The sequence below is a fragment of the Rhinolophus ferrumequinum genome, chromosome 13 (assembly GCF_004115265.2).
Source record: "Rhinolophus ferrumequinum isolate MPI-CBG mRhiFer1 chromosome 13, mRhiFer1_v1.p, whole genome shotgun sequence".
NCBI classification, from domain to species: domain Eukaryota; kingdom Metazoa; phylum Chordata; class Mammalia; order Chiroptera; family Rhinolophidae; genus Rhinolophus; species Rhinolophus ferrumequinum.
The window spans coordinates 24,929,584-25,073,762 of record NC_046296.1 but is presented as its reverse complement, the minus strand read 5'-3'; the positions used below and the strand labels follow the sequence as shown (position 1 = coordinate 25,073,762).

The following is a 144,179-nucleotide window of genomic DNA, read 5'->3' as shown; positions in this document are numbered from 1 at the left end:
CACATTACACCACTCTGACACTGAGGCTTCTGCCTCTCCCCTCCACATGGAAGTACCCTTGTGATCAACTGGTCCCACAAGGATAATCCAGGGTACGCTCCCGATTTTAAGGTGAGCTGATTAGCAACCTAATTCCATCTGCTACAATTACCCTGTCACGGAAGTGAAAGTAGTCAAACGTTCTGGGGATTTGGACTCAGACATATTTGGGGGCCGTTATTCAGGTTACCATAGTCCCCTTTTTGATGATAAGCATCTTAAAAAGTGAATTTTTTTTTTAATTTAAAAAATACTAGAAACTACAGTGATGGCAAAGTGGAGGGGAACAATAACGCAACCCATACTCGACCCCAGATGCACTCGTTCTTTAGGCATCTAGGAAATAATTTTGATTTCCCTCCCACACATTTGCCCACCATCTTTCAGAACGAACTTAAAATAACAAGGTGCCTGTAAACAATTATACAAGTGTACTTTCTCATTTGCTGTTTTTATCTGATTTAGTTCAGCTTAGGAAACCAGACAGTTTGTTTTGGAATTGCAGCAAAAATGAGAATAACAAATATTTACACAATGTTCAGTCAGTGCCAGAAGCTGTTCTAAGTGCTTTCATGCGTTGTTTCCAGACCTCCCAACACCCTTAGAGGGGAGGTTTATTAGGCCCATTTTAAAGACAAAGAAACTGAGGCTTAGAGATGTGACCTTTGATGGTGTCACTGAACTTTTGAGCTAAGACCCAGACTATCCCCATCTCCAGACTTCCTGTTATAAGAGAGAATAATAAATACCAATTTTATTATTAAAATCTTAAAACCAATTTTCAATGGGTTTTCTATTATTTATGGTGAAAATGACCCTAAATAATTCATTATTCAACTTCCCAAAAGAAAAATATGCTGAAAATTTTCTGACACAGAAATGTTCTTATCACAAATTTTTTTTCCAATATACTACTTTTTTGCATCTTTAAAATATCACAAATAAGCCTAAGGAATCACTCAACATCTTGGCATTTCGGTAGCTGGACAACTTCGTAGATCTAGTTCATCAGCCTGCTGAACTGTGCCTTTTTCAGAAACATAGAAGCCATCCCCAAATTTTCTGATATTCTTGTTTTTAACTTTTGTAGAATCAAAGCAGCTAAATTTGATCCAAGTTCAATGTCATTTCCTTCAAGAATTAACTCATCTTTCTGGACTTGAGATATTGAACAAGACACACCTGACTTCATCCAAACCCCGCGGATGTATTTTCACCCAAGAAATTTCGGATTTCCACAAGAGAACCATTCTCCTGAATAATGACATTGATGGAGAAGTGAGCACACACAGACCTCATCTTGTAAGGGAAGCCCAAGGTAACACCCTTGATCATGTTCTGTACGGGATGACAGAGAGTGCGAACAGGAGCCAGTTCCTTTCTATTTCCCCACCATTGGTCAACGCGGAGCCTCTTCTTTTCTTTCCAAGGGGACTGAGCTCTACATGGATGTGATTGCAGCCCCTCCGCAGGGTGCCTCTGGGGCGCTTCCCAATCATGGTGCGTCTCTTCAGAGTGACGTCCACATTTTCTGGGACGTCCACTGTCTGATTGCTGAGAATGGTCTTCATCTTCACAGTAGATGCGGCAAAAAAAAAAAAAAAGAAAAGGAAAAAAAGGCACAAAAATGGTTTTGATCTAATCATTCACTCAAATATTCGTTCATTCTGCTACCAAAGTTAAGTTTAACCTAGATTCCAGCAAACTCGTTTCAAGTTTGAAAGACTGGAAACATTCATTTGGAGTGCGATGCAGGACGGAGAACTTCTGTGGTGACATCAGCAAATTCTCCTTCAAACTTGGACCCCGGGAGGACAGAACAAATGAGAAAGTGACACATGGAATGAAAATGGCAGACACATAATTCCATTAACAGGGGCTGATGTACAAGTTAAAATATACAATGCCTTGGGATTTTGTTTATTTATTTTAATGGATTCTGCTGCCTACTCACAGGTCATTTTATTGTAAAATCTTAGACTCAAAGAAAAAAATGAGTTGAGACCAGAATGCTTATATAACTCTTCTTTTAAAACCAACAAGGTATAATATTACTAACAAAAGTAGTGGGTTAGGTTAATTAAAAAGTTAGCGAAAGGAATTCTAAATAGCTCTCAAATTAATAATATAATTGTTTGTATATTAATATGGAAAGATATGCAAGATATACAGAGGGTTCCCAAAAATGTATACACATTTTAAGCAAGGAAAACTGTATTAAAATTGTAATACTCAATATATAATGGTAACAAAAGATGACTACAAGTCACGTTTGACTTCTGCAATTACAAGAGGTGCTCAGAATGGTTACCATCAGTGTCCAGACACTTCTGATTACTACTAACTACTGCTTGAGCAACGTTGACCAAAGTGTCCACTTGTATATATTTTTTTGGCACCTGGTTTTAAGTGAAGAAAAAGTTGCAAAAGCATCTATAATGTAGGGTGACTAATATTCTGGGTTTTCCAAGGACTTAAGGGGTTCCTGGCATGTAGGACTTTCAGTTTTCAGACCTGGAAAGCCCCATGCGAATGAGGACAAGATAATCAACCTAGATAATGAGATTCCATTTCTATAATAATAAAAAAATATTGGGGTGCCAAAAAATGTATACACATGACTCGTGTTTATCTTTTGTTGTTGATATATATTGAGTATTACCATTTTAATACAGTTTTTTCCTTTCTTAAAATGTGTATATATTTTTTGGCACCCTCTGTATAGAGTCTATCAGTTATGACGTATTCAGTGGAAAAATACAGACAACCCTGGCCTGTTTGACTTAAACAATGAGGGTCTTTACCATGATGCCCTTATGAGAAGTCCATATTCATGTCACCTTGGTCCTCTGGCTCACTCCCTCATGGACACATGGTGGCTGTGGTTCTGGGCATCCAGTTCAGATGAGGCAACATCAGTGGGGGAAAAGCGGCTGCCTTTGCCTGGTGATGGCGGAGTCTTTTCTAGAAACCCCCGGCGACTTCTTCTCAAATCTCAATGGCCAGAATTTCATCATGTGCCTTTCTTGATTGAAAGGCTTAAATAATAGCTTGAATTTCTTCAACAAAATAGGGTTGTTTAGAAGAGCACAAGAGTGGATGTTGCATAGGCAGTTAACCACATCTTTTATATGCACATTTTTGCATATTAAAAAATATATATGCATTCTAAAACTCTGCAAGAATATAAATAATGCTAATAGTTATCTCTGAGATAACTATGCTAGCTAAGACAAATGTTTGTGGGGTTTTTTTTGTTTTTTATTTTGAAATGAACTTGTATTCTCATAACAGGCATTATTTTTACATTTAAAAATGCAGTCCAGAATTGAGTACAAGAAAGAAGGATTAATTTCACTCAAGATGTGGACCAGTGTCAGTAGAAGGAGTAAAAGAAGTCTTTGTGACTACGGCAGGGAGAATGCCAAAACAATGAAGCAGATACTAAAACGATCCAGATTGACAAGTGCACATTATTGTTTTCAAAAGATTTACACCATCGATGTGTTACTATTTATCCATTTGAAATTTTGAAATGAAAATTTGTAGTCCTAAGTATATATAAATAGGTTATTAAATTAAAAAATTTTAATCTAAGAGAAGATACGATTTAAAGAAATATTGAAGTAAGTTTTGGGTTTTCTTAATGTAAAATATATCTGTCATTTGGAATTGGTTATTTCCATGACTGAGGCCAGAATTTCCTAAACTGTGCTCTGAAGAAATTTAATATGTTCCATGAAAATAACTGATGTTGATGCTATTTTTCTGTCAAAATTTATTCCAGAAAAACATATATGTAAAAAACTCAACTAAAGAAATATTATTTTAGTTGTATAATAATCTGCCTTTAGCAGAACAGCTGGAGCCATTCCTGAAGGACATTTGCTGTCTGCTTTGGGGCAGGGGCAACAATTACCACCTGGTTTGCGAGCGCATAGTGGCAGATGCTGAAATCGCCTACATAACATCCACTCTCCTTGCCTTCCTTACCAGTAGAATCCTGATTTTGTTGAGGGTGCCCATGGCCCAGCTACAAGACTTGACTTTTCTCAGCTCCTTTGCAGCTAGTAGTGTAGTCGCCATGTAACAGAGTTTGGGTCAGGGAGATGTAAGGAGATGTGTACTGAATGGGCTTCCAGAAAGGTGTTTTCCTGGTGTAAGGGAAAGATTCAGCTGCCTTGCACCTTTTGCCTTATGTTTTTGTCTTCCTTTTTCCTGCCTAGGACAGATCTGACATCTGGAGCTGCAGCAGCCACCTTGTGACCGTGAGGTCAAAAGTCATGCTAAGGATGGTGATCCAAGGAGCCAGATGAAGTTGGGTTCTTGATGACATCATAGAGTCACTGCACCAGCCCTGGTCTGCTCAGTTCCAAATTTCTTTTTATAGGCAAAAAAAAGCCCTATTTAGTTAAGCCATTATTGTCAGATTCCTATTACATACAGCTAAGTGCAATCCTATTTTACGCCCATGTACGTCATCTATTGATTGATTGTCATAAATGCCACATACCTTGTCACATAATTTAAACATATGTTCATGGTATTAAGCAATGTGTATTCCATATTAAACAATTATACAACACTAACATGTTTAACTTTGATCTATGGCCAAAATAAGAAAGCTTTAAATGAAAAGAAGGGTCTTGGCGTTCTAAATGGTATCTAAACCAAACACAAACTTAGAATACTTTAAAGTGAAGATGAGCAATCTGAGCTTTAATTTTCTAAAAGAAAAAAGTAATATAGATGTGTATTACCCAAGGTGAAACAATGAACACTATTTGGAGTAGCCTAATCTAAGGGACTCAACTATCACAAGTTCTTTGCCCCTTTGTTCCAATGTGTCTGGGCACGGTGAGATTTTCATAGCACACAGCACTGAAAGGACAGACTGGAGGCTGTGCCTCATATACCTTTCAGCCACAGCAAGGCTGTTTCCAATAGAGACACAGGTGATTTTTAAAAGACATAAAGTAATTAAAACACAAATATATAAAAGACACAAAATATCGTATTAAGGGTATATATTATCTGTATGACTTATCACTGCTGATGTTGACCTTCGCTCCTGTGCAGATTTTACCATTCCTCATATACTGCCCAATGCAATCCTTCTGCCTTTCATGGCAAGACAGGGATCTGATTTCAGTTCATAAGGGTCAGTGTCCCCACTTAGCTTGGACTCAGCAGTCTAAACACGGCGATGATTCAAAAGAGAGATGTGTGACCTTCCCACTGGCCCTCGGTGTGGGAGGCGGGTACAGAGTAGACAGGAGTCAGGATGACCTGTGCACTCCTACAACATGCCAAACCGGTGGGGAAGGCTTGCCAAGGGCCAGGGTCAGCTGCCAAGCAGGGCCCACTGCCCAGTCCTCTTCCTGTTCACTGGAGATGACCTTTCATGGTGCAGCTTGGATTTTCCAACACCCTCTCTGCAAGTGCCTTCCTTGTGGGTGGTGACTCACCCCCAGTACAGGAAAGCTGGGCCAGGATATAAGGCAAAAGAAAGAAAACAAGTTCACCAGAAAATATCTAACCTCCTCCGCTATTCCACTGCAAGGTTTTGCTGGATTCTTCCTTGCAATAGTCAAATAATCATTCAAATTCTTTTTGCTTGGGTGGAATTAGGATTTGGAGTGTTGTTCCCCCCGCCACCACCACCTCTTCATTCTGACACATGAACTCATTCAAGTAACTGAACTAGACCACATAAAATGATAACAAATATATGTTATATAATTATTATTTTAGTTAACATTTATTAAGCATTCTACCACGTATCAGGAGCTGTGCTCATTATTTTATGTACATAGCTCATTCAATTCTCAGCAACATGATCAGGTTGTTAGCTCCATTTTTTAGAAGATAAAATGAGGCACAGAAAGGTTAAGTAACTTTCCCAAGATCACATAGCAAATAAGTGGCCAGGAAAGATATAAACACAGTTTGACTCCTCTCTCCATATGCTGTACCATTCAACAAACCACAACTCTATACTGCTATACAGTTCAACAAAACACTATACCATATAGCTACTCATCAACAAACCACCACATCATACTGCTACTGTTCAACAAGTGCCTGTGCTATACAGTCGTGTCTGCAATGCTCCTAGCAACTGGCAAGGTGCTGGGCGTAGGAAGGTGAATCAAACAGGGTCCTGGCCAGAAGGATCTCACTGTTGGAGCACGTATTCCCAGAAGTTCCCACAGGCCCAGGAGCAGACTCGGGGGTTATGGGGACAGTTGGCTGAATAAGGAGATCTAAAGTCGGGATAAAGAACTTCGGCATGTAGTGATGTTAAAACCAAAACAAATGGCATGGGACATGACCTTGACCCCAAATAACTAACAATATTCAAAACGCTGAATAGTTAGTTCTTTCCCAACCCATCAGAAAAGATGTACACCCATCAAGATAGAGGATAGGCCAATCAGAACAGTGGCAACTAGAACAACTGGGAGGGACTGGACATTGACCCAGAGACAGCCCCCTGAGGTAGAGTAGCAAGCGCTGAGGGGTCCCTGCATCACAGTGTCACATAGGTGCCCCTCCGCCATGATGACAAGCAACCGGGGAGGATGGTTGGGTCTTTAGCATTATAGGAGTTATTGTATGTGGAAAAGAACACTAGATATTACTCATGGTTTTATTAATATTGTACCAGCTTATAAACCTAGAAACCTAATTTTTTTCTAACGCCTCTAAGTTCAACAGAAAGGTTTTATTTATTTATAAGTCTAGTAATTTTTGTGTTAAAATGACAACACTCACTTCCACTTTCTGTTTGATTTATTCCCAACAAGCTTATACATCTGACAGATTAATTTCTTCCTAAACATTGAACACATTTTCGAATTTGATTAATTAAATTCCTTTAGAGATTTCAAACCAGTCACAACCATAACCTATCTGATTCTTCCAAGAACTTCAAACACCAAACAGAAGACTTATGAATCTAAAAAGTGAAATCTTCTCAGTCACTCAACTGACTCTTATAAATCAAAAGCAGATTTACAAAATTAATAAATAAATCAGATCAACTTAATCACTGAAAGCATCATAAAGAACAAACCATATACAAGTAGCACAAAAATTTTTAAACTTGCTATTTGTACTTACTTAAGCACAATTTACTTACTTATACTAAGGTATTAGTGCTGTTGATTCATTACTTCATCCTGGAGTTACAAATTACTGATATAACCAAGGGGAACAGAATTGTCATCTCAGCTCATGGTACCAACTGAGGTCATGGACTGTGGATATTGGAGGTCCCCAGGACTTCACAGTTGGACTTCTTATTTTTCTCTGTCTGCACTCACTACTACCTGGTCATCTCATCCAGTTCCACGATGCCGGTGGCTTTCCATTATATATCTCACATTAATGTTGCTCGCCCGCATTTCTGGTTCTTCCCTTTCTAGGAACAGGAGAATTACACTTCCTTACCCCGTGAGGTTAACTGAGGCCACCGATTTACCTTGGCCAAAGAACTATGAATGGAAGCTATGGGCCCCTTCAAGGTGAAAGCATTTTGTTGCTAGGGTGAGACTGCAATAGTCCAAGTAGTGGAGCCTCTATTAGTCTGAATCATAGAGTGAAAATGAATGAAGCAGAGCCCTACACATAAGAAATCAACGTCTGTCCTGTTAATCTAGTGAGATCTTGCAAGTGTTGCTGTAGCCTAGCCTTGCCCATCTGACTAATATTTATCAGCCCACACCTCCCTCCTGAACCCCAGACACAGATCCTGGATACTGACTCAACAGCTCCACTAGGATATCTAGACAGACATTTTAAACCTAAGAGGTACACAACGGAATTTATCTTCCCTCCTAAAAATCATGTTGCTCTCAACCTTCCCCACCTCAGTTCAATGTCTGTTCCATCCTTCTAAGCGCGTCGGCCAAAAAACTCAGCGTCATCCTTGTTTCTTCTCTTTCTCTCACATCCGATATCCAATCCATGAGCAAATCTCTCTGGCCTCATTTTAAAAATATATTCAAAACTGGACCATTTCTCACCAAAAATCATTTCTCACAACAGATCTCACTGTTTTTATTCTAGTATCCGCCCCACACACAGGCTTATTCTTACTTAACACAGCAGATCATTTTAAACCAGCCAAATCATACCCCAAACCCTACTGCAGCTCTCCATTTCACTCCCGATAAAAGGCAGTCTTTAGAATGACCTGTAAGGCTCTGCATGATGTGTTTCTCTCGACACCTCTCTGACCACAGCTCCTATTACTACTCTCCCCTTTATTCATTTCACTCCAGCCATGCTGGCCTCTTTCTACCCCTTGACCCCTCCAGGCGTATTTCCAAGTTAGGGCTTCTGCTGTGGCTATTCTCTGTTCCTGGAATATTCTTTCCCCAGATAACCTCCTCATCTTCTCCAAGGTTTTGCTCAAATTTCACATTCACAATGAGACCTACCAATTAAAACTGCGAACTGCCCGCCTCTGGATCTCCTCGTTCTTTTTACCCTGTTCTACTTTTTCTTTTTTCCATAGTGTTTACCACCCTCTAACCTATTGTACAATCTACTTCTTTGTTAAGTTTATTGCATACTGACCTCTCTCAGCTAAAATGTTAGCTTCATGAGGACAGATATTTTTGTGTGTTTTGTTCTTCACGGTTTTATCCCAGGTGCCTGGAATAGTGCACCTAAATAGGCACCCAATAAATATTTATTGAAATAATTGGATAAATTACTGAATACGTGAATTACTATTTGGAACTGGAACACAGGGTCAGAGTTCTCTTTTTAGGCAAATCTTGTCCCAAGCTAGTATTTGTTAGGCTAAGCTGCATTTTCACTACCTGGTTTTTACGGATGGTACTTAGGTGCTATCTACATCACACTGTGGATGTTTGCATTAGCATAAAGAGCATTTTCTGCAAATGCTATTTGAAGCTCTTGTCACTCCTTGAATGTGCTGTATTTTAGTTACTTCTTTTGAGTATCATTATGTACTCATATTTTCCACAGAACGTTTTTTTCCTTTTCTATGCTCAAGTTGTCACAATCTGGCCAATGGGAGTCCCAGAGATCTTTGCAAGTGTTTTTGCTTTTTCACAACAATATTGTTTTCTAACTCAATTCTATGTTCTCTGCCCCAAATATAGAGTCATGGAGTCCGCTACTGTCCAATGATCCCTGGTTCCTTTAGTAGAAGATAGCATTAGAGGCAGAGATCTGGCCGATGCAGAGATCCATACCCGCTTGTGCCCTAGAAACATAGGTGGAGACAGCATTGCTATCAGACCACGTTATTGACACAGGGATGTGGCGTATCTTGAAAAGATTTCATTAGTCAGGAAAACAGAAATCACACTGAATTTCACTGGAAGAGATACAATACAGGCAATCGATTACAAAGGTGTTAGATAGCTTGGGAGGAAAGCAAAAAAAGGAATGCTGAGGTAAACCAGAGATTAACAGCTAAGCGTCGGGCTACCACTGAGCTGGGAAGCAGAAGGGAAGAGATGTTGTTACTAGAAACCAGGACTTGGGAGGAGGGCTGGGCACAGCTGATGGCCCCCACCTCTCTCCACAGTGCGCGATTGGTCCCAGATGAGGGGTGCAGTCCCTTTTGTAAAGCTGAAAATCTATACCCGTGAAACAATAACTCACCATCACTTCTGCCCCAGCCCCCAGCAACTATATTCTGCTTCTACCAATTTTCCTACTCTAGGTAAATTTGTGGAATCATAGAGTACCTGTCTTTGTGTTTGGCTTATTTCATTTAGCATAATGTCCTTAAGGTTCATCCATGTTGTAGCACATGTCAGAATTTCCTTCCGTCTTAACACTTTTTAATATTCACACACACACACACACACACACACACAGGGTGACAAAAATGTATACACATTTTAAGAAAAGAAAAACTGTATTAAAATTGTAATACTCAATATATACTGATAACAAAAGATGAATACAAGTCATGTGTATACATTTTTTGGCACCCCTGGTATGTGTGTGTGTGTATACACACACACACATACACACACACACACATTTTGTTTACAAAAACTGCTGTTCTACAAATAAGTAGTCTCTGTGCCTCTATCAGTTAAGTCTTCCGAAGATAACACTGTGTTACTGTGGCCGCCGTAAGAAAAAACCTCGCAGACTTATTAGTCTAATTGGCCGATTAGCGTACTCTGAAATCCACTGCCAAGTTTGTGCCAAGGCTATGCTTCCCACAGGTTGTTGCCAGCCAATGGCTAAATGCAGTGGGGATACTTCAGTAGACCTGCTCCTGGAAGCCTCGAGACTCCCCTAACAACTGACTTTGGCTTAAGGTTCCCAGTAGCCTTCATGAAACTTCCTTAGACTTCAGGACAGTCTAGGACATTTCTACACAACCTTCCTTCCCTCTCTCCTTTACGTGGGGTCAGATTTGCACTGCCTTTTGACAGCTCTCCGAGCTCACAGCTCCCTCCCTATTTTCTCTCACATAGGTATTTCCCAAATAAAATCCTTGTATGTTTTATCTCATCTTGGCATCTGTTTCTTGGAGGACTTAGACTAACACAGTAACTAAGAACCACAAAACCTCCGTAGCACACAACAACTTTTTATTGCTCACGTTTCGGGGTGGGGTAAGGGGGTGGTGACTAGACGGTTCTGCTGATCTTTAGCTGGGCTTGCTCCCATATCTGGGGCTGATTGGCTGATGGTTGATCTAGGATGACCTCTGCTATGGTGCCTGAGAACTCAGCTGTGCCCCACGTGTGTCTCATCCTTCAGCAGGTTAGTCCAGGTATGTTTTGATGGCAATAGTACAGGGAAAAGAGAAAAGCCCAATGTATAATCCTATTTCAAACCTCCACTTGCCTCAGTAAGCTATATCCATTGGCTAAAGAAAATCATATGACTGAGTCCAGATTGAGTTGGAGGGTCCTGTAATATGACAAAGGGTTGGTATACAGGGATAGATCAAATAAGGAACTATTTTCATAATCAATTACAATGTCCATGTATTTTTTCTTATTAGTGAAGCACCACTCTTTCTCAGTTTTTAAAAAAATTGTAACGTCTCTTAAATTTTTCTATAATCATAACATTGTCGAGTCACTTATTAATAGAAAAGAAGTCTGACATGCTGAGTATTTACCAAAAGACTCTGAGTTATCCACATGAGGCTATTTAAACTGGAAAAAAAAAACAACTTTTATTACATTCACTGTGAAAGCCATTTTTCCCTCTCCACAGTGACCCAGGGCTATGACTGCCCATGACAAAGATTAGATCAGTTACATAAAACAAATAATCTACATTTTCTTTGTACATCAGAGCGATTTATTGAATTTTCAATCCCCTTCCACACAAAAGTACAGAAATTAGGACATCATGACTTTTAAAATAAACTTGAATGAATTGAAGGTATCTCTATGATAACATCATTTACTTGAAGACCAACATTCTTTCTTAAGCAAAAGGAAAATCTGTTGTGTTACAGGTGGGTAGCCAGGAATTACATCTAAGCCTAGGTCCACCCGGGCTATGGGTACTCTGTATAAGCATCATTTACCATGTGTGTCCTAATGAAAAATGAGTAAAGAACCACAGTTCTAGCCCACAGTAGTCTCTCTCTGCTCCAAACTTCTGGAATCCATACCTTTCTACTAAGGTTGCTCAATTATGTTGTGTAACAAAATCAAGAATAGAGACTCTCTCCCCCACATTCATTCTCTCTTACAAAATAATTAATGTTTTGTGATTTTGAGAAATTGTTAGCCTTCAGAAAAGTTTCAAGAAGAAAACAGTAAACACCCACCTACTCCTCACCTAGTTTTACCAGCCGTTAGCATCTCGCCTCACCCATGCATCACTCTCTTTATACTTACATACATTTCCCCTTTGCCAACCCATCCGAGAACAGTGTGCAGACACTATGACACTTCATCCCTAAATACTTCTCCATCCTCTCCCAAGAATGAGGTCAATGTCCTATCATCCAGAACACTGTTGCCACACCTAAAAAACTCAACATTAAGTTCAACATACAGGAGGAAATCCAAGATGGTGGAGTAAACACCACCTCTGCTTCCTTCCATGAACACATTAAAATTACTACTAAAATAGAAAAATCAACCCGGAGAACCGTCTGAAGTCTGGCTGAACAGAAATTTTACAACCAAGAGTATAAAGAAGAAGCCACATCGAGACTGGTAGGAGGGGCAGAGATGCAAACCGGGCTCATCCCAAACCTTCCTGTGGCAGCTGAAAATAGGGAGAGATACCTCAGCCGCAGAGGTTTCCCCTGGAAAAGCAAAGGACCCCAAATCCACTCCAGGCTCCTCAGGCCGGAGTACTGCTGCCAGGAAGAGGAGCCCCCACAACATCTGGCTGTGAAAAACAGTGGGGATTCCATCTGGGTGGGACAGAAGGCTGCGGGAAACCCAGACATCCTCTTAAACGGCCCGCACACAGACTCATTCGCTCACAGGCACTCACCTCGGGTTCCAGCGGAGGGACAGTGATCGGGGGAGTATCAAAGGCATATGGGGAGCAGGCTGAGGTGTGTGGCTTTGAAGCCAAGGCTGAAGGAAAGTCACCATTTACCCTGTGTCGGGACCTTCTCCCGTGCAGCTGGGCAGGTGGCAGCCATCTTTAATGTGTTGGGCCTACCCCCTGAATCTGATTGGCCTAATGAACTCTGGGGCTCCACCCTGCTGACTCATTGGGACCCCACTCCAGCCAACTCCCCAGGTGGAGGCACTTTCTCAGTGAGCAGCCAGCCCTACCCGCATTGCACTCTTTCTTGGAAAACTATCAGAGTCCACAGGCTCCAGTTGGCCAACAACTGGCCTCAGTGTGCTCTGAGACTTTTCCTGAGTAGCTCCAGGCTCAGCACTGTCACCAAACCAGAATCTACATTAACCTGATGAACACAACTCTTCCCATTGTAGTGACTCCCTGAGATCCTGCTTGCATACCACAAGAGGCTTTACCAGCAGCTGAACTTTAAGGGAGCTGGCAGGTGGCAGCAGGCTTTGAGGTGTCCTGGTTTGTTTTCAGAGCTACCCCAGGCCTGGTGCTGGTGGCAGCTGTCCTCGGTTTGCAGCATGGCCTCTCCCATGTGCCTCCAGGTTTAGTACAGGCAGCGAAAAAGTGCAGATTGCTTTGTAGCTCCTGCCAGGTAGTCCCCAGTTGGCCATGGGCAGTGGATGACCTGGGCCTGCACCAGAGCCTCTCCCAAGAGGCCCCAGAACCAATATACCTGGCGGTTAGTTTCAGACTATAGCAGAGCACTGCCCAATTTGCTCCACAATTCACTGCAGTGTTGTTTACAATGGCCAAGATGTGGAGGCAGCCTGGGTGTCCATCAATGAAAGACTGGGTAAAGAAGAGGTGGTACATATACACAATGGAATATTGCTTAGCCATGTAAGGGAATGGGTTCATGTTATCTGTGGCAGCATGGATGGGCCTAGAGGGTATTGTACTGAGTGGAATATGTCAAACAGAGAAAGACACATGCAATATGATTTTGCTTATATGTAGTATCTAAAGGACAAAATAAACAACAAACAAAACAGAAACAAACTCACAGATACAGAGAACATTTTGATTGTTGCCAGATGGGAGGGGGTTTGAGGGTGTGGGTGAAAAAAAGGGGAAGGGATTAAGAAGTACAAATTAGTTGTTACATGGTAGTCATGGGGATGTAGGGTATAGCATAAGGAATACAGTCAATTATATTGTAATAACTCTGTAAGTGTCAGATGGGTACTAGATTTGTTGGGATGACAGCTGGGAGGAGGGTTTGGGGATTGGGTGGAAAAAATGAAGGGATTAAGAAATACAAATTGATAGTTACAAAATAGTCATGGGGATGTAAAGCACAGCGTAGGGAATATAGTTAATAATATGGTAATAAATATGTATAGTGCCAGGTGGGTGCTAGACTAGTCAGGGGGATCACTTCTTAAGTTATATAAATGTCTAACCATTATGCTGTACCCCTGAAATTAATATAAAATAATATTGAATTGTCAACTGTAGTTAAAAAATTAAAAAGGGGAAGGGAAAGGGGAAGGGCAATAAGTGGTCTAAATTTCCAGGTTTAAAACAAGTAAGTCACGGGGATGTAACACACAGCAAGGGGAATGTAATCAATAACATTGTGATAGCATGGTATGATGTCAGATGGTTGCTGGACTTATGATGGTGATCACTTCTTTAGGCCTATAAATGTTGAACAACCATGGGGTACCCCTGAAACTCATATAATATTGTATGTGAGCTATATTTTTGATAAAAATATATATTTTAAAAGTTCAACATACAGTCCACATGAAATTTCCCTAATGGTCTCAAAATTACGCTTTAGATTTCTTTTCATCAGGATTCCATTGCATTTGGTTATTAAATCTCATTAATCTATTAACTGGAAGAATTAAAAATATATAAAAAGCTTGAGTCCTACCTCAGAGCTACAAAAAATTGTTCCAGTGTTGGAGCCCTGGAATCTATCCTTTGTAAACTCTTTCCAGATGATTCTGATGGGAGTGAAGTTTGGGCATCACTGAGTTATTCTTGTAATGGTAATGATCTTTCCAGGAGTCCCTGGTTGGTTCCCAAACAGACTTCAGTGAATTCTGTGCCAGGCATAATAAATCCGGGGTAGAGGTATAGCTCATCATAGTTATCCATTTCTTATCTACCCCATCCAATCCTCCTCCCCTCCAACCCCACCTGCTTCTCACCTCTTGGTGTTGTACTAAGTCAGAAGGACTTGACTGACAGGCTTTGAAGGTCTAGCCCTACACCTTACATTGGACTTCTCTTTAATTCTAAACTCTGTTAATTCAATGCCCTTGTAAATACTTTTCGATTGAATAATCTGGGTGAGAGGGAGGACGTGGGAGGGGAGGATTGGCTTGTTGAAATGCAGGTTCCTAGCCCTCCTCCAGGCTCAGAATATGCATTTTAATCACCCCCACCCCCAAGTAATCCATTCTCCCTTTTTGATATATCATCATATGGGCCTTGCAAAGTGATTTACTTTTACAAAGCAACTCAGTAAACATCTGGTTGTGTCACTGAATTAAATCCCTACTCTTAGAACCCTTTCCCACAAAACACAGATACCAAACTAATATTCCCATCTTTTAACTCATCTCTTTCAATGCTCCTATTTCACCAGTCCTGTCTAAGAAGAAACGACAGTTAACAGAGCTTTAGCTCTTCTCTAAAACCATAAAAACAGACATCTTACTTCTGTTTCATCCTGCCTTTTATTCCCACTCTGACCAAACTCTCTTTTAGTATTGACTCAAATTGTTTTTCTGAGTCTGTGCCTGACCTTTTGGTTCTAAGGGCATCTTTACGGCCCCTCTTTTTTCTTCTTTTCCTTATTGGTGAGTAGAGATGAAACTGAGGGTAGGCCAGAGGGAGGAGTACAGATTGCTAAGTCACCAGCACTTTGTTTCCAGTATGCCTCTGCATACTAAGTTGTCCACCATGGAAGAAAAAGAACTTACATATTACTTTGGATTTTCACCTTGCTTGCTCTGTTTGCTAAGTAATTTGATCTATTCAAAAAGCAAATGTTCTTTTGTAAAAATCACACTGCTTTTTCTACAATGCTGTGTTTTGCTGACATGGGCAGAATTGAATTGAAGTTTAACCTTTTTAATATAATTGTTAGTTAAACTATCTGGTTTCTCTCAGTGAAGATAAAGAAGTACTCTAGAACCCAAATTTGCCTGTGATAAAGGATACAATTTTCTTTTTCAGTCCACTCATGGCAGAAAGTAATTCCTGCTCTGTGATTCTAGTAATGCCACTAGCGATTCCAGCGAAATAATGTGGAAAATATTGAACTGTCACCATATGTGAAGTTAGAACTGGGATAACCTCTTTACTAGCAGAAGATAGCTTGTGTGCATAAAAAAATTATCCACCGGAATTGAAAACCCAGAAATAAATCCACATAAATATGGACGGATAATTTCCAACACAGGATCCAAAACCATACAATGGAGAAAAGAAAGCATCTTCAATAAATGGTGCTGGGAAAATTGAAAAGCCACATGCAAAAGAATGAAACGAGACTGCTGTCACCATATACCAATACTAACTCAAAATGGATCAAAGACTAAACATAAGACCTGAAACAATAAACTACATAGAAAAAAACATAGATACTAAACTTATGGACCTTGGGTTCAAAGAAGATTTCATGACTTTGACCTCAAAGGCAAGGGAAGTAAACGCTAAAATAAATGAATAGGACTATATCAAACTAAAAAGCTTCTGCACAGCAAAAGAAACCATCAACAAAACAAAGAGACAACCAACCTAATGGAAGAAGATATTTGCAAACACGTCCTTCAAGTAAGGGGCTAACATCCAAAATACATAAAGAACTCATACAACTCAACAACAAAAAGACAAATGATCCAATTAAAAAGTGGTCAGAGGACATGAACAGAAATTTCTCCCAAAAAGACATAAACATATTTTTATATGTCTATGAAAATAGACATATATCTATTTTCAAATAGATATATGAAAAAATGGTTAACTTCAGTAGCTTTTAGGGAAATGCAAATCAAAACCACAATGAGATATCACCTCACACTGGTTAGAATGGCTATTATCAACAAGACAAATAACAAGTGTTGGAGAGGCTGTGAAGAAAAAGGAACCCTCATACACTGTTGGTGGGAATGCAGATTGGTGCAGCCGCTATGGAAGGCAGTGTGGAGGTTCCTCAAAAAATTAAGAATAGAATTACCATATAACCCAGCAATTCCTTTCCTGGGTATCTATCCAGAAAATTTGAAAACATTTGCCCATAAAGGTATATATATATACTCTGATGTTCATTGCAGCTTTATTTACAGTGCCCAAGACGTAGAAATAACAAAAGTGTCCTGCAATAGATGACTGGATAAAGAAGATGTGGTATATATACACAATGGAATACTACTCTGACACAAGAAAAGAAGAAATAGTGCCATTTGTGATAACATGGATGGATCTCAGATTATTATGCTAAGCGAAATAAGTCAGACAGAAAAAGTTGAAAACCATATGACTTAACTCATTTGTGGGATATAAAACTGAAAGCAAGAAAGGAACAAGACAAACAAATAAAGAAACAAAAACTCATACACAGACAACAATTTAGTGGTTACCAGAGAGTAAGGGCAGAGGAGGGATGGTAGAAACGGGTAAAGGGGATCAAATATATGATGATGGAAAGAGAACTGACTCTGGGTGGTGAGCACACAATGGGATATATATGTATGATGTATTATAGAATTGTACACTTGAAACCTATGTAATTTTACTAACCATTGTCACCCCAATAAATTTAATTAAAAAAATTATCCACCAATACATAAGTATATTGGGAGTGATAAATAGTCACTTTGACAAGGTAGGAAAAACACCACTGTTATCATTTCATTAGTAAAAAATCCATAGTGTTGCTTTAATGAGGGAAACTGATTCTCCTTCACAATGGATGGCGCAGTCATAGTTTTAAGAACTTGACTAAATGATGCCAAAGGAACTTTCTAACAGTCACCCAAAGAGACACCAGAGCAAGGGCACTTCTGGAAGTAGTGACTTATATTTGCTGCTCGGATCTAGAACGTATGCACATTTAAGTTTTAAGGGTGTTATTGTGGATCAAAGGTGGCTGCACATTCTTTGCTACGCCCCTCTTTTAGAGATGGCATCTAATTTTTCTCCTCCCTTGAATTTGGGCTGGCATTAGTAACTTGCTTGACTAACAGAATGTGAAAGAAGTAATGCTCTAGAATTTCTGAGGCCACGTCAAAAGAAGTCTTGCAGCTTCTACCTAGATTTCTTAGAACATTCATTCTGAGGGAAGTCAACCACTAGGTAAGAAGTTTGACGATACTGAGATCACCATGCTGTGAGGAAGCCCAAGCTAGCCACACTGAGAGAGAGAGAGAGAGAAAGAGAGAGAGAGAGAGAGAGAGAGAGAGAGAGAGACAGAGACAGAGACAGAGACAGAGAGAGACAGAGAGATATTCCCAGCCAGCCCCAGCTATTTCAGCCACACTAGACCAGTCACCAGTTGTATAAAAAGAGTCATATTGGGCATTCCAGCCTCAGCAGATGCAGTGTGTAGAAGAACCAAGGATCCCACAACATAGCCAGGACCGAGGCTGCAGGCAAACGGCCTCAGTTAAGCTATCCCAGTCATCTCAGCCATTAAGCCACCAAACTGAGGCTCCAGTCACCACGGAGCAGAAATGAGACCCCCTGCTGTGTCCTCTCTGAATTTCTGGCCTACAAAATCATGAGCATAAGAAAATGGTTGCTGTTTTATGCCACTGTATTTTAGAGTGGTTTGTTAACTGGAACAGACGTCGAAGATAGGATTTTTATTATTAGCTATTGCCACAATAATGCAGCATAACACTTGATTTCAAAAATTGGCGGGTCTCAACAACAGCATTCATTTTTCTCACTCCTGGGTCTGTGCATTGCCTGAGGAGATCTTCCTTAGGCTGTGAGGGAGCTGGGCTTGCTCAAGGCTGCAGGCAGGATTCAGACACACTCCTCTGTCTTTGTTCTGGTGCCAGGATGAAGGGGGGGGGATCTACTGGGGGCATGCTAGGTCACGTGTATGCAGAAGCCCAAGAGCAACCCTGAAAAACATTTTGACACCTCTGCTGGCTTCACATACACTCCATTGGCCAAGTAAGTCACATGGTCAAGCTCAAAGTCAAAAGGGTGAGTAAGTATACTCCCATCCAAGTGGGAGGAAGAAGAGAAGAGAGACTTGCTAAACAATACTCCAACCTATGGAGAGATTCAAGCCTCAGATGGTGGTGGTGGTGATGGTGAGTGGTGTCAGACTGAACCACTTTCAAGGTATTTCTATAATTTGATACTTATACATCTAGAACCCAGACAGAACATATATAAGTGTTGTGGTGGGGGGAGGTGTCTAAATACAGGAATCAATAATTTTTTTGTACTAAATACCAACATAGATGAGGCATGTAAAATTATGAAAAGACCAAAAAGAAAGTGTAATAGAAGAGCAAAAGGAGAGGAATTTTAAAAAGAAAGGAGAGAAAAAGAAGGCAGAAAATGAAACGCTTTACCAGTTGTTGGGAAGGCAAGGAGCAGAAAACTGTTTCTCGATTTGCCTCACATATAGGCAGAGCAAGTACAGGGCAGTCAGTCCCTGAAAGAAGCCCCAAGACCAGGTCCTCTTTAAGAAGAGGTTTTGCTAGTTCAATAGCAGGTAACATTCAGCATAGCACAGGGCACTCTCAAACACTGCTCTCCCACTCAGCACCACACTTACATCCAATGAAAGTGCTCACGGCACAGGGAGTGCCCCAATCCCAGTTAAAGGTTAACAGTTAACACAGATCTAGGATGCACAAACACAGCACAAAAAGCTATCGGCAGCAAACAGAGTTGGAGCAAGGGGGATTAAGAAAGGCTTTGGAAGAGAGTAGTATCTGAACTGGGACCGAATGAAGAAGCAAGAAAATGTGAAAGCAGCACATAGTCCCACTTTTTTTGCATACATAGAGGTCACAGGGCTGGAGAGTAAGCTAACGCCATATCATGGTGGGTCTTGAATAACAGGATGAAGAGCATATTCTTAATTTAGTGAGAGCCACTGGAAGCTTTTGAACAAGAAATAATATGAAGGAGTTGTCCAGTATCATTCTTTCCTGCTTCTGTAGTAACAGAAGCCCTGCTTTTTAACTGGGTATATGCCTATGCAAAATAAATATTACATTTCCTAGCATCTCTTGCAGCGAGGTGTGGTCATGAAACTAAATTCTGATTAATGAAATATAAAGGAAATATTATATGCAACTTTTAGGAAGTGTTCTTAAAGGGAGAGGGCATTACGCCTTTTTCTCCTGCTGGATGGAAGTTGAACCTTATCCTAACATGTATATTATTTATTAGGAAGATTGGCCTGGGGCAAGGTAAAATGTAAGATGATTGGAACAAGAGGAGTATTGGAGGTGGGAAGACTAATTAGGAGCACAATGCCATAGTCAAGATAAGAAGTGAAGAAATAAGAACTGAGCCAAGTATGGTAGCAGTGGGAATGGAAGGGCGGGGTGGATGTGATAAATATTGCAAAAAGAGTGTCTGTGGGACTTGGCAATTGATCAGACGAGAGGAGATTCTAGAGAAGGAAAAAAATCAAAGGTCACTTTGAGGTTTCAAGCAGAGGTGACTGGAGGTCAATGTTGCTGGTAACAGAAATTGGGGGGTCAGAAGGATAAGCAGGCTTGAGGAAGGCAACCTTGAGTTTGGTTTCAGACATGTTGAGTTGGGATGCCTGTGGGATATCCAGGTGGAGATGTAAAGGAAGCAATTGGAAATTCGTATCTGGAGAGTGATTTGAGAGTCTTCTGCATAAAGATGGTAGTCAAAGCAAAGGGAAAGTCTGGTCGGTTAAACAGAGTGTGTCTCTAGAATTTCCTCTTTCTTCAGCGCACACAGAGAAATAAACTGTGTTGTGCAAAACCAGATAAAAATGTGTTCAGCTCTTCACCTGACATGTAACCCTCTCCTTCCCTCAAAAAGACTTGAAAGCTCCAGCCAGCGGCTGCCTGGCTGACTGGCTGTCTTCAAGCAACGAAATTCACCGTCTCAAATTTTGGACAGCTCCTTAACGTTCCTTAAGAAGGCATTTTGATTTGCACAAATCTGTCATGGCATGTTTTAAGATGACTCTTATTCAACAAGAGATCTATAGTAAATTGCCTTCCTCCTTAATTCAAGTTAGCCACATGTAGAAAATTTCCCTTTCCCAAAACTCTTAAAAGAACAAATCTTTTCAAAAGTAGAATGAGAAAACATAAAAACCTAATAAATGTGACAGTAAAACGACTCTACAGAGGTTTCTCTTGTATTAGCCGTAACCAGATCAAATATTAAATAAAAGTTGAAATAAAAAGGAAATGAATCAAATGTGAACAGTAAGGAACCATTTTTACAGGGCTGGCTAAACAACTGTCAGCACCGTTTTCGTGAGACGGGGGATGGAAGAGGTTAAAATCCAGTGGCTTGTATGTTTCAGCTGAGGTTACGTGGTTGAAACGCAATTGGCAGTAGTGGCGTGAGAGCTCGTGTTTCTTCTAGAGGAGTTTTGCGTCTTTACTAGGGAGGGGGAGGACCCAAGCCATGCTCCTCGGAGTGGCAGTGGCGGGGTCGGGCGCTGGGTTTGGTGCCACCCGGAACCTCGTTTTACTTAGGAGTGTAGCTTTGTCAGAGCCCTTAAAACGCGTGTGATTAAGATTTTCTAATTCATCCATCCATCCATCCACCCATCCATGTATTGTCTCAGGGCCAGGGTCTGCGCTGGGCATCACGGCGTGTTTTATCGCCTGCAACCCCACAGGACTTCATGGGAGGAGGGGATTTTACGCAGGAGGAGGACGCGGCAGGAGGACGACCCTGGGCCCCCTCAATGCGCGTGACCCCTTCGCAAGAGAGGCCCGCGAGTTCTCAGGGCGACAGTGGGCGGTGCGGAGCGAAAGCAGCAACCCTGAAGGAAACCCCTCCCCGCCCTCAACCCCCAGGACAAGAACACGGCTGCGTTCCACATTCTCCCCGGCCCTCTGACCCCGAGGGCCCAGACCTCCGCCAGCCCTAGAGGCCCCGGCAGGTGCTAACGAGCCGGAACCGTCCCTCAGGCCGCGCCTCCCCGCGGTCGCCCGCAGCCGGCCCCCATCAGAGTGGCCCGGAGGTGGCTGCGGGCGCGGGAATTGGCGGGCTCCACCTGCGCCCCAAAGCCTTGAGCAGTGCGGGGGAGCTGGCTGCCCCTTCCCCGCGTGGGCGGCCAGGAGTGGGACAGTGGGGAGAGCGGCGGCAGCGGCTTCCGGGCGCTGATTGGCCAGAACTGCGGGGGGCGGGGCGGCGGGTGTGAAGGGGGCGGGCCCAGGCCGATCCCTTCTTCCCATCGGCGTCCTCCCTAGTGGCTCCAGCGTTGCATCATCACCCGCCGGCAGCTGCTGTGGGAAGGCTGGGCGCGGCGCGATCCACTTAGCAACGGGGCTCCAGCCGCTCTCCAGCGCCTCTCCCGGCCTTCTCCGCACCTGCTCCTGCGCCTAGGCCCGGAGTTTCCCGTGGGCCGGCTCCCAGAACCCGCGGGGCGCAGCTGGTGGACCTCGCCAGCTACGCCTGAGCCATTCATTGAGAGCCCGGTCTCTTACTAGAGTCCAAGTCCTCCTCCTCCTTCTGCTCCGAGCCGCACGCAGCGCCATGGAAAAGAGCAGAGAGACCAACGGCTACCTAGACAGCGCCCAGGCCGGGCCTGCAGCGGGACCTGGCGCGCCCGGGTCCGCAGCGGGACGCGCTCGGCGGTGCGCCGGCTTTCTGCGGCGCCACGCGCTCGTGCTGCTCACCGTGTCCGGGGTGGTGGCGGGCGCCGGCCTGGGCGCGGCGCTTCGTGGGCTGCGACTTAACCGCACGCAGATCACCTATTTGGCCTTCCCCGGCGAGATGCTGCTCCGCATGCTGCGCATGGTCATCCTGCCGCTGGTGGTCTGCAGCCTGGTGTCGGGTGCCGCCGCCCTCGACGCCAGTGCTCTCGGGCGCCTGGGCGGCATCGCCATCGCCTACTTTGGCCTTACCACGCTAGGCGCCTCGGCACTCGCTGTTGCTTTGGCGTTCATCATCAAGCCTGGGTCTGGCGCACAGACCCTTCAGTCCAGCGACCTGGGGCTGCAGGAGTCGGGCCCCCCTCCAATCCCCAAAGAGACAGTGGATTCTTTCCTCGACCTAACCAGGTAATGATCCCCCACCTCTCTGAGTGTGCAGTCGAGACGCCAGCCCTCCCAGACACTCCAGTTCATTCACATTCTTCCATATACTCCTGAGTTAATTCTTAATGGCCTGCTGGTGACCTTTAACGTTTTTTAAAATATCAGAGTAACATCTGGAGTCTTTGCAGGCTAACCACACCTTTTCAAACATCAGCGGGGTGGCATCGGACAATATCAAGGAGCAGGGCCACATCCTTTAACAAGAGCCAGTCCTACTGCTAGGTGTGTGTCTGCGCATGTTAGGGCAGAGGCAGGCAGTCTTACCTGTACTTTACTCTTTATACTGTCTGGCTACATTCTAACCATTCCCAGGTATTTTCACCCCATTTTCTCCCCACGGTGCCCAAAAGCTTCTGAGAGCATTGGTTAAATTTTGCCTGTTGAGCCATCCTGGCCAGTAATCTATGGCCTTCTCTGTTTCAGCCCTTTGGCTGGGAGGAAGCTGGTGATTGTTTGAAGAGTTGTCAGTGGACCCAAGAATAACGAGGCTGGGGTTAGTTGTGTGAGGCCCATTACCCAGACAAGCCTCTCCTAGAGGCTTGGGACAGGTTGCTGTCCATCCCATAGTCAGGACCACAGTGGAGTATTGTGAGTTCCAAGGGGTTTTATTTGTGGGAAGGTGTGAGTTCTAGAGGAAAGAGAAAGAAAAGCATCTTCGCTTAGCTTTGCCTGCTTTCTGTGACTCTGAGAAGTTGCTTTTCATCCCTTGAGATGTAGTGTAGTTTCTGTGGATTACCCAAACCAGCCTCTCTTAGTTTCTCCATTAGCCCAGAGTTCACAGATGGGAAAACTGCAGCCTGACGGCCTTTACTGACCTGGCCAAGTGCAGCTGAGCGAGGAACTCAGCTGGCTCCCCCTCCAGGTTTCCAATAATTCTGGATTCTGAGTTTTGGAGAGGTATGTTTTGTCTTGAGTCACTGAGGCAAAACTCCTCATTGCTGAGGGTGTGAAAAACAGCAAATCTTGGGCAAAGTGACCTGACTTCCTGCTGTTTCCATTTCTCCCTCTGGAAAATGTGATGACTGTCTGCCACTTAAGAGAAGAGGGTTCATTTGAAACTACAACAACAAAAAGTTCAAGGCATTGAAAAAAAAGAATTCTGATGAGGTAGTCCAGAAATTTCTTACCAAAACTTCTTAACAAAAAGGCAGGTGGAGGTGGCTTTTTAGGACTTCGATGAAATCACAGCCTTTGTTTAGTGTCTGGCAGTTTGATATTTGGTATCTTTAGAGATCCTTAAAGTTTTGGGACTCACTTTTAGGTGGGTGCTGAAAACAGCCTACTAAGGTTGAGAGTCACTTTGGCTTATTACCTTCAGTGTATCTGTCAGCTGTCCCAAGAGGGAAGGCGGTGATGGGGTTAAAGGATTCTTTTTTGCAGGGATCAGTGGCCCGGGGAAGGAGTGTGGCTGCCCAGCTCTGATGTGCTGATTGTACCCCCTCGGGAGGCTCAGTAGCATTCTTTTCTCTCTAAGAGAGGGGCAGTGGCCAACAAACAGTATGAGGTGAGGAGAGGGGTTACCTTACTACCACCGGCCCCAGAAGGGATTTCTTATATCCTGATCTTGGCTTTCTAGTTGTAGATCCAAGCCCCTCCAGCTCCTGCTTCTGAAGTGAATAGTGACCCAGCATCATGCCCTAGCAGTCAGTGTAGATGCACTTTTCAGTGACTGAGATACAGGCTGCAGATACAGGGAAGGATTAAGAGAACTTTTGCCATGGCTTGTTGGGAATAGAGAGCGTTTAATAATGTTTCCAGCGGCCAACTTCATTTAACCCAGCATCTCATGGATAAAGGTGGTGTAGGTGGTATGATCCTATTTTACAACTAAGGAAATTGAGCCATCAAGAGATTAAGTGATTTGCTCAAGGTCACAGAATGGTTTATCAAAAAAGGGATTAGAAGAACTATGGGTCTTGTGCCCCACAGTGCAAGGCTCTCTTTGTACCATTCTCCCATCCCCCGAGTCAACATGCCATAGTAAGGACAGCATGCTGCTTGTCTGTCTCAGAAATGTTTGCTCTGGGCCAAAAGAGGAACCAGGTAAGGGCATGATTGGGTCAGGGCAGATGCCCACTTCCTCTAAACAGAGAGGCTGATCCCCTTGGGTGAAGGAAAGTATGTATGCAGCTGTTCAGACATGGCTTTCATGTTGGTCTTGAGCCACGTGGAAATACTTCCTGGGTCTGGGTAGACAATTTTTAATTGCTTCCTTCAAAGAAACCTCACAGATGTTGATCTTATGTGACTCTTGGTGTGTTCTTTGACAAAGGCTGGACACAGTCCTTTCTGCCTGTGGGCATGTGAATGAAATGAGACTCTGCCAGTAAAACCTTAATTATCCAGTAGGCCCTCGCTTGGTAACTGCCCAGAACTGAAACACCTGGAAGGAGTGGGAGACGTCTCTGATGATTTAGTGTAGTGTAGCTGCCACCAAGACTTTGCTAAAGCCCATGACTTTTCCTGGTGGTGAAATGCCCCAGAACTCTGCCATGATTTCCCATTTGTTTTTTCAGGATGAAACTACAAGCTAGGGAGTGAGTATGAGATGCTGGCACTAGGAGCAGGGCCTTTGAGAGCTGAAAAGTGATGGCAGGCAGCAGATGGCAGGTGGCAGAGTCACAGACAGCCTCCTCCTGCACCCAGAGCTTTATGCCTGGGGACCTGGAACAGTACCGGACTCTCAAAACTGGGTGTGGCCCAAGCGATTGAGCTGTGATTTTTCATCCAAAATAAAATGATTTTGGCACCGAAGAGACAGGAACAGGTTATCAGGACCCCAGTCATTTGTGGAAGTTCTTGGTCCCTAACAATGCTTATTGGTTCTGTGTCCTAGGGCATGTCTGTAACTTCCTGTGCCTTGGCTTTCTCATCTTTATAATGGGGATCATGATAGTATTTACCTCACAGGATTGTTTTGAGAGTTTAATGAGTTACGTCTGTAAGGCTCCTAGAACAGGACTGGCCCAATATATGCTTGCTCTTGTTATAAATGGAGCAATATTACAAAAGAGTGATTGGGTTTTTCTGGTTCACGTAAACTAATGGGATGACCCATTAGTTCTTTTCATATTCTTAAACAAATGAGAGTAAATGGGAAGAAAATGAATGTTTAGGGGAACTCAAGATGACTTGCAGCTAATGTAGTCTCTAGGTATTGGAAGCCATGTGGAAACTGGAGAAAAAGTGAACAGTGACTGATTATTTTGGACTAATGGAATCAACACCATGGGAAATTTACAAAGGAGAGAAGTCAAAACTAAATATACAAGAGCCTTCCATTCTGAAATGGGGCACAAATCCTCACCTGTCGTCCCTGACATTCCAATTCCTTTTCCCCCTACGTTACCTGTTTATGGTCTCCAGAGTTTACCTCAGTTTTCTTCAGCTGTGAATGGAAAGGATTGAGGCAACTGGCTTCTAAACATTCATCTGGGTGCTAAAATTTATAGTTTTCAAATGGAAAACCAGAGATGTATCTGCAAAGGGAGCAGGTAGGGAGAGGTCCTGGGCCACGGCTCTACCTGCCCTGGCAGCCAGAAGAATGGCCTTGGGCTGCTGTCTTTTGCAGAAGCATAGCGGTGCTGCCCTGTGTCTGGTAAGCACAACTGAGATTTTGCCTATTGCCTGATTTTCTCAGCTTTGTTGTTTTTTCTTGTGCGCATTTTCTCAACAGTGGACAGTACTATGAGCCTTACCCTTCATCAAGGGAGGCGTGAGGGACTTACTTTCCTTCCCAAGGATTAGTGTGAATATGATGCCTGTCAAGCTGCAAAGAACACATTAATAGGTGCAAAGAAACCTATGGGAGGCTGGGATCTAATGTTACCCTGTTTCCCCGAAAATAAGACCTAGCCGGACCATCAGCTGTAATGCATCTTTTGGAGCAAAAATTAATACAAGACCTGGTATGATATGATATGATATGATATGATATGATATGATATGATATGATATGATATAAGACCGGGTCTTATATTATAGTAAAATAAGACCGGGTCTTATATTAATTTTTGCTCCAAAAGACGCATTAGAGCTGATGGTCCAGCTAGGGCTTATTTTCGGGGAAACACGATAGCCCCTAGAGAACAGTCAAAAGAGTAACTAGTGAATAATTTCTTTTACACGGTGGCCATGGCAGCTGGTTTGGCCTATGCCTATGTCTTCCTTTTCTATAGGCAAGGTGAAGACTCAGCCAATCTAACAAGGATCCAAATTAATGGCGGTTTCTCAGCCTAACTAGTCACTACAGGGAAAAAAATGGCAGCTTGTAATTTAAAAGAAACAAAAAGGTTTTACCACAACACGATTCCTTCTACCACCCAGAGAATGCCTGAATAGTTCAAAGGCTAAAAGGAACATACACCCAGAGAGGCCCGATGGGCCATGATTAAGAACAGGCACTGCCCGGGTTTGAGTCCAGCTCTCCCACTCACTGGCTACATGGACAAGTCATTTAACCTCTCTCTACCTCAGTTTCCTTATCTGTAAAATGAGGCTAAAAATAGTATCAACTACCTAGACTTGTGATGAGGAATAAACGAGTTAATATTTGAGTGTCTTGCTCATAGTATTCTAATGTGCCCCAGCCTCTCAGGGACAGCTGGGGACTACTTAATACAGAGAATGGGTTCTGTTCTTCGCCTTATTTCCTTACAAGTCCCCACTCCAGGGGCCTGGCACCTTGCCAGCTGGAATCTAAAACGAGTGGGCCTTAAAAAGAGGGGAGTTTCCTCCCCCGCCCCCCCACTGTCACCACAGTGTGAACCCACCCCCCCAGCCCTTCCATAGCAAAATCAGAAGGAGCACATCCCTGTTAACTGACTCTGTAACAATAAACACCAGGGATAATAAATATCAGGTGTACATACTGTGAGCCATATCCTGTTCTGAAGAGTCTTTGAAATTTTCATACATTCAGTAAAGAATTTTTGAACTTAAATAAAAGGAAATACTTCTGGAAAAAAATATATACCTAAGCAAAAGTAAATTGTTTTACATTCTTCTCGTATAGAACAGCGAAATGCATACCACCCTTGACAATAGGATCAGAAGAATAAATAGTACCAGATGTATAACGAAGGAACGTTTGAAAGTTTTTCATCGTGTCAGCTGCATGAGTCTATACAGTACCACCAACCCAAATTCTACTGTCGCCAGGTCAGCCTCTGCTCATACCAGTTTTTCCATTTGTCTTAAGTAATGTATCCAGAGATTCCTATAGCACTGGAAAGGCATGTCCATGCATTTGCTCCCAATTTGGTCTGACTTGCGTCTCTGGATTTAGTAATATGGTATTGGCATTTTTGCAAATGTTTTTGACTTTGACCCACTATAAGAAATACATTTGAAATTATGGTATCTACATATATGCATCCCTACCCCACATACACAAGCCGAAACATGAGTTCCACAAAATATTTTAAATGTGATACTCGTACATGCTGATCTTTTCCATTCTGTTCAAGTATTACATCTTTTATAAAATGCTGGTTAGAGAAGTATATTTAATTTCATGGCTTTCTAATGTTTCAGAAATTTTGGTCTAGTATATCTGGTATTATGTACTTCAAGTAAATTTCTTAAGATCAAATAACAGAAAAAGGAAATATTTGAGAATATGAGGAGTTGGGGAAAATGCCTGAAGACAGAGCTCCGGGAACCAGAACTGTTTACATGAGGAGCAGCTGAACCTTGAGTGCAGGAGAGTTCAGGAGTAAGAAACATCCAGAGTTCACAGCAGCATCTATGTTTAAAAGCCATAGGAGAGAAGGCTGAGAAGAGTGCAGGGAGAAGAACAAAGATGGAGGACTGACAATACCTGCCTATAAGACTTACAATAAAGCTACAGTAATCAAAACAGTGAGGTACTGGCAAAATAACAGACGAATAGATCCATGGAACAGAGTAGAGAGCAAGAATCAGACCCCCCCAAATATAGTTAACTGATCTTTGACAAAGGAGTAAAGGCAATATAATGGCAGAAAGATGATCTTTTCAACAAATGGTACCAAAAGAGCTGATATCCACGTTGGAAAGAAAAAAAAAAGACTCTAGACACAGACCTTGCATCCTTCATAAAAACTAATTAAAATTGGATCACAGACCTAAACGTAAAATGCAAAACTCCCGGAAGATAAAAGGAGAAAAAACTTGGTGACTTTGGGTATGCCAATGACTTTTTAGTTATTACAATACCAAACGCACAGTCTGTCAAATATTTTGCTTTACTCCCAAAGTCTCAGCTCCTTGCCCCTTGGTGCAGGCAGAAGGGGACTGCTCCTGCTCCTGCTCCTGCTCCTGCTCTGTGACAACCAGAGGGAGCAAGGGAAAGGAGTGTGGTTTTGTGGATGCGTGAGCTTCAGCTCACTGCCCCCGGGCAATCCCTTCCCAGGGATTAATATCGGAGAGCGGAGCTATATGACCTAAAGAAAGTTCAGTCATCTCAAGTAAATTCTTTTATGTACTTTTGTGGTTGTGAAATTTCCTTGGCAGCTAGTACTGTATCTTTTTTAAAACTTTTAAAGCAATTTTGAGATAGGATTTACATACAATAAGATGCACTCGTTTTAAGTGTACAGTTCAGTGAGTTTTAACCCAAAGGTAACTCATTTGATCATCCCCACGGTTCAGATACTGAACGTTTCTGTCATCCATGACCCTGCTCAGCAAGCCCCACTCTCCACCCCTGGCTCCGGGCAGTTTGGGATAAAAAGTTTCACTTTCTATCACTATAGATTTGTTTTCACTAGAGTTTCGTATCAATGGAATCTGTCAGCATGTACTTGTTTTTGTCTGGCTTCTTTTGCTCAGCATAATATTCCTGAGATTATTTGGTTTGCGTGTTATCCGTCATTGATTCCTTTTTATTGCCCGGTAGGAGTCCATCATGTGGACTTATCATTATCTGTTTGTTCATGGACATTTGAGTTTTGGGCTATTATGAATAAGGCTGTTATACATACAGATTCTTATTGCGGACATATCTTTTCATTTCTCTTGGGTAAATATCCAGAAATCAAATTTCGGAGTCATATGGTTAAGTGTATGTTTAACTTTATAAGAAACTGCCAGAACATATTGTGTTCTTCTCAGAAAGTTCATTTTTGTTTTGTTTGGCAGGCGTTGCTGCTTTGCCTCTAGTATTGTCTATACCTCTCTGTTCCCATTGGATTTTGTAGACTAGATACTGTAGACTGGCTGAACACAGGTCAGTACGTCAGTGGCTATTTGGTCTACAATTGGGTTAGGGTCAGGGTCCATTCTGGGTGAGACAGCTCATGCTAAAGAGACCAGGCAGACCAGAGGGAAGGGTTTGAACAAATAGTGTGTGCTCTTTGGAAGAGAGTGTGTTTCAAGGCTGTGGGAAAGGCTGTGTTTGCACCAGTTGAGAAAACTGCTAATTCCTGAAGGATGCAGGTACTCGCAGGGGAAATTGTTCCCTGTGGGGAAGGTGGAGGCTTCCAACCCAGAACATCCCTTAATTTCCCTGCCCTCTTAGGGAGAGAACCCAGTGGCCAGCTCAGTCTGGGAACTATTGAGAGTTGACTCTTGGTAGTTGTAGAAAAGGGAAACCTGGGCTCAGGACCTATTTCTGCTTCTAATATAGCAAATGGAAATGAAATACCAAACCTAGCCCACAAATTTGAAATATGTAAGAGAGGTGCTTTGTAATGGAATAAGAGGCAAACGTAAGTTGCTGTTCATCTAGACACGGAAGAATAGCTAATACAGATTGCTAGTCTGTTTCTACCTTTTTTGTTAAATACATATGCTTGTGATAGAACTCAAATTTCTGATGACCATTTTGTAACGGTTAATTCAACGTGATGATCACATTTTGTCTGCTAAAATACAGGCAGGTACTTGCTGGAATTCTCTAAATATGTTAAAAGCAATTCTGGTTTCATAGACAAGTAGGTTTGGAAAATGCCATGTTGCGGTCTCTACATGCTGGCTGTTTCGTGGAAGCATCCTGAGTGTAAAGAACTCCTTTTTGCATCTCATTAATTAACCCTTTTGCCTGGTGTATTAGTTATCTATTGCTGTTCAACAAATTACCAACAATTTAGCAGCTTAAAGTCACACATATTAGTTATCTCACAGCATCTGTGAGGTCAGGAATCCTGGCATGGCTTAGCTGAGTCTTCTGCTTCAGAATCTCTTAGAAGGCCACATCTAGGGTCTCATCCTAAGGCTCGACTGAGGAAGGAGTCACTTGTGAGGTCACATGGCTGTGGCCAGAATTCAAGTCCTTGAAGTCTAGACTGGGATCCTCGGTTCCTAGTTGGCTGTTGGCCAGAGGCTGCCCTTAGTTTCTTGCCATGTGGGCTTTTCCAACATGGCAGCTTGTTTCATCAAACATGGAAGCCCAGAAGGCAGTCAAGAGAGTCTTCTAGCAAGAGGGAAGCCACAATTTTATGTAACCAAATCACAAAAGTGACATCCCATCACCTTTGTTCTATTCTGTTGGCTAGAAGCCAATCATAGTCTCCACCCACATTCAAGGGGAGGTTATGACACAAAGGTGTGGCTTCCATGAGACACATTAGACTCTTCCTGCCAAGCTGGGTTGCAGTTAGACCTGCCTACCTCTGAAACTAAACACACTATAAATAATTGCCTAGAGATTCTAGTGCTAGGTGAACAACTCAACCACAGAAATAAAAATTAGTGCATATGTTTGGCACAAATTGGAAAGGATGATGCAGAGTCTTTTACTCTTCTAGACTTATTCTTTTAGGAAATGGGTAGAACTAATGGACTGTCAGTGGGATTTTCCCAGGATCCTGCACAGAGCCTGACCCAAAGGAGACCCTCAATTAAAACTGTTTGCATGAATATACTTTAGTTTCAAACCATAGCTTAACTTGATCAGCTCTATTGCCCTGCTTTTGTAACAAATATTTTATAATATCTTTTATCCTGAAACAAAATCCATAAATAGAAATTACCTCCACACATAATTTCAAAATATCAATATGATATATAGCTGTAATATAAAAGACAAAAAGAAGATAAATTTATAATACAAATAATGTGCTTCAATATATAAATGCTCTAAAACAAAGTGGTTAGGTGCTTGCTTTTGAATTTAGATTCACCATTCAAGATACAGCTATAAATACAAACTGATACTTGATGCTGGTGTTTGCAGTTAAGGACCCAAACCCTACAATTTGTCATTGGTGATACGATTTTTTTCCAGAAAGATGAACAGTTGTTGAAAACATTCTGAACAAAACAAAAAAATAATCATCCCACATTTTACACAATAGTTTTATTCCTAGAAAATTCAGTATATGATCAAATTATGCAAAAACTAGCTTGTTTTGGAGTTAGTTTAGGCTCAGGTAATTATAATGAGGTTTTTATCTACAGGTGTGTCATACGGGATTTTGGAAAGCATGAGGGCCTGAGACCATTTATTGTACAGGACTTTGTTGCACTTAGCAGAACAAATGGCTGACACCTGGCACTTTCTCCTACACATACTTTCTCAATTCCAGGAATGCCCCCCAATTATTGAGATAACAAAAACACTAAGGATTTCACTAGTGGGCAGCACCACTCCTCATTGAAAAGCACTCCAATAGGGCTTAACCTTTTGGGGAAAGGAAACTGATGCAGTTATTCTGGTATGGTTGGACACAGTTACGCTTAAATATCAAGGAGTACCATGTGGGAAGGAGATAAAAATCAGTGCTTTCAAGTATCTACTGTGGCCCAGCAGCCGGCATGGTTGGATGTTTGCATGAAGCAGAAGACTGCAATAATTGCAGGAGGAGAGAGAGGGAACACTGTATGTGAAGCTGTCAAGAATAGGCATCCTCAAATGGACACTTTAAATGCTGACTTTTAAGAATACTGACGAAATGCTTTCTTTTCCAACAGAAACCTGTTTCCCTCAAATCTTGTGGTTGCAGTTTTTCGAACGGTAAGTCTCAATGCTTTGCTAAAAATATGAAACTTGGATGGGGTGGGGGATATGGGAATTACTGCTATAGAATTAGGTAAGATGGAATAGGAAGGGATAGTGTTGTTAACAAAACTTGGTAACACTGGTCTAAAGTTGTATAGGGAGGCTCCTGGAATAAAAACAAACAAGACAAAAAATACCATGTTTCTAAAATATCTCACTAGTGCCAATATCTTTTCACAATCACCTGAGAAATACCATCAAATTACATTTTGGAGCGCTCTTAAATATTTTAGAATTTTAAAAAATACACTTTTATGGTTTTTTTCCCTGAATATAAAGGTTAAATACATGCTCATTTGCAAAAACAGTAAAGTACAAAATAGTGGAAGAAAATAAAAATCACCCATAACCACTACCTACAGCTACCTATGGACATTTTGGTGTACGTGCTTCAGATCTGTTTTTTTCTATGCGTGCCCATACATTTTAAAAATAATGGTACTACATATATTGTTTGTATGTGCACATACTACACATGTTGTTTTGTGACCTGCTCTTTTTTAAGGCAGTAAATTGTGGTCATTTTCTCATGTTGGTAAATATCCTTTTGCATGATGTTATTTGCTATATTCCACGGTATGAGCATACATAATTTTACTCCATCAGTTTCATGTTGATGGACATTCAGGTTGTTTCTAGTTTTTCCCTAATTTTACCAGTGCTGCAAGTAATGTCCCTGTGGCCATGCTTTACACAGAGTAGGACTATAAAGGTCTAGACTAGGTGGACTCATCTGATTGCCCTTTTCAAGCAAACACTTTTCTGTTTCTATTTACAACCTCTCTCTTAGAAGAAAAAAAAAGAAATCTGCATATAAGCACAGCTGTGGCTTGAGTATATAATGTGAAGTAGCAGAGAAATAAAAGGTTTATGTCATGGAAGCTGTGGGGTAAGTTTTGCTTCTCCTGCCACCCTGGATCACAGGCCTGCTCAACACCTGTGCCTGTCTGACAGCTTGATAAATCAAAGCTAGAGAGATCAGAGCTCCTCAAGGCATTCAACAGTTCAGAAGTCAGGTAGGTGTCCTTAGGAAAGGTCAGGAAGGTGTGTCAACCGATCCCACTTGAAGGTGTTCAATGCCACAGGGAGACACCTGTGTGCGTTGTGCAGCAGTATGTGAAGTCAAGTGTAGGGCCAAAGCTGGAGAGTGCTTGCACCTCTGGGAAGTGGGTCTCCCTGAAGACTCAGCCAGAAAATGCCATCTTGCCTGTCATCCTTTTGCGAGTGGAGGCTTAAGGCAGATTAGAAACATGCTGAAAAGCCGTCACGTTCAAATAAATTCTGAAACAAAGTGGAGCGTAAGTAAATGAATGAAAATAAGTGACACATTGAAAAGTGACCTTCGGCGTTATGGAATTAATAACCAAGGTTCTCCAAATAATATGAACTGTCAGCTGTTTGAAATATCCAACCATCAGCTTGAAATTAGGCAGACCTCCTCCTCCAAACCACTGTCCAAAGGACATCAGGAAATCCTCCCTGTTTCCTTGGGTTCCTAAATAACCCAGAGGCCTCTTGGAGTGCATGTTCCTGGGTCTGAAGTTGCTTTTGTACAGTTCTGAGAGGCCCTTGTCAGGCCAACCACATGAGGAATGCCCAGAACACGTGGAGTGAATACTGACGGAGTAGCAAGAGGCCCAACAGAGCTCTTGGTTCCGCTGGGTCCATCTTCTCCTGTGAACTGACAGTGAGTTTTTTTTTTCTCTTGCTCACAGTATGCAACTGATTATAGAGAGGTGATCCACAACACGAGCACTGGAAACGTAACCCGTGAAAAGGTAAAGCTCTTTATAAAGTCAGTGTGACAGATACTCACAAAGCAAGTAATGCTTCTTAATTGAAGGAGCATACACAATGCTGTAAACGTTGGGAGTTTGGGTGGACTATTTGACACACACAGGCTGGGTTTGCTCCTTTGGTTATATACCAACATCGCCAAAGACCAGCGTCCGTAGCTGTGGAATACTTAGCGATGGATCCATTTCACCAAATTGGAACTAACATCCCGTTTTTTCAAAAATATTTTATAACACTCCTTCTGCTATCCTGAAATATAATTAGTAGGTGATTTAACCTACCCCTCCCTATAGAAATTGTCTTAGGGGCTTAACTTACTCTAGTCATCATTTATTCACACTTTATTTATTTATTTTTTTTTTTTGAGTACCTATTGTTTACCAGACACTGGGCTAGGTCCCAGCCTTCATGATAGAACTGGAAAGGACGGGGAACCTCAAGAGTTTTTCCAGCCTCAGAACTGTCATGGGAAGAAAGAGGAATGGGGCTCTTTCCTCAACCCCAAACGTACACCTCCCCAAGGCTGAGAGGCTCTGAGTGCTATCAGCCTTTCTTTGAAGGAAACATTCCACTTTTTAAAAAATAGTTGAAAACTACTAATTTAGTCCAATTCACTTCACCTTGAAGATGAAGAACTTGAAGTTCAGAAAAGTTATTTGATATCAGAGCTGGGACTAGAACTATGGTAAAAATGCTCTTTCTGTTTTTTACCATGCTGACATATGGTTCCTGTTGAGAATTTCATAATGTATTTTGATGGAATAAAATGTCTGTCTAATACATGCTTGCAGTAGTGAGATTCAGCATCACTGGAAAAAATAACATTATATGAGGTCTGACAATTAAGTTTGCAAACTTGTTGCAATGATGTTGCTAACCTTTTTTTGAGATCAGAGGGATTATTCATTATAAATTTGTGCCAAATGGACAAACAGTTAACCAAGTTTATTTGCAAGTGCTGAAAAGGCTGCATGAAAATGTTAGACGACCTGAACTTTTCGCCAACAATTCATGGCTCTTGCATCACGACAATGTACCAGTTCACAAGGCACTGTCTGTGAGGGAGTTTTTAGCCAGTAAACAACTAACAGTATTGGAACACCCTCCCTACTCACCTGATCTGGCCCCAAATGACTTCTTTCTTTACCTGAAGAGAAAGGAAATATTGAAAGGAAGACATTTTGGTGACATTCAGGACATTAAGCGTAATACGACAAGAGCTCTGATGGCCTTTCCAGAAAAAGAGTTCCAAAATTGCTTTGAAGGGTGGACTAGGCGCTGACATCAGTGCATAGCTTCCCAAGGGGAGTACTTCGAAGGTGACCGTAGTGATACTGAGCAGTGAGGTATGTAGCACTTTTTCTAGGATGAGATCACGAACTTAATTGTCCGACCTCATATCTATACATTTTAACTCAATGATTTAGAAATAAATATCCTGAAAATATCCATGTTGATCCTGAAAAATCTTTTCTGAAATCTGTCAGCAAGGAGGCCATCATAACAGCCTAGCAACAAAGAATTTGTTGACATTTAGGAGACAAAGTTATAATCATTGACCCTTGATCTGAAGGCATTTTTCATCAACCAGCTCTTCTTTTAAAAGCAACCCTTTGAAGTGTGATTGCCCAACCTCTACTTGAATAATATCCAGTGACAGGGAGCTCATTACTTTCTGCTTCAGCTTATGCCCGTTTTGAACAGCTTTTAGAGTTAACAACTACGTGAAATTTTTGTTTGTTGACCTTCCATATCCTTAGACTCCATCTCCCCTTGATTTTCCTATTGCTTGATTTGTGAAACTGCTGCAGGTTAGAGGAAATACATGTACGAACCTTTTCTCATTCTGGGCAGAGTGTTTCAGTCTGGTGGAGACACCAAGCAAACGCATCTTTAGTTCTCACTCATCTGTTGTAAACTTAGACCCTCTGTCCTCTCTGATCCTACAGATCCCCATTGGCACCGAGATCGAAGGAATGAACATTTTAGGATTGGTCCTTTTTGCCCTGGTGTTAGGAGTGGCCCTAAAGAAACTAGGCTCTGAAGGAGAAGAGCTCATTCGTTTCTTCAATGCCTTCAATGAGGCCACGATGGTGCTGGTGTCATGGATTATGTGGTGAGTGTTCCCTGCCCCCTACTCTCCCACTTATTTCTCCTGCCATCCAGAAAAGAACCTGACTCTGTTCTAGGTCACCCCGGTGGGACCACCTGGCCCAGGGCTCTGTTTGTGGTTGATGTACCACAGGTCGGTCCTGGTACAGGGGGTGATGGAGGTGGAGGCCGTTTCTCCTCTTGTCCAGGCGTGTAGCGTAATTATAATACCAGGTACTTCCTCAGCACCCGCAGTGACTCCTTATGGTTCTGTCATCGGTGATCTGTTTATGGGTTCCAACCATCATCCCATATCTATGGGATGCCCATATCATCTTGTGGGACAATGAATTCTGTAAGTTTGCTGTCTGCTCCGTAAAATAACACTCATTTATCTTAAAACAATAGACTTCAAGCTTCAAAGGGGCCCTTACTATAGTGTTTCACAACTTGGAGGACAGATCCATTTCACCCCATGCATCTGTACACTTAGAATGATCTCTTTTTTTAAACATCAATATTTCTTTATATAATATCAATGAAAATGTACTTGTTTAATAAAAATTGTTAGATTAATTTTTGGCAAAAAGGTAAAAATTGGACCAGATCCCTTAAAGTAACTTCTCAGAAATTATACCAATTTCAGTGGCAATCCCTCATAAGCTTTATTCTCTTTTACTCAAGCCAAACTTCTGTGGGTTTTAGCTTCCACCCATTTGTTGTTGAGAAATTAGTTTATCCTTTTCATGCGCAAAGAATTTTCCTAATCGTCAACTCTTAAATATTCCAGAACTTTCTCGCTCAGATGGCATTGGGGTGGCAGCTAGACTAATTTTAGGAGAGAAGCTTGGAATTTGGTAGGAAAGTTTGAAATTGAGTGGGAGGCCAAGTCCAGAGCCCCCACTGGTGTTTATTTTGCTCAAACAAGTTTTCTTGCTCAACCGAACATTCCAGAGTCTGACTCTTATTGTAAACATGGCACTTCATATGACTGTTGTTGTTCTGGGGAGAGAAATAATTACAGAAAGGAAAAACTGTGTTCATCACAGGTTAAGTTCTTTTCCTGGTTTATTTTTTTAGTCTAAAGTCCTCCCAAAGCTTGGATTAAAAGAAACTCTGGCAGGAAAGTGATGTTCTACGTGAAGGCACTTGTTTTCAATCTGGAAACCGATTTACAGTCATTTCTTCAATGTGATGTACTAGTTACATAAGCAGGTACTCGGTAAGGCAGCCCCTGCTGTCTAACTGCAGTGCGAGATCTGTGGCCCAGAAAGTGCGTCTCACACAGAATTGGGGTTTAATATGCCTTAACTGGTTAAAGGATCTCAACCAGGGGTGGGAGGGAACTTCAGCAGTAGCTCTTTCTGCTTTCTTTCTGTCACTAACTACCTACTCCAACATCAAAGCACCTGCCTCACCTGCATTATTCACAGAAATAACTTCTCGGTGGATTGAATGGAGGGCCAGCAAACTTTATAGGCCATAGGGTCTCTATGGCAACTATCCCACTCTGCCATTGCAGGACAAAAGAAACCATAGATAATTTGTAATCAAATGGGTGTGGCTGTGTTCCAGTAAAACTCACAGTGCCAACCCGTGCATTAAACTATCTGGGGAGGAAGGAGAAAGAAGGAAAGAGTCCTCTAAAAATATTAGAAAAAAAATATAGGGGTAGGGAAAGTCTTCCTAAACAAAATACAAAAAGTAAAAGTCATAAAAAGCTGCTACACTTGACGATATCAAAATATAAAATGTTTGCATGCAAAATATAAAATATAAAAAGATACCTTAACAAAGTTAAAAGACAAGAAACTTATAGGAAAAAAATTGATACATATTTGAATATAGTATGTATGTGTGTACACACACACACACACACACACACACACAATCTCGAAGTGTTAGTATCCAAAGGACTGGTACCAGTTCACATACTGTTTTTCTGTCTGCAGTGAGATTAATAGGGAAAATGAGAATAAGTATTTAGAAACTTTCATCACAATTTCACATTGCTGCACCATCCAAGCACATGATCATTTTTCTAACATTTAATTTGTGTTGTCTTTTATAAGAATATTGGTCCATCACCAACTGGATAGAAATAAACCAGTCTTTCACAAATGATAGTTTGAGAAGCACTAATATAGAATTCTGATGATTAAAAAAAAAAAAGACTGAATAAACCATTAGAAAATGGACAAAGTATGTGAGCAGACAGTTTATAGAAGAAGAAACATGAATGACCAACAAACATTTTAAGGGATGCCCAACTTATTAGAAATCAGGGAAACAAAAAGTTTGGTTTCATCAGGCATTGGTAAGAGTGAGGATAGTTTCTCAACAGCAGCACTATTGACATTTTGGCCTGGATCATTCTTTGCTGGCGGGTTGGGGGGCTGTCTTGTGCACTGCAGGATGTGTAGCCGTGTCTTTGCCCTCCAATCCACTAGATGCCAGTTGCACCTCTCCCCAAATTTGTGACGACCAAAACTGTCCCCAGACATTGCCAAATATCCCCTGGGGGCAAAATTGTGAGTGAATGAGAACCACTGGTACAGGGAAAGGACAGCCGGTGGGAACGTGAATTGGAACAGCCACTTTGGGGAACCATTGGTTGGTATCTACTAAAATGTAAAATATGCACACCCCGGAACTCAGCAGCTCCACTTCTTGGTGTCTCTACCTAGAGCATATAGGCATGTGGGCACAAAGAGACCTATTTGCAGCATTATTTTTAATGATGAAAATCTGGGGACAATTTAAATGTCCATCAGCAGGGCAATAGCAAAGTAATCTATAATATTTTGGTTCCGAGGATGATATTTAAAAATAATGAGGTAAAGGTAGAAATAGCCAAATGTCCACTGGCGAATGGATAAACAAAATGTAGTATATACATACAATGGAATATTATTCAGCCATAAGAAGGAATGAAATTCTGACACATGATACAACATGGATGCCTAAAGACATTATGCTAAGTGAAATAAGCCAGACACAAAAGGATAAATATTGTATGATTCCATTTATAAGAAGTACATCCAGTAGTCAAATTCACAGAGACAGAAAGTGGAACAGTGGTTGCTGGGACAGGAGAGAGGGGAATGGGAGCTATTGTTTAATGAACACAAAATTTTGGTTTGGGATGATAAAAAAAGTTCTGGAGATGGATGGTGGTAATGGTTGCACAACAGTGTGAATGTACTTAATGCCTCTGAACTGTATACTTAAAAATGGTTAAAATGGTCAATTTTATGTTATGCCTACAAGTATTTACCACAATTAAAAAACAGAATTATGTAGATGTCTATGTGTTGATATGAAATAATGTGGGGTTAAAAGTAAACATAGAGTTAAATATATACCTACGTATCTAGATGCATAGGAAGTAAGAATGGTTATTTGGGGGCGGGGAGTCCTGGTTTAAGGGTTGTGCCCAGAGAGGATAGAGAGGATTTGGACCTAATCTATCATGTTTTAATATTTTGAAAGGAGAATGTATGCATGTGTTGCTATGAGATTTAAAATTAATAATATTGCTTAGACTATCTCTGGAAAGAAAACTCAAGAAACCAGTAACATTGGCTTTTTCCAGGGAAGGAGACTGGGTGCTTGGGGGACAGAGGTGGAAGGGAGACTTTATACTATTCAATGTTTTTGTACCCTTTGAAATTTGAACTATGTGACATTATTAACTATATAATTAAAATTTACCCAAAATGTCAATGGTTATAAAATTCTTCCTCAATTTATATTAAATTCAAAACAACTGACTTTTGTTCTTTGTAGCTCCCATCGTTTATTCCTTCCCTTTCTTTTTCCCATCCCCCATTTAAAAAAATCTTCACGCGCCAAGAGTGCCTCCAGAGAGTCATTGTTAACGATTTTTTCCCACGGTATCATGTTTTCCAAACCACAAAGAATTTTAAACTTCCCAAAAGTCCCAGCTTTGTCTCAGTTCCGTATCACAGCAATTCTGCTAAATAGGTGTTAGTCTTTTGTGTTTCTAAGTTCTCAGAACAAGCCTAAGCAAAGCCAGCAGTCACGCTACAGTCCCAGAGGCCATAATCTTGGCAAGTTCCTTGCCTTTCCATCTGGGAGCCCATATGCTTGGTAGCGTCCTTCTGTCAAGAACATACTACATCCAGGGAGGAAGCAGTCTGAGTTCTGGTCCTGACTCCACTACACGCAGTGATGTAGCGTGTTAATTTTACTCAGTTTCATGGCCTGTAAAATGGGCTCATCCCTTTCTGTTCCTCAGGGTCATCTGAGGGAGAAATGAAGATCACCTAGTTGAAAGTGCCTGTGTTCTGTATCAGGAAGGGCCTACACCTGCCAGCACCTTCATCACATCACTCTTACTGACAAGTACCCTGTGCTCATGCCCTAGGTATGTACCTGTGGGCATCACGTTCCTGGTTGGAAGCAAGATTGTGGAAATGAAGGACATCATCGTGCTGGTGACCAGCCTTGGGAAATATATCTTCACATCTATATTGGGCCATTTTATTCATGGAGGAATTGTCCTGCCACTTATATATTTTGTTTTTACACGAAAAAACCCATTCAGGTTCCTTCTGGGCCTCCTCACACCGTTTGCAACAGCATTTGCCACCTGCTCTAGGTGAGTGGGTTTTGGGTTTCTTTTTGACTCTCCTGAACTGTGTTAATATGGAACCAGGTGAGCCCAGTGGCAGGTGCACAACTGGCATCTTGACATTTTAATTCTTTGAAAACTCTAAATTGATCTCATCTGATTTTTTTGTACTATCAGCTCCACAGCTCTTTCTCACAGAAGCAGATTGCTGGGATTGCCCATATGAGGAATTGCCTCATTCCTTCTCCTTTTTCTGGCTCATTATTTAGCCCATAGGAACTGTGGGTCCTCACCCTAATTAATAAGGCCTTTGCCTGAGTAAAAGAAGGCAGCCACTTCACTCACAACTCACTGCAGGGAAGTTTCTAGAATGACACATGCCCAGTTCTCCCTCTGGATGTGTGAATTAGAAAATAAGACCATGACATCATGGTGAGGAATGTGTGCTCAGCTCTCTAGGCGTCCACAGTATTGTAGGATTATGTAAATTAGTGCAAAAGATACACCTTGTAGTTACTGGAAATCCTTTTTAAACAGAAAAAAATGGGCTTTCCAAATACTTTCAAAGAAAATTTTCAAAGGATGGCAGCACATCGTTTCATACTCACATTTAGTTTTTGCCTCTCTACTGCACGTTTCCTCCCATCCTGAAGTATTATTTATGTAACAAAGTGATGGTGGTAAAAAGAATCAGGGAGGTAAGTTTCTCTGACTTAGAAACAAACCTACTTCTCAGCAAAGCCTGCAGAGGCAGCTGCAGAGGGCAGGTCTTGTTTTTTTTCTAGTCATCTATGAACAGAGTTACTCTTTCTAAACTCTCAGAGCCATTTCTACTTCTTGGCCTACAAGGAAAAAAGAAAAATCCTAGTTTGTCTTGTACTTTGAGGGGGTGAGGGCTGGAACGTTCAAAAAAGGAGATGCACGTATGGAGTCAATAGTTCTTTGTTCTCTTGAGAACATTTTACACCAGGAAGCAATGTGTGGTTCTTGAGAAATTTGAAAGCAGGTGTATGCAGGTAAATAAGAGGTAAATGTAGGGAGTCAGATTTTGAATTCTTTGGGAGTTGACAACCACCACCACCCCACCCCCACCCCCGCATTGTGATAGAAACTTTGAAACAATTCTGATTCTCTTACTTCATGAGAGAAAGCCAGAAACTAGTAGGTGCGCGGTGCTCTGTTCCGGGGTCTGAGCTGAGTAATAGCTTACCCTTGGGAAGACTGTTCTCATGGCTGGTTGCTTTTCCATTTCTAGCTCAGCAACCCTTCCCTCTATGATGAAGTGCATTGAAGAAAACAATGGTGTAGACAAGAGGATCAGCAGGTTCATTCTCCCCATCGGAGCCACTGTGAACATGGACGGAGCAGCCATCTTCCAGTGTGTGGCCGCGGTGTTCATTGCCCAGCTCAACAACGTGGAGCTGAAAGCAGGACAGATTTTTACCATTCTGTAAGTTCATGATTCTTTCCTCCATCTGTAGGCCTAGGTCAACACTTGAGGTATATCTTCTCATTTCCTTTGAAAAAAATCTCATAAATACCAATCTCGTCATGCCTCGGATGTCTCATTTATGAAATGAGGATAGTGTGAATTCATTATTTGAAGAGAGTGGATTATCTCACACGGGCTCATCTGGCAGAATCTAGGATTGGGTGGTTTTCAGTTTCCAAGCCATGGCTGCCATGTTGTGCATTTCGCTGTGACCACTCCATGCTCTGTGTTAATGGCTGCCCCTACTGTGCCATCCCGTAGAGTGACGGCCACAGCATCCAGTGTTGGAGCAGCAGGCGTGCCAGCTGGAGGGGTCCTCACCATCGCCATTATCTTGGAGGCCATTGGGCTGCCCACTCATGACCTCTCCCTGATCCTGGCTGTGGACTGGATTGTGTAAGTAGCAAGTCCCAAGGGCATTGAGCAAAGGAGAGTCTGTATTGAGTCCTCAGGAGCGTGGCACTCTGTTGGGCCTGGGGCATGCAGAGAAACTTCAAACATGCTCCCTGCCTGGTAAAGGAGCCCACAGCTGTGCTGGCAAGACAACATTTAGAGCTAGGAAAAATTAAACAACAGGAGTGTCAAAGGCCCATGAATCACCATGGAATGTCATTATCGACAACTTGCTTAGAGCATCCAGGAAAGCACGCGGCCATGGCTCAGGCTGGGCCCCCAGCACAGGCCCAAGGGGGTACAAACATCTGTGGAGATTATGGCTGCATAGGAGTCATAGCCATTGGAGCAGTGAGCCTTCGAGAATGATTGTCCTTGGCCTGGAAAGTCCAAAGAGTGATTTCTGTGAGGGGAGAGAAGAGGAACTCAGAGAATGTGAGTGCCTTGGCTTAGGCTCGGGGAGGATTAGGAAGGAGGTATGATGGAGACTGCCATCACCAGGGTTCCTGAAAAGGCAGAACAGTTTCTAAGTGTTGATTCGTGAGGTGCATAAGAACATTTTCCAATATAAACAATACCTGTTTTATAGGGAAGGTCAGTTGAGGTGCTAGTGTTGGACAGTAGAGCATATGGATAAGAAAATGAGCCCTGGAGCCCAGGGAACTGGACTACCTGTGTGCTAGGACTGTTCTGTGCATTGTCAGCTCACCTGTGAAATGGGAAGAATAATAGAACCTGCACCAGAGTTGTGGTGGAGATTAAATGAGTGCACACATGCACAGCACACAGAAGAGTTCCAGGCCCATGGGGAAGCGTTCAGGAAGCCTGAAGGAATGAAGGCACTGCTGGCCAGGCCAGCCAGAGCCCGGCATGGGAAAACCTAAACACTGGGGCCTGGCACTGAGCTCATGCTCTGCCCACTGTGGTGGGAAATTGGTGGTTTCCAACCTTTTTCCTTAAGCCCTGGAAACTGAAAGGGCTTCTTGGAATCCTACAGCTCCTCAGAGGAATGAAAGTGAAATGTGCAGCAGAGACCTGCTCTGTCCAGACAACTCATCGGGGGGACTCCATCCCTGAGCTGGTGAGCAGGACAGGACCCAAGCCGAGGGGCACAGGCCCGTGTCCTTCCTCTCCCCATGGAGAAGGCAGGCATCTCAGAGGTGCTCAACCAGGAATAGGAAAGTAGTGCACTGGGGGGCTGCCCAGTGGAGACCTGAAGTCACATGAGCCCTCCACCACCTTGTGGCCTCTGATTTCCACAGCCCTCAGCTTCTGCGGTTCCCTCGGGCAATTTCACATTTTTCCCCATCTCTTCAAAATGGGCACAATACTTCCTCTGAGCTCCAGGGACAAAGGATGGTTTTTGGGCTCATCTATGGGGAGATAAGCTTCCGGAAAGAGAGCTATTTTCTGTGAGGGGATGTTGCCAATGGCCATGAAATGTATATGAAGATTTCTATTCAGTAGAGATGCAGTGTTGAGATGAGAAAAAGAAGGGAAGCTCCCACAGTATAACAGTAAGTGGAAGAAAACCTGGACACAAAACCATATTTACACTCTATCATCCCAGTTATACGTGATTTTTATGTGCTGGTGTCTATTACACACAAAAAACTTGCATAGAAAGAAGACCAGAAGGAAACAGATCAAAATGTTTAGTACTGATTCACTCAGAGTTGTGAAGTGTAGGTGGGTGACTTCTGTTCTTTTTCTTTATACTTCTCTTTTTCCCCCGAAGTTTTCTACAGTGAGGATCTATGACTTTTATAAGAGTGAAAAAATATTAAAAGAAAATCCATTTCGAGGAAAGGGAGGCCTTATGCCCTCAGTAGCATGCTCTCCAGGAAACAGCAGGGCCCCTCAGGGTCACCGCTTCTCCGCAACGGTTCAGCGTCCTGTGACGGGACTGTCCCTGGTAGCTCCAGGCGGCATCGGCTATAATGCTTGCCTTGTTCTTTTCCCACCAGGGACCGTACCACCACCGTGGTGAACGTGGAAGGGGACGCCCTGGGTGCGGGCATTCTTCACTACCTGAATCAGAAGGCAATGAAGAAGGCGGAGCAGGAACTGAGCGAGGTGAAAGTGGAAGCCATCCCCAACTGCAAGTCGGAGGAGGAGACGTCACCTCTGGTGACACACCAGAACCCCGCTGGCCCTGCGGCCAGCGCCCCAGAACTGGAATCCAAGGAGTCAGTTCTGTGATGGGGCTGGGCTTCAGGCTTGCCTGCCAATGGTGGTGGCCCGCCACTGACACTGGGCACTGTTCTCACTGACTTTAGCCTCTGGGGCAATACTTTGGCCCAATCACTGGTGTGAGGATCACTTCTTGGCACAGGCATTGGGCTTCCCAGTGGGAAGTGCTTACAGAGGACCAGGGCACTGACATTTAGCTTGATCCACATCCAGGTGCAACTGTGCGTGCACCAGGCTCTGTTTGAAACATGCCCTTGAGCTGCCAGGCTCTGGGAGACAACAGGCTCAAAGGGACCTGGTGGTTAAAGCTTGGAAAAATGCAGATGTATTCTTCATTGCACCTAGTCAGCCACTCTACACTGAGTGCTTTCCCGGAAAACCCAGGGGGGTTGCAGTCATCTGTCACATTGCCTTGTGAGCTGTAGTAATTGGAAAAAAATCCCAAATTCTTAGCCTTGGCTGGAATTCGTTGAGCTGGGACTCTAGATGTTAGAGTTTGTGTTACAACTATGTGGGGCTGACTTCTGGTTCACTGGCTGCTGGTGGGCTGCAGGCACTGCACCTTGTCACGTTAGAAGTACTCCAGATGGCGTTAGCACTGCTGGGTGCTCCGGTCAGTGGTATTAAGTAAACAATTTAAATTCTGAGGTCAAAGAAAGAGGGGGAGTCTAGCCTGCAGGGGGAAGGGAGGCAACCTAATTAGGACAGGACACATACACAATTGTCCCCATTCTCATCCCAGGTTTGGGTAAGTTTTCCGCACCGTGACTTGGGCTTCTGACAAGACTATAGCTTTATCCCCATCTACTCTGATTTGACAACAGGCCAGAGTGGAGCCTCTTCCTCTGGAGAGGTGTGATGTGGTCATCACATTCAGGACCCTGGTTGGTTTATCAATCTCTTTTAATTCAACTAGACCCTCCCTAAAATGCTCCTTTCTGGCAAAAAAAAAAAAAAAAATGCACACACAAAATACCCCACAAATCTACCCAGTAACTGGGTTGGGCTGCCCCCATTCCCAGGTCCCCTGATGCCCTAGCTTTGGCTGATTTCCAGGGGCTTCGTTTCCTTTCCTGCCAGTATATGATAGTTTAACATTATAAGCCAAATGTCCACGTTCCTCCAGATACCTGCCGATTGGTTTAAATCAAGACGAGGGGGCTGTATGGAGAAGACCAGAGTTGCCAGTGACAGGGATGACCTTGAAGGCACAAGACTACTGTGTCATTGTGGCTGTTGATGTGTATCTGAGGTGTGACCTGCAGCAAGTCCTGGGGCTCACTTTACCCCGTTTGTAAAATGGGGCTGATGTCACCTGCCTCTTTCCTACCTCAGCGGGATTTGGTGAGGCAAACGGAGTGAATCCGTGAAGACAACCATTTCACTTCTTGGATATCGAGTACTAACACCCCTGTGCTTTTATTTTTTAATAGCATCCCTATGTGGAGAAAGGTACCACTTCCTCCACATAGGCCTGGATCTTCTGGTGAAGACAGTGCTTTGTTCTCTACGTGCGTTAGCCGCTTTCATCGTTCCACTTGCTTTCTTTGTAGTTGCTTGATAGTATCAAAGTCAGCCTCTTCCCAGTTCCTTCAAATGTTCATCAGTGAACCATCCCATCTCCAATCGCATTTCCGGGTACCTGACTCCTCTGTGACTCCCAGGTGCAGGCACCGTGTCTGCTGCCCCACGGCGGGCCATCGAAGCTCCCAAACTTTCCATCTCATTCATTCCCTTGTTTGCCCTGTTGCTGTGGTTTTGCCATCACCCAGGCCCTAGAGAATGGGAACACACCATTACGCTATATGTCCCATTGCGATGAGAGTGGGTGGACAGGACAGAAACAGTCAAGCTCCTTCATTTTCAAATTAGGGGTCTGCACCTGACTGAAAGGGGTGGGGAAGAGCCGTGGGGCACAGAGCTGACCAGCCAGTGCAAAGGCCCAACTCCCTCCAAACTCTATACCAGCTAAGTCACTCCCTTCTCCTGTGAAGCCAGGAATGACCATGAACTGAGCTGAGAAATGCCTGGAATCCTTTACCCTCTGGCTAGAGCTTGTTGCTAATACCCTTCTGTTTTCAAAAGGGAAACAATCACATTGTTTGATTCCAAACTGTAAATGAGCACTCACTGCTTTTCAGGCTTCAGTATACGTCACCTTTCCCTCTTCCACATACATGTGGCTATGTCTGCACACGCCTGCACTGTGCGTGTATGTATATTGTTTTAGCTCCAATCAAAGCAAGTTTGAGTTTGGATAGACACGACCAAACTGTAAGCCATGTGTCTTTGGCATCCTGACTTTCCTGTTTCTAGTGGTGAATTTCACAAAAGGTGGAAATGAGAGCTGGACAGTTAGACCCAGTGCCTGCACATCCTCTATCCTGGACCTGGAAGTGCAGCCAGGAGAGCGCTGTGACCTGGAGAGGGATTCTTCCGTGTAACACCCTGATGGTGACCTCTCCCCTTCCCGTGGGAGGGAGAAGGTGCTGTTTTCTTCCTGTTTCTCAATCCACCAATGGAATCAGACCAGGAGGGACCCAGTTGGGGAAAATCCCACTTTCACATTGTCTGAAGATGTCCCCTCACTCTTCTAACACGTCGTAAAAACTGTTCAAATACTGTTCATCTCTGTTTTGTATGCGTGACATTTGCCTTAAACATAGCAGTCCTCCAAAATACAGTATTTCTACTAGGATCTACATGTTCCTTTATTCCTTTTTTGTTTTGAAGTGGTATTTACTGATGGAGCTCTTCCAGGGGGTGGCCTGTGGGTAACTGAATTGATTTTTTTTTCTGGCTTTTAGCCAGCATGACCCTCTGAGGCAGAGTAGACCCGCTGGTAGGCAAAGTTGCTCTGGTCACTGATGAGGCTGTAGCTGGTGAAGTCCAGCTGCTCCTGGGCTTCTCCCATTCAAAACCAGCAGGGCTCTTGCAAACGGTGAGTAGTATTGCCACCTACATCCATAAAGTTAAGTCTTGTTAGGACAACTAGGTCAACCCCTCAACTGAGCGTCTACTGGAAGCCAAGAGCCACGCTGCATAGAATTACTGAGAAAGTCCCAGTATAAGGCGGTTGCCCATCCCTCTACCATCATTACCACCACACCCAGCCCATTCTGGTATATAATCTTGTATCCAGCAACACCACATTCCAGCACAATTAGGGAATTTAGGAGTCTTTTATAGGAAGATTATCCTGCAAGCTCACACTGGAAGGTTAGTTTCCATTCCTTGGGGCTTCTGAAGAAACAAGTCCCTGTTCTGACCCGGACATTTTCAGCTCTTCATGTCATACAGGACCTGGCTTTGATTTCTGGGCTAGGTTCGAAGGGATGAGGAGGGAGTTTGCACAGATCTAGGGCCTGATGGGGCCTGTTCCTAATGACATTTAGGTTCCCGTCTGGAGTGTGGCTGTCTTAATTGTCTGTTATGGAGGATGTTTGGAGGCTGAGCTCAGTACACAGTGAGTCCATATTTCAATGTGGCCAAATCAAGAGGAGCAATTCCGCCTCTTCCAAGTGAGCAGTAAGAGCGCTGGAGTTTACCTGAGCCTTCTCAGAGGAGGCTTGGGTCCAAGAACATCATGAATGGCATAAACCACGGAGCAAGGAAGAGCGTGCACTGTCTGGGTTCCAGTCCCAGCTTTGCCGCTTGCTTACTGTGTGACCCTGGGCACAATAACCTCTCCATGCCTCAGTCTCCTCATCTTTAAAATGGGGATAATGAGTGTACTTTAAATGGGGACAATGGCATGGGCTATTGTGAAGAGTAGAGGAGTTCATATACAGAGGGTGCCAAAAAATGTATACACATTTTAAGAAAGGAAAAACGATTAAAATTGTAATGCTTGATATATACCGATAACAAAAAATGAATACAAGTCACGTTTGACTTCTGCAGTGACAAGAGGAGCTCAAAGTGGTCACCATCAGCGTCCAGACACTTCTGATTACAGCGAACTACTACTTGAGCAACGCTGACCAAAGTGTCCACTTGTACATATTTTTTTGGCACCCCTGGTATGTAAAGTGGTCAGAATGGTGCCTGGTACATGGGACATGGTCTGTCAATGCTGCTTCTCAGATCAGACACCGTGGCGGGTAGGTTCCCAACCAGCCTGTGTCCCTTTGTGTCCGGGCCCAACAGTGCCATGCTCATATGTGATCCCTTTTCCCCTTGACAGAGAGGAAGATCTATTTCAACTCATGGGCCCCTCTGCTGATCTGTGCCTGTGTAGTACAGGAGAAGGCCCATTTCCAATATTTGTTCTAAAAATATTTAGACAACTGCTTAAAAGGAACCAGGCCTTGTAAACAATTGTCAGGATACACTTGAATGTCCTTATTCACAAAAGAAGGACTCCACTTCTGTTTTCCTTTCTTCAGCTATATCCTCCCAAGTTGCAACTCAGGATGCAGACAGCTCCTCGCAATACCTTGCCTTCTAGAGAGGAATTTGGCCCAAACTCTCTTGGCCCAAGCTCAACCCCTATTTGTCACACTCAGGGGAGCCAAAGGTAGGCTGGGGTGTGAGGGCTCTGGCCTGCCTCCCAGTCTTAGGGCTCCCCACCTGCAGGCCCCTTTACTTGGGGCTCTCAGTGAGTGAGAGTACATAGGAAGAGGGAAAATCTTAAGTCATTTGAAAGAACACTTCCCCCTCTTAAAGGAAAATGGTCATGAGTCCTCACTGGATTTTCATCTTTTCAGAGAATTGTTCAGAGAAACAATATATCAGTGTTGGGCCGGATTTTGAGCAGATTCAGGATTATTTGGGGCAAGATGTGAGACTCAGATGATAGCTGTGGGATTCTCATGGTGGTTGAACTTGTGAACTTGCCCCAGGTCCTAGGGCACAACTGCCCCCAGGCTCTGCCTTTAGGAGAAAAGGAAAATCATGTACAGAGTTCGAAAGTGTTCCTTTTGGAAAAGATAGTTTCAGGGGTGTCCTGAGGTCAGTGAAGGTTCAGTGTCTCCTCACTTTTTTTTATCCTCACTTTTTAAAATAATAGCTTTATTGAGATATTAATATAATCTACATAACATAAAATTAACCCTTTTAAAGTGTACAATTCAGTGGTTTTCAGTATAGTCACAGAATTGTGCAACCATCACCACACTCTAATTCCAGAAGACTTTTATCACCCCAAAAAGAAACCCAGGACCTCTGGCACTGCTCTACTTTCTGTCTCTATGAACTTGCCTATTCTGGACATTTCATATATATAGACATAGATATTTCCTTTTATAGATACATCCCAGATAAGGAAAATTGTTCAAAATGTAGTCATCACCCACCTTCCCACTACACTCATTCTTCCCACACACACCCTTAATCACCAAATACAGACAATGATTTTAGCCTTTTGGGGGGGAAAAAAAGATTTCTGGTTAATGGGTTAACCAAAACACTTAACTAATTTGAAGACCCTCTTCCCCAAACACGTAAAATTGATGAAGGTCGATGTATCTAGACTACATGCTAGACCAAGCTTTGGGGGCCCCCTCCACCCATGTCAGGGCCGACTTACCCATTAGGCACAGTAGATACAGGGCCTGGGGCCCACAAAAATATATTTTTTTAAATCAGAAGAAAAGAATGCACTCCAACCTGAATTATATTTGTCTTTATACCAACACAGTTATAAAACATAACCTTTTATATGTTTCAATAGAGAAAGGCCCACGAAGGCAAAAGTACAAGGAGCCCACGGAAGTCATATATGGCTCTGGCCTCTGCTCTGCCTTCCCTCCCAGCAGCAGCCTCCCTGGTTGGTGGCTGCATCTTTTCCCTGCCCGGGGTTCATGCTGGTTACCACTTCCATTTTGGGGACTTTGCTGCTGGTACCTGCTGCAGACTAGGGAGTGGAATCCCAGTCCAGGAGTCAGCAACTGAGCAAATTGCCTCCCCTCTGGCCAGTGGCCCAAGGTGAGCTGACTGGACTTGTTCTCCAGGGTCTAGATGGGCTAGTAGAGTGAAACTGACTGTGATAGCCAACCCCTCCCCGCACTGTCCATCAAGCCCCTCCCTATCAGGCCAGTGGCTCTTTGTCCTGAGAATGTCTCCATCTGATGGCAACTGGGTGTCAGGCATGTCCATCACTGGGGATGGCCCACCCTAGGCAAATTGGGTAGGTGCGGCGGAGCAGAGTTTTCTCTTCTGTTATATGGTGTTTCCCTGAAAATAAGACCCAGCCGGACAATCACCTTAATGCGTCTTTTGGAGCAAAAATTAATAAAAGACCAGGTATTATATTATTTTATTTTATATTATATTATACACGGTCTTATAGTAAAATAAGACCGGGTCTTATATTAATTTTTGCTCCAAAAGACACATTAGAGCTGATTGTCTGGCTAGGTCTTATTTTCAGGGAAACACGGTATGAGACCTACATGATATCCTTGATTCTGCCTCTTGTCCCAGAAAGCCTGAATAACTTACTATCTGGTCCTTTATGGAAGAATTTTGCCAACTCCTGCTGTAAAGAAAATAATTCCCCACTCTCCTGATCCATTTGCCACAGTATTATTTGGTGGAAACTGGGAAGCCATGTAAACCATGCTGTAATGTTCAGCCCCAGATAAAGAGCTCAGCCATCCCAATCTTAGGACAAGGGCCTGACGTTTGTTGGTTGGCTGGTGGGAATGTTTATTAGCTGGAAGACAAACTAAGGCACGTGTCTGAGGGAGACTCTCACGTGGCCGCCAGTGATCCCTGACTGTTAGTGTTCATACCTTTGTCCAGCTCCCATTCACATCAAAAGGCCTGATCTTTGTGAGACAGACAGTCTAAACTGGAAGCTGGTCTGCAGCCACAAATCTACTTACTAGAAAAACCTATGTGGTTACTTCATCTTAAATCCTCAGATGCCCTCGGAGAGAGGAGAAAAAACCAGATTCACAAATATAAATGGGGCAAAGAAGAAAGCCTTACCCAGTGGAGGGGTCATTAGAATCACGGGAGATTTTAAAAAAGGCCTGTGCCCCACCCACAGAGATTCTGGTTTCATTGGCCTAGTTTGGGGTCTGTTTATTTACATTTTTTAAAAAGTCTCAGGTGATACTAATGTGTAGCCAAGGCTCTGAACCAACCACTGGGCTATTGCAATGTTATGATTTATAAGAAATAGATATTTGGTCATTCAGGTGACCAAAATATATTTTTCATATATATTTGGTCTTTGTCCACAGTTCCTGGCTCACAGCTCCTCAAATCCTTGGAATTTCCTGAACGATAAGAGCAACGGTAGCATCTTTTATTATAATACTGTATTTGTTCTCTTGTCCTCAGTTACTAAAATCACTTCAGAGCCACAAAGGTGAAATGGGTGTCCTGTTATTCACAGCTAGCCCCTTTTCACCACAACTGGGTTTTTGTTAATGAGGTGACTTTTGGAAAGCATCTAAGGATGGGGGCTGGTTGTCAGGAGAACCAACAATGTGATTGGAGAGTTGGAACTTTCAGTCCCACCCCTTGACCCCTTGGGAGAGGGGCTAGAGGTTGGCTTAATCACCAATGGCCAATAATTTAATCAATCATGCCTATGTAATGAAGCCTCCATAAAAAACCCAAAAGGATGAGCCTGGGAGAGTTTCCAAGTTGGTGCGTGAACACGTATTGACGCAGGGAGAGTGGGGTCTCAGAGAGAGTGTGAAAGCTTCCTGACCTCGCCCTATGCATTTCTTCCATCTGGATGGTTTATAATTAACCAATAATCTAGTGAGTAAACAGGTTTCCTGATTTCTGTAAGCCACTCTAGCAAATTAATCTAACCCAAGGATGGGGTCGTGGGAACCCCTGATTTGTAGCCAGTCAGTCAGAAGCACAGGTGACAACCTGGGCTTGCAATTGGCATGAGAAGTGGAGGCAGTATTGTGGGACGGAGCCCTTAACCTGAGGAAGCTGGTGATACCTACAGGTAGATAGTGTCAGAATTGAGTTGATGTTGGAGAATTGCGTGGTCATGTGGGAGGTGTCCCACACACACTAGAGTTCGGTAGTATTAGAATTGCAGTTAGCCACTTTAGGTCCTTTGTTAGCACAGGTGCCTTCTCTCACTGTCTAGTTAGTGCTAGTGACAAGAAGCGCCTCTAGGTGGCTTTCAGTCACTATATGTAACTTTCTTGCCATCTGCCTTTTTGTACAATAAAAGTATACTACCCTAGTATTACATTTGAAGCTGGTAGTGCCATTCACATGAGGAATTACAGTATTAAAGAATAGAGTTAACATAGAGTTGTTGTTTTTTACAGTACCCATTAGCCAGAAGATGGAGTATTATCGTATGCCCTTAGCCATGAGACCGCTCATGGCATGCCATACTAAGTGCTGGATCAATGAGCCCTTGTGCTTTGTTTTCCTATTTTGAGTTATGCAAGTCACTGTGCTTACTTCCCCATGGTGTTTGTGTTCTCATGGTGACAGCTCTCAGAATACATCCACGTGACAGTGATGGAGGTGCCACAAAAGTTTCAAGGAAGAGTGTAAGGCTGAATGTCAAGATAAAGACCTTCAAGGAACCGGATGAGGAAATAGCAAAAGTCAGAGTTGGGTAGGGAGTGCTAAAACCCCTCTGACTGACAAACATGAAAGGAAGAGATCAAAACTGTGAACAGTAACTAAAGAGAATGTATCAGAGACAGGTCACAACTTCAGGGGATTTGAAGAAAATAGTATCACAACAGATCTCCTTGAGCCCGGGCTGAAGGGTTTTGATTTGGATAGAGTGATCTTTTGGTAAGGATTCCAAGTTGTCAACAGAATCCATTCCAGTTGCGACAAGCAAAAAAGCATCGATTACAGGGTATTAGCAAGGACGGTACAGAAGTTCTGAGAAGGATGGGGAAACAGGTGGGTTGCTAACAGCCAGGAACAATGCAGCTAAGAGTTCTGAGTTCCAGAACTGTTCTAACAGAAGTTCCATTGCCGTCATTGCCCACCACTGCACAGCTGGGACACTAGGAACCTGGCAGTGGAACCCAAGCCCCTCACCTCCCAGAGCCATTGCCACCTGACCTCCCAATGTAGCTCTACCCTAGATTCCTCATTTCCACCTACCCAGACTTCTCTTCTGAGTTTCATACAGGTGCCTCTGTTTGGCAGAGCTTCAAGGATGTCTGGGAAAGTGCTTTCTAGTTCTTTAGCCTCTACAGCTCAGGAAGGTAGAGGAGTTAGAATGTGCCCTGAGAGGCCAGAGGGCAGGGTCTGTCACTGCTCCCATTTACAGGACACATCCCCCTATTCCAGACAAGGTCTGGATTCCCCTAAATGTCTGTCACATGACAAATGTAGACTTTCATAAGTGAACGAATACTTCAAACCCTCTCACAGTGCTACTCACCGGTCAGTGGCTCTGTTTCTGTCGTGTCACTATCTTTGTTCAGCAATATTTGTTTTACAGGCATTTGCGTATTTTATTGCATTTGCCCTTGTTCTTTTTTCTCTCAAATGAGCAGAAAACAGAGAGTGTGATGACATTTGTGATTAGAAGCACAGGTCTCAAAAATTTAATAAAACTGAAACAAAGATTAAAGATTACCAATAGTACCCAAAGCAATCAATCTATAGCCTCAATGAGACGCTTATTGTGAAGAAAGACCAACTGCCTACTCACATGGAAAGAACACATTTAAACTGCTAAAACTATATCATTGAAGAATAATACGTCTGATGGACAATGTGTCATCAGAAATTTTATAGTCTTGTTTACCTTTGTGGGAATGGAAACCCCCTCGAAATATGGAAGGCTATGAGTATATTTACATGTAACTTTTGCACATTCTCACTTGAATGCATTTTCCAGACACTATTAACGTATAAAGTCAGGTTTCACGCTACAAAGAAAGAGAAGCCAGAGAAGAGTTGTGCAAGGGAGAAGAGGGAAGAGCTGCACATTGAGTCCACTCCTGTTGCCTTCCCACGCCCTCCAGCTCCTCAGCGCTCGTGCTTTTGGCCCATCAGCTGCCAACCCAGCTCCTCCTGAGCTACCAAGGCCACGACCAGGAAGGCAGCAAGCCCAGGCCTGCCATCCTCCTTCCTCTTTGCCTCCATTCCTGCTGGGCCCCGGCCTCTTTGTCTGGCTGTGAGTGAGGTGAAGATTATGGAAGTGCAGCTGGCAGCTGAAGGAAAGGCCCCCTGCTCCTCACCACAGTCCTGAGGGGTTTGGAGGGCTGTGAAGGGATGTGAGTGGCTGACCACCATATGCAGTGTCCATTGTGTACAGGATGCCGTGGTGGACACTAAGGTGGTATTTGTGCTGCATACGCTTCCTTTCTTGGTGGCCACAACAAAATCTCCTTTCATCTTCTGACATGTCTTCTCACACTTACAAACCTCCTTTGCCCTTTGTCACTTCCATTTGAGTGACAGTAGTGGCTTCTAACAGAGCACAGAGTCTTACATTGCTGAGGAAGCCACTCACGTGTCTCATGTCAGCCTTTTGTGAACAGCAAACCACTGGTCCTACAGCTGAATTCACCTCTTTTTTTAAGAGGTGATATTTGGGAATTCTCCATTTAGCAGAAGCGGTAATCATTGGGGACCAGTGGAGTCATTACTGGAGCTAGGGGGCCACCCTGTGGCTAAGTGTCCAAAAATGAGATCCAGCATTTCTCCCCCCTCATACATTTCTGCAATTAATTTCTTTGATACAACAAGCAGAAAGGAACACAAGGACAATATTTGCCACATTTCTGCTCAGAATGGCCAATCGGCCTTCCAGGCTAGAATAGTTAGGCCAAAGTATGTACCTGAACCGGTGTCATCAGCATACCTAGGAATGATTAGAAATGCAAATTTTTAGGCCCACCCCCGACCTACTGAATCAGAATCTCTAGGGATGGGGCCCGTCATCTGAGTTTTAACAAGCCTTCCAGGTGATTCTATTCCCAGGTAGAGTCTGAGAACCACCAGTTTAGACCAGTTGGGTAAAAAAGCATCTCCTTGGGCTGGGCTACCATAACAACTTTTACTAATTGTTATTGATTATAATTACTATAGAACTCATGCATTCTTTCAGTCACTATTGTATTTCATTCATCCAACAAATATTTATTGTGTGATTAAAAAGCAGCAAGAAAGCCTATGTGATCAGAGCAGGGTGGCTGAGGGGGGAGATGGAGGGAAATTACTTCTGAGAGGCAGGCGGGGCCAGGTCGTGTAGACAAGTAGACAGGAGGAGGACTGGTGTGTCCTAGGAGCCAGTGGAGGGTGCTGAGCAGAGAAGAGATATGATAAGACTATGTTCTTACAAATGATGGCCCCAAAACAGACAGTGGTGGAAGTAGGAGACCAGATCAGAAGCTAAAATGAAGCTCAAGCGAGGGGACATAGTGACTTGGATTGGGTGTAGAAGTGGAGGTGTTGAGGTGGCTGGATTCTGGATGGATTTTAAAAGTAATTCAAAGGTAATCAGCAGGATTTACAAATGGATTGAGTGCCACAAGATGAGATGGATGAGATTGGATGCCAAGAGGAATCTAGGATGACTCCAAGCTTTTGTGCCTGAGCAAAACTGTATTTCATGAGATATAATTAGGTGCCTACTAAAAATGTGCTTAAGATGTATCTCATAGTTTAAGATCAAATGTTTTAGTGGGAAAGACCAATTAAATGAAGATTATGGGTTGTTTTTTCCTTCCACATAATTTAACTAATTCTTTGTTTTAGTCAAAATATTTTGTCTGCTTTTATAGAAATGTGTTTTAATTTCAACAAGTACCTTGGAATTTCACAGGTAGCATTTTCATACACTGGTATCTACAATGAAGGTAGGGGTTATCTTAAGGTAATCGAGGGCTATTCTTCATATTAGAAGTAGAAATAGAACTCCTTTATCAACTTGCTACTTCTTGTGGTACAATGAGCAGCAATTATGTGTGCCTGCAAACATACATTTTAATATGTAATATTGCCCTAGCCACCCCACACCGCATTTAATTCAGCAGCCAGACTCCTGGCAACTTCAACCATTTGGAGCTCAGGTATGAATTCCCTAACTACACACTCAGCAGTTTAAGTGATGTGTCTAAAATTAAGGTTAATGATTTAATAAGCTTAATTATTTGATTTCCTCTGGCAGACTTCCATTCTTCCCAGGTTTAATCCAATTCAATAAGTGGTTATTGAATGCTTACTGTGTCCAAGGTACCCTGCTAGGCTTTGATGAGGAGTGTGAAAGGGATAAGCAGAGAGCAGATTACAATTACAGACGTGGTGGGGTGCGGGGGTGAAGCTGACATGCTGACTGCAGCAAGAAGGAGGAAATAGGAAGATCACCAGGTAGAATAAAAGAATAAAAGTCTCAGAGCTTTGAATTACACTAATAACACCAGATAATTAGCCTTCTAGGCTGGCTTACAACCAGTACAATGCCTGAGGTTTCCCAACAATGACTTGGAGTCATAAAATTAAAACAAAAAAAAAGTAAGTTGTTAGTAACTCAATTTCCTATGACAGGGAATGATATAAGACATTTAGGAAAAGTTTAATCAAAATAATTAGCATTTAACTTAAAGGGATCATTTGTAGTTGCCTGAATAATTAATTAAATCTAGACTATCGCATTTCCATAAGAATTAATAGGATACTGTAGTGTGCCTGGAAAGTTCTATTAAGGAAGAATTTGAAAACTGAATCTTGATTGCCCAAACAGACTGCTAGTCTTTGAGTCTTTTAACATTAACGGGCTATACTGGAGATGTGGGGCTGGGCTTAGAGGGAATAATTGCTAAAATTTCCTTGTTATTGTTACCTCACATTCTTTTTTTTTTTTTAACCTTTTAAAATTTAAATAGACACAAAAGTAAACAGAATGGCATAAAGAACCTTTCTGTATTGGTCACCCACTGACCAAGTCCGTTTCATCTCTACCCACCCACATTCCCCTCCTGCATTATTTCAAAGCATATCCCAGACAGCATATAATTTTATCCATAAATATTTTGGTATGTATCTCTAACAAGTAAGGACTCTAAAGAATCCCCCAAATTCCATGATCATATCTAAACAATTAATAATAATTCTCTAATATAATCAAACATCTAGTCAGAGTTCAAATTTCCAATTGCTTCATAATGTTATAACTTTTAAAAGGTTTATTTGAATTAGGATCTGTATCAGGTCCACACTGCACCCGACTTATATGTCCCCCACCCACTCACCCCTGCCCTATTTAAAATGTTTTCAATGAAACTAATTTTTTTTTAATATAGCAGAGCTTTTGGCCTAGAGAGTTTCCCACAGCCTGGATTTTGCTGATTCTAACTCTATGGCGGCATCATTTCATGTATTTCTCTCTCCTCTCCTTTGAATTTCTTACAAATTGGATGTTGGAACTAGAGACTCCTTCAAATTCAGGTGCAGTGTTTTCATAAGACTACTTCCTGGGGATTGGTGTGTTCTTCTAGCAGGAGGCTCTTTGTGTCTGGTTGTCTCTCTTTTTGTTGTGACAACAGGTATGGACACTCAACACTTAGAACCTTTAATACGTTAAGTCTTAGCAAATGGTGACAGTCTAATTCCATCATTCTACAAATAGCACTTAAACAAAGACACCCTTCATTTACTATTCGGTTACCCAGTGGTACAGTTTATACAGGAGAGCGGTTTCTTTGCTTATCAGTTTTCAAAATACCAAGTTGACTTTAAATATATTTGATGTGTTCTAATCCACTGCAGTTTTTATACTTGTTGATGCTGAGCCAGTGGGAGGCTCAAGTTGAGTCCTGAGACCTCTTGGTATGACGCAAGTCGTCTTTGAAAGCTTCCTTACTCTCTAATACGACAAGATCTTCCAGGTTCACCTCCTAGATTTCCCAGAGCCAACTATTTTTCCGAGGACTACTGGCTCCTATTAGTGGGAAATGGTATTTTATATGTATTAATCATGTTGTAATTTTATGATGTTTCGACATCTTGGGGAGCCAGGGCTAGCTAATTCCTAAAATCATAAACCACTCACCTATAAACATACCTTTCATATGCAAACAAACCAATCCTCAGTCCATACCCCCGACCATCTCCTTTATCTAGCTCTCACACACCAAGCCAAATTTCCCCCATCTTGTCCTAAATCAACCCAGGACCAGGTACCAGACAAGCAGAGCCCACCCCTCTAGCCCAGAGTCCACCAACATTATTCAGACTATCCAGACCTAAACTGTTTACCCTACCCTGCCTTGCCTTTCCCACAGAAAACACATTAAAGCCTCTGGACCATGCTTTCTCTTCCCTGATAAAACGTGGTGCCTCCTGATAAAACGTGGTGCTTCCCCACGTGGCCCTGCAAGTCTCTTGGGAAATGGAAGTAATAAGTCTTCTTCCTATGACATTACCTCTCCGTGTCATCAGCACTCAGTCACCGCCATAAATTAATATCCTGTGGGTGCATTTTAATACATGAGACCACAATCGGGAGGCTAAGAGTACTCACTACCACAGGGGTGGTCATTATTTCTAGGTCTTTTCCATGAACAGAGCCAAGAAATACATTCTGGATTCATACTGATGCAAAATCAGGACCACAGGGATTTTACTTGACCTCTTCTAGCTTTCTTCCCTATCTCCTTTCTCCCACACTGAGAATTCTGGTTCTCATTTATGCTGGGAGTGAATTACAATGTCACATATTGTATTGCTTTATCATACCACGACAAACATACAACCATCTCAGAATATCAATTCTGCTAGCAAAAGTATGATTATTTTATACAGCATAATACTTTCATTTTGGCAGTTCTTTTTTTGTCCTCTGGGTCTATCCAATCAGGGATGTACATTTAAATGACTGGGTGTTACAGTCACTTAGAAGAGTTCCTTTCCTGAGTAGTTAATCCCCAAAACTGGTTTGTTGTTTGATTTGATTTTTTACTTTTAGGGGTGGCTTTAAAATTTTTGAATGTTATTTTATAATTATGTAAATTACTTCCATGGCTGCAAAGTCAAATCTACAAACAAAGATATGTTCAAAGAAGTCTCGCCTTATGAGCCCTGTTCCTGTCTTCTACAGGTAACCATTTTTAATTTTATTGGTTATCCTTCTATTATTTGGTTATATATTACAAATATTTAAATATATAATTATAAATATATATCATGATCATTACAAATATTTATATTTCTAAATTACATATTTAAATATTTACATATAATATGGTTGCATATTCTGGATATCTTTCTCTACCTTGCTTCTCTCACTTCACAATACGTGCTAGAGATCACTCCATGGCAGCATTCAGAGATACTCTTTATTCCTTTTACTTGGGTAGCTGCCAACTGTGATTGAGTGCTTGGTTTACTGATGTGCCAGGTACTGTGCACAAATAATCCCATTTAATCCTCAGGACAACCCCGCAAGGTTGGCACTATAATACTTGCCATTTTATAAATGAGAAATAAAGGTTAAGTAACTTGTCTAAGGTCACCCAGCTGAAAAGCAGTCAATAATCTTTTGAGATAGAAAGAAGCAATGGATAAATCTTTATATCTACGTTATCTATATATTTCTATATCTCTAGTTAAACATAGAGATAGAGAAAACATTTACACCTGTGAATCAGCAGACGTCAGTGTGTCAGAATTCTTAGAAGTCCGATCTACTTTGTAAACAAGTCTTCATGGAAAAGTCTCTATGATGTAGAGGGCTTATCAAAAAGGGCAAACAATTAAAATGGACACATAAACTAACTTGAAAACCATTTTAACAAGCTATTCTAGCATGTGAAAAAAATACAGTGTAGATTAACTATATAAATGACATAAATGGTAATTTAGAATCAGTGAGAAATCAAAGTAGGTATAATATCACAAAAGTCATTTTGGGATTATAAATTCTTTGGACACAAAAGTAGAGACATGTCTAGAGACATACTCCATCTCTTTTTCCATTTTGTTTTTGTTGTTCTTTTTTTGTTTGTTTTTCTCATAGCAGGGTCTTTTTCTGCCATAAGCTGCTGCTGGCCCCTACCTCAAGCAGGTGGGACAGGTTCCAAAGAAAGGGAAATGAATGGCTGGTGGCTGGAATGACACACCAAATGACATATATCCCAGGCCTTACAATGTTTTGTATTTGTTACTCCTATGCTTATCTTCACCTTTCTTTTAGACTGTGATTTCATTTAATCTTTACTACTCTCTTACTCCAAATGCAGACACACTGGGGATTAGGGCTTCAACATTTGAATTTGGGAAGAGGGGACACATTCATTCAGCCCATAATGTAATCTAATGTAGCGGTTAAGAATGCAGGTTATGGAATCAGATTGCTTGGGTTCACATCTTGGCTCCATCACTTACTAGTTGTGTGGCCTTAGGCAAGTTACTTAAATCTCTAAGCCCCTTAGTTTCTTCATCTATAAAATGAGGATGAAAAAGTACATGAATACCAAAAATAGTATTTGATGATAATCATAAAACTGTTGGTGGGATTAAATGAGATTTATTAATATATAAATTGCTTAGCACTGCCTGGTACACAGGAAATGCCCATTAAATGTTAGCTATTATTGTAATGGATATTATTAATAAATTAGAAGTTTCAATAGAAGTGCCAAGATACAATAGATTTTTCATGCTAATGTGAATTGTGGGTTACACTAATCTGTAGGATTTTCAAAGCAGGGGGCTGAGATCTGTTAGACAAATTATCCAGATTGAGGGTATCAAAGAGTACTGGTATTTGGAAATGAGGAGAGAAGACTTCCTGGAGCATTGTTTTAGAATAATAAATAAGGGATGTGGCAGTCATTAAGCTATAGTTTCTCAGCTTCAAATCCCCCTCTGCACGAGGCTGTATGATTCTGGGGTGGGGCCTCTCTTTTGCCCGCTGCTCCTTTCAGGCTCTGCCATAGGGGAGTGCTAGAGGAGATCACAAGGCTGGAGGAGGAAGGACTTTTTCCTTCCTGTCTGCTTACTAATCCTGACCATCACCCTAGCAATGCTTCTTCACCTTGGCAGCAACAGTTCATTCCAATAGCAGTAGTTGATACCAATTTATAATTTTTCCACCTCTCTCTGATGTAGCTAATCACTCTCCCTTGGACACCCAGCACCAGCTGGCTGGTACCCCTTCCTCAGAGGTTTGGCTCCATAGGCCCCTCTAACAGGTGTCTTCATTGAAATAATTTCAACTGCTTCTTTTTGTGCTCCCAACCCTAGGTGTGGTAGTGGCTTCCTGGAGTTTCTACCGCCATGAAATCTTAATCTTCTCCTGTGGCTTTTTCAGTTCTTCAATACCTAATTAACAATTATTTATGTTAAATTTTCTCAGTTAAAATAACTGATGTGGTTTCTGTCTCCTGATGGGACCCTGACTGATTGGGGGGGGCAGTGCCCGCCTTCACTCAGGCTAAGTGAAAAGGGCTTCAACCAGAGCCCTTGGAAAGCAGGGTGTGTGTCCCCTACAGCTATGGAGGCAGAGTAGATGAGTGTCTTGCTCTCATTCAGGAAATCTAGATGCAAGAGATGGGCTGATGAGCTGCTTTGGGAGGAGAATGAAGAAGAGGTGCTGCTGCACTGGGATGAGCCTGCACACCCACGTTCTCAGAGCAAGGACAATGAGAGAATGAGAGTGTGTCTCACGGACCTTATGGAGGGAGAGGAGAGAGAGAGAAAGAGAGGGAGAGAGAGAGAGAACTAATATTGTTGTTCTAGACAACCAGTAGGACCATCTAGAGCAGGGGTGTCCAAACTGCGGCCCGCGGGCCAACTGTGGTCCACGATCCATGGTTAATTGGCCCGCAGCAAATTCCAAAAATATATTTAATTTACTTAAATAAACCAGGTGAGGCAATACGTACTTCACCTCGAGTGAGTGGCCCGGCTGTTTGTTTTTTTTACCGCATATGGCCCTTGGTAAGAAACATTGAAAAAAGTTTTGACGCCCCTGATCTAGAGGAACAATTATCCTCAGCGAAAAGAAGTTAGAAGTGTATTCTTAGGGACTCTGGAAGGAGCAAAGAAACAAAGAAACTGCTGGATTCCCAGGTCAAGAGAATTCATGTGAAACCAGCAGTGTTAGCAGTGTTAGGGTTCTCAAAAGAGAACTCCATGAGAAAATCAACTTTAAACACCTCCAGGCCTGGAGAACATGAAGTCATACTACTATAATGCCAATCCAGTAAAATTGGAACTGGCACCCTCCCACTCCTACTTCCTGAAATGCAGAGGGGTCCAAAAGCAAAGTTAGAAAGCTGGGGTGGAAGGCATAAGACTGGAGCTAGGAGCAGGCGGAGACAGAGTACTCTTTCCCCTGCACCCCACATCTCACCCCCACATCTCCTTTGTAGGGAGAGGGGAGAAGATTTAAAATCACATCTGGAGTTCTGATTACTTGGACTGACATCTTAATGGCTAAATTGAGATTGTGTTTATGATTTAAAGCGATGACCTCTTTTTACTTAAAGTGACCTGAAAACTAATGGGACTTGCAAAGTTTAATGCAGGCGAAAGGGAAGAATTACTTACCTCCACCCCCACCACCACCACCCAGTGTGATGATGGGATTTAAAACGAAAGTTGCTGTATGGATTATAATGTAAACCCAGGTGTTTTTTTTCCGACATGGTTAGATTAAGAATGCTGATAACAGTGTAATTCCTGTTAATAAGATATTTATTTTCTCTAGATAAAAGTTTACTGTCCCCCAACACTCTCTTCAGGGAAGATCTGTACCTTCAGTCAGAGTTCCCCTTTTCCAATGTGTCAATGTCCTTGGGTTGTTTGTTTCTTCGTTTGTTTGTTTTTTAATGTGGGGCGGTGGGAAAGAGCTTTAGTAAAACACCCTAAGAAATCTCTTGAGTCCTGTTAAATGTCCCCTTTTTTTCTAAGTCCATTTTCAGAAATAGAAAAGTACTTCTAGCTCTTAGGGAACCCCGTGTGCAGTTGCCTCTACACCTAGTCAGATGTATCAGTGACCATCCTGGAAGGAAAGCTTCCCTGATCAGGTCAAAGCGTAAAACCCCATGCTTTGGGGCAGCTGACAGTCCTCCCATCAGCTGCAGTCCCCGCCATACAAGTCAGGGAGCTTCTGAAAGGCAGAGTCCAGCACAGGGAAAATGCTCCGTGGATGTTTGCTGATAAATACGTACTGCACTCCCATCCCCAGTCAGTCAACAGTTTAAGAAGCTCTTTGCGACAAAACGGACTCCACCTTGTGGTCATAATGCATCACTGCCCTCTGGTTTACCCCCAAGGACATCAGGATCACCACCCCCTCTTTCCTAGTCCTTCTCATACCTCTAGGTCTCTTAAAAAAGTGTACCAAGATAAAGTCTACTGTGTGGAATCTCATGCTGACATCTTGAACACAATTTATCTCAAACCAAATATACTCTGCATTCTCTAAGTCTCTACATCTTTATTCTGTCAATATTATTGGTTTTCTTTCATTTCTTCAAAGCCGTAATAGGCCAGGTGCTTTAAAAACATTTTCACATTTAATCCTTACAAAAACCTGGGAGACTGACAAATGTTACTATGGCCATTTCACAAATGAGTAAATCTAGGCAAATGAGCTCCAAGTTTCAATAACTTGCCCAAGGCCACACAGCCAATCAGGGGGAAGCTGGGATTTAAACTAGGTCAACTAGATCCACAAAACAAGTTCTTTCCACCAAAGCACACTGCCTCTTGGTAGGATTCTCATCCACTCAGGTTTTGAAGCTGGACATTGGTAAGGCGTTCTTGACCGCTCTCTCTCCTTCACCCATATTCGGAGATGGTTTATTGATATCACCTCCTAAACGACACTGGAATTGGTCCCGTCCTCTCTACCCACTGCCATAATCTTACTTTGGCCCTTCCTCATGTCTCATATGAACTATTGCAATGGCCTCCTACTAGGTTTCCAATCTCTCCCCAACCCTACCCCACTGAAGAGATGTCCCAGTTTTAAAATCCGAATCTGAAAAGGCACAAGCCATCCAGAGGACATTTAGGCCATATGTCCAAGAGCCTTAAAAGTGTGTACACCCTTTCAATCAGCAATTCTACTTCTATGAATCTACCTAAGAATCCTGTATATGTAGAAAGAGCTAGACGCACAAAGACGGTCAGAGCAGTGTTATTGACGTAGTATACTCATCCCCTACAACTTTTACAAAACTCTGCTATGGAATAAATGATCTCAAGCAAGTTAATTTCAACTCCAAACCAACAGGAAATTCTGCTTCATGACATCCTTAGAGGTCCTTGGAACACCCTGCAGTGACGGGTTATCCGTGGTCACTGCCAAGGCCTCCAGCATCTCTGTTTACCTGGTTCTCTCAGTTCTAACAGCCCACTAGCTTACAGGCCACCCTTGGGATATAATGGATATTTGGTGAGGCTGGGAACCCCTCACTGCTCCTTTCTAAGGTCTGGCCACCTCCTTGAGGTGTTGTCAAGGAGCAGAGCACAGGTCCCAGGTCCCAGCTGTTGAAGGAGCCTGGACTCCCCCCACCCTCCACCCCCACTAGTCTGAGGACATCTTTTAACCTGGGGAAAATCCACCAATGCCTGCTCAGCTTCCCCTCAGAGCCATTTCCTTTTTCCTGTATACTAAGTCACTTCAGTGGGGTTAGACTTTTGAAAACAAAGCCAGAAAGGGAAGTGTTTTGCAGGCAACTTCTTTCAGCTTGCCCCAAACCTCCCCAAGGAAAGTAAACACAGAGCCGGACACCTGCTTGAGGAGGAGGAAAGGGGAAATCCCACATTCGTATCACACAAAAAATGATCCTACCTTGAGAATCTCAATGACCAGGCAATGTCATTAAAAGTGAGTGTTAGACGTGAAGTCTGTGGGCGACACACAGCTGCTGACACAATCTGGACTTCTGATAGTTTAGTTTGCAAAATCTATTCCCTCTACTTGTTTACGCTAGATGCACATTTCTGAAGTTGTGGTGAAAAGGGTCGAAAAATAAACATTATTTCATTAATTTCCTTTGCCTTTTCCAGCTTTCCGGTCTCTTCTATGCCTATGGACATCTCTGTCCTGTCTGTAGCTTTGGCTATCACATCTATATGACCCACTATCTCCAGCCCTGACTTCTGAACTTCAGCTCCATGTCTCCAACTGACTACAAATCAGCACCACCCGGACATCTCACTTTCATTCTCCATCTAAAATCAACCTCCTTGTCTTTACCCTAGGACAGCTTCCTCTGTGCACGTCTTATTTCTGCCAGTGAATGGGAGTGTATAGGCCAAGCTGTTACCGGGAAATGACACTGAAACCTCGGTTCTTGTCTTCTTGAAGGAAAGACTTCCATCATCAAGAGACAGAACTTTGCGCAGCATGAACAGCAGAAGTTTATTAGTAAAAGAAAGTACACTCCGAGACATAGAGGGGCTGACCCAGGAGAGGGAAGCAGCACCGCCTTACGTTGTATGGAGGCTTTTATTTCTACGGCTAGAATTGCCTCCCTTTCTCTCTTCCCTCATCTCTCTTTCTCCCCCTGAGGTGCCTCGTCCTTTGGCATGTAGTGATGCATTTCTTTGATTTAGCAGCATGTGTAAAGATGTCCCTTTGGATATGTGAAAACCTGGAATCCTATTGGGCTGGTAAGGTGTTGATGGTCCTGACAAACAGGATGTGTGTCCCCCCCCATTTTCTGACTGTTTTTTTTTAGGTCCCCGAGAACTTTTTTTAAATTTGTTTACTTACAGTTGACATTCAGTATTTTTTTTTCTTTTTTTAGTTTCAGATGTACATTTAACAACATATTTCTTTGATTTGGAGTTTTGTGTAAGCCTGGAATCTTGCAGAGCAGCTGCCAGGGTCTTGACCCAAGTAGGAGCTGCAGCAAGGGGCTTTCTAACCGGGGCTAACTTTCTCCTTCTGTTCATGTCTACCTACCTACCTACCGTATCAAAGCCAAGTTCCTTCCTCTACACTGATCCCTTCTAGAAGCCTCAAATGACTGGAAGTCCCCCATTTGGGGGCTTTTTTTTGCAGAAGTTGTTCTGTCTGGTACCACCTCAGAGGCAAATGAATGGACCGGACGGAGCGCCATCCCAAGGGCACCCAAGCTAGTGGCCACTTAGACCTTCTGAAGTAGCTTGAAGTGAAAGCACTGACCAGCAGAACATTCTCTATTAAATAGTGATCATCTCTCTGGTGCCTTTAAAGAGCCAGACGGAGGGGCTTGATACTAGCAGGAGAGTAAAAGTAGAGATGGGAATTGAACTAGTAGTTGAGCTACCACATAATGAGCACCTAAGAGTTTTAGTCACCAGGAACTCTCTGTGGATGTTATTCTCCCCTACAACCGGTGAGTTCTCCTGACAGCTGGAGAGTAGAGAAGGAGAAGGAAGTACTATAGGAGATGTTTTCTCCTCTCTTTTCTCTCTCCTCCCTCTCTTCCTACCTTCTTTCTTTTTTCTTTATCCTTTCCTCTCTCTCTCTCTCTCTCTCTCTCTCTCTCTCTCTCTCTCTCTCTCTCTCTCTCAGTCTCTCTCTCCCCCTACCTAGCTTCTAAATAACCTCCCAATTTGAGGCAGAAGCCCCATCGTCTGATTTCTGGCAAAGGCAGGGCCACAATTCCCACTGTGGAAGCTCGAAGACTCAGGTACCTTCTGGCTCCACACCCTGAAAGCTGAAACTTGGGCACCTGATGATCCTGGTACTGAATCAGACACTCAAAGTCAGTTGAGAAATAATTTACTGCAGCAGAATCAAATGTCAGCAGTGGCAGCATGTCGTATGCAGTAACCATAGTGCCAGTGGCAATGTGCAGGCTAAACTGTCCCTGTGGTGAGAAAAACAGCAAATCTACAGAAACATGGAAAGAGTACAGAGATCTACTCTTTACTTAGTAAACACTTGCTGTAAAATCAATTACTCCACAACAAAGCAGCTTAATGGAACAAATATTTATCATGCCACACTTTCTGTGGTTTAGGAACCCAGGCATCACTCAGCTAGTGCCTCTGGCTCAGGATCTCCCCCCGAGGTTGCAACCAAGGTTCTGATGGAGATGCTTTCTCACATGAAGGCTGCTTTTGGGAACCATCTGCCTCCCAGCTCACCCACATGGTTGTTGGCAGGATTCAGCTCCTTACAGATTGTCGGACTAACGGTCTCAGTTCCTCACTGGCTATTGGCCTGAGGCCTCCCTCAGTTCCTTGCCACATGGACCAGTTCACAGAATGGCAGCCAGCTTCCATCTGAGCCAGTGAGGAAGAGAGACTATCCAAAATGGAAGCCATCGTCTTTTTGTAACCTGATTACAGAAGTGACATCCCATTATCTCTGCCTCACCTTGTGCTATTTGCTAGAAGTCAGTCACTAAACCTAGCTCCTACTCAAGGAAAGGGGTTACACAGGGTGTGAATTCCAGAAAGGAAGGGCAGGATTCATTGAGTGCCATCTTAGAGTCTGCCAACCACAGATTCATTGATTGTTAACATTTTACTACATTTGCTCCTCCTCCCCGTTATGTAGATATGGCAATGATTGATTGACAGATCTGTATATATCTGTGTATACATATTTTTTTTTGGTTAAACAACCAAAAATAAGTTACAGATGTCAAGATGCCAAAAAGAAAGCTATTACCCATTAGTGGTTACTTCCCATCCCCCCCAACTCCCTCAGCCCTAAGCAACTACAGATTAACCTACTCTTTGTCTCTCTAGACTTGCCTATTCTGGACATGTCATATATATGGAATCCTATAACATGTGACCTTTTGCAAATGGCTTGTTTCACTTAGCATTTTGTTTTTAAGGTTCATCCATGTTGTGAAGTATGTATTAGTACTTCATTCACTTCTGTTGCCAGATAACATTCCATTTTATGGATGTACCACATTTTATTTACTCATTCATCCATTGATGAAATTTGCGTTGTTTCCACTTTTTTGCGGTTATGAGTAATGCTGCATGTGAACATTTATGTACAAGTGTTTGTGTGAACATATGTTTTAATCTCTGTTGGGTATATACCTAGGAGTGGAATTTCTGGGCCATATGGAAACTCTATGTTTAACCTTTTCAGGAGCTGCCAGACTGTTTTTAAAAGCAGCTGCACCGTTTTGTATGAGGGTTCCAATTTCTCCTTATCCTCTCCAACACTTTTTATTACCATTTTATTATAGTCATTCTAGTGGATGTGAACTAATATCTCATTGTGGTTTTGATTTACATTTCCCTGAGGCTAATCATATTGAGCCCACTTTTTCAGGTACCTTTGGTACCTTTCAAAAATTCATGTCTTATATTTCCTTGAAAATTTACTTCTGTTATAGCTTTGTTTTACTGTCATGTTTTTCTCCTTTGGGGACTCTGGTGATACATATGTTGGCTCTTCTTTGTCTGTCTTCTGTGTCTCTAACTTTCTAGTGTTTTTACTTCTTTTCCAAAGTTTTTTTGGTTCTTTTGATTGTTTAACATTTTTTTTTTCAATGTGCCTTATTGAATTCTTAGTCTAACTGTTTTCCCTTGGACACCATGTAATTTAGTTTTCATACTTACGATTATTTTTTCTTCTATTTTTTTTCCTGAATTCAGTTGATTCTCATTTTGCAGCTTTCTGTTTTGTGTCCACTACTATTTTAAGCTTTTAAAATGTCTGACTTTAGATTCTTTATAGCTGCTGTCACTTGCTAAATGATATTAAATTCATGTTAAAATGCTATCTTACAGTTTTCCTCTGCTTTTTGGTTATATTTTTATCAGCTAAAAAGGCTTACTATTGTTCTTTTTTTTTTTTAATTTTCAATGCAGTTTTATTTATTTATTTTTTTGTCTACTGCACATCTAAACCTGAACCTATTATTTTGTTCTTATAGTTGCTTTTATATGGATGCCAGTTGCTGTCTTCTGTTTATTTCAAAAAGTCTTGGATCTTCCTAAACCAGAAATAACAAGTGTTTCTACCAAGGGTAGATGGTAGTATAGGAGGCCTAAGAGAAATAGGTCAAGGTTGGAGCAAGATGTTGGGAGGAAGGAAATTTCTGGGGGAAAATAGAAATAGTAGAATATGATGAGTGGGAGCATTTTAAAACAAGCTAATGGTAGAAATATGACACATTTAATGGAAAAAATAAGGATAAATACAATGAAATCTTTGCAGGTAAAAAAATCATTAGCTCCAGGAAAAACAAAAAGTTGTAAGATAAAGGAAACATAACCATAGTGTAAAGCACAGCTCATCAGTAAACAATATTTACAAAGTCATAATGACATAAATGCTGTCTATTGACTTAAATTATGAAAATTGTATATAAAAATATTAATATAAGGTAGATGAGAGAAAATGGGAAGGGGGTATAATAGGGCTAAATCCTCACCTAACATAACAAAAAGTTAATAGATCAGGTCTCAAATTCATAAATTAATAAATAACAGTATAAGTACATTATTGAAATATATAAAAATAACAGAAAAGAAAGCTAAAAATGTGAAAGCAAAAGCCTCTGATAAAGGAGACTAAAGGGGGTAAATGAGCAGTAGGATCCTTAGTCTTATGAGTCTTTTAGTACTACATGATTTTTTTTTTAATTTTTTATTGGGGAATATTGGGGAACAGTGTGTTTTTCCATGGAGCTCCAAGTCAAGTCATTGTCCTTCAGTCTAGTTGTGGAGGGCGCAGCTCAGCTCCAAGTCCAGTCGCCATTTTCAATCTAGTTGTGGGGGATTGCAGCCCACCATCCCATGTGGGAATTGAACCAGCAACCTATTGTTAAGAGCTCGCGCTCTAACCAACTGAACCATCCGGCCACCCCACCGGCAGCTCAGCCTTAGCTTGTTGTCTTTGATCTAGTTGTGGAGGGCACAGCTCACTGGCCCATGTGGGAATAGAACCAGCAACCCTGTTGTTCAGAGGTCGTGCTTCAACCAACTGAGCCATCTGGCCACCCCTACATGATTTTTTAAAAAGAATATGTATACATATCGCTTTAATAACACTAAAAAATGTAATTAAAAAAAAGATTAGTTCAAGTGCCTGCTGGGAGACAGTACTCTGAGAGTTTGTGATATCGTCCTGATGGATGAAGTGTACACTCTGAACCAAGGACCAACAGTTACTTGCACAGCAGAAGGTAGATGTCTGTGAACCAGCTGGTGAAAGTGGGTGGGGCACCTCTCAAATTATACCCAATGATTCTCCAAAATTTATGCTTCTTTTTTCTTCAAATCAGCTGGTTTAGATAATTAAGTGCAGTACTTTCACCAGAGCCTAAAACAGTGGTTCCTATTGACTGAAACTGAGATTGATGAGATCTCCTCATGCCACTGGAGGTTACAGCGTTGGCTGGTGACTGGTCCTGACAATCAAGACTATAGAAGACGAGTATGACTAGAACCCAGAGGTCTCCTATGGCACCTCCTCACTCCTGGTGCCAGGGATACAAGTTCATGAAAAGGTACTGCTTTTCGTACAGGCAGGCCCACCAAGACAAACTCCTCAAGAATGAAGATTTGGTTAACCCCACCAGGTAAAGAATCCTGGCCAGCTCAAAGATAAGGGGAACCTGGAATGGTTAGTAGAGAAGGGAAATCATAAATGCTAATACAGATTCATTACTAGTTATAAAAATGAGGATTGTAGCCTCTACGGGTATTTCCTTTCTTGCTGTATCATGAGTTGTTAGCAATTGTCCTCTTTTTTCACCTCTCTTATTTTCATTATTGTGTTTAAAGTAAATCAGTGACGGTTAATTTTAAAATTTAGTCTATACATTACAATATTGAAATAAGATGATGATGAAACTTAGAGGAAGAATGGACCATCACCTACAGATATGGACTTGGGGCCAGATACAATAACTGATGACTTTGAGCTGTCCTCCGTTGGGGAGGGGATGAGTGCGTTTTTATTGTTGTTGTAAGAGAGACAGTTGCACTATGTTGGATGGGAGCATTTTTATTTAAAATTGAGAGCATGAGATGAAGCATGTCTGTGGATGTTGGGCATTCCTTGGTCTAAGGGATGGACTATAGTGGAGTTCCTTTTAGCTACCAAGCATATGAACATCCTTCAAAATTGAGGGGAGCCCTCCTCTGAGTCTTGGGCTCCTCCTCATTAGAAGCCAATGGGTTCAGTAAAAGCCACAGCAGAAACCAGAACTCTCCTTGCCTCTTGGCAGCCAGAACACAGGCACATGATCGAGACTAGGCCAAATCAATGGTCCTGCCCAAAACTTCAATCTTTAGTAGATACTTAAAATCACAGAGGAGTTGAAAAATAATTCATGGTAACACCAAAATGCAGGCAGGCACCCTAATCAGAGCACTTGAGGAGCATGGCTACATATTGCTGCCTGGCCTTGGTGGGTTTGTATCATTTCCAGACCTGGTTCTCCCGCTTTTCTGGTATATAGATTATAACCATACACAGCTCTCAGCTTACTTCACCCAAGCTTAGAGACACCAGAGGAAAAGAATGAGCCTCTCTCCCAGCCTCATCTCTAAAAGCCCAGACAAGGGCTCCGACCGTCTCAGGTTGGGTCATATCTATGAGGACTAGAGGAGGGAGACTAGATTTCGCCAACCCTGGGCTCCATGCCTCCCCACCCTTCCTGCCTTGAGAGGCTAGGGAAGTGTGATACCCTTAAGAACGATCTGATCCAGGGGGTTTCAGGCAATTCCCCAAAGGAGAAATTACTTGTCAGGCAAAACCAAAAGATGCTCACAACACAAAATTACAGAATATCACAGCTGAAAGGAACCTCAGGAGTCATCTCTCTTATCCCCTCTTACAGATGAGGAAACCATACAGGGTAGAAAATGATAAAGGCCATAAGAAAGGCACATCCCAAGTGCTGCAGAGTTCAAAGGAGGGAGCGTACATATCTGGTTGAGGATATCAGGGTGGGCTTGATGAAGGCGGTGGGATTAGACCGGGGATCTGACACACAGTGTGGGTCAGGACGGTGCTGGCTTTTTGCTAATGTCAAATTTTAGTTTTTTCCTACTTTTCTGCTCATAGTTTGCTTACATCCGATTCCACCACCCACAACTTCCTTGGTCTTTTGAGAACTTATTCATTTGGCCTTGATCTTTTTCTCAAGTTCCCTTCACTTGGATTTGGTGTGCTGGTTCTCCTGATTGCCTGTTTGGACTTGGCCCTGTTCTCTGTTCAGCTGGGTGTCTTGGCTAGGAAAGACCCAAGTCTCAGCCAGTGGGATTAGGTTTTCTGTGTATTCAGAGAAGACCAAGGGTGACAAACACAAATGCCTTCAGATGTCAGGCAGATAACAAATGTGTGACGTGGCTGGCTGTTACTTAACACAAAAGTGCTGCTTGTGGGATTTGAATTCTTATTAAAAAATAAAACCAATGTGCTGCTCAAGCAAAACCATCTGTGGGCTAGTTTCTGCTTTGCTGTCAAAAGTTCGTGACTCCTGGAGTAGACAAAATCTCTATCACGATTGGTTCAAGAAAACCCAGCAAGTCTGTATCTCTTAAACTGAGTGGGGTCCAGGAGCTCCGAGGGAAAGAATTTGAACATTGGGGTTCATATTGCCCACAATTGGGATTCAAACATTTAAGGCTTGTTTTATGAAATAGTGAGGCATTCAAAGGAAGCCAGATCGCTCAAAGTGCTGCGGGGAGAAAAGCATCAGAAAGGAGGAATGGGTCTGAGATGGGCTCCTGTGTGCCCCAGGATTCCCCTGAGCAGTAAAAGCTAGAGTTGTGTCTTTAGGCAACTCGGCCATCTGTTGGAGGCGGTGGAGAGGAAGGGGAGAGGGTGGAAGGGGATGCGCATCACGGCCTCCCACAGGCTAGTTCCCACTTCCCCTTGGACTCCATCACCTATTTCCCATCAGACCAGGCAGCTCAGAAAGTCACTAAGCAGATCCCGGGTATTTACCCACACTTCTCCCATCCTTTCCGAGCCTGCGTTAAGAAGTCTCACCTTCCCCCTGAAGCCGTCTCCAACCACCCAGCCTGGAGACATCGCCCTCCTCCGGGGCTAAGGGCCCCGTGGCACCTGTTCGGATCTTGGTCACAAGCCTGGTTGTTAGATGAGAATGTAAACACGCCCGAAGACTGTGGGACCGCCTTCCTGGCAGTGGCGCGCCTGGAATACAGATGCGCGCCCTGAGCAAAATGAATGAACGAATGCCTGAGTCAGGGTAAGGCCTACAAGCAGGGAAAGAGCGCCCCACCGCACCCACCCCTCCGCGCTGCCTTGAACGACGCGCCCTCGCACGACCCCGCTAGCACAGAACACCCGAACGTGAGCCGCAAGCGCGGAGGACGAGGGAGGACGCGCGCCCTAAGAAGACCCGGCTTCCCATAGGCCAAGACGGCACAAGAGGTGGGCTCTTTTTGCACGACCGGGTCGCGCACTGGTCTAGACTCCGACATGAAGGTTGGGATTGGTCGCGCTTCTCCAAGGGACCGGCTTCGCGTGGAGGAGGGGCGGGTACGAAGGGCGTGGCCGGCGCTCGATCCCGCCCCAAGCGCTCGGGGTCGCCCGCGCGGGCCGCGGTCTCTGTCTGGGACCCCAGCCTCTGGGACGCCGCATGGGGTTGTTAAGGCGGTGGACGCCGCCGCGGGCCCGGTTAGGACGTGCGAAGCATCCGAGGCGCGGTAGGTAGTGGCCGGCGCGCGCGGGTGTCGAGGGATCCGCGGCGCAGGGGGCGGCGGCCCCAGCAGCCCCAGCCTGTGCGGCCCGGCCCCCTTCTGCCTTGCGGTCTTTCCGGGTCTGCAAGGCCGGGCCGGCCAGGCGGGCCGCCAGGCCTCACGTACCCCGCCTGGAAGGGCACAAAGAATTTCTGGGGGCGGCGGCATCTCGTGCCTTCGCCTCCATTTTGCAGGCGGAATGGCGGGGGCGGGTCGCGGCCTGGTGGTCGGGATTGGAAAAGCCTGAGCCGGCGAGGAGGGGCGCAGGGGCGGAGGTGGCGCGTGTGTCTTTGCATCCTCGCGGCTGCGCCTCTGATGGGCCTGTCGCGGGGGAACTCATTTTCCCCCAGGGCCTCGACCGGCGCGTGCCCTGTTTACCCTGTGCCCTGGCCGGGGCTAGTTGTCCCCGCGGTGAGGGACTTGCACTGCTCGAACGCAGACACCATCTCTCACCAGCTAGTGCTCATTCCCACTGAAAAGATGGAGACTAATGATGCTCTCTTGTCTCCTTGAATGCAGCTGTCCAGGCTGCCAAGGGGAAAAAGGATGCAGGATGTCTCACTTTTGCCCAGAAGGGCCATTTTTTCCAATTGTCACCACAAGAACAGTTTTTAGCAGCCTAGGGGCATATGTCTCAAACCTATTTCAGGTCCTTTATAATTATTAGGTTGAGTTCGGTGTATTGTTTGTAATATAAAATGAGCGGAGGGGGCGGTCGGTTAGCTCAGTTGGTTAGAAGGCGATGCTCCCAACACCAGGGTTGCGGGTTGGATCCCCACATGGGCCAGTGTGAGCTGCGCCCTCCACAACTAGATTGAAACAACTACTTGACTTGGAGCTGATGAGTCCTGGAAAAACACACTTAAAATGAATAAAAGTAAAAAAAAAAAAAAGTGAGCAGAAAACTGCCAGAACAGATTGTACCTCACTGGAAATTCACTGGGGGGAGGAGCAGTCAGAAGATAGGTAGCATTAATACACTAATAGTTACTCTCTAGACCTAGCGTATGAAGGATGATGTTAAAATGCATGACAAAGTGTGACAGGTCAACAAGTCAAGGGTCTAGAGCTCCGTTAAAAGAAGTGGAGGTCATCACTTCTCATCCCTTTTTTCCTCCGTCACCTGGATCAACCAATTCTGGGCCACTCAGTGTAGAAAAGAGCAAAGAACTCAGTTGATCACCTCTTCTGGAAAGCATTTTAAGCTCTTCCCTCACCCCACAACTTTTGGTCTCCCTTCTGTTGCCTCTTTTTATACATCACGCTGTATTGTGGTTTCCCCAGCCCTTAGCCCAATGCTTGGAACACAGAAGGCACTGAGTGATTAAAGGAAGCCAAAAGAAAATGAGAAATCAGCAGTGTAGCCAAAAAGTTGACAAAACAAAAACTTTAATAACTTTAACTTGTTGCACCAGTTATTCTTACACAGGGTAGGGAGACGGTTGAGCTCTGGCTCTCTTAAATCAAATCAGAATTGAGCTCTGCCATATTACTAACTCTGGACAAGTTATTTAACTTCTCTACAGTTCAGTTTCCTCCTCTGTAAAATGGGAGTTATAATAGTACCTCCTCCATGGGTTCTAAGGATTAAATACAATGTCGACATAAAATGCTTAGCGTAGTTCCTGGCACAAGGGAAATGCTCAGTAGTTGTTAGCATAAAAATAAACAGATTCACTAATACTAAATATCTGTATAATACTTGACCCTTCAGGATCTGTCTGCCTTTTGGTCTTTATGTGTTTCTTGATTTTAAAAAAAATCCCTTCAACTTTTCCAGATACCTCTACCTCAGTAAAAGTGCATAAAGGCGTACCTCATTTTATTGCACTTCACAAATGTGTTTTATACAGATTGAAGGCAAGACGCTTCAAGCAAAAAGATTACAACTTGCTTTATTGCGATACTTTATTGCCATCATCTGGAACTAAACCTGCAATATCTCCAAGGTATGCCTGTAATTCATACAAAATTAACTCTATGCTTTTCGTCTCACTACCTGCTAGAGAGTGATGAAGTGCCAAATAATATTTTGGCAAGTACTACAGTAGTAGTGAATACACTCAAAATGTGGTCTGTTACTCAACATGAGCAGAGGAATAAATCAAAGGGGGCCTGGAATGGCTTCTCTCCTTATAACTTAAATCCTTTGTCATGAAGAAACCAGTTCCTATCTTTAAAGTTGTTCAGAAACATCGTGAAAAGTGGAAGTGGTCTTTCTGTTGGCTCTAGACCTATTTGCTAATAACCTAGAGATGGCAGATACAACCCCTAGAGGATATTGCCTCATTTCCAGGTTTTCTTGTACTACTTTCTGGTTGCAGGAAACAGGCTAACTTGTACATTTCCTTCCAGCTGTAGGTCCTCTTTGCATGTCAGTTTCTCAAATTATTTGGAGTTTCCAAAACAAATAAGCACTCCTCTGTTGTAATTATGAAGTGAGAAGAGAATTCTGGTCTCTGATTCTTCTTTTCACTATAGCCACAAAGAATCTTGAATCCTTTCTAGGGAATGGTATTCTTTCTGGGCACTCCCTTCCAGCTATGAGATTTTATAATTAGCCATTAAAAACCTGCCACAAGGTGTGAGCTTTTTCTAGTGTCCTGTTGGAAAGACCTTAAGGACAGGACCATAAATTCCTCCTCATATGTTCCTGGCATAAGATAGGCACTCAATGAATGCTTGTAAAGCCATTCTAGTTGTACCTCTTCAGGGTGCTAAAACAGGCTTACTAACCTAGTGGTGCTGAAACATTATTGTGCAGATTTTAATTCCAAGACTATGGGGTGGGGCCTGAGAATCTATATTCCCAACAAGCTCTGGTGACACAGATGCTGCTGGTTACAGACCACACTTTTGAGTAGAAAGGTACTAACAAAAATATCTGCAAATAACAAAAATTAGAAGTACTGGCAAACAGATTCTGTTTTCTTATGGTTTGGGAATGAAATCTTGGATTTAGGAGCTTTTTTTCCTGTTACTCTGTTTTTAACGATTCCTCTGTTTTGTTCCCAACTGATTTGAGGAGTTTTTCCAAGATACTTTCAGTGTAACAAGATTTTTAAGAAAAGTGATTGAGGCAGGTAGGGTATAAGAAGTAAGAGGATGTCAAGGGTAAGATGAGTACAAAAAGTGAGTGCCTCTCTGTCCTATATATTTTACTTCGATGGGAGTGCAGATTTGGTCCTGAGCTTCCTAGCCAAGGCGAAGAGGAAGTTTTTTTTTTTTAAAAATCAGTTTTGCCAATACCTATAAAGTAAAAACCAACTGGTTGCTCAGTGAAACAGCTATATATTACTGAGACCAGAGAATTCTTCCCGCATGGGTTCTCCAAAGAGGACACTTTGATATAGGGAGTGACATTCTTAATAACAACTCTTGAAAAAAATCAGTAAGATTCTTACCAATCTTCACACGTGTAGCCTCACAGCGAACTGTTACTACAATAAGAGCAGTGGCCTGTGGAACTGCAACCATGTGGTCCAGGGTCAGCTTTGTGGGACACTAGGATTGATTTTTGTTACAGGAACTCTGTTTTTCTGCCTTGCCCTTTGGTGGGAACAGAGGGTACAGTTGATTGACATGTTCAGTCCTCATCACCCTTATACTTTGAGCTTTGTTGCATGGAGCTTTGTTGGATGCTGGCTACTGAGGAGGCCTGAGAGCTTGGGATTGAGGGGAGGGGTGGCTAGGAGCTCAGTCAAGTTCCTTATAGATGTGGCAGTTGCATCTCTTTGAAGGCCATCGAAAGACTTCTTATGACAAGTTAGAAGTTTGGCCTTGTTGTGAGGCTGTCTGGTGATCCCAGTTAGTCAGCTCCGTGATGAGTGAGCAAATGAGAAAGCGAGGGGAGAGCAGCCTGGCCACCGCATTGATCTAGAGGGACCCAGTGGCTCCTCCTAGGGTGCTGGAGGACCCTGTCTTGGATTAAGCAAAAGGTAGGGAAATGGCCCTAAGGGAAAGGAAAGGGGTGGCTGGTGCCCGAGGATCCTGAGGTGACATCAGCCCATTGCCAAGCCATGGGAGACACGTCTACCCCTCCGCAGGTTTGAACCTGTTCTTCTTTTTACATTGCTTTGCTTTTACCTGCAAAGGAGGGCGACACAACACTCAGGGTGATTTGCCTTCCAGGGAAAGACAGGGACAGTGTGGAGAACTAAAGGGTTTCAGGGCTTCTACAACCAGGAAGGAGCACATGGAAATGACGGTCGCGCTTGGCCACTGGCCTCCCAGTCTCAAACCTCCAGCCACAGCTTTGCTAGCACCCACTGTGCTCTGAGGCAGGCCTGGGCCTCTTGACTGCCCCTTTTGTTGGCCTCCCCCACATATGTCTTTACCCCCTCGCATGCTGCCTCCCACGCCTGGGCTTCTGTCTTTAAGCTCCTTTCTTCCATCAATCTCGTTCCCCCAGAAGCCTTCCAGCAACCTTTTTGGTTCCTGACAGTGCTGGGTTCTACCCCACCCACTTCTCCTTTCATTGTGGGCAGTTTCATGTTTTTAGAGAGAGAGCAGCACCGCGAGCCTCTGTCTGGTTCTCTGGCCAGATTTTGCCACTATGTGTGCATGGCATTTACCACTTCTACCTGTGGCCTCCTGTGAACACAACAAGGAGTGTCAAGGCTTTAGCCCCTGAACTGGTAGGGCTTGCTCTGTCAAGCCACACCTGGCCTCTGGCTGGTACAGGTAGCTTTCTGTGCATTTGGATAGAGAGACAGGCCCTTGCAGGAATAGAGCTTCCCAGACAAAATTTTTGTAAATCAGATTGTTTCAAAGGGAGCTCATGATTTAAAGAATCCTTTTTTTGATCAGAGGTGGATTGCTCCCTAGCTGCTCATTGGTAGATTTGAATGGTTTACTTAAGAGAGGAACATCAATGTCCCTCTCCCCACCCCCAATTCCCGCTCCTCCTTTCTCCATCCTGGATAGGAACAAGTGGGAGGAAGGCTTGGCAGCTGTGACGGGACTGCACGAGGGTGGTTCAGTAGATACCAGGGTCAGATGTCCAGGCTTAGGGAGTTAGTGTTACCACATACGTGATGTGTGAGCATATTTTTACTGTAGGGCAAGAGTAAGCCAAGCCTACATCACTCCTAATTATATCTGGTAGGTCGTATGGCCTCTGCAAGTCCTGGAAACTAGTGGGGAATTTTGACAGCAAAGTCCAGGTGTTCCCTAGAATATCCTGAACCTTATGTGACTTGTTTCTTGGTTTAGCCAAGGACAGGGCCGATCTGGTGTGTACAGACCTTTCTCAGATGGGAGGGTTGAATTCTTTGTTCATTGTCTGTGCTCTGCGGCCTCGTCACTCAGTCCAATCTCCTGGTGCTTGTCTGTTAGGAAGGAGGCTAACTGAGGCCTCTGCCCACCAGAGCTGCTAGCCCCCAGGAATATTGTCAAATGTGTGATCTGAGAGCAGGGAGGCCCCACAAAGAATAGTAGGTTGTTTAAAGCTCCTGACCTGGGAGACAGTGTTGTTCCAGCTCAGCAAGTCATTTTCGTCGGTCTCAGTAGTCCATCGGTGCCTTGAAAAGGAGTAAGCTGTCTCCCATTGAGAGGGTCCAAGCAGAATCTCACTCTTCCACCCTCATCCCCAGAGGGCCAGGAAGAATGATGTATAAAATCTAGAATATATGGAAACGAGGGCTGGACCTTCAAGCAGTATTACAGATGCCCACCTGACAAATGCAGGTCAGAGTTGAGCCCCAGAAGTTCAAAACTTGTATATTTGCTAGACCATTGTTCTCTTCAACATGACTGATGTTTTCAAAATGGTTTGCCTGCAGCAGTCATTACTTGAAGGAGTTTTCCCTGATTATCTCTACCCCAGTTGATTTCTTCTCTTTCTTTGTATTCTGTAGCATCTTAATGCAATTTAGAGTGAACTCTCATGGACTTCTTTTTATTCTTTTCTTTCACATGTATCTGTCTTAGTTCTCCTAATAAACATGTAGTGCTGGGGAAAAGGCAAGATTTGTCAGGCAGATTAATAAGTAATATTGTAAAGGGACTGCTTATCCAGACTGAGAAAATAATCATCTATATAATTATCTTTTCAGAAATACCATTTCCATGAAAATAATTGAATTTCAGATCTTTCTTACCTGTTGCTGAAGGGCCTCTGGCAATGCTGTTAACCTAGTTCAGGTTTGTGTGCATACTTGAAAGTTACCTAGAGATGTCTCTTGAATAGTTTATAATTCTGTTCTGCCTCATCAGTTGCCACCCCCCCAGGGATAAATGGATACTTTTTCGAATAATGAAATCCACACAAGACAAAAAGTCCCTCATCAAAACAAAGACAGAGATCATTTGTTTGCACTGCTGTCTTGCCCCAGTATTATCTTATTCCAGCCCCCCACCTCACCCCACCCCCGTAGCTGGACCACACCCTTTAGTAAACCATCACAGCCTGACACTGGCCAGTGAGAGAGTTTATGAATGGAGCAAGAAGTAGATGGGGCGGGATCTAAGATGGTAGAGTAGATACATGCTGTGATTGCCTCATCCTGTGAACACATCAAAATTACAACTAAATTATAGAACAGTCTACCTGGAGAACCATCTGAAGTCTGGCTGAACAGAAGTTTTATAACTAAGGATATAAAGAGGAAGCCACATCAAGACAGGTAGGAAGGGCAGAGACGCAAAACGGGCTGGCCCCAAGCCTCTGTGTGGCAGATAAAAAATGGGAGGGATATCTCGGCCACAGAGGTTCCCCACAGAGCAACAAGGGACCTCAGCCCCACATCAGACTCCCCAGACTGGAGTACTGGTGCTGGGAAAAGGAACCCCCGTAACACCTGGCTATGAAAAACTGGGGATTCCGACCGTCTGGGTGAGACAGAAGGCTGTGGGAAACCCCAGATGTCCTAGTAAAGGCCCCGCACAGACTTGTCGCAGACACTCACCCTGGGCTCTGGGGAAGGGACAGTGACTCGGGTGGCATCAGAAACATATGGGGGGTAGACTGAGGTATGTGGCTTCGCACAAGGGCTGGAAGATAGTTGCCGTTTTCCCTGTGTGGGGTCCTTCTCCATGCAGACATCAGGCGCTTACGGCCAAATCTGAATCTGATTGATCTGGTGAGCCCTGGGGCTCCGCCCTGCTGACTCCTTGGGACCCTGCTCCACCCAGCTCCCCCAAAACCAGAGGCATTTTCTTTGGGCTGACCAGCCCCACCCACATTGCACTCTTTCTTGGAAAACTATCAAGAGTCTGTGGGCCCCAGGTAGGCAGCACTGGCCTTGGTGTGCTCAGAGACTTTTGCTTAGTAGCTTCTGCTCAGCACTGGTACCAAACCAACTAGCACCAAATCAGAGTCTAACCTGGTGACCACAACTCTTCCCACTCTAGTGATTCCCTGAGACCCTGTCTCACCCAACTTGTGTACCACATGAGGCTCTATCAGCAGTTGAACCTTACGGGAGCTGGCACTTGGTAGCAGGCTCGGATGAAGTGTCCTAGCTTTTTGTAGAGCTACCCCAGAGCTGGTACTGGTGGCAGCCATCCTTGGTTCACAGCATGGCCTCTCCCACACATCTCCAGGGTTAACACAGGCAGTGAACAACTGCGGATTGTTCTGTAGCTCCTACCAAGTAGTCCCTGTCTGATCACAGGCAGTGGCTGACCTGGGCCTGCACCAGATCCCCTCCCAAAGCCCCAGAACCAACATACTTAGAGGTTGATTTCAGACCACAGCAGAGCACCACCCAATTAACCCTACAGGTGACATACCCAAAGGGTGATCTCAACAGGCACCAGAGCCCACTGGGGCAAATCCCATTCTGTGTGGCAGGCCCCCTGTACAGCAGCCCAGAAGCTGTAGACGTGGCCAAACCCCATAGCCAGTCAGACTGAGGGTCAATCCCACTCACTGATGTACCAATAGCAGTCAAGGCTCAAGTATAACAGGAGGGCACACAAAACCTACACAAGGGACACTCCTGGAGCACTCAGCACAGGTGACCAGGGAGACTGCCACTGGGCACCACGGGGCACATACTACATAAGGCCACCTGGCAAGACTGGGAGACATAGCAGATCTACCTAATACTTAGAGAAAAAAACAGGTAGCCAAAATGAGGAAACAGAAATACATCCCATGTGAAGGAGCTGGAGAAAACTCCAGAAAAAAAACTAAATGAAATGGAGGCAAGCAACCTACCAGAGGCAGAATTCAAAATACTGGTTATAAGGATGCTCAAGGAACTTTGAACTTCAACAAAGAGACAACAAGCATAAAAAAGGACATAGAAACCATAAAGAAAAAACCAGTCAGAAGTGAAGAATACAATAACTAAAATGAAGAATGCACTAGAAGGAATCACCAGCAGACTAGATGAAGCAGAGGATCAAATCCATATGGAATATAAGGTAGAATAAAACACCCATTTGGTTGTTACGAAATAGTCATGGGGATGTAGGATATAACACAAGGAATATAATCAATAATATTGTAAAAACTGTGGTGTCAGATGGGTACTAGATTTGTTGGGATGATAGATGGGAGAGGGGTTGGAGGAAGGGTGAAAAAAGTGACAGGATTATGAAGTACAGATTGGTAATTACAAAACAGTCATGGGGATGTAAAGTAAAGCATAGGGAATAAATATAGTCAATAATGTAATAGCTATATATAGTGCCAGGTGGGTACTAGGCTAATCAGGGGGATTACTTCTTAAGTTACACAAATGTCTAACCGCTATCCTGTACACTTGAAATTAACACAAAATAATATTGAATGTTAACTGTAATTGAGAAATTAAAAAAGATAAAGTGGAACAAGTGGTTCAGATTTCCAGATATAAAGCAAGTAAGTCATGGGGATGCAACATACAGCATGGGGAATGTAGCCAATATTGTGATAGAATAGTACAGTGTCAGACGGTTGCTGGACTTACGGTGATCAGTTCTTTAGGTATATAAATGTTGAATAACTATGCTGTACACCTGAAACTGATAGAACATTGTATATTAGCTGTATATTTTTAATAAAAATCTTTTTTTAAAGGCTACCATTTAAAAAATAATAAAAATAAAGGATATAATTCAGGTCCTCAAGTATCTTGCAGGCTACTTAGAGGTGGTGGGGCTTGTGGGGAAGATATATAATCAACATTTATAGTTTAAGGTGAAGTGCATCATTCATTCTATCCAACATGTTTATTGAACGTGTATCATTAGAGTTCTAAGCATTGGGATAAAGTGAGGTGCAAGACATTACAGCATTTGCTCCCTGATTACATGGTAATTGGACACTGAGAGCATGGAAGGGAGGTGTCTCCATTAACTGTGGATCCCACAATAATCTCAGTTTCCTTCCCTCTAAACCCAGATTCTTATTCCCAGACTCCTGCCAAGTGGGCTTCTTATTCAGTGGGTCTGGGGTGAGAACTGGAATTTGATTTTTTTTTTAAAGCTCTCTCCCTAACGCTTAGTAGCTTAGTAGCTTGGCACAGCATTGTATTGAATTCTGATACAAAGTCAAGTTTGGGAACCCATGTATGACTAAATAGCCCTAATGATCTCTCACAGAAGTCGGGGAAATTGTTGGAAAGCAGCAGAGAAATGTTTCTTTGAATCATTTTTCCTCACCACATCTTGCTGCTGTTAGAATTTTGGTTTAGAATTCTATCTTTAATGGTATCGTCTCCAGCTCTGTATGACTGTAGATAAGACTCTCCTGTGCTCTTCTAGATGACTTTTATTTTTATTTTTGGATGATTCTTTTTGTAAATTATTGAATTAATATTCAATTGAAGGTATTTCTTGTTTTTATTTGAAATTATCTTCTTATAAAAATAATGTTACATTTTTTTAAATGTCAGAAAAAAAGTAGAAACTGGGGGCTATGGGTTAGATTCAGCAATCACCCTAATTTTTCCAGCTCGGGCTCAGCTTATTCCCATAGTTGTGAAAGCAATTTGCCTTTTAAGCATCTTCATGTGCAGTTTTTTAAATAGCCACAAGGTGAGGATGTGGCTCCATGAAAATCTGTCTCAGCATGACTTGGTCACTCATCTGTCCCTCTGCCAGTCTCTTCCCTCTTCTACTTTGTGTGCCTGTTTTGTAACTTGTTTCATAAGTGGTTCATAAACAGCTCGAGTTCTGGAGTCACACAGTTCTAGATTTGAATCTGTCTGAGCCTTGGTTTCCCCCTCTGTGAATTGAGGATGAGAGCACCTGCCGCACTGGCACCCTAGCACGCTGCTGGTGGGAGTTGAAGTTTAGATGCCACCCGGTAGAGGGTCACTTGGCAGCATATGCCAGAAGTACACATGCAGCTACCCTTGCCTCAGCAGTTCTTCTGGCTGTTCACGTGGGTGTGCTACACAGCATGTGTGCCAGTGATGTGTGTGTGTGGTTATTCATCACAGCATTGTTTGTAATAGCAAAAGATTAGAAATAATCCAATTATCCACTAGTAAGGGACCAGGGAAATAAACTGGTGTGCAGCCTTCCAATGGAATACAGTACTGGACAGAGATAAAAAGAAAGGAAGCTCTGTATTGCTAAGGAATGATCTCCAAGATGTTTTGTTTAAAGTGAAGGAACAAAAAGCAAGGTTCTGAACAGCGTGTCCTATGCTACTTTTATGTAAAAAGAGGCAGAAGGATGAAACAGATTTTTGTGTTTGTCTGCATATGCACCAGGAGATGAGAGAGACACAGAATTAATGAGACTGTTCACCTGTTTCTGTGAGAGTATCTAGTAGTACATAATTTGCTTGATTATATGAAAAATTGGCTGCTTTTTCTCCCCCTGTTGGACTTCTTTGTTCCTTGGAAGGTGACTTGTCACTCTGCCCTCCGCCCCATGAAGTGATGGCACGAGCTGACACTGGGTGTGCATGAGGCACCCGGCACTGTCGCCCTGAGCTGTGTACCAGCTCATTTTAGGGAGAAATGGGGGCACGGTTGGAGGGACACTTGATCTGCAGTGCATTTTATACTTGAACCCTGTATTGAACCTGTCTAAAATACTGTTTTTCTGTTTAGTTCCTGCCACGTACGGCGGTTGTGAGAAGCAAATGAGAGTACATGCGAAGTGTATGCTCTTCTCCAGAGTGGGCTCTGAATTGGTCTGGAGCCCGGGCAGGCAGGGCAGGACCCCCTTGGACAGGCTGTCTCAGGGTGTAGCTGTCCCCACGCAGTTGTGTTTCCTGGTGTGCAAGCTGAGCCGGGTGAGCTTGTATCCACAGCCTCCTACACCTTCTCAGGCTTTTTGCTGCCGCCAGCTTGCCATCACTTCACCTTCTACTCTCTGAGGAAACAAGGCTATTTGTGTCCAGGTTTGAGCTTTGAGTTTGGCCATTCCAGACGGCTGCCGAAATCCTGGGTGCTCATGGTTCCCATGCCTGCCCCTCCAAACCCTCCCGGAGTTGTGCTCCCAGCAGCAGCCCTTGCCTGCACACTTAAGCTAAGGGGCTCTCCCTCTGTTGTCCCAAAGCTTTTACTGGAATGGCCCTATTTTCAGATCCAGCTCCCAGATTGTTCCTTCTTCCCTCCCTGAGTGCTCATCCTGGTTCTCCCTCCCTGCCTGCCAGCTGCCTAATGTGCTTTTCTCTCTTTGGTCAGCTGCCATCCTTCGGATGGGAAGTCCCCACCTGCTCCACAGCCTGGGGTGTGGTTTCTGTGCTTTGAGAGGCCCTGCCTCCTCCGCAGGGCAGAGTGGGCACTGGGGAAGCACCCTGGGCGTGCCCCGACTTGCTCTTGTCCAGAGCAGAGCGGTCCGAGCCAGGCCGGAGCTGCCTGCTGACAGAGGCATTGCGACAGCAGATCTGCTGCAAGGCTGGCACGGGGCGGGACCGGGCCTTAGCCAGTGGGCTGGGCTGAAGGGACAGGGAAGCAAAGGTGACTTTAGTCAGGGCCGAGCCTTGACTCTGCTTTAGGCCTCTGCATTGACTCTCCTGGGCACTGCCGCTAGGGCTGGTACAGGCCGCATAGCAGCAGAGGACAAATGCTGTGCTCTTGTGTTCCCTGTGGACGGATTTGCGCCAAGGGAAAACTGGGCCTCTGTTGTGCTCTGAGGAAGTAGCCATAATTTGTTCTTTTCTTCCTTTGGCCAAAAAATGTTTTCCTTAATCATTAAAAAGCAAGATTTCCTGTACATAGATGTGGAAAATTTATCTTTTTCTCTCCCTTTCCCACTTTGTAGGGGGCTGAAGGCTTCAGGAAACCCTGGCTTAGGGACATGGAAATGGCCCTGGGAGAAGAAAAGGCAGAGGTGGAGGCATCCACAGACACAAAGGCCCCGTCCTGTGGGAGGTGGAGCTGCAGGGAACCCGAGGTAGACACCGCAGGGCCTGTGAGTGGGGAGCAGCCGCCACGCCTGGAAGCTGAGGGGGGACCTGCCTCCCCTGTGTGGGGGGCAGAGGGGCTACCTGCCCCTGCCTGCTGCCCCTCTGGAGCCTGCCAGCCACAGGCCAGCAGTACCCGCGGCGAAACGATAGCTGGTGCGTGTCAGCAAGCCCGCGGCCACTCGCTTCCTCCTTCCTGCATGAGGACTGGCGATCTGCCCTCGGAGGGCAGCCAGGTGGGTGCTCAGGCAAGTGGGGCTGTAGATTTCCCTGGCGCTGTGCTCAGGAGTGTGCGCCAGCGTTCTGCCACCATCTTCCAGGCTCTCCCAGCCCGTGCACGGTGGAGCACTAGGGGCCCGGGTTCGATGCTTTGTTTATAGGTTCACCTGGGAGGTTGGGCCTTGGGGCCAGCAGGGAGCTCTGTCCACTGCATCTGCTGTCCCCAAGGGTGTGACTGACCTTTTGAGGACCAGGGATGCTACGGCCAAGACATACTGCCTGTCGGGAGAGTTCTGACAGGGAGCCATGTCCTACTTCTGACTTGGTCATCTGGTGGCTTATCATCTGGAGGGCCCTGAGGAGATTTGGGGAACGAGGGTTCAGGGCTGTGGACTCCTGAGGGCTCTGAGTATGTCCCCTTGGGACCGAGGGAACCTGGCAGAGCCTTGGAGGCCCTGTGGGAAGCAGCCCTGTCCTGGGCAAGGAGCGTTTCTTGGGCCTCCCTCACTGCAGGGCAGCCTACCTATTGGGAGTCACACAGAGCAGGTGACCTCAGGCAGATCAGCAGATCTTTCAGGCCCTCAGTATAACGGGGAAGGTGACATGTATCACCCCTCCTTCCCAGTTCTGACATCCTGTTAAGTTCTTGCCGAGGCCTTTCATGGGAATAGCATTGAGCTCTTGGGTGTCACTGTGGCTTTGGCTGCAGCACGCTGTCCCTATGGAGCCCAATCCTGAGGATCCTCTGAGTGTGACGGTGGGAAAAACAAGGTGGGCCCACCTGCCTGGGAGCCAGGTGGGAGGCTCAGGGCACCTGTGAGTCAGATTCACTGATGCACGAAGCAAAGAAGCAAACACACATGGGCTGTTTCACGAGTGAGTCTGGTGCTTCTTGTAATGCCCCTTGTTTGTTGAACTCGCAGTCTGCTTTTCCCCGTGTCCTGGGGAAGTGGTACTATCACTATCCCCATTTTACAGGTGTGGGAAGTGAGGCTCAAAGTCATACATCTGGAAAGTGGCAGGGGTTGGTGCCAGGTCTCTGTGGTTCCAGAGCCCATGCCCTTGCCCACTGTGCTATCCAGCCTTCCTCAGGGCAAGTTCTTCATGGAGCAGAATAAAAATTGAAAGTGAAGAGGCTGAGATGAGTGACTCATTTTGCCAGTGTTCAGTTACCATGGGCTTGTGAGCCAAGCCGGGTGGGGCCTGCTGGGTTTGGACGTGTCTCCTGTCAGTGCCAGAATGATTGAAGTTTCATCTGCCCAGGACACACTTCTCAGAGGTTAGGCAGTGTGCTCCAGCTTCAGCGTGACAGAGCACTCTGAATTCTGCTCACTCACTCACAGGCAGGGTGTCTGTGGAGGAAGCACGTTTGAAAGGACTGAGGGTGGGATCAGTCTGGGGAGGACGATCTGCTGCCAAGAGCCGGGTGAGTCTCCGGGCTGTCCTGTCAGCACTCCCTTCTGATTCTTCCATCTGGTCGCAGACTCTTCATGTTGACTTCACCCGAACGTCGTCTGGGCCCCCAAAGAAAACTACTGATGTGTCATCTAAGAAAGAAATTTGGTTTGCTTTTTCTCACCTGGATGCTTTTTCTTCCCTCTGATTACAGATGGAGACCACGCTTCCTGCATCAGAGGAGCTACCTCGGACTCTCACTGTTCCCAGAGCTACAGCTCTTTGCTCAGGACATGATGCTGATACTGAAGAGGACCCATCCCCGGTGGAGTCACCGCGGGTGCTGGACCTCAGCCGGCAGCCGCGCATCTCAGGTTTCCCCTTCTCGTCCCAGTGGAGCTCCGTGAGGAGCCCAGGCGCCGCTGCGCCTCAGTTTGCCAGCTGCAGCGTCTCTGCCTCATCGCGGGGCAGCAGTCTGCAGGGTCACCAAGAGAGGGCGGAGCCTCAGAGTCGCCCCCTTGCCAACGTCTCCTCCTCCCTAGAGCTGGCCGTCCCCAAGTCGGCCCCGTCTACGGTGGGGCCAGGGCCTCGGCCCCAGTGGTCTCCACAGCCTGTGTCCTCTGGGCGTGGCGGGAGGCGTCTGTCCTTCCAGGCCGAGTACTGGGCCTGCGTGCTGCCGGATTCCCTGCCCCCTTCCCCCGACCGCCACTCCCCTCTCTGGAACCCAAACAAAGAGTACGAAGACCTGCTAGACTATACGTACCCACTTAGGCCCAGGCCTCCGCTCCCCAAGCACCTGGACAGCCGAGTGCTGGCTGACCCCATTCTGCAGGACTCGGGAGTAGACCTGGATAGCTTTTCTGTCTCGCCAGCAAGCACCCTGAAGTCACCCACTGACATCTCCCACAGTTGCCCACCAATGGAGGCCACTGCCCTGCCCTTCTCCGGGCCGAGAGAGCAAAGCCTTAAACAGTGGCACTCTGGAGTACCCTATCAGCAGGGCAGTGTGGGGGTGGCATCTTGTAGCCAGCTCACCTCTACCCCCAGGGCCCCAGGCAGTAAGGACACTCCTTGGGAGAGCCGAGAGCCAGCCCTGACAGGCGTGAAGGACTGGCGACCTGTGGGCAAGCATCTCAAGGTGGGCTCTCCCCAGCTGAGGACATGGGACAGAGAGTGGCCCTCGCTCAGGCCAGAGAGAGAGAAGGGGGCCAGCCTGGGTATCGAGCGCCCTCCTTGCTTAGAGCCTGGGTGGAAACCAGAAGAGGAGCTGGAAAGCGACGACGAGTATCTTGCCTTGCCCACTCGGCTGACACAGGTTTCTAGCTTGGTTTCGTATCTAGGTTCCATTCCCACCTTGACCCTGCCCACTGGGGCTGCTGAAGGGCAGAGCTCCCTGGATGTGTCGGACAGTGATGGGCCTGCTTCCCTCCCATCGGACTCCAGCCAAAGCCAGCTGCCCTCGGGGGCTGCCCTCAGAGGGTCTGGGGACCCTGCCGGCCAGAACCACTGTTTGCTGCGCTCCTGCATCCATGCAAGGGACTCCGCAGGGGACGGCAGCCTGGTGAGCAGCCAGGCGCTGGGCGTCTCCTCTGGGCCGCTGAGAACGTGCTCCTCCTTCACAGCTGTGTTGGACCGGCGGCCATTCGTGGACCCAGATGCTAAAGGGCTGCCTCCCAGGAGAGGAGGAGAGCAGGGAAGAGAGTCACTTGTGCAGTGTGTGAAGGTAAACTCAGCAGTTAAGCAGCTGTGTGTGCAGGTGTCTCACCTCTTCTTCCCCCAGTCCACGACTAGGAGAAATCTTAGTAACCCTGAGCACGTTTCAGGTGCCAGGCACTGCACGTACCTTGTCCTATTTAATCCTCACAACTCTACCCAGTAAGGACTTCCCATTTCACAGTTGGAGAAAAAGGCTGCGAGAGGGTAGGTAACCTGCCCACTCATAACTAGCAAGGGCTGGAGCCTGAGCTCTTAACGACCCCAGGCTGCTTCCCAAGGCTCTTGACCTTGAGGATTAAGAGGCACTCTGCTCAAGAAGGGCCTGTACTTGGGAGACACTGGGCTGAATAACAGAAAGTGCTCTCACCTGCGGGACTTCTCAGAGCTTCTATTTAATCAAGTGGTGTGAGTGCAGAGCATTAGATAGATCGTTTCCTAGACGGCTGGCCACTGAACCCTCTGTCGTGGACCACCCAGGAGGATCTGGAGATACAGTGACTACTATGGGGAACGTGTCAGGCGGGTCTGAATTTGAATGATGCCACTGCTGTCTTTGTAATTTCAACTCAGTCTCTTGAATTTGCTCATTTCTAAAATGTAGAGATTTGCCTCTGGGGTATTGTGTGGATTAAATGAAATTAGTTCATGTTGAGGGCTTTGTGCAGTCCCTGACACGGGCTGTCCAGGGGTGCGGCTCGCGCACACTGGGAGAGCCCCACACTTGCCCCTTGGGGAGCACATGGACGTCGCATCTGTATGGCCGGACGGCAGCTGGCCAGAGGGCCGTGTCCCTGAGCCCATCCACAGACTGTTCCCAGCACTGCCCCTCAGGTCCTGTGGGTGATTTTATTTGAACCGGGAAACAGGTAGGACAAGTGTTAGCAGGGGCCCTCCCTTGTGACGAGATTGAGATGCGGAGGTAAAGTGTGTGGCTCAGTCTCCCTGGGTGAGTGGCGGGCAGGAGTGTAGGGGCCCCGTTCCCTGGGCAGAGTGGGAGCAGAACAGGGACACGCAGTTTTAATTCAGTTGTTTGCAGCCATACGTTCAGGTTGGTCAGGACTATAGTTTTATGTTCACGTTTTCCCCAGGAAGAGTGTGATAGTTAGCAATGGTGTTGACGCAAGAACTGGTTTCCATGGTAGGCATGCCTCTTCTGGGCTTCCCCATCCCTGCCCTCAGCTTCGCTGCTCTGTTCCCACAGTCAGGGCTGGCTTTTCTCAGCCTGTCACTTTTCGTGTCACATCAGGTTGAGGGGAGACAGAACCAAGGTGGGGTGGGGTCAGGCAGGGGAGGACAGAAGAGACTAAAGCTTCAAGTGAAGGAACGCTCTGGAAAGGGGCATACTCCCACCTCTGGGAATCGCCTGGATACTTCTAGCCTTTTGAAAATGTAAACAGCATGTGTGTTTTATCCACAGACATTTTGCTGTCAGCTGGAAGAGCTGATCCATTGGCTGTATAACGTAGCAGACGTCACTGACCACTTGACTCCACCAAAGTCCAGTCTTACAGGTCTCAAGTCTTCTCTGCAGCTTTACCGGGTAATATGTGGTCCTGGCTTCTGGCCACCACTCACAAGAGAGGTGGCTAAATTACTTGATTACAAAGTAAAAGGTCAAATAACTGATGTGTAAAGCACATGTTGTGGCTTAGTTGACTTTTTTACCTGAAGTCTAATCAGAGGCCCTTTTCGTATTCTTAATGCTAAAAAACTAAAATGTAGGAGTTATCTCCCAGACCGTATAGAGTCTGGAGAGAATACATTATATTTATCCTCAATCAAAAATACTTACAGGTGGTTAGCAATGTAATTTCCCAAATATCTCAGGAATTGACAAGCATAGATGTGCGCTGTTACGGAGTCACTAGGCACATACGACTATTTAAGTAAAACGAAAGATTTAGATTGCTCAGGTGCGCTATCCACATTCCAGGTGTTTGTCCGCCCTGGTCTAGGGGCTGCCACAGCGAACATTTCCATCATCACAAAGCACTGTTGAAGTATTTGGGCTGAAACTGGACTGACTCCAGAATAGACACACGGCATTTTGATGGTATTTAAACAAAAATACGCCTCAATTTGTTTCTCAGTCTGTTTTGTTTTTTGAGGTTTTTGGCCTCTTTTTCATTGAGTTGTTATTTAAAAAATCTCTTTGTGATTCTAGCTGACAACTTTAGATCAGGTGTGTTTAGGGTAACACTTTTGCCTGCCGTTCTGGCATGATTATCAGGAGATCCCCCTTCATTCCCAAAAGAGTTCTGAATTGGATGACAGGCACCTTAAATACAACACTAAGCTTGGCTGAACTACCTGTGACTTAGCATGTCTGGCTGGCCAAGCCTTTATCACCTTTTCTGAAGGAGCAGAGGTATTTGTGGTCTGAGCAGGATGCTAGTCTAGAAAGGGTTTTCTGGGCCAGTTTTTTGAATTTCTACTTTATAACCTGACCATGTGCTTCAACAGGAGAGGGAGTGATTTACCAGTGATGGTGCCAGGGGCCCCACCCGCAGGCCTGAGCCTACTCAGAACTCCCACCACCCCACCCCAAGGCAGGAGGGAAGTCTTTGTTTTCCGACTTGGCGCCAACTAAAATATAGGGGAGGGGCCTGGCCTGGGTGGGCCAGCTGCCCTGCCCCAGTGGGAATGCTGTTTCCTGCTGTGAGGAGAGGTCGCCATGAGTTCCTTGCCTAGAGTACACCGAGGAAGGAGGGGAATGCTGAGTGTGAGAGTCCTCTGTGTGCAGCCCCCCGGCATGTGTGCACAGCTGTGCAGGGCCCACCCCCAGGAGGCCCAGGGGCGGTTCTGTGGGAGAGGAAATTGCCCGGGTTAGACTTACCCAGTGGCCTTTCCACAGGGCCTGACACATATCCCTATCAGAGCAGGGGCCATTCCCTCCATTGTGTCCCTTATTCCGTCCTGTGCCTAAACTTGCAGGCTAGCCAGAAGCAACTATCTTGTTTTGTGGGTAGAGCGAAGATCTGAGCTGGAAGTTACCCCTGCATGTCAGTGAAGCCTAGCCTGGTGCCACCCACACAACTGTGGGACCACACTGGCAAGCCCTGCCCCACGCAGAAGGGTGCACGGCTCATGCATATGTATGCGCTCCCTTGACCCAAGCTCAGGCGCTTAACATAAGCGCGAGTGTGGGTACGCATGCATATATCTTAACTGTGACGCTGTCTCATACGTTTTGTCTTAATAACACAGTATGTTTGCGGCAGCATATACACTCCAAAGAGTATAAAGAATAAAATAAGCACAGGTATGAGGGCAAAGGGATGTAGTAAATCCAAGACAGGAATGTAGTAAATCCAAGAGTAAAATTACAACTTCAAGGATGTGAACCAGGTTCTGTACGCTATACTAAAGGTGGTCATGGATTTGATTTTACACTTCATGGCCGCTAAAGAAACATCAAAAACAATCCACACAAGCCCTGGTACCTGCGAGGGGAAAACAAATCAGCTGCTTAGGAGACCCACAACCTCCCTGAAGCCTGAAAGCAGGACCCTGAGGGAAGCCGTGGGGGGAGGCAGCAGGTCTTGTGGTCCAGTTAATGGCACGTCTTGTGGCTCTTACCAGGTCCCGAAGACGTGTGTTTTGAGAATCCCATAGCCCTGGAGTTTAGAGAGAACCCCATGGGGTGTGGTACAGAAGGACACCTGACTCCAAGCCGTGGATGAGCCAGGCTTTGCCAAGGAAAACTCTCTTGTTAGACTAGAAACAGAAGAAATGGGTTGACTGTGGTCACCTTGGGTTCAGAGAAGGTGAAGTTAAGCTTGCAGAGTTCTGAAGACGGGGGTTTATTCCCCAGGTTAGAGGGGAATAAGCTGCCCTGCGGGGGGGTCATTTTTAGTAACTTTCACAAAGCCATAGTAACGAAGCTTTTTTCTTTCTTTTTCTGATGCGCTTTAAGCAATTTAAGAAAGACATAGCTGAGCACCAGTCCCTGACGGAGAATGTCTTACAGAAAGGGGAGATTCTTCTTCAGTGCCTGTTGGATAACACGCCAGGTGAGATGCTTGAGGCTTTGAATTTAGCCAGCGTCTAACGCCTCTCAGCAGCGGGTCCCGGGAGCCCCACTATCACTGGTCCAGAGCCCCTCCCACACGCACCCACTGCCTTAAGAGTCCCTGACCGTCTGGCAGCCCCCCACTTAGTCACTGTCCCCGCAGCCGCACCATGAGGCGCCCACAAGTCACGGTAAGCTGAGTAGAAGTCAGGCGTCAGCCTGTGAGAATGACACTCTTGCTTCTGTTCTTTTCCTGGTGGTGTCCTGGGTGGGAATACTGGTTTTAATCCAGCTCCTTGGTTTTCTGCTAGGATGTGTACCTTGGGGAGCGTTCAGGGGTTGGTCTCCTGTCCCAGTGCAGGCTGAATCCCTCTGTTTGGTCTGCCCTGGGGGAGGTTTTGTTTTAGGACTTGAGAGAGGTCGGTCTATTTTATGGGAACAGACTGAAGGAAGAAGTGAACTTAGGAGAGGGGACAGGGTGGCTGGCGATGGTGCACAAACTGAATTTGAGCCCGTTTTGTAGGATGGGTTCCCAATTTAAGACAATGTAAAAATTACAGGCTTTGATTACATCTCAGCGTGTAGGGTGCAAGGATTTACGACTGGTGTCGCCCTTGCTGAGGACAGATCCAACATGGAGGATGAGCTAGAATCTAACTAGGTTAAAGCAGTGAACTGAGGGACCCCCAAACGCAGCCTCTAATTCCTGTAAGACTGACATCCAAGTGTTGAAAGACCCCATCTGTATAGTGCCTCAGATTTGGGGCGAGGTGGGGTTTTCTCTGGAAGCAAGCGACATAAGCAAATATGGGTAGGACCCAAGGGCTTGACAGGCAATGAGGTTGCACTTCCCTGACCAGAAGTGGTAGGCTGTTGCATTTTAGGGAGGTAGTATGGGAAAGAATTTCTCAACCGTGGCACAAACATTTTAGGCTGCATAGTTCTTTGTTGTGGGGGGCGGGGGGTTTGTCCTGTGCACGGCAGGATGTTTAGCAGCATCCCTGGCCTCTACCATTAGATGCCAGTAGTATCTTCTCCCTAGTTGTGATACCCCAAAATATCTCCGGACATTGCCAAATGTCCCCTAGGAAGAAAAATCACCAGGGTTGAGAACAGAACGGGCAGAGGGGTTTCTGGGAGCCATGGAGCCGCTGCAGGGTTTTCCACAGGGCAGTGATCATCCAGTGTGAGTTATGTGAGCCCTTTGCAATCAGTCCCCTGCCCTTGGGTGGCCTCTCTTCTGGTGTTCTCCTGCACTGGGGATTTGGGGTTTCCACTGGGACAGAAATTCAATATGCCAAGCTCCAGCTCCTCCACTACCTGCAGTTACACCAGCATTATACTGAAGTTTGTGCCATACACTGTGCTGAAGCCGTTGATATATTGATTTTTCGTTTGTTTAATTACAGCCCTATGAGACAGATGTTATTACTCCCACTTCACTGGAGTCGTGAATTTGCCTTGGGCCACACGAGGGGCAGCCCCTCGTGCTACCTCCCGTAGTGCTGTGTGTGTGGAGGTGCAGGGGCCTGAGCAGGAAGGGAAGGAGCCCAACACCAGGAAGCTCTTCCCCGAGGCCACCCGTTAACAGTCGGCCTCTTGAAAGCTACAGGGTCTCTGACCATCATTTAAAAATCAATTCAGTAGTACTTCTCCGTGCTTAATCTGTAGTAAGAATATCCCACTTTTCCTTTCCTTGAAAGGAGTCTAGAGGTATTTTACTGCCCAAATAAAAGGCTTTGGGTTTCTGTGGTTTTCAGATAGGAATCCAGGCTCTTTCAGATGGACACACTGCCCGTCCCCATTTTTTGCTTGGCAGTCAGGAACCTGGCTGTTCTGTGAAAATCACAAGTTCCCCTTGATATTCACGGGGTGTCTGAGGCGAGGCTCAGTGCGTGACTGTTCGCTCCAGGGCACACTGTCAGAGCCTGATCTCTTCCGCTGCCAGTGTAACTGTAGGTACAGAAAGCCCAATTTGTTCCCCCTCCAAAACGTCCCGACTCAGGCTCCTGCCGGAGGCCGCCTCTGGGAAATCGGGCGGGTGGTCACTACGTTTTAGTGCATGAGTTCAGTCCTGTCTCCCACGCAAACTCCTTATTGTCCTGGGTCAGATGACTGGGACCTATTGGCAGGAAGCTGAACTAGGACCCTATATGCATGTATCAGTTAAAAAAAATCTCACTGGGAAAGATTTCATTCCCGTTCCCAGCTTTCCTTTTACTCAACCCCAAACTTTGTAACATTCTAAAGTAAAAGTTCAAAAAAAAATAAAGGTCCCCCGAATTCCACTGATTCAAGGGACCTGGAGAACGTGGAGGGGTGACGCTCCCCTCCCCGCCAGCTGCCCTTACAGTCGAGCTGCATCCCTCTGCCTCTGCAGGGGCTGGCTGGCTCCTGAGCTGTCGGGGCGCACTGCCTGATGACGGTGCAGTGCTGTGGCTTCCCGGGGGCCGGGGTCCACACGGCCGGCCGGGCTGCTCCTTCCGCCCCCCAGTCAGCATCCTCTGCAGATAGGCAGCTTCCCCTTTCCCTTCCGCTGCTGGCAGATGTCGCAGCTGTGGCAGGAAACTAGGGAGAGTGTTAACAGCTGATAAAGGCACTGGAAGCTAAAGCAGGCTTTGTGTTTAACAAAGGAAAATAGTCTCTCAGAGAAAAAAACAAGCCTGCTGTGTATGATGCACTCTGAACCCAGCCCGTCCCTTCCGCAAATGAACACTTGGCCTGCAGGAGGGAATCCTGGCCTCCCTACCCACCCTGCCTTTGCCCTGATTTCAGGTAATTTTCTTTTGAAGTCTGTTGATGCAGGACCCACAAAAGAGGGCTCCCAAGAATTCCCACGTATGCTACCAGGCCCCCGTACACATGCTCAGTGTCAGCCCCCAGCCAAGAAGCTGGTAGGACCTGGGAACAGGACCCAGAGCCCTAGTCTAGGCATGTTGTTTCATTTAATCTTTCTGCCCCACGAGACCTGGGTGTGTCCTGTGTCTCATCTCTAAAAATCAGATCACACCAGTCACCAAAGAACCAAGTCTGCCTTTCTGTGAATTACATAATTCCAAAGTGGAGCCAGTGAAACTCGCAACTTTAATCAGCAGTTAACAGATCCTCTGTGCAATAGCAGTTCCTTGAGAGTCACTGTTAAAAAAGAGCGGACATTCTGAAACTTGCCATATTCCTAGTTTGTATAAAATGCTACACTATCATTCTTTTGAAAATACACTTGCAAGATGTTTTTAGCCTAATTGCCCTGCATCTCGTTTGTTAGTGTTACAGGACGTCCTCGGGAGGATCTCAAAGCAGCCCGGCGAGCTGGAGAGCCACGCAGAGCACCTGTATGACACTATCTTGGCCTCTCTGGACATGCTGGCCGGCTGCACCCTCATCCCTGACAGCACACCAGTGGCGCACAGGAGTGCTGACGTGACTGGGGTTAGTCTGGTAAGTAGAGTAACCTGAGAGCATCTGTCCTCAAACCTGCTCTAACAGTTGGCTGCTGCTTAGAAGCTTGAGCCAAGAGCTACTGAAACATATGAGATGCTGGGAGAAGCCCCTGATACTGAACAAGGGAGCTGCTACCACTGCCAGCAAGAAGGTTGGGGGTCTTCCTGTGGTGATGAAGGCTCACTGCACTGCTTTCCGTTACTCAGTTTCACCCCTGCTGCTTGCTGAAGATTAGAGGGCTTCATGCTCCCATTTCTGTGGCAGTCCCTTCACCACCACCCGAGGACAACAGCTACAAAACTTATCTCTGCCTACTTTTTGTGTCTCCACATCTACACTTGAGGCTCTTCTTGCCCAACTCGTTGGGTACTCCGTCTCCAAGCAACTCTTGACAGCACAGAGTTACCTCCCTTTCCCACAGAGGGTCTCTGCAAACTTCCCATACCACTCCCTTCCCAGATGGGCTGGGGGCGACACTTAGGGGTTACATGCCCGGAAACTTAACAGTACAACTTTCTTTTGATCTTGGAAAGCCAAACAGGGAATGATAAGAAAGGGGGGCTAAGAGAGCAGGGGGAGGGGGTTGGTATCCACTGTGCGATTGTCACTGCCCAACGTCCTTTATGATTCCACAGTTGGACCATACTATCTCTGAAACTGCCTCTCCTACAACCAAAATGTCGTGCGTAATTCATGGATTTTCTAGGTTAGAATTCTCTGTAGACAAAGGAAGGTAAAGGATAAAAATCCAGGCATGTCAAGAACAGAAACTCCATGTAACTGCATCAAAGAAATTTGAGTAAGAGTCATTTTAGTTCTAGAATGAATGCAGGTGATGGCTGTTGTCATTTCTTCCTGTGCAGCATTCTGCCTGTAACAAATGCTTCTGTTTCTCTTTCAGACATCTTCTCAGACAGAGATGTAATCTGTCAGCCAAAACGTGGCTGGTGGGAAACTTTCAGGAAGTCCTTGTAAGAGCCATTTAACATTGATATCAAGGGGAAAATTTAATGTACTAGCTTTATAATGCCGTTCTCTTCCCTGAAGTAAGGGCTATCGAATAACTATTTTTATTTAAAATGAATCCTTCCAAAACGAAAGCTTTACTTTTGGTGCTTCTCTACAAAGAGTATGTATGTGGCTTTGCAGTTTTTCATAAAATAATGCTAATAAGGCTTATAGGTCTTTCCTTCCCCCTCTATCCAGTTACAAACAGCAGACAGCTCCTAAACTAGTCCACCTGCTGAGATCATTTCAAGAAGGCTGGTATGAGAAAGAAGATACCAAATATCTGGTACTTTCAGGCCCACAAGAGGACCCAAGAGACTGAAAAAAATGAATGGTTGGCCAGGAAGAACTTGGGTCTTGTAATAAATGAAGCTTAATGCTTAGGGCTCCATCTGCCTACTTAACTGGCATCTTAAAGGAAAATGTGTCAGGGACTTGAAGAACTGCCACCGAGCTTCAGCAGGGCCATTGACTAATTATCCCCCTTAAGGGTACCGCTAGGATGACGCACCCCTCCATTCCTACTCTGCTGTGGTAGAGTGGTCCATGATGAGGGAAGGGAAAGGCATGGATAACTACAGAAACTAAGGCTGTCAATAATGAAGGAAAAAAGGGAATTCTTTGTTGTTCAGGAATTGACGTGTAAGTACCTTGATAGAAATAAACTTCTGGGTGAACCCTTTAAACCATCAATTCTATAGCTTTTTAAAGCAAAATGATCGACTATTGCTGGTAACCACAGATTCTGCAAAAACAAAAAAGCACTTTAGAAAAGTTCTGCACCATGAACGAACATGTAAGAAAGCACACTTCCCCCCAGGTTTTTAGTATTACTGTGAGCTAAGACAAGGGTAGGTTCTTCACACTTCAGTCTATGTGAAATGAGCACTTAAAGATCTATTTTCATACTCCATCCAGATTCTCACTGGAGGAAGGTGCTTAAGAAAGTAAGATCTTTTTAAGCTTGTAAAAAAAAAGAACACGTCATCTTGAACCCAAAGGTGATGTTGGAGCAGTTATGCTATAAGCAGACTTATGATACCCCTCAGAACAAAACATTTAATACAAAATTACCTTCTTTAAAAGGAGGTTAGGACTTGAGTTTTGGGGGCTGAGCCACATAATCTGAACACCATCTCATCCACCTATTAAATGTAACTTTTCTGCTTTAAAATTTCTCAGACTTTATAGTCACTGGAAAATAAGATGTTAAATTCTATTTTACCACAACGTTTAATCAAGGGAGTTAAATCGTGCGTTATGATGTTACCTGTGAGTCTCCATGTTTATTGTGGTTCCATATATAGATTTTAGAAAGAGAAGACAAAACACCCTTAGCAAATAATTGTATATGTGAAACCATCTTAAAAGCCTAGAATTGGTTTAAAAGGCAGATGTGTCTAAGGGCTAAGGGCCTCTTTTTCAATTGACATATTTCCCCTTCTCTTGGATGTGGCTATAAATTGGTACATGCCGTTGCACTGAGTATGTTACAGGATAACCCTTAGGAGTTAAACCCATTTAGTTACTAGTATTTGATTAGCATGAAAATAAGTCTGTATTCGTTAGCAAAAAAAAATTAAAGATGACAACCCTATAGAAACAAACTGGCTGATGTTACAGTAATTGCTGAATATGCCATTCTATTTCCAATAAGCCTAGTAATTATAATTTACACAGAGTATTTCAAAATACCCTTTTTCCCAAGAAAGTACTACTTCACCTACAGATGATCTATTTTTTTTTTATCTCCTCTGAAATAAGGTGTGACTGAAGGGTGCTTACTCTGGACCTAGCTGTGAATACCACTGAAGAATATCAACACAACTAATTATATCTTCAGCAGTGCTATAAAAAGTTGAAGACCTCCCTTAAAACTGAACTTGAAATTGTTTCAGCCTAGGAGGATGCTGCCAGCAGCATTTCCATAAGCAGACATGGCCAGGTTAGATTCAAGCAGCCTGGCCGGCCAGTGTGCATTGGTACACATTAGCCTTAAGGACAGTGGTGGCCTATAGTAACATAAGTGTGGTCATGAAATCCCAAGTTTACCTGTCGTAAAATTTCCTAGTAGTTCCTTTCAATTAGTAGAATTTAAGTCCACAGAGAAGTGGCAATACCAAGAGTTATACTGGTAGTTTCAAGACCTGGGTTCTTGCTGCAGCTCCATGGCTAAACTCATTTGCAAATGGAGACAATGTCTGTTTTGAAGCTTAAATGGGAAGATAAAAAAGGGCTGGTGTAAAATATGCTGCAATGGCAACATGTATGTATGCTAAAGGAAATGTCAGTCCAAGGTCAAACAACAAGAACTTCACTGCTCAGACCAGAATGGCTGTCATTCTGCAAGGATTTCCCAGAGACTACACCACTTAAGTTTAGAATAGCCTTAACTTACGTGAGTTAAATTTACAGCCATTTACAGTGAAAAGATTATTAAAGCCTGTAGTAGTTTGAAATGTGTGTACTTGAAAACGGGGGTAGGAATGGAAATGTATTTTTTTCAAAACTGCATTTATTGGCATATTCATAAAAGCAAATGGTAGAGCGTACTGAAACATCTTGTGGTAAGCCCGTCTTGACTGCAATGGGAAAGAACACCAGAATTTTCAAAACTAAGTATGTACATATGCTTACATCTTAAATTCATGTAATGTGGTTTGTAACCGACGAATAAGCTGACAGTTTGAACTTGTTGTATAAAGCTGAAGTGCACGGCATCACAGTGTCTAACACTTGCTGTCATTTATCTACTTTGGTAAACAGTTTCTGAATTCTTTCCCCCTTTATACTATCCTGTATTGTAAGGCAAAAAACAAACCCTTGAGCATTTTTTAAAATCTTCACGCATATAACTATGTGGTAAACTTGAGGAATTTTTTTAGTTCTTATGTGAGGATGAATAGATCCAACAAGCACATCTATAATACAAAGTAAACTATGATTTTATTGTGAAATTCTCATAGATGGAAAATTAAATTGAATATTTCTGTCCATTTCATTTTACAATAATCTTACCACTTATTTTTGTACCATGTATTTCAATTGCCTGTTTAGTGAAAATAAAGAAACCTATAATTTTTGGCTTGCTTTTAATTTAAATTTTATCACTGAATTCAAGACCCCACCATAAAATGTGTTGCCAACAGCCACAGCCCAAACCCCTAAGTAAAGAATGTTTTGGCAAGTACTTCCACCCCGAGGAAACAAACAGGCTGTGATCTTCATCACCTTAAAATGCCAGTGTTAGCAAAAGAGGTTGGTTTCCCACAATACAAGCAAACCCTAGGATCTTTAAGGTCCTATTTAACAAAATTTTCACATGTGCAAAATTCCACTGAAATAAATATATTTCATTTATCATTCCCATCCCGCATTCATGTTTTCATTTAATTTTTAGGGATATAATTTCTAAAATTAGGGCAATCAAACAGTAAAATTTTTCCTGCTTTCTACTTTAATGCTTTAACTCCTCCAACCTGTTATACAATTGTGAAGGATAAAATAGTCTCCATCTGACTCAGCATGGAAGAAACAATACTAGCACATGCATTAGTCTGATTATTTGCCAGTTAGGACAGGTATGCTGCTTTCCACCTCTGCCACAGAAAAAAATTAAAATGTTGATCAAAGGAACCATTTCAAATGATTTTAGAGAAAGGATCAGAGATAATAGGGTAGACAGCATACATCCTAAACTTGTTTTCCATACAGTTTAATCTCCCTGAACCACTAAGCTTGGTTAAATCCCTACCCAGCACAGAAGCCTCCCTATGTCATCAGTTGGGTGTATTATCTGGAAAGCATATTGGATGCTGCTCTAAGATAGGTCTACAATGCCCTGGTTGCACACAACAGATGGCTGTTTTAAGACTAATGCAAGGCTCTAGTTCCCTTTAACCATAAGAATTAAAACAATACTTATCACCATACAGTTTGATATTACTTCCAATAAGTACAATATTTATTAAACATATCTTCAGTTTTGTTACATAGTGTGCAACAAATTACAATATTCTGCAGCCACAAATTATATGCAGAGTATGAAGAAACTATTAATCAGATAGTGTAATCTTTCCATTTATAACTCTATAAGGAAGAACTAGCAAATCAGATCTTACATATAACATCTCACTAAACTTTATGCATGGAAAGTGACAGACACTGGTTGTGCTGTTTGATACAAAATGGCTGAACTTCATCTTCAGAAGACTAAACCTGACATCTAAACATGCCAATATAAACATCAAAACAAAATATATTCTAACCAACCACGGGAAACAGTCTGGTATCAGGAAAGCAACAGGATTACACACATTATTTTATAAACCAGCACACAAAGGTTTAAAACAGTTCTGAAAATGAAGTTAGCTGTCTTGAGTCAAGGGAATAAAAAAAAAGTCAGTATTGACCATTTACAATCTCTGACCTTTGTGGAGACGGTAAGAATCTGTTGTAGTGCAGCTACATACAGTACAATTCAGGCAATTTTGTTTTTTCACTTGGGTTCAGATTGCAAATTCATTGCTGTGAGAAAAGGATGGAGGCAAATTTTAGCAGCAACCTCCACCTGACTGCTTGACCGGAGTGCTCTGAATTTTAACATTGGACTTTTCTGCACCACCAGCTGTTGCTCCAGGACCCATTCGCTTTTTAATCTCAGCTGCCATCGTCATGAAAGACTGTTCTACATTCGTTGCGTTCTTAGCACTGGTTTCCAAAAATGGAATTCCAAGGGAATCAGCAAATTCCTGAGAATAACAGGGCACAATTAACACTGAAAAATCTTTATCACTTAGTGCATTTCTATCCGAAATGGGCAGTGAGGAGACTAAGTTTACTCAGACACTACACAAATTGTCATCTCCAAGTATTCTAGTGCACATACGTACTTTGAAAGCTAAGATGGTTGTGATCATTGTATGACTCCACACCCATACATAGTTCAAATCCAACACCTTCAAATTCAGTTGAATAATCAAACTTTAAACATACCTTTGCTGTTGTGTAGTCTACTACTTTCTTTGTGGTCAGATCACATTTGTTCCCTACCAACAACTTGTTGACGTTTTCACTGGCATAACGATCTATTTCCTGCAGCCACTGTTTAACATTATTAAAGGACTCCTAAAAAGACAGACATTTTTAAGAATGATAATATAGTTCTGGACACAAGTGCTCTAATGAAGCAAGTGACAAACAGAAGTGTCTTTCTTGACCTAAGAAGAGCTAGTGAGACAACTCTAGCTACAAAACAGTACCTATAGTGCTGGCAAAGTGAACTGATACATTAAAATGACTGTCTGTGCCTAGATGAGTAAGAAATTAGAACTTGAAAGCTTGAGGATGAAAACATCTTATTTGAAAGGGAAATACAACTCAGCATCAAACTGTAGCTCAAGCAAATGTGATAAATTTGAAATTTGATCATCTTGGTTTATGAATAAGCCTACTAAACATGTTATTACTAGAGATGTCAATATTATTAAATGAGTCCAAAGGAAAGATGCTTGTTTTCCAGTCATTTAGGAGAGGAAAATTTTCACTTTTAAATATTTCACGGTAATGACTTGAGATTTTTTAAATTATCACCATTTTTTCTTCTGTTAATAGCACCCAATATTTCTAGTGGCACTGACTCTTAACGTCTATATGATTCCAGTTATTTCCTAATTAGCTATGATTTCATAGATGAGATGAGATTCAACATTTGCTAGAAGATAAATTCTAAGTTTATCTTTTATCCTTTGATAGGGAAAAAACCCCTGAAATTTTCTAACTTTCTGATTGACTGAACAGCTATGGCCCTTGGACCACATTCTTCACACTATCCCTGCATCCACCTACCTTCTCTCAACAACTAATCGTCAGATTTTCATTGTCCTCTCAAAATCTTCCTCTAGCTCATCCTATTTCTGAACCATATCCTCTATAGGCAGAGACCCGCAGTCTCTCTTGGCAATTCTGATGCGTCTAATTACCAGGCAAATTCCTGTTAATATTTAACACCAAGAACATAGTATAAACTGAACTCACAGTTCCCTATAAACTCTTGTCAAAATGATCAGTTAGTTGATAATAAATATAACCAGAGTCCCTTGAAAGCAAATGTAAAACCGATTACTAAATTTTCTATTTCAGGAAAATAAGAAATTTTGGTTGACCAATTCATTAGATACTCAAGTAATGGAGGGGAGAAAAATAATGTACCTGTTTTTAAACGATTGCTTTAAAACATATGTTTATGTGATTCACGTATTTGGGGATGAGTCACTTATTTGGGGATGGACACAGTTTTCGGCCATTTGAATAATCCTGACGGCTTATATGCAAAGTAAAAGAATCTGATCATGTTATCAACAGTAACTTCCTACTTTGTCACTGTAACAGTTTCCTCCTGGAACTTACCTGATCTGTCACATCATACACAACTATGATGCCATGGGCTCCTCTGTAATAACTGGAGGTGATTGTTCGAAATCTTTCTTGGCCAGCTGTATCCCACTATTACAAAACAATCAAGAAATCCAAACAATTCCATTAAGACAGAGTTGGGGGAAAGGACAGGAGCAGGGAGAGCAATTTAGTTTACGTAGTTATGGAGATGATCGGGGTTTCATATGGAAACATTAATCCTCAATGCTCACAGTACTAAATTGCATGATCACTGCCAAATACCTGAAGGTCCAGAAAAGGTAGTGCCTACAGTTTAGCTTGTGGTAATGCTACCAATATTATAAGCTCTTTGAGATTAGGAACTACGACGTCATACTTTTCATATTCCCTACAGCCCTTAATACTGTGCGAGGCATTCAGTATGAACGGAGAAACAGGCTGACTTGATGAGGAAGGCTACTGGCCTAACACCCCTTTAGCACACTATATATACGCACACAGACAAAATCATTTGCTAGCACAGTTACCATCATAGTAAGGACTGAAAGGACCTAATTCGGGTAATTACCAGCGAAGATAGCACTTTAACCATCTCCGGAAGATACTGTCTTAATCCTAGGGAAAACAATGTAAGGAAGATGACTCAAAATACTTTTATAAAATTATTTTAAGAGCAATTTGCCATATATTCAACCACTTAGGCACAAATGCCAAAAACAGATGCTTACATTACTACATTAAAGGTCTGAGTTTTTAAAAAAACTATTAAAACTATCCAGAGGAAAACTCAATTTTTAGATTTTAAAAGCCTGATTTTAACAAGGGCAATGAGAATTTTGTTTAAATTGTTTAGACAATGGCCTTTTTAAAAAAAAAAAAAATTATATAATTAGAATAGCTACCTAAGATATTGGTAAAAGGTCTTGACTGACCTTTTCTTTTTTACAAAAAAAAAATTTTGACTTGAAGCCTAAGACGTAAAAAAAAAAAAAAAAAAAAATTGAAGCCTAAGACGAGTGGAGATTAAAATGCAACAGCCTTAAGGGAAAAAAAAGATGCAACAGCCTTCTAGAAGGAGGGAATTACAAGGTTTTGGAGTACGTATATCTGTGAACTTGACATTGATGTCCACTAACGTTTTAAATAGCAAATAGCAAAATAAAAAAATAAAAAAATTCAGGAGCACTCAGTGAAATCACTTCTAAGACCAGCCAACACAAGGCTATTAAAAAAAACAAGTTGCAATTTGAGGGAAATTTGAATAAAGACTGAATATTAGATAACATTAAGGCATTAGTGTCAATTTTGTTAAATGTGATAATGGTTACATAGTAAATTAGAGGTGCATACTACACAATGTTTCAAGTAAATCTCATAATGTCTGCAATTTAACATATTCCAGGAGGAAAAAATAATGAAGCAAATAAAGTTAACATTGCTAATCTAAAACAAAAATCGCAGCTTCGTTACCTTTTTGTGCAAAGTACTAGCCTGAAAGCTCAGAAGGAGCATCAGTCTTTCAGGATATCATTGGAGAAGAAGCATGAGCTTTGGAGTCAAGCCACCTTGACTTCAAAACACCCAATCTAGTTTTCCTGGTTATTTAATGCTAGAGAGAGTCACTTAACAGTTTCTTTATAAATCCCAGAACTCACTCGCCTTATAGAATTGCTAAATGGTTTAAATGAACTACTGTCTGTAAAACGCCTTGCACAGTGCCTGATTGTAGCTTGTTCAATGTTTACATTACACCACTCAGTAGATTCGAGGTTAGAGGTGAATGAAACAGCCCCAAAGGAGATCCCATTTCAGTGGGAGAGATAAACACGGGAGAAGCAGTTACCCTGTGATTATGAGGGAAATGAGGATTAGCCACATAAGAGAGTTCTTCCTTCTCTTCTCCACCCACTAACCCCCTTCACAAAGATGGCACAAGAAAAGAAATTGTTTCTGAATAAGTGTTTACAAAGAATTTTAGCTGACTAAGCAATGGCATCCAAAGAGTAAACTTTCCGTTGTCTCCCTGCCACGCTCAGTCTCCTAACTCCATATGCTAACCGTGCTTTCCCTGGAACTGATCACCCTTTGTATCTAATCCTCATTACCCTTCATAATCGCAGGGTGACTGATTTTCCCATGTTTGTCTCTCCCACTTAAATGGCATCTCCTCCTCCAGGGCTATGTTTCATTTATCTCTGTAACCTCAAATCTATCTGAGGGCCTGGTGTAACATAAGCATTTCCATAAATGCTTCATCAATGAAGGAACAATCATAGAAAGACACTTTCCATTATATGGGACTGGATTGTACTTGCCCTGCTCTGCTGAATGTTTTGTAATCACTAAGTCTGAAAAAAGACCCAGATGACACACTTGAAAAGGAAAAGCTAAAAGGATAATTAAAATATAGATCAACCCAAACACTTCGAAAGACCTAAAACTTGGAAGGATAACAACTCAAGCCAAGCAAGATGAAATGCAATGGGGCAAAAGTAAAATTTTGCACTTAGATTTAAAAAACAGTCACAAAGTATAAGACTTTTTAAAAACAAAAACAAAGCTGTAAGAGCCAAGTTAATAGGTAATATGGCTATTGAGACAGCAAATGTAGTAAATTCAGATGCTTTTTTTATAACCTTGAATGGACTAATGATGACAAAAGGCCATGAGTCCCCGAAGTCCAAGAGGGGGAGAAAAAAAGAAATTCAGAGTCCAAATCAAGAGAGGATTTACCTCACGTAGTCCACATTGGCTGCACTATATCTTATATTTGATTTTAGAAATCACATTTGAATAAAAGGCACTTATAAAACACAAGAGTAATTCAAATTGTAAAAGGTTCTGAAAACATGCTTCCAGAAAGAAATAACTGACTTCAGAGGCAGAGGTAGTGATAAAATCAATCTAAAGGGTAGGCTGCCAACAGAAAAGGAATTAATCTCATTCAGGCAGCTCCAAAAGGCAAAGGAATAAAAGATAGAAGTTAAAGGAAACTGGCTTCAACTCAATATAAAGAATTAACAATTAGAGGTTATTTATAAATGGAACTAGCTTCTTTGAAAAATGGTGAGCTTCCTTAAAATGTTCAAAGGAAGGCACCAGATAGGGAAAGGAAATTCCTACTGAAGATGAAAGGAAGACTGAGTGAGTGACCTAGTAAGATCCGTTCCAGCCATAGGAAAGGAGCAGTATATGCATGTTTCCCGAATACACACTCAAATCTTATAGAGACGAATGATCACATATAACAATCATTTCATATCAGTAGTTAGAAGCTGGGTACATCTTTCTGAAAAATCCTTTATGGTGCCAAGTATAAAGTGCTATGTATAATGGGAAATAAATCAATATGGAAAGTAATCTGTTCTATGGCTTAAAGTATTGCAAGCTATCTATGATAACTATATCCCTGCAAGTCCTAATGTGGAGTATCATGTGTGTTCACTTGTATCAAAATCCACAATTCTTTTGTAATGTACCTCTCTGTTCCTCACCTGGGAAAGAAATATAAGGGAGCAACTAAAAAAAATTACCTATCATACCCATTCATGTGGGTATATTATCAGTAACATTTGTATACAATAGTCCCCTCCTTATCCGCGGTTTCACTTTCTGTAGTTTCAGTTACCCACAGACAACCGTGGTCTAAAAATATTAAATGGAAAATCCCAGAAATAATTCCTGAGTTTGAAATCGAATGCCATTCTCAGTAGTGTGATAAGATCTCATGCCGTGGCACTCCACCCCACCCTGACATGAGTCATCCCGTGCCCAGCTAATCCACCTCACTGCATCTTATCACACAGGCACTGTATCATCTCACACTGCCACAGGGTGAGTCCAGTACAGTAAGATATTTTGAGAGACCACATTCAAATATATATAATATTTAAAATATATAATATATATAATAATATATATTAAAAAATATATAATTTTTATCATGCTATATTGTTATAACTGTTCTATTTCATTGTTTGTTGTTGTTAATCTCTTCCTGTGCCTTATTTGTAAATTAAACTTTATCACAGGTATATAGTTATAGGAAAAAAACATAGTATATATAGGGTTCGGTACTAGCTGTGGTTTCAGACATCCCCTGGGGGTCTTGGAACGTATCCCTCATGGATAAGGGGGGACTACTGTACTGCCCAAAAATTTACAAAGCGCTTTCATATACATTGTCACATACACATACACAGAGATACTACATTTGGTTCTCACAACTACCTTATGATTTAGTAAATCCAGTAGCACCACACTCAATATGTAGATAAGAAACCATCTCAGGAAAAAGGCTGAAAAGTAAGTTAAACCCATGACTCTAATAAATGCCAGAATGAAGACATGAATCCAAGTTTTCTACCTCCAAATCCGGAACTCTCAGTTCAGTGTATTATCCATTTCATGAAAACAATAGTCACTGGTTTTCTATGCCACCTTATACTTTTAGTCAACTCTAAGATACCCAGAGATTAATATTTTTAAGACCACAGCTATGTCCACATGTCCACACTGGTAGTCCCAGACCCATATTAAAGCAATAACAATTGAATTACTATACTACGATTGTTGTTTTTAACTTGGGGTTAGGGTTGTAAGGATGGATAAGGGGCTAGGATGGCACAGGGACACAAAATATTGAAGACAGAAGGTTTGAGTCACTTGGTTCTGCTAGTAACTGTCATCAAGTCATTAAATCTCTCAGCATCCATTTTCTGAGCTGTAAAACATGTTAGAAAAGCAAAGTTCCTTTCCAATAAAATTCTGTTTCTCAGAGTTGGTATATACTATCTAATAAATCTAACAGAACTAAATAAATATAGCTGACCCTTGAACAACACAAAGGTTGGGGTGCCCACGATCGGGGCAGTAAAAAATTCACATACAACTTAAGTCTGCTCTTCACATATGCGCACTCCCAACCACCAGCAGACTCTTAGACAATGCAGGTTTCAATTGCGCGGGTCAACTGAACATCACCGTCATTGAAACAAATCCACGTATCAGCAGACCCACGCAGTTAAAATTCCTGTTGTTCAAGGGTCAACTGAACACTTCAACTAAACCACGTACGAAGAACCTCCCCCAGGTTTCTTTTCATATTGCACAATATTCAGAGCACAGCAAAAGACAAATAAAATGCTCAATATATTTTCACTATTAGACAAGGTAAACTTCAACATAGACTACACTGGTAAAAGCACAAGAAAAAGAATTAGGACTAAGTTTGACTTAAAACATGTAATTTCTCTGCTTTATGAACAGAAAATTCAATGAGGAAGGTACTCTTAGAGAAATCATTTTGAATCTAAACAATTCTTACTCTACCACTATCATAGATGTATGAGTCTTAAAGATACTTTAAATTTAATTTTGTTAACATATTAGGAAACAAATACATTCTAAATTTACCAAAATAATTTCAATAAAAAACTTTGTCCAAAGATTACTTACTATTTGAAGCTTGATTGTTTTCCCATCTAACTCTATAGTTCTTATTTTGAAGTCCACACCAATTGTGCTGATGTAGCTTTCTGTATACGTATCATCCTGAAGGGAAAAGAAAGTTAATGATTAAATTAACGCTCAATAGAGTAAATAATATGTTAACTGTTATCTACAAAGTTGATAGTTTATAAGGCATAATACGTTGAGAACAACCACTCCATCCTGCTCCAGTACTCAGTTCGTGTTCTGATTACAAAGCAGTATTAACAGTAGTTTCTTTTTAAGATTTTTTTCAATAGCTGTTCTTTAATTTTTCCAAATCTCTTGGCAAATTTTTTACATACATTATACAGAAAAAGGTTTTATATTTTCAATGATTATGAATGATTTTCCTAATTGCTAATCAGTGAAACTCTTGCTCTCCCTCCCCTCATCCAATTTATTCACCACAAAGCAATGATCATGTCACTCTCCTGGATTTTTTTAGAATTTTATTTCCTAGTTATGACTTTTAAAAATTCACATAAAATTTACCCTTTTAAAAAGTGTACAATTCAGTGATTTTTAGTATATTCACATGGCTGTGCGACCATCACTACTATTTAACTACAGAAAATTTTCATGACCCAGTGATGAAACCCTTTACACAGCAACAGTCACTCTCCATGTCCTCCTCTTTCCCTAGACCCTGGAAACTACTAATCTGCTTTATGTCTCTATAGATTTGCCTACTCTGGACATTTCATATGAATGGAATCCTACAATATGTGGCCTTTTGTGTCTGGCTTCTTGAACTCAGCATAAAGTTTTCAAGGTTCATCCGTGTTATAGTATGTATCAGTACTTCATTCCTTTTGATGGCTGTGGGTATATTATTTTGTTTATCCTTCATCAGTTGATGGGCATCTGGGTTGTTTCTACTTTTTGGCTATAAGGAATAATGCTGCTATGACCATTTGTGTACAAGTTTTTATATAACAATGTTTAACCCAATGTTAAACTTTATAAAAATTAATTTTTTCCAAATATCTGTTATGACATTTTACCAGAATGGAAACAAAACTGTTTTTTCTTTAAGTGAAAATGTTTATGAAAAGATATGTGAATGGAGAGATCAGGCTATCACCACCTAAACCCATTGAATAATCTTAGCAAGCACAAAGCACCACCTAGGAAGTATTCTGCCAACAAAAATGGGTCAAAATCTAATTAAACCTAAAGCTATTAAGAACTTTCTTTGATGATGGAAAGGTCCTGTAAGTTGAACCAATCAATACAGGAGCCACTAGCCCCAAGTGGCCAGTGAGAACAAGGAACTGAATTTTTAATTCTCTTCAACTTTAATTAATTTTAATGTATACAGCTGCATGGGGCTAGCAGTTACCATAAGGAAATCACAGCTTGGGGCTTACTTCCAATTACAGCAACACAAGGGATTTGAACAAGTTTAAAGACACCACAAGTAAGCAAAGTGACAAATCTAAAATGTTATACCATCTATAAGAAAACTGCCCCCGTTTCTGCAAAAAGTAAATGACATGAAAAATATATAAATTAAAAAGGAAGAGGTTGGAAAAACTCTAGATTAAGAGACTAAGCAGCAAAACAACCAAATGGAATGTGTGGACCATGTATGAACCTTGATTCAAACCAACTGTAATACCAACACTTCTGAGACAATGAGGGAAATTTATTTTCTAAATCAACAATGGCAATGTTATTTTATATGAAAATGTCCAGTTTTTAGAAATGCGTTCTGAAGTATATGGGGGGAAATGACATGTTTGAGGATCTGCATTACAACACTCCAACAAAGAGAAGGGGAAAAAAGCATTAATGAAGCCAGTGTGGGCACGTCTTGATAATGCTGACTCTGATGCATATATGGGGATTGGGGAAAAAAAAAACAACTAAAGAAAATTGTAAAATGTGATCAGAGGGAATTCCAAGTGGCTACAGGTATAACTATATTGACTTCTTTTCCTCTCATGTTCACACTTAGGCACAGGTAGAATCATTTGGTAAAAGGATATTACATATTTAAAGAATTGAATGCAATTTGGCAAACTGCTCATCATCACTAGACACTCATTTTGAAAATTTTTATTTATTTTTAATTGCATGTCTAGTAAGTATCAGATACTGTAGAAAGTGGATAGAAAACAAAATGAATGCAATAAATATTCACTTAGTACTTCTACATGCCAGGTATTTTGTTAGAAATACTTAGAAATGCTTTGTGAGAACTCTTATAAATCCCTAAATGATCCTTACCTGCATGTCTCTGAGCCACTGCACATGCTCTCTTCCTTCTGTCCAAATTCTCAGTATATCTTTCTGCATTCCCGTCCCTGGGTCATATGGCAATTTTTATCTGTACTTCGATTTGAGCCAAGGCAATACTAATTGTCCAAACATTCTCCAATTCCTCAGCCAATAGTTAGAGATCCTTCCTTCTGTGCTCCCATAGCTTATTATGCATTTCTTTATTATACCTTTTGTAGCTCATTTCTATTTTGGGGATCCAGAAATCAGTATTTTTTTAAATGTTTCCCAGGTGATTTTACTGTGTAGGTAGCACTCAAAACCTGTGACTTAGATCAACAGGCGTCCCAGAGAGGATTTTCCTGGCAGCACAAACCCTCAGGCTATATACTCATTTTCATCAAGAGATGCCAGATTCTTCCCACCTACCTATAATTACTGATTTAATACTAGGAATCATTCTTATTTTTAATGTTTGCCAATTTAATAAAAATTAAGTAAAATCTAATTTTAAGCCTTTAATTACAAATAAAATTGAATGTTTTTTCATATTTATTAGCAATTTGTATTTCTTCTTGTGTGAACTGCCTGCTCATGTGTTTGCCCATATTTCTCTCAGGACATCCTTTTCTTATGAATGTGTAGGTGTGCTGGTATATTGAAAATATCATCCTTTCCTCAAATATATATATTTTTTGCTAGTTGTCATTTGTTTTCTAATAGTTTTATATGCTTGATGTTAATTTTAATGCCATCAAATTTAACTATCTTTTTTTTCCTAATTTTTTTGTTAGAAAATACTTTCACAAGATTAAAGAATCACCTGTGTTTTATTTTGGTACTTCACGGTTTCATTTTTAAACTATGACATATAATGAAATTATACATATTTTTTAAATGACGATAATATTATCATTCATGTAATCAGAGAAGTCATATTAAGCATCTGAGGTGCTGTCAACTTCACGGTGGTGAATTATACATTTTCTAAAATTCTAATTTTCCCTTGAAAGCTTGAATTTTATTACAGGCAGTAAATGCTATCTAATATTTTCTTTGAAATGACAGTCTCGGTTCATTTGGAAAAATGTCTGCCCAATACCCAATCTATAATACATAACTATAGTTTGTCTGTCAGTTGTTCTTTCAAGTGAAAAAAAGAATTTTGCTTTTCTTTTCCTCGAGACAACCGAAACACTCTATTAAGCAGTAGAAGTGCTTTAGGCATACTCTTCATTTCTTCACAACATAATACTTAAAAACGAATCTCAAGGATCAAGATTTTTAAAACTTATTCATTTTTACTGTTTCACCAGACTCTCTGAAGTGGAAATGGTCCCCTACCCCGCCCCCACTCTGCTTTGGGTGAAGAGAGCTAAGACCATGAGTGTGAGCAGTGTGGCCTCAGCAATGCGAGGCACCTGCACTTACCCCTCCACTGCTTCTGCGGCGTCAGAGCAAATGTCAACACAGAGAAAGGCAAATGTCTTTTGCCTTAGTACTAAGTAATTATTTACTTAGTAAATACTAACAGCTTAGTATTAGTGCGATAATAGTTTTGATTTCATGGACCCCCTAAGAGGGTCTTGATAATCCCCAGAGGTCTTTAATCCATACTCTGAGAACCAATGCTTGAAATAGTGAGAAGGAAAACACACTGAATTTGAAGGCAGTTGACAAACACACATAAACACTATGAAGGAGACCGTGAGTTCTATTCATTAGGTTGCAAGTCATACATGTTTGTAAATTTCAGCATACAGAACACTATGCCACTGTCAGAAAAGTTTGTACCAGGCCCTGCTTTTTCATTTTGTTCTACTATTAAACTTTTACTTGAAGATTCATTTTCTATCAAGTCACTTGCAACACAGGCCAACTATTTTCCCTTCACCTCACTACCTATGGTGGAATGAAACATTGTTTGACCTCTACAAAAACTATCACTTTGACTTTATAACCACAATTTGCTGAATTTAAGAGCAACAGCATTTCTTTTATTTAGGACTCCAAGATATCACTGGGATGTACACTTGGAGGCTTTAAATACATAAATTCTAGAAGAATTAATTTATTCTGAATAAAATTATTTAATCTTTTGTCTACCTAGAAAACATACACAGTATTAATTTCTTTAAAGGCATTTCAATTTCAACTTACTGCAAACCTAAGAAGGAGGCAAGACTTTCCAACTCCAGAGTCTCCAATCAGAAGTAACTTGAATAAATAATCACTGCAAAAAGAAAAAGAAAGTCACATTAATAAAAATCATATTGCACTGTAAATTCTGCAAAAACAAAACTATAGCAAGAATAATAAGCAGCTCACTGAGGAAGACTACAGTTCCCGAAAAGCCCTTAACAGAAGCCAAAATTGCAACCAACAGCAGAAGCCCTTTTGATGAATCACTGAACAGGACAGAATTATGTACCCATCATCTCTGAGATCAGTGAACTTCCATTCCACTTCCAAGGAAAGAATAAAAGGAAACGTAAGTGATGCATATTCTTGGAGAGCCCAAGAAACTATGCGAGATGAATCCCACTCCCTCTGCAGTATTAAAATATAGGAAATTAACTTTCCATTGTTCTTGCCAATGAAACATAAGTATCTCCTTCAAATTCTAAGATCAAATCATTGTTCCATAGCAATCCTCTAATGAAGGGGCTTTTATGATTCTTTCCTAAAATCCACCTGAAAATTCTCCTTTTAAAAAAAGAATCATTTAACTTCTGAAAGCCTGCATTACAAACATTTTAAACTGAAGATATGGTAAAAATCAAAGGCTGTTTATGCAAACGCACAACTTTACACTCTATGCTTGTATTAAAGCATTCTTCAGAAAACACTGAAAGTTAGGCTCTGTTTAGGTACACTGACCACTGCCAGGCCTGACTCAAAGATTCCCTCATGGAACAGGATTCCTTCATGGACCTGAAGACAACAGACTTTGCCCATGGTTTCCAAAGGAATCCCTCACAGATTCTTCCTAACTCTGACCAGTTCTATATGTTCTTTTAAGCTATCCCAAAAAGATAAAAATAACCAGAATTTATAGGGGTTTTTTTAGAAGATAGACATGAGTTTCAATTTTGTTCTTTGTGACTTAGTTTTTCAAAAATACTACCTACTTAAGGTGTAACCCAAGTATCACTCACAATTTAAATTTAGATTACAATTATATTTACATTGTAAGCAAGATGTAAAACTTTCGGCAGTAATCATCTTTGTGAATATCCATCAATTGTTACATAGGTTTACAGTGATGTGTATCAAAATACATCTTTTTGCTTATACCAAGTTACCATACCACAGTAGACTTATTGTCCCTAACTATATCCCAAGAAATAAAAAATCCAAAGTGCCCGAGTCAGCAGCAAACTAAAGGCCATAGAAGGAAATAAGCTTTTAAACAAGTCTCTAAGGTGACTGAAGCATAGGATGAACTACATAATATCCTTTCCAGTTTGAGCTACCAAAGAAAAAAGGAGGAGAGGGAGAAGGACTGTAAAATTTTCCCCTTAATAAATGATTGACACTTAATACCACACAGCTCCTATTAGGCAGTACAGTTGCTGACTGACTTTAGTATTATTCATAGCCTCTTCCTTAATTAGACCAAATTCTTAACAATGATGAATCCTGAACATTAGTGATGAGTACATGGTAAGGACTTAACATTTCAGTTCGCATGAATAATCACACCATCGGATGATACTACTATGGTTCCTTAGTTTTTAACAGAAGTTTCAACACCAGAGATGCCCTGAATTTACCAATGTCCCCCAGCACAGTGCCAGGCATTTAACAGACCTTCAATAAACATCCCCTCAATCAATTGTACCTGACCCTGTTACAATACCTGACAGCCCTGGGCCACAGATGTCGCCTGAGGTCACAGTCATTACCTTAAAGATGAACTTGTCTATTTCAGAGTAATGAATGCTTCCTCCGTAAGTGTGCTACAAATTACGTTATGGTTTCAAGAAATTAATAGTCTTTTTTTTTAAATTACCGTTTTTCAATTATCACATTCTTTTTAAATGTTACCGTGTTATTTAAAACATTAATTTATGAGTTCCGGATAATTTAAGGGTCACAGTCATTATATATAATATGAAGAGTACTCTGCAATGAAATAATCACTGCTAAACAAGACTTACACATGGGTTTGAAGTGCATGAGTCCATTTATACACAAATTTTAAAAATCCGTATTGTCTAAGGGTTAACAGTATCTTCAATCTGCAGTTGGGAATCCATGCATGTGGAGGGCCAACTTAAGTTACACGGGGATTTTAGACCATGCTGGACCGTGGGAGCCTTTAACCTCCACGCTGTTCAAGGGTCTATTATTTTGTTCTCTTCCAAACCATCTGCTTTACTAACATGACAGAAGACATGGCGAATCGCAAACAAAGTCTAACTCACCAAGTTCCTCCCGTTATTGAACATACACACCAGAGTGTTACCTATATGTTACTTGCACTGGCACATTTAAAATTACCTACTACTGTAGTAGCTTATTTCTAAACTATTAATATACTGAATGTTCAAGAGAATTCAGAGATTTGATTGCTTAAATATATTTCTTTAACTATAATTACAGAACAAAACAGTAAAAATGTTGACAATGTGCACACCTAAAATTAGAAAGCACGAGGTCAGAATTTTGGTACAGAGTCAAGAATAATATAGCAAATGGTAAGACTTTAAATACATTTTTTCCTTTATTCCTCAAGAATTTGGATTAGGTTTTCAGTCTACAATACAATTTTGACTTAAGCGAAAAAATGCTAATTCAGAAATCTTTACAGTTACAACTGTAATCACCATTCGCCTATATTATTCTAGTAAATCCTTTCCACTGTTCCCAAATCAGAACTTCCTCTAGTCTTTTTCACATCTAATTTACTATAACACTTCATACTTTCCCCCCCTAAGTAGTCTGGAGTCTATTTTCCCCTACTCTTATATTCCATATACCTATCTGTTGAGTGTGAGGGTTAACTGATTTATTCATCTGTGTATCCAAAATCCAGCATTGTGCCTTTTACACAGCATGCGCTAAGAATGCAGAGGGCATTTTAACTTTGCTTTTTTCATCAACCTCTTTCATCCTGAGATACAGCCAATGACTATAGCCATCCTTGATTAACACTTCGGGCAAAATAATACGGGGAGAAAACGGATGGGCACATGGCACACAGGACACAGGAGGAGCCAACCTGAAATTTTTCCCAATGGCCAAAGCAGAACAATTTGAGCCATAAAGTAAACAACCATGTATTGGATTACAACCCAAAGAGCAAAATAAATATCCATGAGTCTACTGGTATAAATGATTAAATAAATGGGAGAGAAGAGATAAATCTTCCTTACATGAGGATTTCAAATAACACATGTAGAGGAAACGAGAGAAACAGAAAATCACCTGCAGATCATCGCCATAATAACTGCTGCAGGCAGGATCCACCAATGAATGCTAAAATTAGTGGGTACATCTTTAAGGAGAAGCAATACTTGCATGGCTTCAAAGAATGTCCTCCAAAATATTTACTTATTACTGTGATGGTTTTAACATGCTCACAAATTCTTTAAATTCTCCTTCCTCTAGGAGATGGAGCTTATTAATTCCCTTGGCTCGAGGGCGTGCTCTTAATGACTACTTTCTAACAGAGTATGGAAAGAAAACAATAGAAACCCAATGGATGCCACCTTAACTAAGTGATCAAGGTGAATATCACCTGTAACTAGTCATACGGATATCATGTACCCTCTGATAGGATGTGATGAGAAGAGTGCTTCACCTCTGTGGTATCTTCCCCAAAATCCGTAAGCCCCATCTAATCACGAAAAAACATCAGATAAATGTAAACTTAGGAACGTGCTACAAAAGACCCTGCATTACTCTTCAAAAGTGTCAAGATCATGAAAAACAAGGTACAACTGAAGGAGGCTAATATGATATAACAACTAAATACAACATGGTATTATGGATTAAATCCTGGAACAGAAAATGGACATTCATTAGTACAGAAATTGGAATACAACTCTATAGTTTAGTTAATAATGTACCAGTGTTAACTTCTTAATTTTGATAAATGTACCATGGTATGTAAGATGTTAATATTTGGGGAACTTGGGTGAAGGTATATAGGAATTCTCTGTACTGTTTTTAGAATTCTTCTATAAATCTAAATTTATTTCAACAAGGTTTTAAAAAAAACCTATGAGGACATTAGTAAAATGGGTACAAACAACAATCTCTTGGAAAATCTAGCTCCTAATATTTTTTAAACATGAGATATTCTGTGTTTTCTCAAGTTAAATCAAGAAATTATAAATTATGCTGGAATCTGTAAAATAAAAACTTAAACGACAGCTGCTTTTGAGGCGCAAGTGTTTTTAGTATTAGAGAAAATTCTTTTGAACTGCTTAAATTTATAACACCATAAAGAGGTATCATAGTTTCATTTAAAGAGGAGATAATTCAGTGAGAAAGCTAAGACAAGTTAAGACTGACATAGATTAAAGCTAGATAGAAAGGGGTAGACAGAGGGAAATTAACAGGCTTTTAACAATTGGATGGTGGGGCATCAAAGATAATAACAAGTAAAAAATTATTTTTGCTAACAGTTCATCTTGTAAGTCAACTTATGGTCTACTTTAGCATTACTGGAGATTCTCTATTTCCATGATTTATGATCTGAACGAACATAATCTTAATACTTATGCCATTTTTGCATGCAAGCACCAGTATTTTCTACACCTTTAACAAAATCACTGTGAAAGCATGAAACAATATTCTTTTAAAAAATTACTAAAACAGATCTCAGTTCAAAATTCTATTTAGGTAAACTGCTTTCCTTTACCAAACTATGTATATAAAACATGAAGTACGGGATAAATCCACTTGTTTCTGCCTCTAAAATGCTACTGGAAATTCTAAAATCTCAAAAGAGACTGCTACGTGATCAAATATATGGTGATGGAAGGAGAACTGACTCTGTCTGGGTGGTGAACACACAATGTAATTTATAGATGATGTGATACAGAATTGTACACCTGAAATCTATGTAATTTTACTAACAATTGTCACCCCAATAAAAAAAGAGACTGCTACGTGAAACACTGTTATGTGAAAAGATTATAGTACATTTTGTTTAGTATAACCCATTTTTGTTTTTTAAAAATTTTGCACATATATAAAAAATTCGGAAAAATGGACACTTTTAAATTGTAGGATTACAATTGATGGATACTTTTCTTTATATTTTTTTTAACAGTCTGCAGTGAGCCTGTATTACTTTTATAACCAGAAAAAAAGGTTACTTGGGGACAGGAAAAATTTTTAATCAGAGTGTTTATTCAATGACTTAACACCTTTGCCAAGTTCGCTCAGCTTACCTGCCATAACACAAATGATTTCTAAGTAGGTAGAGTAGGTCAAGGTCGTAAGTAGATAGCACTGGCATATTCTCAATATAACCACAAGTACATAAAGTCACTTTTTGGATTAAATTAAAATAAAGTTTTTCTTTTATGAAATAAAATTTGGATTATCAGACATAGTTCACGTCAGTGAATATTTTTTAAGAGAAAGTTGACTGACATTATTAACACGTACCTTTCAACATTCCACCCTTTGGAAACATATGCCAAGAATGAAAAGACAAAGTAAAACAGTGGAGGACTATAATGTCTAGTTATTTTTATCCAAATAGTACCCGCAAAATACAAATTTCGTAATGTCAGCTATAAGTATACCTTAACAAAGGCCTGATATTTTAAAAAGTGCAATGGAAACTAAGTTTGTTCTCTTTCATCTAGAACTCACTTGCGTGAGAGGAATATTACTTTTACCTTCACGTTATTTTTAACTTTCATTCATGTCACATTTGAAAATCCCCAAAACTAAGTTCACACACCAAATTTAAAACAAAATCATAACTATTGTATTATATAATTCACTATTAATTCATTATTAAACTACACACTATTCTGTTAGCCTTTGGGGTATGGAATGATTAATAAAAACCTGAGTTGCAATAATTGTGTTTGACATCCACTTGTCTTTTTCGCTTACTTTAAGTATGCTCCACAGAAAATTCAAAATTGATTATCAGGCTGGAGAAAAGAGGTAAGAACTTTTAGTTACTTCATATGCTTCTATACTGTTTTAATTTTATGGAGCACATGTTAGTTTTGTGATTAAATAAAAATAAATACGCATCCAGCTATAGACAAAAGCAGCCTGTTAGTCAAAAAAGTCAATTACCAAGAATCTGAGAAGGCAGTAAGTCTTTCCTCCAAATTTAAGAAATTAACCAAGCAATTTTTTAAAAACTATCCCCATAATCAACACCTAAAACTGATGTTTTTCTTTGATATTTATAGACAATAGATTAATTTTCCAAAAATTCAAAGCTGGAATTCTGAAAATGAGGGAAATTTTGGCAGTGCTGCAGGAAGTGGCAAGTCATACAAGAGGACAAAAGAATAGGTGGTTTTACAACCTATGTAACAACAAATATTTAGCTGAGAAACCTGCCAAGGAGGAGGTGTAAATGCCCTCTAACTCGTTACCTTTCAAAGCCTGCATAGGTTTTAGAGCTGGAAAGATCTGCATTTGAAGGCAGGAAACATCTCATACGAGCTGTTAATTAAGGCAAGGTATTCAACCACCGAGAGCCTCAATTTCCTCATCTGTAAGAAGACTGTATTAGCATCCTCTACCACTCAATTGGGTTTCTTATCAGGATTAGAAACAATGCCTCTAAAAACTCTTAACACAGTTGTCTGGCATATTATAGGAGCACAATAAGTGGCAATTATTTTTCCTTCCTCCATCCAAACCATGAGGTAACTTGAAAAATTTTAAGAGCTATAGACAAAAACTTTGAAGCTATTTATCCAAAGCTTCTGTTCAGAACATGGATGACAAGGGAGTTTACAGTATAATCTAAAACGAAAGTTTAAAAGTTACCAACTAATAATTGTAAGTACTATAATCACACCCATCACAAGTCCCAAAGCCTGGCAACATACATAGTAACAGTCTGCAGCGTGTGCCCTCTCCAGCAAGAGAATGGCAGTTCTCTGCTTCGTTTGCTTTACTCACAGAGACATCCATGATTTCTAAAGACCCGAGTATAAATATTTAAAGGAGAGTCATGAGGGTAGAAAAACTGAGAACGGATACAATAATTAACTTCAAGCCTAAAGAAGCTTTAAATATCAACCCAAAACAAGATGCAATGGAGAAAGTCAAAGGTCCCTTCACAATATGTAACTCACAAACCCTTAACATTTTTAAAAAGACCTCTGTAATCATGAATTTTAAAGTAACTGACCACAAAAACGTTAGCTGTCTAATTAACTGGCTTAAATTTTAAATTTTAGAAGTTAACCACACACAGTAAACTGGAAACAGCATATTTGGACTGTGAAATCACAGGTCCTTAAGTTAAAATTCCAACTCTGCTGCTTCCTCTGATTGCCCTTGGGCAAGCCACTTCAACTCTGCCTCCTTTTCCTCATCTGCAAAACTAGGGCACTATTTCTTCAGAGGATTAAGAGAAGTAATGTACATACATAAATTTTCTGGCTGGTGGTGGGAACTCAAATTGTTATTATATGACCGGGACTAGCTAGCATCCATCAAGGGCTCTGGAACTCCTCTCAGCTACATCAAACATAACTAAACCTTTCTGTTAACAGAAATCATAGGTCCCTTCCCCAAATCTTTTACGCTATCTTGCCATCGTAAAAAAGTATCACAGTATTTATTTGTGCTAATACTGTTATACTGATTATGCCTGTCACCTTCTTAACTAATTAGTAAGCACCTGGAAGCAGAGTTCATATTTCATAATTAAAAAACAAAAACAAACATCCCTCAACTCCTGACATATTCTAACTGATGACAGAAAAAGAAAGAGCTGGCTGTTCTCTTTACCGAGCTTTCTTCCAAGGTGAATTTAGCCAGTGTGTGTGCACGCACACGCGTGCACGCACATGTATGCATATGTGTGTATATATATACATATAAATGTGCATATAAATTCACTGGAAGATTTTTAAAAGTCTGTACTGAAAAAACTGTTAAAGCAGACAAAGACAAATCCATAATGATTAAATGTGTAAGAAAAACTTGACACCACCTGCCATTTACACATATTCTAACATCCTTTACTAGAATATACATGTCAAATAATGTCTGTATAGCGCTATACAGTTTACTCTTGAGACTCAGAACTGAGGTGAAACGAATCACATTTTATAAAGAAACAGGCTCAAAAGGCATAAATGACTTTTATGAGGTTTAAGTGGCAATCTGAACTTAAACCTAGGAATTACAGTTCCAAATGCTATGTTCTTTTTATCATACCACATTCCATCAGTGATATATTTCATATAATCAGATGATTAAAATGTCATAAATATGTAAGTTCTACATATAAAACCTACCAGAATGAATCAAAGCATCTATGAACTAGGACACAGGACCTGACCAAATATAAAGGAAAGTGTGATTCACAGCTTAAATTAACTTAGAACATTTGTTTTAGTAAATAAGCTAGCTCAGCTCAAAAGAGCATGGTAAATTTTAGAGTTCAGACTTCATTAGCTTTAGTATGTGATGAACCCAAATGTTCCTCACAAGGACAGGTGATAGCCACCAATCTACACATAAAGCACTAAATAATTATCCCTGGTGTGTATTCCACCAAGTTGCTTCAAATGTCCTTTTATAAATCTAGCTATTTAACTATTTTAGTAAGTTCCATCTAACCCACCTAAGTAAGACTACGTTACACTTGGCTAGGCATTTATCGTAACTACATCCATATAGACTTTAAAGTAGTAAAGACACTACAGAGATGAACTATTGTTCTTAATGTGAAAGCTAATGTTCTGTGAATTTGGTGTGTGCCTTTTTTTCAAGACTCTTGGAAACACTCCATATATTAGTAACTTAATGAGGAAGAGAAAGGTAAACATTTAAAAAAAGAAAGGAAAAGTATAGACTAAGTCATCAAAATAAAGCCACGCCCAAAAAAATCTCCCATTTTAAAATTAAGTAGTTCAGATTTAAAATTAAACTCTTGTCACTCCCAGGTTTCCATATTTCAAGAGCGGTGGTGAACATTCTCTTTTCTGTTTTCAATCTCCTAAATCAGGCATTCTTAACTTGCGGTTTATGAATAGGCTCAAGCAGTGTGAATAGCTTGCAACTTTATGCAAAATATGAGTATGTATGCACACAGGGAGCAGGTCCACAGGGTCCATCCAATGCTCCTCGGGGTACAGACCATAAGTGGGTTAATAATAACTGTCCTAAGTCAAGCTACTAGAAAATACCTATAGACAGAGAGGAAAGGACAAAGAATAATTCCACTTAAGTTCTATTGTTGGTCAAAAGAAATACATTCAGACAAGTTAAATCCATCACTGCTCTTGGAAAACTTCAATTATACAATTTTCTCAGTTTCATTTGTAAAGCTCACTAGTTGGAGGTGCAGACTGCATAAAATGCCCTGTGTGAAGACCCTAACAGAGTGGTTAGCACACAAAGCACTCATTATTGTTAGGAAAAAATGTTTCCAAAGACTGGTTCCCCTTGTGAGCAAAGGCACTCACACTTAATACTACTTAATAATACTTGTCAGAATTAGCAATCTACAAACATGGAACAGAATCAACTTCACTGGAACCTATCACAGCTTTGGATTTAGTAAAACAAGGTGGTTCTGACCAATCAAGCCAACCAGTCACAAAGTACCAAAAAAAATGTCCATTTCCTATTTATCCTTTGTACCCTATTTCTTCACATGTTTAAGTCAGTCAACAAACCAACAAACACTTGTTCTCTGGCTTCTGGGGCCGCACGACTATTTTTGCCCCCAAGCATTATTCCATCATTACCCTTTTATAATCTAAAACACTCACAGGATGGTTTCAAAAAGAAAAAAGCCAAGCCCTAGGTTTTCGTGCCTAAATTCTATTCCAGACATCAAAGAAGCAGTCTCAGCCCCACCTTCTACAGGAAAACAGTGGCATAGTCTTAACCGTTCCACCCTCCCTGTTAAGATTTAAAAAAAAAAAAAAAGTGTGGGCATTTTGCCTGAATCTCTTACTAAAACTCCAAAATGTAATTCAGACAAAGTGGTAAAAAGCTGGTAAGCCACATATCTAAAATATCTCATGCACTGGCATCCTATACCAATTTTTGGTTTCTCTTCATCTTAAAACTTTTAGCAAATCTTTAAAAATCTCAAAACCTTCAAAAGCATTTTATTTAATCTTAAATATGTTCACATATTAGGAGACAAAAAGTAGGTAACATTAGCAAAAGGAAGCTATTCTTATATCAAAAATGAAACTTAACTATTACAACTGCAAAAAAAAAAGTGTATATATATATATATATATATATATATATATATACAGTTACAAGTTGCCAACAAGAAAACACACATACACAGCCAAAGGATTGCTAATAGGATGTGAATATAACAAGATGTTTGCACATAGGCAAATTACTAAGACTGCTTCCAGAATAAAAAATAAAAAAACTTTTAAAAAAGATTGAAATATCCAAGAAATAAAATTACTCAGAAAGCAAAATTCTCTTTAAAAGCCAACTACAATTGGCAAGAGAACACTTGATTCTGAAGTTCTTCCATCTTTAAGGCATTTTTTTAAAGAAACTTTAAAAGACTTGCTGGAATATTTAAGAAACTGTCAATAGCCCTTATTTTAACTTAATTATGATGAAAAGGAATAGGACATTTTAAAATGTATCAGTTATCTTTAAATGATCATCCACTGACAAAAACATAAGATACATTTTGTGGAGATTCTATGTAGTTACTGGAAACTTACCCAGAGAATTATATATGTTGTTGATTCTCTAGACATTAAGGAATCATATTCTGGATAGTGAAATTACTGGTTATTTTTCTTCTTTTAACTTTTCTGAATTTTTCAAACCACTGCAAACACCACCAAAAAAGTCATCAAAACAACCAACAAAACGACAACTCACTTTTAGTTGATTTTCAGCATCTTTTCTAATAAAAAAATCCTAACTAAAAATTATATGAAAGCCAGTAATGATATACTTATTAATGAAATACACTATCAGACAGATAACAGAACTGATTAACTTGCTTTTCTTTTCAAATCCTTAAAAGACAGATTTATTCAAAGCACAATACTGGCAAAAAATAAAAGTCAAATGTTCCTTGAGTCTACCATGATAGAAGAACAAAGTTTGAAAGACTGATTAAATCTTGAGACATGATCTCAAATATCATCTGGAGCCATGATTAAAAAAAAAAAAAGAAAAATACTATAAACAAGGGAAATATTTTAAAATTTTCGTGCATTAAAGAACCACAGTTGATCCAAGTAGACTATTCTACTGTAGTTACCTGGTATATTCATGATCCGTACACATACTTCATTCTTAACACATTCCTTATAGATGAAGCAACCAAAATGATTTTCTTGACACTAAAAAATCCCACTAGAAACTAATGGATTAGGAAAAATGTTTCTGGTATGAGAATAATGTTAAGTATTTCTTAACCAGTGTGCTGAAATAATCATTGCCTGCTTCACCACCTAGCTCAGAAAATCAAAATCTTTCTTCCGATTTCCAGAAAGCAAGCAAGCTCTGACTCTATTTACTTTTTCCACTTTTCAGATTCCACGTCCAGTTGTTTTGTTTTTATTTGTACTTGAAATTGAAGTGAGTCAATCATTACCTTTAACTTCTACTATAAAGATAACCCAGAGTTGTCAATTCTCCCAAATCAGGTAAATAACATGGAAAACAGTCAAAGGGACAGCTTAAAATTTAATAATCAGTGATCAATATGCTTCTTATTCTCCTCACTCCCAAACCAAAAGCTTAAATTTAAAGATCATAAGGCAAATGCATTCAGTAATAAAGCTACCAACAGGTAATCTTATGTCAACCAAGATAAATCTAAAATCCTGTTCCCTCTAAGAACCAAACTTTTCCTTTTGTCAAGAACTCATCATGGAATCATGAAAGACAGCATCCACCCATTAAAAGTTTTAATTTAAGAAAAAACCTAAGATTTTAAAGTTTAGAATAAGCTGTTAAAGTAAATAGATTCATATGTGGGTGATAAAATAGAATTCTTTCCTTTTTTTATTTTCCAATTTTTTCTCTAATTACTTTTGTGATGGTAACAAATTTCATTCAAGAAAAAAAGCAGCTGCTGAAGTCAGATTGCTAAAAATCTTTTTGCTCGTAGCTCTTGCGACCTTCCCCAATAAAATATCCATAATTTTATCTAACCTCGTTATTTTCACTAATACTTTTCCAAAGTTTTCCCGAACTTTTATATTATTTTACTAGACACAATATAAAATATATAGTAGGCCAGGTACTGGCATATTCAATGACAGAAAAAATGTAAACATGATTTCAGGGTTTGATTCTGTTGAGGTCATTCATCTAGAGCAGGGGTGTGCAAACTTTTTTCAACTGTTTTCACCAAGGGCCAATGCGGTAAAATACACAGACAGCCGGGCCACTCACTCGAGGTGAAGTACGTATTGCCTCACCTGGTTTATTTAAGCAAACTAAATATATTTTTGTATTTGCTGCGGGCCAATTAACAAATGGATCCCAGGCCACAGTTGGCCTGCGGGCCGCAGTTTGGACACCCCTGATCTAGAGTATTCAAAGGAAAGGATGATTTGGCACTGTATTTATTTACTTAAGAATTACAATACTTGCCACTTATTAACCATTCTTCCTTCCTCCCCCTTGAAAAATGTTCCTCATTCCCTTCTGCTTCTCCAAATCTACTGCTAATAATTCCCTAACAGGTTTTTCTGTAAAGCCTTCCTGAACTCAGCTAGCCAACCACAACCCACTACCCTCCTTTGAAATCTTACTGCTCCAAACCATGCCACACATCTGGAACTTGCTGTATCTACTGGTATTTAACACACACACAATCTATTTTTCATATTCCATTATAAATTCCTGGAGGATAAGGATTATTATTCCTAAATCCTAGCACTACTAGAATATCTTACATGTAATGAATGTACACCACCTAGGCTGTTCTTACAGTTTTCCAAATTCTTTCACACACACTTGAACCTCACAACTACCCTGACAGGAATAATGACTCCTATCACCTTATTTTACAAAAGGAGAAACAACTTCAGAGGCTACATAATGTCACGGTTCTGCTCAACTAATTTTCAAGGTCTATTTACAGTACTAAATATATGTAGCAAATATAAGAAACTTCCTAACAAAGGTGGTTTACAAATCCTCAGACAGTGGCAATTTCATGTACTTTATTGTTGCCAGGAAAACTACTCCATTAGGGACTTCTAGTTCAACTCTGTCCAACTAAGCAAAACCAATTTTGTCCTTGGAGCCCTTCATAAAGAAATTAAAAAGTTTTAATTTGCCAACATAGCAAATGGCACTATTAGAACACTATCCTCAACTTAAAGTTGATGAAATTTTAACAAAAACTATAGCTTCTGTTTAATACAAAAAGGGGACATGTCAGCATCAAACCACAGTATTACAAAACTTGAAGTCAGAATGCATTTTGCAAGAGCCATGTGACACACACATGAGACAGTCAGCTAAACTGATGGATGACCCTTTTAGGGAAAATGTTTAACAGTAATTGACCAAAGCAAGCAAATAAACTCAACTTTTAGAATAAATCCTGACTTTTGCTTTAAAAAAATTTCACCCTCTCCTCCAAAGCCTTCTGACACGGAAGAGGAATACCAACTAAATCTCCTCTGATTAGTCATTAATTTATATATGCAAACTGTTGGAGGATTTTTTTTTTTAGGCCCTTAAGGAGAGCCCAACAAAGTCTTCCCAAGGAAAGTGAACACCAGTTCCCAGGAAAAGTGCCAGGTGTGTCACATCTGCTGTGGTGACTTCTTGAGTAAGCAAGAAAAAGAAATGCATTAACTTTTCATGACACGTCATGGAACCTCATTCCCTATCTGCAAACATTCAAGTAGGTAATACAAAACCTACAGATCTATCATAGGGCCCATTCGTTTCTCTTTCAACCTGACAGCAAAGGCTTTCTTTAATTTGGTAATATCAAGAAAGACGTTCCTACGTTTTTAATCATGTTTTTCCTTGACCTACACAAAACAAAATGACTTTAGTGTCCTCTAAAAAAAAAAAAATTCTCCCAAATGCCCAGGTTTTTAGGAAGGCAGTGGGCCCGGCGAGTTCTTAAAAGAACTCCAGGAAATAACTAACACAGAGAACTAAAAATTTTAAATCACTTCTCACCATCTACTCTTTCCCTTCAATCCCACGCAGTCCTGAAAAGCATCCATATTACCTGCAACCTGGCGGGGAGGGTGGAAGGAGAGAGAGCCAACAAGCTCAAGATTTACAAGTAAAGCTGGTTTCCACCCAGACGATTCTGACAGCTCCGCAGAGTAGGGGCCGGCGCAGGGTCTGACAGTGCCCTCTAGGAGAGCTCTCCCCCCATCGTCTCCCCTTAAAAACAAGTCCTCCTTCAAAAGTCACTGCCTCCAGGAGAAGCTACCCGTTCCCACCGCCCCACCCCCCGCAGCAGACTGTGCCTCCGCATCAGCCCGGCCCTCAGGCCCTCCACCCGGACCTGGTCCAGGCCCGGCTGGCTCATCCCTCCGGCCGGACCCCTCCCCGAGGCCGCCCCTCCTTCGTCAGATAATGGGGCCCGACTCCCGTCCGCCTGCCTCTCCTGCCCCATCACCTTCACCTCACCCCGGCCGAGGCCCATCCCTGCCCTCCTCGCCCCCTTTAAGCTTTCCCAAGCTGGCCCACGGACCCAGCCGACCGGTGTTCTCCTGCACTTACTATTCAGGATTCATGCTGGACATGTCACTGCAGCTGCCGCCGCCGCCACCGCCGCCCTTGCTGCTGCAGCCGCCGCCCTGACTCTCCGCGCCACGGGTAATCGAAGGAGAGGAATGATAGGCTGTTCCGGGAGAGCAAACGTCTTCCCCTATTCCGTCCCCTTAGAACACAATCAGCAGCCGCCGCCACTCAGCTATCGCTTCCACCCAAAATGGCCGCCGACGAACCAGGAAATAGGGAAGCCTTAGACCGAGGGGCCTTTACACAGCCCAGAGGGCGGACGCACCGCGTGGCATGCCGGGAAAGAGAGTTGCTAGAGCGCATGTAAGCGCTGGGAACTGACGGTGCGGAGCGGAGGCCAGGACTCAACTTCCCGCCAAGCCCCGCGCCTCTGGTGCATGCGTACTTGAGGGGTTGTCGCCCTCCCCATTCCCCACTCTCTCACCGCCCTACTCCGCCCCTCCCTGTTCCCCTCCCGCTGACTCGCTGGCTAGGACTTCGCTCGGACTCCCCCTAGCGGATTGGCTAAGGCCGAGCGGCCCTGGTGATGTCATCAGTGAGACGTGGCAGCCGGGCGAGTCAGCACCCCAAGGGGGAGGGGGAGGAAAGGGGCTGGAGGCGGTGCTGGCTGCAGATGGAGGATGGGGGTTGGGGAGATCAGGGGACTCGGATGGGCGAGGAGAGAGAGGTCGGAACCCGAAGAAACGCCGGAATATGGAGGCGGGGAAGGAAGGGGTGCTGGAGGACACTCCGGGGTGGTCCTGCCTCCCGTGCGCCTTTTGCTGGCCTGACCAGCTTGAGGCTTGAGCTTTTCGGCTGATCCCAGGACGTCCGCTCTAAGGACGGAAGAGGAGTCAGGGAGTCCCTGCTGAAAACTTCGGATCTCGAAAACACAAAACCGTTCTTTCAGTTTTCTTCTTCACTCAGCTAACCCCACTGAGTCCGGTCATCTTCCAGTGCTGGCCGCAGGCACTACCATTTTCTTTTTTGATTTCTTACCATTCCCTTTCAGCCTTTCTCTGATCTCCGCAGCTTAGATACTGCAGTAGCCTCGGAGTGGACTAACTGCCTTTATCTCTTCTCTGTTTCAGGCCATTTGCACACATAGCCAGATTTATCTTCCTGGAATTGCACTTCCATCACTACCGCACAACTTTTAGTGGCTCCACATTCTGTGAACGGGTCACAGCCCAGAGTCAACCAAACATTCAAGGTGTTCCCTGGTCTCAGCCTTCAAGTTGAATTGTAGTTATTTTTAGTTGTTGAATGCTGAGCTGTTCTGCAAGATTGGAAAGTAATAAGCTATATAAACCTGCAGTTCATCACTATATAATACCTAGAAACGGAGTAATAGTAACACTTTTTTTTTTTACATGAGAGTTATTCTTAACAACTCTCTTTAATCAACTCAGGAATTTCAATCTCCACTAAACTTTAACACATTATCTTGGGTTATTTAATTACAAAGGGCATAGTATAATACATTGTTCAAAGTTTATCTTCCAACTTGTCTAAGAACCAGGAAAAGTATCCCCCAAGAGTGATTGCAAAATCACTAAATTTCCATGACACCAAGTGATGGAAAGAAGGCAGTTCTTATTACTACCCATTTTCTAGTAACTACACTCCTTATCTCCTAAATTCCACCACGTGCCTCAGTTGACAACCTCATCAAACAGTACACTAGAATTCTTTCACCTCATTATTGGCTCCTGAATTGAATATGGTCACCATACCAGAAGTATCCTGAAAGAATCAACATCAAAGTGTTTATTACCCGAAACTCTTGTCCTTACCTGCTTATTGTAATTTCACGGAAGGACAACTCAGAAAATCTCTGAAGAACTCATCCTGAGCCAAAAATACAATTTTTAACCTTCCCCTCTCCTTGGAGGTACACCCCTAAATTTCCTTGAATTGTCTATTTCCTTTCTCAATGAAAAATACCTCCTAATAATTTCTAACCTAAGTGAGAGAGTAGTTGTAAGAAAAATACAATATAGTACAATGACTGGGGGCACCTGGTAAATGTTAATTACCTTTCTTCTTCCCTTAACTTTCCTGAAACTTTTAAGTGTACTTGCTGTATACCAAGGACAGAATGCCTCATATCTTATAGTGTTGTAATATGCAAGGAGATCAGATGCAGCTTAGCTTTGGAGTGGTGGCTAGTTGTTTCCTACATCCTACTGCAACTTACATGTCATTTACATTAAGATGTCCTTGCCAACTTAAAGTCTCAGTTTTTCTGATTCAGACAGTGTATTTTGTGTAGGTGTTTAAAAGCAGCTACTTTTATAGTTCAGATTAGTAACTCAGAATGATTCATTAAACTAGCAAGAGCCCTATTAGTTGAACTCTCCTAGGGCTGTTTGTCCATTTGTTCTTTGGGTCATTCTTTTCTTCCTTTTTTTCTTCTTTCTTTTTCCTTTTTTTCCCCCCCTTTTCTTTTTATCAAATATTTATGACCTGGCATGTAATAAATGTGTTTGGAACTTGTGCTTGGAACCATGAGGAATACAAAGGTGAATAATTACAGCTCTCTGCAAGAAGATTACAGCCCAGTGAGAGAAAGATGTACACACAAACAAGGCCTACAGGGGAAAATGCAAAAATAAGTTAAAATAATATGAGGTGTATAGGGACAGAAATCAGATCAGTGATTGCCAGGAACTAGGAGTGGGAGGAGGGAATTACCTACAAAGAGCCAGAAGAGAACTTTTTTGTTTGATGGGAATACAGTAGTTATACACGAATTTTCCACTGCACGGAAGGTCAGCGCCCCTGACCTCTGCGTTTTTCAAGGATCAGCTGTAATCTGTATCTTCACTGTGGTGATGGTTAGTTTCTCAATTGTATATACTTGTCAGGACTCAAAGAACTATATACCTAAAAGGGTGAATCTGGGGCAGCTGGTAGCTCTGTTGGTTAGAGCGTGGTGCTAATAATACCAAGGTTGCTGGTTCGTTCCCCGCAGGGGCCACTGTGAGCTGCGCCCTCCTTAATAAATAAATAAATAAATAAATAAATAAATAAATAAATAAATAAATAAATAAAATATTTAAAATAATTAAAGGGTGAATCTAACTGTATATAAATTATACCTGAATTATGAACCTGACATTCAAAAAATGATATGAGGTAGAAGTACAAAGGAGGAAAACAATTCCAACTCAAACTATTGGGAATATTCTCCTGAAGGAAACGCTATTTGAATGAGGCCCTGAAGACGTTTAAAATTTTGACCTTTGGCAGAAATGGGGACAAGGGAGTCATTTATCCTAGAATGACAAAAGAATGTGAGCATAACCCTAGAAGTAGGAAGATACACCTGTGTTTAAAGACTAGTTCCATGGAAGACGCAGTGGGAGACATTGAGGTGAAGGTGAGATCATGGGAGCCCCCAAATGCCTGCTAAGGAGTTTCAGCTTTATTCAGTAGGCAATAGAAAGTCAAGAAAATTTCGGAGAAGGAAAGTGAGGTGATCAGCTCAGTGTTTTAAAAGGAGCACTTCAGAGTTCTGTAGAGACTGGAGATGGGGCGATTAGTTAAACGGTAATTAGAGTCATTTAGCAAGAGATGATGTGTGCTGACCTAGGGCAATTGCCTCAAGAATGGAAAGGCGAGGAGATTCCAGAGAGAACACAGAATCTGAAGGTGTGGAGAGAAAGGAGGAGCTAAAAGTGACCCAGATGTAGCCAGTTTACCTGCCAGCAAGGGGACTAAGGCCCCTACCAAGTCAGAGAGCAGGGGAGGAGGGGCTTGGAGTGGGGTAAAGAAGGAGGAAGATAGGGGTAGCACTATGCAGTTCGAGGTTGGGGTTAAAGCTGCCCTGGTGTGGAAGTACTAGACCACAGTTACACAGCACTTAGTGAAGGGATATGTTCTGCGAAGTGTATCTTCAGGCGATTTCCTCGTCGTGTGAACATCAGTGTGTACTTACACCAACCTGGATGGTATGGCCTATTGTTCCCTGGCTACACGCCTGAACAAATGTTACTATACAAAAAAACACGATTAAATCAAGCACAAGAGAAAATGATGTCTCAAGCAAGAGACACGGTAAACCAGAGATGTATGAGTATGAGGCTGCTGTCGGCATAACATGGCATACTGTCATAACAAACTTTTTCTTTTACAAGTAGATAGAGTACAATCCAAAATAACAATAAAACGTACAGTATAGTAAATACAGAAGCCAGCAAGTCATTTATTATCATTACCAAGTTTCACTGTACAAAATTGTATGCGCTACACTTTTATACAACTGGCAGTATATTAGATTTGTTTACACCAGCATCACCATAAGCACGTGAGAAATGTGTTACACTACGACTTTACGATGGCTACAGCATCACTAGGTGATAGGAATTTTTCAGCTCCATTATAATCTTATGGGACCACCATCGTATATGTGGTCCATTGCTGACAGAAACGTCATCATGTGGCACATGACTATACCAGAAATTGTCCCCTCTTCTGAATCAACACACACACACATACACACACACAGTCAAAGATAGAGAAAGCCAGACATAGTTAAAGCAGTAAGAATCGACTTTATTCAGTAATAGCAATAGGGAAAAGGGCCCTGTGTGAAGTAAATGTCACTAAAACAAAAAATAGACTTTTTAAAAGCTGCGATGTGCTAAGGAAAAGGCATGGATGGGTGTTAAGAGGGGTGGTCCATGTGACTAGGCCATCTGGGTTTGTTAATTGGCATTTACCTGGAAGACAAACTTCTTGCATCCTTACGATAGGAAGCAGTGGTGCAGGAGAGAGCACTGGGCTGGGAGTGAGGGAATGTTTGCATTTCAGAGACAGGAAGCAAGAAAAGATTTATAATTGCAAGCTTTCTAAAGTAACTGCTCTAAGAAGGGGTTCTGGGGCCTAACTGCCTATAACCAGGTTTGGGCTGGAACAAACAGTAAATTCTCCAGGCAGCACTGAACTTGCTCATGCTAGCATTTTAAGGGGGCGAGGGTTATCCTAAGGATGTGGCCTTGAGATGTTAGAAACTATCCTGGTGTTGGTTCAAATGTCAAGTGTGTGGGTGGGTGAGTGGACAAAAATGTGCTGAGTCTGTAGTTTTTATTGGCCCAGGTTGAAACCTAGTTGAGAAGAAGGCTCAAAGGAGCCTGACCAGAGTTTGGTCAAGGAAAGAGTTTTTGTCAACTGTACTGTCAGACAGAACTCCGGATTTAAGATGTCCGATGATCGTGTGAGAAACATCCCTTCATTTCAATGGCTCCAAAGCACCACATTTAATCGACGTATAGTAGGCAGCCACGGTGAAAAGTCTCAGGGGAAATTGTGAAGTTGGACAATGTTTCCACTCCTGCTCTACCTATCCCCACCCCAGTCACCCCCAACCTGTAGAAGATCTCCTGTTGTCTTAGGGGTGAGATATACTTTTACCACTCCTTCACCTCTGCTTTCTCCCTCCAAGACAGGAAAGTAGAGAGGACTTAGACTCTTGCATGTCTGTATCCCCTCCACCCCCTCGAGTCCTCTTCTCCTTGAGCAAGACTTCAAGCTGAGTGGCATTGGGCTACACCGCCCTGTGCCACTAAAATGTGGTGGGAATCAGAAGACACTGGTACAAGACAGAACCTTGGGGAACATTTCCTAAAGAACCTTTGATTCTTTTTAGACAAGGAAGCTAAGCCCTGTGGATGAGTTAATGACACAGCAGGAGTAGAACCCTTGTCACCTGACTCCCATTCTAGTGCTTTTCCCATTGGCCTTAAGATTATTTGCTCAGGCTCCTGGAAAGGAAGTGTCAAGAGAGCACTAAAGAGAGGGAATTTTGGGCTGCTGGGTGGCTCAGGTGGTTGGAGCACTGTGCTCCCAACACCGAAGGTAGCAGGTTCAATTCCCACATAGGCCAGTGAGTTGTGCCCTCCACAATTAGACTGAGAACAACGGCTTGACCTCAAGTTGGGGTGGGGGAGTGGAGCGAAGGAGGGGAGGAAATAAATAAATAAATAAGATAAAAACATTTTTAAAAAAATAGAGATAATTTTCTAAGCAAACCCAAAACCATCTTTTTAACACAAGAGATGAAATGAAAACCAGAAGAAGACTCTACTCTGTTCAATATTTACTCTCTGGTACCCCCAACTGTGCTCTGAAAATTCCCGAAAGCTAGTACTATTTTCTTCTTATTCCCTTATGTGAATCCTACACATTCCTAAGGACCTAGCTCTAATCACACCCCTTCCTGGTAGCCTTCCCCGTCCACAACAAACCTAAAGTGGGTGATCTCTGCCCTCGTTTTTACCTCAGTTCCTTTTTAGTGCTCATGTAATGCTTCATACAAAGCTGTTCAACTCAGAAGGCACGATCCACATATGGCTATTGAAATTAATTAAGTTAAAAATTCAGTTCAGTTCTCCAGTTGCACTGTCCACATTGCCAGTGCTCAACAGCCACATGTGACAATGAACGTTATGGAATGTTTCCATCGTGGCATTGAAGAAAGTTCTACTGGACAGCGCTACAGACTATTATAAATTTTTATGTATGTGTTATTTTTTCAGCTAGACGATAAACTCCCTGAGGGCAAAGAGCATGCCTTATCAAACTCTGTACCCTTTTCCAACAGCACTTAACACACTGCTTTATACCTAATAAATATCTAACATATTTATTGATCGGGTCCTCAGGCAACAACTGCCTTATTAGTGAGCCCTAGGATTACTTACGTATTTTTGGTGTTTTCCTCACCCAAAAATAAAGCTCAGTCCCTCTTCCCAGAAAGAGGGAACATGCAGTGAAGCATAACAGATAAAAAACTCCTATCCATCCGGGCATGGCCAGCAGGAAAAAAGGGCAAAGAAAGGGGTTGGCTAAAGTGTACTATGTCTGCCGTAGATATCAAACTCTGGGTCTTCAATCCTCTGAAAAGAACTTCTGTCTGAATGCCTAGTGCCCTGACTTCCACCTCCCATGGATTTGTCCCCAGTGTGAAATATTCCTGTGAGGTCAGGGTGCTGCCAAGGCCACCCTGTGTTCAGCAATCAGCAGGGCAGGGCGACAGGTGTGTCAAAATCAGATTGATAATTTTCTAAATAGGTCTCAGAACCCTTCCAGATATCCGGGACTCGGGGCGACAAACGGCTGAGCTAGCCAATCTGGACCTGTTTCAGGGCATACCTCCTACAGCCTCAACCAAGAGGGCTTTTGGACTCAGTCACTGGATCCTACTCTCTCCCAGAAATCCACTAGCAAGCAAGAGCTGAACCATATTTGATTATACTCAGTCCAGTAGTTTCTTCCCTAACATCTTCTATTGGTTTCTCATCATTTTAAGTGTAATACCCATACCCTTGAGAGCAGAGGGACCTCATTTCCATCATTATCCTCCACATTTTCTGAGATGATTGAACAAAGCCAATGTTTGTAGGAGTGCCTGTCCTGGAGGAGGCCTCAACATTGTCAGCTACCTCTGCCCTTGCCTCCTTCCCTGGCATGTGGCCCTGAGATACATCTCCTTTCTTCGTTCCTCGAAGTCTACCCATTTGACAGATGCAGTTTAAGGTCCCCTTTCTCTCCATGAAGTGTTTCCTAAGCGCTGAGTGGGAAGATCCCTTTCTCCTCTGAACTTCTACTACCACAGTCCTGAACCCCTCAGCACTCTGTTGGCCCGAGAGTTGTTAGTTACCCTTCCATGTATGCTTGTGGAGGACTGTATACTTCTTTGTGTCTCCGGGGCCTAGCCCAAAATAGACATTCTATGCATATCTAGTATTTGATTTGTTTGTGAAATCAACACATATATTAAATAGTCCATTACATTGAACACACTGGTCATTGGTCATCTTTCTCCATATAATGGAATATGTTCAGGAGGCTTTTAAAGTGCCTTTTAAAAATTATTCCTATATCTCAAAGCACTTTACACAATGCCTAGGATGTTTTCAGTGCTGAGTAAATGCTGACTGAGTGAAGTTTCTAGGTAAGCTTTATAAAAAAGTAAGTTGCAGTCCTCTTGTAATTTATATTCTAATATGTATATATAACAGTGACAAATGGGCTTGTATCAACTACAGCCTTGATTGACAAATCTTAATAATGGCTCTTCTTAAGCGCTATGTCCCAGTGCTGCTGCCATAGCACCACCTATGGATATAGCACCATAACCTTCTTCACAGAATCGCTCAAGGTTTAGCTGATGTTCATGTAGGGTAGGAAAAAAATATTTTTCCTCTACCCATCTTGGGTTCCTTGGCTAGTGCTCTGAAATTAGACTGATAAAAGACAGATTAACATAAGAAAAACAAACCAAAATTTATTGACAAGTGCATTGTGCATACACATGGGAGTGCTCAGAGACCAGTAACTCCAAGGGGTGGTTAGGACTTGGGCTTAGATAGCATTTTAACAAAAGAATAATAAATTTGCTAAGAAGTGACAAGACAAAGGAAAAGGGCTTTATGCTCTGCAATCTGAAGGCTGTATCCCCAGGATCATGATCTAATATTCTCAAAGCTTTAAAAAGAGTAACAAATGAGCTTCCATATTAAGCTGCCAGAATAATATCAGATTTAAATTGCTGCCCAACAATAGCAAAACCAGTTCTAGAATATCCTCCTACCTGAGCTCAAACTTGTGATCAAACAGGTTATCTTGGGCCAGGTAAATTTAAATTAAGGAAGAAGAGTTATTTCTAAGTGTTTGATTTATAAGTGAGCCAATCAATATTTAAAAAAAAAAATCCGGGATTAACCTCTACTTTATAGTGATTTTTAAAAAATTAATTCATAAAATCACTTCAATAATGTCTGCTAAGTATAAGCTACCATGCTGGATCTTGAGTAAAACTTGCTTCCTGTTTTTAAGGACTCTAAGAAGTTGAGGATGGGTTTAGAACTACATGGTCATGTGAAATTCTTTATTCAGGGACCTCTTCGTTCTGGTTCTCTGTTATGTAACAAGCCACCCCCAAACAACAATTTATTATTGTCTCTCCTGGTTTTGTGGGTTGACTTGGTTCAGCTCAGCAGTTCTTGCTTGGTGTCTCATGCAATTCCAGTTATAACTCAACTGGGACTGCAGTCAACTGATGGCTCAACTAGGTTAGACAGCCAAGATGGCTCACTTACCTGGCTGGCAGTTGACGCTGAATGCGGGTCAGGAGCAGGGCTGAGGCTGTCGCCCAGGGCACCTGCACATGGATTCTCCACGTGGGCTGGACGTCTCACAACATGAAGTCTGAATTATGACAGGAAGCAGCTCAAGAGCAAGTGTTCTAAGAGACAGGAGTAGAAGCTGCTGGGGCCAGTAAAGGACTATGCCTGGAATTTCCCCAGTGTTATTTCCACCATATTCTATTAGTCAGAGCAGTCACAGGGCCTTCCCAGCTTCAAGGAGAAGGAGAAATAGACTCCACCTCTTGAAGAGAGAATGACAAGGTCACATTGCATGAGAGCAATATGTAGGGTGGGAGATAGCACTGCAGCAATCTTTGGAAAATAGAATCTACCTTATTGGAATAATGGTAATATTTGGACAGAAGCTTGTACCAATCCTTATAAAAAGGGGGAGAGGAATGCAAAGAATAATATGCGTGGATCTTGCCTAGGTGGTTGTTGGCAATGCTAAGCTTACACTTGATAGAATGTGTTAAAGTACTTCGAAAATCATATACCAGTTAAGTATGGGCAAATGCACAGGCGTCTCCTAGTCAATATCCAAAAAGCTTTTCTGAAAAGTAGGAACTCTAAGTGAAAACCCAAACTGGGAGCCAGTTTTGTATTACTTAAAGGGGAAAAAGTATAATCAGTTACACACAATCAGTTTTCCAAGTCTTAACTAAAACATTGTAAAAACGCTTATATATAAGTGACAATCAATCTCATTAGGATGTAAAATGCTTAAAACATTTGCTTCTGGATCACCAAACAATTAATATGAATGTTTATAAATAGCTGCTTTGTGTCAAGAACTGCGAAGGATTCGAGATTTTTATCCTACTTGCAAGCTAACAAGTTAGTTGGCCACAAAGTTGTGGATACTGACAAAATTTCCTGGGTTAGTGACAAAGGACAGTTTATTACTCACAGCAATAGCAGTGGCCAGAGAACTGCCATTTTCTTGCATCAGTTCTCTGACTCCAGTTCCTACAGGTGACACAGTGAGGGCCCGGTGATACCTGCGCATGTGGTGGGTTTCATTCCAGGAGAGGAAAGCCAAAGTTAGGAAACTCCAGTTTGGTATAATGGGCAGCTGGCAAACCCATTGCCCAACATCTGCCCCATTGGAAGACATTATCTTTATTATACTGCATAGCAAGCAAATCTTTCTGTTCTGGAGGGAGACGCTATCTCCATCTTACCAACCTATCCTATCCTTGAAAAGATAGTACAGAAGACTGTTGGTGCCTCTGCTCAGAAGACATGAAAAAAAACACAAGACCCCTGGAGAGTTGTCTCCCAGCACTTCGTGGGCAGTAACATGCGACTTCCTAGAACAAGCACTAGAGGAATTGTGTGTCCCCTTTGTTGACATTTGGCATTTTCAAAATAGCTACATGAATTCTGATATTCCAGCACTTGTATTTAGAATATAACAAGAGATTTTCCCTGAATATAATTTTATTCTTCAGTTTCAAAAGAGAAAGAGAACTTGCAATATACATTTTTTTGTCACCAATATACTGACAACGGAGGCCATGGGAGGGGATGATGAAATCACCATCTAACCATCTGTTTATTTCTCCATTTGCACACTCATTCATTCATTTATTGAACAAATAATAATGTAGACTCTGAGGATTATAGAAGTGAAAAAAACAGTCACGTTCCCTGTGTCGTGGAGCTTATGATCTAGTGGAAGAGACAGACATTAAACAACTAATTACACAATGAATTGTTTATTAGAATTGTGGTAAGCGCTCTGAAAAGAGGGAGAAGTCTCTTACCTGTGGAGTCAGGGCAGGCTTATTTGAGCAAGGTGGGGTAAAAAACATGTAGTACAATAGTGAAAAGAATTACAAATAACCTAAAGTTTCAACTCTAAGTTTTAAAGATTATTTTCCATTCGTATAATGGGTGGATACAATGTAGCCACTAACATTTTGTGTTGTGAGAGTATTTGGTGGCAGGGGAAAATGCTGACCCTTTACGATAGTTTTTTAAAGGATGTCACGAAGTAATATATACTATATCACCTCAATTAAAAATATATATATATACACATGGGGAATGATCAAACTGATATGTTCCTACAATACAATACAAAGTAGCAATTAAATGAATTGGTCCTCACATATCAGCTAGCAGAGCTCAAAACTATAAAGCTGAGTGAAATATGTTACAAAATGATACAGACCACATGAAATCATTTATAAAAAGATTAAAAACGTATAAAAATAGCACCACCTCCCGATCATGGGTATGTACTATTTGTCAACCACAGAACAGCACCTGGCACATCAAAAAGTGCTATGGCAGGTTGTATTTCCCAAGATGGACACAAGAGTTCCTATTCACATGATCTTCTTACAATATGGCATTTACATTCCTCCCATCAAGAAGTGGGGGCGTGGGGGTATCTATGTTCCCTTTTCTTTCATCTGCATGGGCCTATAACTATGGTGGAAATAATGTCGTGTGACTTCTGAAGGTAGTTCATAAAAGGTGACATGACTTCTACCTGCTCTTTTTGGAACACTTCCTCTTGGAATCCAGCGACCATGCTGTGAAAAAGCCCAAGCTACATGAAGAAGCCACATGCACGTATGTGTTCCAGCTGATGCCCCTAAATGAGGTCTTAGCCAAAAGCCAGCATGAGCCACCAGATTGGTGAGTGAGGAAAGCTTTAAGATGACTCCAGCCCCGGCAGCCATCTGACTGTAACCTTATGAAAGAACCACCTGTCAACCCACAGCACAGCAAGAGATAATAATACAGTTATCGTTGTTACCTTGAGCTAGTAAGTTGTGGGGCAGTTTATAATGCAGCAACAGACAACTGATACAGTGTTATCTGAGTGTTTATTAAAATAAATCACATAGCAAAGTATAAAAACAGAGACAGGAAATGTACCTGCCAACTTCAAGAGAGTAAATGCAACTGGGAAGGAAGGGAAGAAGACTGAGACTGGAGAGGACTTAATGTGTCAGCTTTTTAAATACAAACAAAATATATCTGGAAAAAAACACAAAATTCGCATTTGTTCATTCTGGGTTTGAAAGTTTTTAATTTAAAAATTGTTTGTCCAGCCCCTCTATCCCCTATTATACACATACCCTTCCAAAAAGTATACAAAAGGACCTCTAAAGCTTTCAGGTTTAATCAGGGGCTGTGTTGCCTGGGAGAGGAGCCCTGGAGCTTTGAGAAGCTCCTGTCTGTGCTCCTCAGGATGGGGAGGGCACGTGGGCCAGGAGAATAAACAAAGAAGCCAGGAGGGTGCCTCAGTCAGCACGGCTTCCTTTACAATCTAGGGCTGCCTGAGAAGAAGGAAGCTCACCTCATCGCCTATACAGGTCACCTCGCATCTCAGCCAACTTATCTCTGATGCAAGAATGATATCACACCAGGTCCTCCCGGAATGGGACAGAGGGCTGTGGAGGAACCAGAGAGAACAGATATTCCTTATCACCCATCAAAAGCTAGGGGCCCAGCCAGGGTACCACAGACACCTCATAAAGGGCACATTTTTGTTCTTGCATAAGACCCAGGAGGAAATGAGTCCTATTTGGAAAGAATTAAGGAGACTAGAGGGCAGGAGGAACTGGTTCTGTCAAGCAGGTGAAAATACCGGTTGTTCTGTGTCTTCAGACTTTGAAGCACAGCCGCTAAAAAGGACAGAACAGTATTATTCTGTTGCCTAGGAACATATTATGAGGACAGGCACTCTTGGAGAAGACAGCATAGTGCTGAAAGAATTCCCTACAATAACACTTCTCAAACTATCTCAATGAAGGACAAGATGTTTTTCATTTCCAATCCAACATGAACTGACACATTTGCCAAATGCAATGAAAATAAAGTACTAGAAAAATAATCACATGCTTAGATTGCTATAAAACTTCTTAGATGCTCAATTTCTGTACTTACGTTGTTATGGACAAGTAACCAAGTTTGCTGACTGGTACCAGTCAATGGATCCAATCTCGAGTAGCACCGCTGTCCTAGGAAGGCAAACCTCATGCTCTCCAGTTTTGCAACAAATAGGTCTCTTGAAAATAAACAACTATAGAAAGGTGCAAACTCCTTATTATATTCTTAATTACCTTTTAAAGATCCATTTAGTTTCTATGGTTTATTTTTCATTACTGCATCAAATGAAATTGGCTCATTCCAAGTCAATATATTTTAAACCGTTTTGGTGGAAGAAATTAGGGCAGGCTTGCATTTCATAACACTCCATCTCAAGTCTTAAATATAGAATAACACAGATTGTCTGGAGTCTCAGGAGCTATGCTACGTTTTCTATCTGGCAATTTTTATTAATTGATTCACCAGGTGAAAGAAAAAGGAAAAAGTGGAGAGAAACCCTGATAGTTAATCTAGAGTACGCACTGTCAGAATTGAAGAGCATAAAATGTCACTGCTCCTGAGACATCTCATACCTGCCTCACTCTGAGCCCAGTGCACCTGTTTCCCAAGACAACTTCAAAGACAATGCATCTAGTTAAACTGGCAAGAAAAGGAATGACTTTTACGCAAGGACATGCATTTTGGTCTTAATGAGGTACACAGGATTATTGTAACACAATCAACACACGCAATTTATGGAGTGATTAAATCTTGTCCCAGAAGAGCTCACGTGGATCCATGCCATGATGACCCAATTATTTAGAAGATGTTTTTCTTTTCTGTCATAATTTGCTCTCCTGTGACCAAAAAAGGATTTGAATTACTCAGATAAAATTTAAGGTCATAACGGCCTTTGTTTTCCTCAGATTAAACGGTAGTAGGAACAAAGAGTGTAAAAAAGCAAAACAAATAAAAAATAACTTTCCCCTCAACCCCCAGATGAGGCCATGCACATTTTCCTCTTTGGGTTGTCATCCTTGATATTTTTATACCCTTTCATTCCTTAGTGCCTTATATTTATAAGGTTGTTTTTCTTTGAATGTGTTTTCAGTTACTTTACAAGATTC

At 42.3% G+C, this 144,179-nt stretch overlaps 3 protein-coding genes and 1 pseudogene across 6 annotated transcripts; 2 read left to right on the top strand and 2 right to left on the bottom strand.

Moving 5' to 3' along the window:
• Nucleotides 1-998: 998 nt before the first annotated feature.
• On the bottom strand, nt 999-1,610 carry LOC117032785 (60S ribosomal protein L9-like; annotated as a pseudogene).
• Nucleotides 1,611-22,002: 20,392 nt separating this feature from the next.
• SLC1A4 (solute carrier family 1 member 4) lies at nt 22,003-46,373 on the top strand. The gene is made up of 8 exons (XM_033125191.1): nt 22,003-22,832; nt 32,763-32,805; nt 34,566-34,628; nt 36,597-36,763; nt 41,129-41,362; nt 42,591-42,785; nt 43,089-43,223; nt 45,188-46,373. Exons 1-8 carry the CDS (start codon nt 22,306-22,308, stop codon nt 45,420-45,422), a joined length of 1,599 nt encoding a protein of 532 aa, XP_032981082.1. The 5' UTR covers nt 22,003-22,305; the 3' UTR covers nt 45,423-46,373.
• A 28,425-nt stretch (nt 46,374-74,798) lies between these two features.
• Nucleotides 74,799-101,847, top strand: CEP68 (centrosomal protein 68). Of its 4 annotated transcripts, none has more exons than XM_033124206.1 (10): nt 74,799-74,939; nt 76,826-76,921; nt 85,970-86,154; nt 87,129-87,506; nt 89,099-90,607; nt 92,018-92,140; nt 94,517-94,613; nt 97,878-98,050; nt 98,955-99,024; nt 100,826-101,847. In XM_033124206.1, exons 3-9 carry the CDS (start codon nt 86,002-86,004, stop codon nt 98,976-98,978), a joined length of 2,457 nt encoding a protein of 818 aa, XP_032980097.1. In that variant the 5' UTR covers nt 74,799-74,939; nt 76,826-76,921; nt 85,970-86,001; the 3' UTR covers nt 98,979-99,024; nt 100,826-101,847. The 4 variants fall into 4 exon arrangements, with proteins under 4 accessions (XP_032980097.1, XP_032980098.1, XP_032980099.1 ...); XM_033124207.1 differs by having other exon boundaries at nt 76,753-76,921; XM_033124208.1 differs by lacking the exon at nt 85,970-86,154.
• Nucleotides 101,848-102,931: 1,084 nt separating this feature from the next.
• RAB1A (RAB1A, member RAS oncogene family) lies at nt 102,932-130,470 on the bottom strand. Its single transcript, XM_033124210.1, has 6 exons — nt 130,067-130,470; nt 115,334-115,406; nt 110,915-111,010; nt 105,470-105,565; nt 104,057-104,188; nt 102,932-103,812 (listed from the first exon to the last, which is right to left on the bottom strand). The coding sequence occupies exons 1-6, from the start codon at nt 130,087-130,089 to the stop codon at nt 103,615-103,617; spliced, it is 618 nt and encodes a 205-aa protein (XP_032980101.1). The 5' UTR covers nt 130,090-130,470; the 3' UTR covers nt 102,932-103,614.
• Between the last annotated feature and the right edge of the window lie 13,709 nt (nt 130,471-144,179).

What these genes read in the sequence shown, in the direction of transcription:
- SLC1A4 (XM_033125191.1), top strand. Translation starts at nt 22,306, where the DNA reads ATGGAAAAGAGCAGAGAGACCAACGGCTACCTAGACAGCGCCCAGGCC. An exon ending in GAAACGTAACCCGTGAAAAG is followed by an intron (nt 34,629 to 36,596) that starts GTAAAGCTCTTT and finishes CTGATCCTACAG; the next exon opens with ATCCCCATTGGCACCGAGAT. An exon ending in CTGGTGTCATGGATTATGTG is followed by an intron (nt 36,764 to 41,128) that starts GTGAGTGTTCCC and finishes CTCATGCCCTAG; the next exon opens with GTATGTACCTGTGGGCATCA.
- CEP68 (XM_033124206.1), top strand. Translation starts at nt 86,002, where the DNA reads ATGAGAGTACATGCGAAGTGTATGCTCTTCTCCAGAGTGGGCTCTGAA. An exon ending in CCTGTTGGATAACACGCCAG is followed by an intron (nt 94,614 to 97,877) that starts GTGAGATGCTTG and finishes CTCGTTTGTTAG; the next exon opens with TGTTACAGGACGTCCTCGGG. An exon ending in ACGTGACTGGGGTTAGTCTG is followed by an intron (nt 98,051 to 98,954) that starts GTAAGTAGAGTA and finishes TTTCTCTTTCAG; the next exon opens with ACATCTTCTCAGACAGAGAT.
- RAB1A (XM_033124210.1), bottom strand. Translation starts at nt 130,089, where the DNA reads ATGTCCAGCATGAATCCTGAATA. An exon ending in TCCAGCATGAATCCTGAATA is followed by an intron (nt 115,407 to 130,066) that starts GTAAGTGCAGGA and finishes TTCTTTTTGCAG; the next exon opens with TGATTATTTATTCAAGTTAC. An exon ending in TGTATGATGTGACAGATCAG is followed by an intron (nt 104,189 to 105,469) that starts GTAAGTTCCAGG and finishes CTGTCTTTTTAG; the next exon opens with GAGTCCTTTAATAATGTTAA.